The sequence below is a fragment of the Varanus komodoensis genome, unplaced genomic scaffold, assembly GCF_004798865.1.
Source record: "Varanus komodoensis strain SLA01 unplaced genomic scaffold, ASM479886v1 scaffold1, whole genome shotgun sequence".
NCBI lineage: Eukaryota > Metazoa > Chordata > Lepidosauria > Squamata > Varanidae > Varanus > Varanus komodoensis.
This window is the reverse complement of record NW_025335268.1, coordinates 95,768,689-95,871,872: the sequence shown is the minus strand read 5'-3', so window position 1 is coordinate 95,871,872 and position 103,184 is coordinate 95,768,689. Positions and strand designations below refer to the sequence as shown.

General features: G+C 42.6%; 1 protein-coding gene and 1 long non-coding RNA gene across 2 annotated transcripts; one reads left to right on the top strand and one right to left on the bottom strand.

Moving 5' to 3' along the window:
• The first annotated feature begins 8,441 nt into the window (after window positions 1-8,441).
• Window positions 8,442-100,261, top strand: LOC123026903. Its single transcript, XR_006415410.1, has 5 exons — window positions 8,442-8,533; window positions 63,822-64,074; window positions 93,568-93,635; window positions 94,667-94,796; window positions 99,637-100,261. It is a non-coding gene; the product is annotated as an uncharacterized LOC123026903 (long non-coding RNA).
• Window positions 58,187-78,157, bottom strand: FGF8 (fibroblast growth factor 8). The gene is made up of 5 exons (XM_044437086.1): window positions 78,126-78,157; window positions 77,917-77,953; window positions 75,643-75,823; window positions 63,788-63,894; window positions 58,187-58,474 (listed from the first exon to the last, which is right to left on the bottom strand). Exons 1-5 carry the CDS (start codon window positions 78,155-78,157, stop codon window positions 58,187-58,189), a joined length of 645 nt encoding a protein of 214 aa, XP_044293021.1.
• Window positions 100,262-103,184: the final 2,923 nt, after the last annotated feature.

Sequence of the window (103,184 nt, the reverse complement as noted above, 5' to 3'; positions counted from 1 at the left end):
CCAACTCTCATCCACAACAAAGGGACAAGCTTTATGTTCTGTAAATAAAGAATTGTTGTATTCTGTCAATTCTGATACACTGGAACAAGAGAGAGCCATTTAAAATAAAAGTAAAAGAAGCCACTCCCTTATTTCAAACTAACATAGTTAAACTGCACATATGAATCAAACAATCAGTAAAACACATACCCTATAATTCCACACATATCATGAAGTTACATTAGAATCATCGGTTCCTTTTAAGGTTCTTTTTTCAGTGATGCAGTTACTCTCCAATATCTTCACCAATGTGCTGTTGAGGTACAACATCCCAGTATCTCACAATCATAACAAGTAATAATTCTTAATTAGCAGACATTTCTGCTAGGACAGTGAGGAAGAATTGCTGTATGCTCACCTAGCTTGGAAGTATAATTTCACAAACCTAATTGTACATTGTTTTGCAATATTATTTAGCAAATTGGTTTATCCAACTGTTAAATCACCAATATCCAGAAAGGATGCTGAAAAATGATGAGTATCACCTGTATGGAACTGGAGCCCAACATTTTTCTCATGCATGTCAATTTACCTTAATTAATCAAGGGCACTGTGCTATGTATGCTTAAACTGAAAGTGTCCCACAATTCCTAGTATGTTGGATACTGTAATATTTTTTTTCCTTTTACACATGCATATGATTATATCCAAATAGTCATAGTTATTAATGAAAAGCCAAATCAGAGTCATTAAAGAAAGGAAAGAATAATATTTCTCACACACACATATGAGATGTTCATATAGAGCAGATAGGTTGGCAATTAATAGGCCTTAATCATAAAAAATTAGTGCCTCCCACAAGGTCTCTGAATATTATGATTGTCTGTCCACCATGGAAAAACTTTAGCATCCTACCATATAGGTTCAACACAAATGTAATGGGCAAGTATTAATCATGAAATATGTCACCTTCCACTTAATCTGATGAGACTTCTGAACTAAATGTTGATACTACCATTTTCATTTTCCTAAAATATAGCATGTAGACCTATATCAAGCAAACCTATATCAAGCACATTAATTACATTGATTTAAAGTTGTATGGATCCTCAGAGCTCCTGCCTACCATTTTTGTACAATCTTACAATCTCAAAGTGCTATGTGCACCAAATGCTGTTTGTCCAGTATGTAGGCATCACTGTTCCAGCCTTCTGTGAACTGCAGTTCCCATCATCCCTAAGTACCTGAAGGAACGTCTCCTTCCTTATATGCCCTCATGCCCCTTAAGAGCTATGGGAGAAGTCCTGCTCTGGGAACCATCTCTAAGAGAGGTAAAAAGGTCATCAACTCGGAGTAGGGCCTTCTCTGCTGTGGCGCCCAGACTCTGGAATGTACTCCCCAGAGAGGTACACCTGGCGCCAAGTTTATGTTCTTTTTGGCACCAGGCCAAAACCTTTTTATTTAAACAGTATTTTAAAATTTAATAGCTTTTACATTTGGTCACTCTGTTTTGTGATTTATTGCTTTGTTCTGTTCTATTATTTATTGAAATTGTTGTTTTATTTGTTTTTTAAATATTGTAAGCCGTCCTGAGATCTTGTATAATAGGACGGCATACAAAAGCTTTAAATAAATAAATAAATAAATAAATAAATAAATACTGCTAATTTTGGCTAGAGTTGATGAAAGATGCAGTCCAGAGTATCTTGGGAGCAGTATGATAGGAACAGCTAACTTACCATCTCTTCCAGTGTATGAAAGCAAAAGAGTAACGAATGAAAATTCTGTTTTATTTGCAAGAGTTTTCCCAGCAAAAGAACAAGGATAATTGAATTTGCAGAGGACTGAGCTAAGAAAACTTTGGAGGACAATATCATTATAAATTTAGTTATTGGGTAGTTTAATATGTGATTAAAAAAACCCCAGTAACTTGGATAGGGCAGCAAAATATTCATTATGTAAAAGAAAATGCATTTGTAAGAACGGTAAATTGCTACCATAGTGTTTTCATAGGTCACATCAATGAGCATAGTAACAACTGCAATTTCAACAAGTGCTGCAGAGAGGTATGAGAAAAGAGTTTCATTCATTGCAAGGACAGTTGTTGGTGAGAAATGCTTTTACCTTCTTATAGAAATCTGAGAGGACCTCAAATCATGGACTAGTTGAGTTGGAAGGGGTCAAGAAGGCCATCAGGTCCAACTCCATTCTATTGCAGGACACTTAAATTAAAACATCCTAGTCAGATGGCTGCACATACACTTTTTGAATATCTCCAGCAAGGGAGAGCGCACATCTTCCCCAGGTAAATGTTCCATTGTCAAACAGTGAGGATATTCTTGTGGTGGCTAGTCTAAAACTGGTTTCTTTTAAGTTCACTATTCTGGAAGAGATCTTGTCCTTCCTCTTTATGACTGCCTTTCAGGTACTTGTAGAGTACTATCATATCACCCCTCAGTCTTCTCTTGAGGCTGAGCATGCCCAGTTCTCTCAATCTTTCCTCATAGGGCTGTACCTCCAGTCCCTGAATCATCCTTGTAGTCCTCCTTTGTCCCCTTTCTAGATTTTTCTGCGTCTTTTTAAAATGTAGGTACCCAGAACTGGACACAGTCCTGAACACAATGATTATACGATGTTCATTAATAAAGAGTAACATAAAAGTCACATACAACATAGGTTTACATGCCAAATTAAGCATATAATAGCACATAAATTTTGGGGAAATAGGCAATTATATATAATGGAAGGTAGGTGTGGCTGTGGAAATATTGTCCAGTCAATTGGTGTAAATCCTGAAGAATCCTGCAAGCAAATGCAGTGACTGAGTAATGTAGATGTAGAGAGGATTTTGAAGATCATCAAACTAAACCATACCATTCATAGATAATATTGAACAAGAAAATAATCACAGTAAATACATGTAAAATACATTATGAATACTTGCCTGATATAGCTCATGTTCATCTGCACATGTTCCTCAAAAATGAGCTTAGCTGGAATAAATACAAGCAGTGACCATTCATTTTATTCCAAAATAGTTTTGATTAGGTCAACAGGAGCCAGATACAACACGGTCAGGTTACCAATGGGTGCCTTCAAGTCTGTTATGCTGCTGTTAAAGCTTCTACATAAGTTCCATTGAATCTTGGATACAAGCTGTCGTGATAGCAGAAATTTCAGTAAATCAGCATGAAAAAGACACTACCTGTCCATGTGACTACTCATATTTAAAAGAATTCCTTCTTGGTACATAATTGTTGTGTCAATTCTTGATGACTCAGTGGCATTGGAAGTGATTGAAAGCAAATAGAAGAGATTGCAGATGAAGAGATTGCATGTTTCATCCTGTAACTAGTAGCCAAAACAATTAACAGTTAATTGTTGAAATAAAAATGATGGAACTACCCTTAAGATAGTGAGAATTTCTATGGGTGTAGTTACATGGGACCAGTGCACTGATATTAATGGAAATACTAATAGTGTTTGATAAGCACTTGGGTGACCAGGATCATTTCCTGAAGGGATAGCAAAGCAGGAATGAAGTAAGCAAGGCATACCTCATTTATTCCACATCTATCTATCTATCTATCTATTTATTTATTTATTGCTTTTCTATACCGTCTTATTACAAAAGTTTCAAGACAGTCTTACAATAAATAAAGCACAGTGTCACATCATTCTATAAAATTCCAATTAAAATAACAATTAAACCTTAAAATTTTGGGAAAATAAAAAGGGGTTGGCCTGGCATCAAAAGGATAAAGAGAGAACCTCTCTGGGAAGCTTGTTTCATAACCAGGGTGCCACCACAGAGAAGGCCCTTCTCTGGGTAGCCACTCTCCTAATCCCCTTCAAAGAGGGCCCCTGAAGGAGGACTTCCGACCCAGATCTTTAGGGATGGGCAGGCACATAGGGGAGACACTCCTTCAGATTTATAGCTGCAGTACTGAACCGATGGGAATTAATATGTTGCATTTATGTCTTGCCTTCTTTCCACTTAAGAGGAACAGTTCCATTTTATCCCCACAACCACAGCCCTTTGAGGTAGGCTGGGCTGAGTAGTGACTGGCCCAAAGGTAGAGTTTCATGGCTGGGGGCCAGGGGGGGCTAGAACCCAGATCTTCTGAGCCCCAGTCTGGCAGTCCTAACCACTGTGCCGCACCATCTCTCCTGAAATCCAATTCGACCAAGGAAGTCCTTCAGTCCCCAGTATGGCTAACTGGGGAATATAGCCTTTCTTCCCAGTATCTTGCATTCCTCTATTTCATGTAAATTTCAGGTACGTTGGGCCCAGATATGCACCTCTTTAAACCAACCCTCCCCCCAACACACACACACACAACTACTAGCATTCTCTGGCCAGCTTTCCTGGGAATTGCAGGGAATGCTGGCAGTTGTAGGACGGATGATCAAAAAATGGCACCAGAGAAGCCATTTTAGAACTTCCTGGATAACAGCCACAGCCATGTTGACTTGTACGCTTGATTCTTCTAGGATCCAGCTTCATCAATGTTAAGCATGCTAAGTACAATCAACCACTGGAACCTATAGGGGAACTTTTATAACTACTAAGACACATTTATTTATAGATACATTTATTGAATATTATCAATGTATATAGACGAACTCATCTTGATACACCTAGAAACACTCATTTATTCCAGTAGTTCAACAGATATATCAGCATAAGGAAGACTATTGCTGAAATCAGAATGTTGGCTTCTTTCAACATACCTGACTTCCATGTTCTAATGGGTTCAAATTCCACAAGCTGTTTCTACAGTTTCTTGAAAATAATGTGGTTTTTTCCCCTCAGGAAGGTACTTTGAACTGATTAAATCAAACTACTTGCAGCTCTTTGAGATGATAAAACCTTGACTTTTGGTACTGAGAGGGATGCTACCATTTTCCTCTAGCATACAGTGTACTCTGGCAAACAAACTGAAGGGATAGACACTCGAATATCATTACTGATGCTGATAGTCTTAAGTATTTGATCAAGAGTACAAATCTTGCTGCATAACATTTAACATTCTATATTACTACTGTGAAAGAACCCCCATATCTGCTGTCTCAGTTACCACAGTTTCACTTAACTGTGGTTGATGGCAGCCCTCCACATTCATTGGGCTTAGGGGCACAGGACACCGATGAAAGTGGAAATACCACAAATATCTCTAGGGAAAAAACCAGTAATAGCTCTAGATTCTTCATACCCATTGAGAGACAACACATGTGAGCGAGGCTGGCTAGTACCAAAACAAAGAGTATGTCATCCCCAAACAGAGTTTATCATTTTTCTACTTTTATGGGCATCCTGCACCCCAACACCCCAATAGAGGGCTGACTGTACAGTATACAGTGTTTGCTAGTATCCCAGTTTCAGGCATCTGCTGGGGAGCTTGAAACCCATCCCCCCAGGTGTATAGGTGTCATACTGTATAATGTAAATACATCCTTTTGAAACTGGTTAGAAAATGGATGCTGCTGTCTCTTCAAAAGGGGAAAGCTCTCAAAAGGATGTTCCTAATAAGGAAGCGTAGAAAACAAGGCTAATCAAAGCAAGTTTAGAAGGAAACAAACAAAACAAAACAGAGTCCACCATCTTTAAGAAAATTAAAATGTTAGGTACTGAACACATCTGAAGACATCCTGGAATCTGAACAATGAAATTCAACAAGTTCAGCCAATTCTGATTGAAAAAATTTTGGATACGAGAACAATTCATGATAGAGTTGAAGATTCTGAATGGTTTTCCTACATATAGAAATATGAGACTACAATGTACTTTGGAGTATCTGATTATTTCTATACACAATTTGCATCAGCACTGTAATATTTTATGTTTGTCATTATTTGTTATGCAAACCTACCTTTCTAAGCTTGTATATTGTCATATTATGCTGTCTAACAATAATAAACTATTTGGTAACTATTGTGTTTTTTTCTTACAAATAAATGTCTCACCACCCTGAGACATTGTGAAGGGCAGAATACAAAAGCTTTAAATACATTAATTAAGTGGTTAGAGTTTCACATACCAAAATAAACAGGGCCCAAAAGAGGCTGAGTGACTGTGGTTCCTGAGTCCCACACTCATGTAACTTAATTAATTCTTAAAAGTCAGAAAGGCAGTAACTTTCATGATGAAAACATGAACTATTGTGACCACACCTTTAGTAAACTAGAACCAAAGATCTGTCTCTAATTGCAAGAGGGGTTCTGTTCTAACATATGATGAGATGTTGGAAACTGGCTTATAGATATTCTTTGAGGATGAGCAGCCTTCATCTTGCTCTCATTGATCACATGATAGCTAAAGTTATTCATAGTTCTATAATAGACATTTACAGTAGCTTACATTGTGATTTGCCCACACGTTGGCAGACAATGTAGCTGTAATCCTATATATACTTACATGGGTATAAGGCCCATTGCACTATGAATCTCAGTTCAGAGTAGATGAGTGTAGGCTTGTGCTGTGGACCTGTGTTTGCAAGAAAAAAATGTTTAAAAAGTTTGTTCCCATAGGTATGAAAGAATAACTAGAATTATATGTGCTGTTTATGACTCCAGTGTAATCTATATGAACAGCAAAGCTGGGATGCTCGTTTAATAAGGTTCATATAATTCAGTCCTTTATAAGTTTTGCCTTTGCTTTCACTAATTAGACATAGTGAAATGGGATAAATCTGGGGATAATTTTGAGCAATGGTAAATAACTGCTTTAAGTTATAAGAGATTATTAACTTTTAATGGCTTTTATATTATACCCACTGAAAGATAACTTAAGAGACTGAACAATGTCAATATTTTAATATCAATATTTTCAGATAAATTTTGTTTCATGGGATGTAAAAATAGAAAGATATGCAGCACAATCTGACAAGGTCTACTCAGAAATTAGTTCCATTGAGTTCAAATTGACTTACACATAGGTAAGCAGGTTGGGAATTGTAACTTTATTTATTTATTTATTATTTTTCGATTTATATCCTGCCTTTTTCCTACAAAGGGCTCAAGGCAGCTTACATCTCCTCCATCTTATCCTCACAACAACAACCCTGTGAGGTAGGTTGGACTGGGAGTCTGTGACTGGCCCAAAGTCACCCAGTTGGCTCCATGGCTGAGTGGGGACTAGAACCCAGATCGCCTGAGTCCCAGTCCCATGCTCTTAACCACTACACCACACTGGCTCTCTTCAGGGTGAAATCCAAAATTTATCCTGGGAGTAATAGCTATTGTAGTCAATGGATATTGCTTCCAAGTAGACTTGGATAGGATTAAAATGTTAAGACTATTTGTGAACCCATCCTCAGGGAGAGGTGTATTAAACATACCCTCTTCCATTTCCTCCATATCCACAAGACTCTCAAGGTAAACTCAAACAGCTTTTATTTGGAAGTCATTTTCTCTACTCATGGACCACACTAAGGCCCATCCAACCTAGAGGTTCTTGTTCAAAGAAAAGTCATATCACTCCTCCCCAGCTGTGTATCCCCAGACTAACAGTCTTGGTTTGAAGCACATGCCCTTCTGGTGGCACACTTCCTTAGAGCAAAACTTGTCTGTTTCCATGGGAGATGCTTCCTCAGTCTCTCTCTGCTTGAGGCTTCCTTCAGGCTTATTAAGTTCAGGTTTAGATATGGGTCCAAATGCCCCTAAAGGCCACCAGGTTGGGGAAGGATGCCTTAAAAGTTTTTTTAAAATAACATTATTTTAATGCATCAGTATTTTTGGAACCTGCCGTCCCATCTTCATTAACTAGGTGACAGACTTCTCCAACCAACACATTGCTTCACAGCTTGAATTCAGGGGAACATAGTCCAATGAACAGAGTTATAACACTGCCCCAACTACTATTGTAGAGCAGTCTTCTCAAGGTAGTGAAGTGGACAGACTCTTATCTCCATAGACTATAAGGGTACACCATGGCATGGGTAGTTCCTAAGGGTGCCACCAGGAAAGCAAACACAATCTGTGCAACACTAATTTATTTATTATTTATTAATTATTACAAGCATGTGTATCCCGTCCTTCTGCACAAGTGCTCAGGATGGCTTACATAATATAAAATTGCTGTTTTAAACCTGTTTTACTACTAGTTAGAGGGGAGGGGAGGGGAGGAGAAACTCTTCCAAAAACAAAAGAAAAAACAAACTTTAGGAATAAAATTAAACTTTTAATACCATTATACATGTCACCATAAAAAGGAATTATTTTATTCATGTAAAAGTCTATTTTCAAGATAAAACTTATATTTTGTCCTGTATGGAGGAGCTTCATACTTGACCCATGTATTCTTTGCCTTTATAGAAAGTGGTACCCTTCTTGCATTAATTTCTATTTCATGACTGTGATTCAAGGAGCTATTTTAAACATGCTTAGTGTTGGAGCATGCCTGGTGTTTTAAAAACAAACAAAAAGCCCAACAATGTCTAATATTTGTGTATTATTTTCAAAGTTTTCAGAGTATAGCACCAGAAATAATTGCAACAAACCAAACAACAACTCATGGCAGTGAAAAAATTACAATCATCGGCAAACATCTCAGGTAAGTTTATACATATAATTCTTCAACAAGATAGAACAAGTGGGACCTCCAACAAAGTGGATGTTCTCTATATGCCTTTGCATTTGTACAGCTTTATACATAAATGATCATATGGTTTAATAAGTCAATCTAAGAGACCAGTGAATGTTTGCTGCCATCGTATTTGTTCATAGGCTGGAAACAAGTACGACATATTAAAGCATTAAGGACACAATCCTTTGGTGGTGTCTGTAGTCCTCCAAACTTGAAGGATTACATACATTCTGTGCAAAGCTACAGGGGTGAAGGTCACCTCCATGCTTCTTCAGCTCTGCAAAGAAGCTACACGACTGATTTCAACCATTTAACTGCAGTGCTTTGGGGGGGGGGGAGGCTGAGGTGGTCTGCCTCCTCCCCTCCCTGTCCTCTGGAATGCCCCCTAAGCCCCTTCTCCAAGATCAGTGGGGAGGGGGATCTAAGTGTGTATCACCAGAACTGGAGCTGAAGGGCTTTGACTTTGAGAATTAAAAAAATGTATAGCCCTTTAACTGCTGTGTAGGAGCCATAGGATTGCTCTGCATCAGTATGACAGACTGGATTTCTGTCAATAGACTGGATTCTGTGGGAGAAAGTAACTGAGCTACAATCATGGTCAGGTTTTGAAATGGGACAAAACATGGCTCCCATCTCCTGTTGTTGTACTAAATGTCAATTTAAAAAACCACATACAAGAAATAGAAACAACAACTATTTTAATTCTGATATGACAACTTCAATTAATGCATATGATTCCCATGTCTGACATATTTCCTGCTTAGGAGAGAATTTGTCATTTTCATCCTCTACTTCCAAGTGGGGCAGGAAGGCAATTAACAAGTTCTTTGACAAGTACGAAATATGCCTCTGCTGGGCTAAACCTAGTAGTATGTGGAGTGATGAAATTGACAAGGTCATTTACAAAGGGAGAATATTGCCTCTGCAGTTGTACATAATACACAGGTGGTCATGTAGTCATAGATACACAAGATCACCAACTAAAGTGTTTACTAAAAATAATGACAGATTTCAAGGGATCCCCCCTCCCAAATTGTGCCTGTTGCTGACATTTTAAAAAAACCAATCCCCATACCAGCTGAAGGCACTACAGATTGAGTAAATGCCAGCAGGGGGCAGGGAAATGAAACAAAAGCCAAGGGGCCAAACCAGAAAAATCCATCCAGTTTTCACACACAAACATCCCATCAAATTCTTGCTAAGCACAAGTCTTCATTTATTTCACATTGACAGAACTGATCCTCAGATTGCAAATATAGAAACTGGCAGCAATAAATAGGGAAAGGCAACTTTTTATATTTCCAGACAACCAGTTTTTGATTTTGCTCTTGTGTTTCTGAGTCTTTTTCCCAAACCAAATAGGATGGGTAAGCCCAAGTTTTAGTTTACCAGGAAGTGTAATCTCATTTGTGTTCCAAGTAGGTACTTATTTTCCTTGACTTTAGATGTGTCCATGTGGCCTTGTCTTTCTAGAATATTGTTCAGACCGCCCATTCCAACCCAAAGTAGTTTGCAAAACTTTTAACCTAACCAAAAGTCAATAGCCACAGTATCAAAAAACTACCTCTTCATTCATTTATTTGCACTCCTCTTTCAAAGGCTTCCTCTTTATGCTGCTTGAGCTTTGTACCTTTTCAGCAAAAGACATAGGTCATGTGGATGAGATTTGTCTGTTTTGTTTTTCTTTCCAGCTAACACTTTTGTGTATTTCTGAAATTCAAGACACCTCTGATACTAGCAAGGTACTTATCTGTAACGCCATCACTTTGAGGGATTAAAGCCAGTTACTTGTTACACACTTAGATCAAGAGTTATCTGAGTAGAGAGGCTGTCCCGTTAGGGTTGGGGAAATTTGGTTTTGATCTTGAGTTGTTTTGATTTTCTCTGAGAGCAAAACCATGTTATTTTAACTCCTGAATAAGGTGGGCTACCTGGCTGAGTCTCTCTCTTCTTTGGCAGAAAGGATTAGAAAACTTCCACAGAATCAGCTCTCTATTAAAGCAGAGTGCTCTCCATTGAGGAGCAAGGAATGGAATTGTTTTCAGATTATGTGTGCATGCGTGTGTGCGCGCGCACGTGTGTGCAACTGTGTGTGTGTGTGTGTGTGTCTTTCCCACATCAAAGACTTGATGGAAGTTGTTCACGCTATTGTCAGGAATGCAGGCATCGGCACAAAGGTGATTAGCAAAATTGCTTTTCTACAAGAGAAGCACAAAAAATTATCAAGGGATTAAGGGGGATAAAAAGGGTTTCATTGAATTTGGGGTGCAGTCTTCTCCAAATCATGCTTCATGGGTTTTACTTCTCCACAGAAGCAGCCGAAGACAAATCAGCGCAAAAAGCTCTTCTGCATGTATGACATTTATTGGAAAGTGTTATTTGTTGTTACTGAAAACAAACAAAAAAGTCTGTTGGGCTCTGTCCTGTGAGGTGTTGAATAACTAACTACTTGGTAGTGAGTGACTTTAATAGAGTAGGATAAAGCTCTGTTAAAGTCACTTACACTGCACATAATTATTTTAAGACTTAAAATAGAGCTCTGAGCATCTGTCAAAAATGCCACCTCTATAATTTAAATATTAATGCAACAACAGAATTTGGATCAAAAAATATTGCCATTTTATATTGTCACCCTCTGAGAATGCCCCTACAAGAGTCTGTGTTAAATTGTCGAACCAAGATATGGTACAGTCCTTCTCATCCCAGTATGCAATGTCTCCCAGTTACACAGATTTTCCCTTGCTAATAGTTCTAGCAATGGGGAAGTAGAATAAAGCATACAAAATTTTATTCATACGAGTGACTTTGCATGCTTACAGACCTTCCAGCTTCCCCCCCCCCTTTGTCTGAATAGCTTCTCCCCCCCTTTCGTCTGAATGATAATAGAAAGACAATAGCAATGGCATAATAAAAACCTCATATGGAAGCATACCTGGCTTTGGTTCATATGTCAATTTAAACAATGTAACAAAAAAAGCTAAGATTGCAATCCTAGCCATACTTATCTGGGAGCATGTACCACTGAAGTGAATGGGACTTATTTCTGACTAAACATTTTAGGTTAGTGCTAGAACACCACAACCCTTTACAAATTTACTAAGTAAGTCTCACTGAATTCAATGGTCTATACTCCCAGGTAAGTGTGTACAGCATTTAGCTAAGACTGTAATCCTATGCACACTTACTTGGGAGTAATCTTATAGAATACAATCACAGTTCTCATTAAACATGCTCAGAATCGCACTGAAAACTGCTGAATGGTATTAAATTGGCATAAATGCAAGTATTCTAGCTTTTTATTTGTGGGCAAAGTTTCCTAACTATGTTGCAAACCTGAATTCAGTCAATATATTGCATTCTATTTTATTATCTCTTTTTACCAAAATGTTCTTAAGCATCTCTTCACAAGGAGATCATTTTAACTTTAATCCAAACAATGTCATCTCTCTCCCTGCCCCAGGCTATATCAGGCTGTCACTCACCAGCCAGCTGTGGAATTCTGAAAGATTCCATTTAAAATGCTTTACAATTCCAAATGCACAATTTCTAATGCCACACTGTGACTGCCACACAGACTGCGAAACGCCCCAACCCTTCAGGCTTCAAAGGCCGGACATCCTTGATCTCCAGAAGGAATGTGTTTGAATCCTGGGTCTTTTTAGTGGGCTCTTACAAAGATATTTATTTTAGAAGAAGGGTTTTTTCTCTCCTTTCACACTTGAAGCCTGACCTTGCTTTTCTAGAAATCAATAGCAGAAATCCCATCTACCACTTTGGTAGCAGAATTGGGGCCCATTTCAGTAAAACATTCTTTATGGGGTTTTTCTTTGGTGTTTTGTGATGGGGTTGTTATTGTTTTTTGTGGGTTGCCGAAAGCTTGTGTCATGAACAATTAGAACTTCATAGAAAGACTGTTTGAGGGTGCCTCTTATTTATTGCAAAATCAAAGAAGCAGCCCATATAGTGATATATTTTCTTCAAGAGCTATCACCCCTTTCACTGCTACTCGTGATTTACTTTTGTTGGATGCTTTTTCAAATGTAGAATTATATATATATAAAAAAATTGTTTGTTGCCTGAAAGATCTTCAAATGCCTATATTAAGAAACAGGAATTGTTTAAGTGCCAGGGGCTACCTTTTTCTGTACATTCCCAAGAATGAATAGTTCAGTATGGTTCGGTGTATTCTCCAAGATCACCTTCATTGATCAAGGTGGCTGTCACCTAGTTTTCTTTCCCCAGGAAACCTTCTTCCATTTAAAAGGAAAAAAAAGTGTTAGGATGAAAGCAGAAGAGATTCTGACAGTATAATTTTGTGTGTGTCTAATCAGATTACACTTACTCCAAGTAAATGCGTACAAGATTTCAGCCTTATCATTTTTTACAATATATGAATCTATGTTCAAAAGTTTATTCTACTCTATCCACATGTTAATTTGAGCCCTAATTCTGTAATGGAAGATTTTATACACATACACAGATACCTAATAGTCAAAACTTTCTGGGCAGTTCACAATGCGAATATTTTTCAAAGTGAATATTCTCATTTTAATGTTAATTTTAACTTTGTTAGGGTTTTGAAAATGTTTACAAGAATAGAAACAAAATAATTTCAATCATAAGGAAATTTAGTACATCTGAAAAAATAGATGCATAATACTGAAGAAAGTGTCCAGTTGTTAAACCTTACTGGTGCTTTTTAAAGCACTGTGGGATATATTATTAAAATTACAACACAATGTACAATCCACAAACATGCGTCAGGTGGCAAGAAAGAGAATCATGTTACTTTCACAAAGTTTTTTTTTTAAGTAGAAAACAATCTTGTCCTAGACATTTTATAATTTTAGGACTGAGGGGGTGAGGCAGGATAGGGCTTAGTGCAATAATCAGCATTTCTTGTCTATGACAGGTCATATAAACTTCATGGTACTTTGAACAGTCTACTGTGAAATGATCATTGATTTTTCAAAATTCATCCATATGAAATCTGATACAATCTGTTTATAGGAAACGCACACAGATTTTTTATAGTCATGGCATGTAACACATCAAATCTCCCATGGAAAAAGCAAGCTATTTTTGTGTTTGTTTGTTTAGACAGACAAGAAGCCCCATCCCTAAATGGAGAATGTTTTCCTTGGGGATGGAGAGTACTGTAAACATTCCTGATGGCTTTAACGTCTGGTGTTCAGTGTACGGGTGGGCAGCTCACACAATTTTTAGACACACACGTGTGTGCAGCATGTCAGCTTATAAATTCTGGAAGAGGTTGATGAGGCTTCCTTTCCTAGCCCACCCTTGACTACCTTAACTCTCGCTACTAGAACTGAAACATAGATAAAGCTATGGGGAAGTGTTGGTTGCTTGTGCTCCCCATTCAATTCTCCTCCTCTGATTTCAAAAGTAAATTGGCTTATGCCATTATCTCTTCATGAATCTCTGTAACATGCCAGGGTTCTTACATGGAGTCCAACATGACTCTAATATTAGTTCTATTGATGACTGGACACATTTGTTCACTCTTTTTGATCCCACCTTAATTCATGATCTGACATATCTATATCTGTAGCTATCTATAGATATGGTTAAGAATTCTAGTGCCCATAACATTTGTTTCATTTATTTTTGATACCTTTGTCATGCCTTCAGGATAAATAAATAATGCTAAGAAAAGTACAACATTTGCAACAATAGTAAAGGGCACAATCCAGCATCCTCCACCTTAGATGCACGTGAGCCTCCAAATTTGGAGTTAGGTCTGTGACTAATCCTGCAGTTCCAACAACATCAAGAGGCCATAGGTTTTCATCCTGTGACAATCCTATGACATCCTTTCATCCTATGCAAGTATACTTTGAATGCAAAGGTTTCCCGTTAAGTGACCTCATCCAGTTAGTGCTGAATAAATATTAAATGATAGTAGTGGGATAGGATTGGAATCGAAAGAACTTCAAGCTATATTTTCCTAGAGCAAGCTAACTCTAGCCAAGAATTAGAACAGAGAAGGTCAAGATTGGAGGAATGAACAGTATGCTTCATGAGCTTAAAGGCAAATAATGAGATTAGCCAGTAGTTAGAGAGTAAACTTCAAGAGAAGTTTCTCTGAGAATGGACTACACAATACATTTTAACACAATGTGGAGAATGTCAGAGAAATTACTGATTTGGTGTAAAGAGAGAGGTAAGAATAGCCAAAATAGCCAGGATTCAGGAAGGAAGAGAATCAGGAAGATATGTGGAAGATTTAAATGAAGATAGTAGAATGGCCATCTCCTCAACAAATGCTAGGGAATGAGAAAAAAGGGGCCATGGAGGTATGGAAGAAATAGGGGGAGGAAAGTAGAGAGATTTAAAATTGAAAGACAAAGCAAAATTGTGAGAGAAGTAAGTTTCATACCTTAACAGAGCATCAAACATAGAGAAGCTTCAGGAATTGTTGGAACATAATTTCGCAGACTTGGTTTTCCTGAAACCACTAGAGAAACCCCTTGCTGAGTATGACTCTTTTCCAGATAAGTTAAAGCTGCATATTCCCTATTACGCCATATTAGTGCTGGTACAAGTCTAGCATGTTAACATCATGTGCAGACCAGGGTAAAGGAAAGGGAAGCAACATTTACTGTAGCAGTGATAACTGTGTTCCTTGCCATTATAACAACAATAAAAGGAGATTTGTGAATCTGGAGACGGAAGCACAACCTCAAGGAAATAATGATTTTTTTAAAAAAGCCAGAAAGTCTCGGTATAATTTTTCATAAAATATAAGCCACACTGGATCAGATCAATGGTACATTCAGTCCAGTACTGTGTTCATATGGTAGCAAACCAGCTTTCTACAGGATCTCTCAAGCAGAGATGGGTACAAGACTGCCACCTACCCAAGCACCTCAGCAACTGGTATATGCAAGTGTGCCACCTCTGACAATGGAGTTAGCACATAGACAGCAATGCTAGTAGCCATTTATTTATTTATTTGGGTATTTTTACCCTATCCAATACATTGCAGGTCTCTGGACATCTTGCAAGTCAAAATCCAATAAATACATATAAACCCAAATAATACAAAATAATCCACAACTGAGCATAAAACATAGTTAAAACATTAAACATTAAAATTACGGAAAAATAAAAAGGTCTTGACCTAGCACTGAAAAGCATATAACATTGGTGCCAGGCGGACGTCTCTAGGGAGTGCATTCCATAGGCGGGGTGCCACCGCAGAGAAGACCCTCTAAGTATGTTCTTTCCTAACCTCCTTCAAGGAAGGTTCCCAGAGCAGGGCCCCTGCTGCTGATCTTAAGGGGTGGGTGGCATGTAGGGAAAAAGACATTCCTTTAGGTATCCAGGTCCCAAGCCGTTTAGAGCTTTATAGGTCAATACCAGCACCTTAAATTGATAGCCTCCTTCTCCATAAATCTGTCCAAGTTTATTATTTTCATAATACCATCACACATGCCAGTTGTTTTCTATGCAGTGTTGTCTCTGCAGTCATGTACAGAAATTGGATGATGATGATTTATTTTATGGAACAGAAATTAGATCTAACAGATGTATATTCAGTAGATATAGTCCTGCATATACATGATCGCATATACATGATCACATATACATGATCACAAGTGATAGGACTCTTAACAAACTAGACCAATTTGAATTTGCTTGCAAAATATTGGATGTTGAAAAAGGTGCATATACTATGGATGGGAGGTGGGCTTTTCTCTGCTTATTCTCTGCTGAGTTGTAACCTGTAGCTCCACCTTGAATGTTAGATGCACTGACACAAAAGTCTACCCACCCCCTTTCCAGAAGAAAGGTACTGCTTTACACCCTTCCAAGGTATGCCTCTCATCTCTCTGCTTCATCTCTCTCACACAATTCCTCCCCACTCCACTTCAAACCCTGGGAAAAACTGCACTAAAGAGACTAGCCGACCAAGGGAGCGTTTCATTGCATTGTGTTTTCCAGCTAGACCTGAACAGACTGAAATCAATGCACCTCCCTCTTTCTGCCTCACTCGTGTCTTTTTTCTTGTTGTTGTTATTGTTGTTGTTGCTGCTACTCTTAGTTTGTGCCCTCTTCCTTAAGCAAGACTAGTTTCGTTACATCCCTATAGCAATGAAGTGTCCATCAGCATCTGTTTCTTGTAAAAACACAAGGTCTTTTTTATGGAATTAAAGTGCCTAGTCAGTTCAAAATGCCCAGAGATTTGTGTGTGTTTCTGGGGCAGGGAAAGTTTGCAGACTTAGAATGCAGCTGTTTTAAGGATTTCTAACGCATGCTCACCATGGAATCTGAGTGCTTTTGTAGCAATATAATGCATGACACTAGGAATCCATTGTGGTATAGAACTGCAAATCAGACTTATTAAAAAGTTACTTAGAGAGTTACTAGAAAATAAGTATGCAACTATGTATGTCCATGTGTGTATGTTGATGCCTAAGAATGCAATGTTGAGGATACTTAGCAGGGAGTATGCCCCATTGAGCTCAATGGGATGTATTTCCCATTGAAACTGCTTAGAAAGTAGGTATGTGTATGATTTCACCACACATCTAATATTTTGAACCTATTGTAGCCAGTACAAATTCTTGGTTTAATGGGATGGACTTAAGAGTTCCCTGCAGATATATGTTGTATTCTTAATTAACACCATTAGCTAAATTAAACAAAATAAATGAGTCTGTCCTAGGCTAATACTTCTGCTTTATCTCACCTTTCTTTGTATTGCTGTCAATGTTTCTTGCCCTATGGAAGTCTAAAACAGAACTAAAGCAATATAATACACTCCAGATGTTTTGAACTACAGCTCCCATAATCTTTGACCATTGGCTATGTTGGCTGACATTTGTGGGAATTGTTGTCCAACATTTTTGTGGGCACCAGGTTGCCTACCCCGGTCTAGAAGATTATATGGGAATAGTTCAGAAACTTGAACAGAAAAGAAAAAAAAATGAATTTGGTTCACTGCAGAACTACCTGTTTCTTGAAAGAAAAAGGCATGTTGTACAGTTTTGTATGAACATGCTACTGTTGGGACTGTACTGATACAAAGATAGAAGAGGTTTGTACTACCTAGACCCCCACTTTTATGTAAACGCAGTTTGTGATAACTTATGTATTACTTACATAAAGAATGATTCTATATTTTTGCTTTCACACAGTTTGTATAAATACTTGTGGTGATGTTGCCCTTTACAAAAAGAGTTTGTGGTTTGGGGAAGATAAGCCAGTGCTTGTCAATGGTTATCATTATACGGTGCCAATTTGGAGATATTGGAACTATGGAAATAGAAATGAAGACATCTGTCTACCTGAAACCACATAGAACTAACATGACCCCTGTGGCTCTAGTTTCTTCCTTTAGTATGGTGGCGGGGAGGGGGCAATAGAGATCCACAATTTGTTAAGGAGGCAAATATGATGTGGATCTAAATCATCTACTTTTGGATTAAAATCTCTACTTTTTGATAAAATTTGTTGTACAGACACAGAAAGAAGGCAATTTTTAACTTGGCTTTTCAGCCTTACTATCCATTTTCCATCCAGCACCCTAGCTCATCACATTTTGAAATCTTCAGTCTATAATAAAAGAAACCCTCAACAAAATATCGAGTTGCAATCCATGTGCTGAATCCAAGAAGTGCATTCCATTGATTGAAAGTATTTGTTCCCAGAAGGTGCCTCTGTCTAATTTGAAGTGTCCCCTCTTCCCTGCACCACATCAAGGAACATTCCTTCACTTTCTGGGTAGCATTTTCAAGGGGCTGGAGAAGTTGCTGTGGAGAGGAGGGTATGGGAAATTCCACTTACACCAGTCCAATTAAACACAACAAAATCTGAATCTAACCCTGGTTATTTAACAAGTCTAAAACCCCACTCCTCCCTAATTCATTTAACCACAACCACCTGGAACCATTTTAGATTAAAATGTTTAGTTTGTCTGGCTTCAGTGAATCATCATGGGGTTAGGAGTCAGAATGGCTCAAAAGTTATCAAAAGACATTTCTGTGTACCCTTGCTGTCTTAAGAGTGTACAGATAATAACCTAAATAAGCATCTTGATCAACCTTAAAAACTGAGAGCATATAAGGAAGGACATATCATTTTAACTACATGGGACTGAAACTGAAGACCTGGATTCAAATTTTCACTGAACACAAAGTTCCCAGGGTAATTTTGAGCTAGTTCCTACCTCAAAGCCAAACCTCATTCAGAGGGTTGTTCTGAAGATAAGTAGGCAGGAAAGAACCATGTAAACCATTTTGAACTCCTTAGTGGAAGACTGGGACACAAATATGATAAACAATTTATTAATTACCTGCAAATATTAGAGCAGCATGGGAAGCTGCTTCATACCAATATGAATATTTGTGTGACCCAGTTCTTCCTACTGCAACTGGGTGCAGCTTTCTGGAAGGTCAAGCAAAGGGCTTTCTCATCACCTGTTAAAACTGGGGTCTTCTACATGGAAAGCCTGTGCAGTGTCACTGAAGTACACTGCCTCCTCTAAGATACTGCAAGGGTAAAAGTGTTCTTTATCAGAGATGGACTACTGCATTCATCTACTGAAGCTATAGAATAACCATTCAGAGAAGCCACAAAGAGAGTCCATTTCAGTACCTTAGCCTCAGGAAGGTTGCACATGCTGATATTCTGAACAATTAGTTGTTCAACAAGTAATTCTTGAAAAAATAACCATCTAACTTTTATTGGTGGTAGTGTTCAGGCAGGGTGAGCCAACGTATTGTCCTCATTGTTTAATCAGTGGGACATCAGTGGGGTTTTCTGCCTCACACACCAAAATGTATTAGGCTGTCTCATAGGAAAGGGAAACCAGGTAAGAAATAAGGGCATTAAAATGTAACAAGGACAAACTAGCTTCCATGCGAGGGTGAATAGGTAATGGTAGAAGCAGCAAAAGAAGAAAGGTATAATTTGTTTGTGGCCACATTTCGACAGCACATTGTTACAGAGTTTAGAGAGTTCAAATTCAGCTTGAACAAATTTGCCCTTTCTCAGACTCTGTAGTGCTTTGCCACTTTCTGTCTCCATCTGGTACAGCAGAGGCAGTGAGGAGGCTCAAGAGGATCAGGGAGATGTACGTGGCTCATAGAATGCCATGTTTCCAATTCTAGCTCTGAAGGAAAGTATGGGTACAAAAAGAACTGGAGTGCTACCGAACGGATATAAAGTGCCACACAGGCTTTTTAATGGAAAGCAGGAAGGGATACCTGTAACCAGTAGGTTCATATAATCCAAACCCTGTCCTGATAAAAAGTACCTTGTATCCTCCAGAGACACCTTAGATATTTCTTTAATTCTCCTGTAATGGACCTGCCAGATTTCTCCTCAGCAATTGGCCTGTCTGTCTGGATGTTCCCCCAGCCTCATCCCAGTGTCTAACCTCTTCCTAGCCTTGGGAATATTAGAAGATTGCTAACTTTTCTCTTGGCAAAGCAAGGTCTTTATCCAACTAACTCTACTCCCTCTATTATCTTTTTGCTGCCTTCTGAATGCTGATTTCTGAGTGTTAGAAACATTTAAAGTTTAAAGATAAGGTTGGGGGCAGGTTTCTTGGGTCTGTTGACCTTTTGCCATCCAGCGATTTCTTCTGTCCCAGTGCAGAATGACAATGGGATCCCAAGGAGGACAGAGCCATCCGTACTCACTCCCACTTTATATCACCACAGTGGGACTTGGTACAATTCTGCTGTATTTCCAACTCCCACAGAGCACCTTGCATCAAACCCAGGCAAAGCTTGCTGGCTCGCCCCCTTCTCTCTTGTTGTTGTTGTCGTCGTCGTCGTCTTCCGTCGTTGCAGTTGCAGTTGCTGTTGCTGTTTGTTTCCATTCGGACCTCCCTTTTATTCTCTGTTTCTTTTCCCCTTTTCTTGACTCTGACTGGGGCTCCCTTTTGTGCATAACAAGCCCTTCTGATCTCCGTGAAAGGCGAGCCCATGTCATTCTTCCAGATCATCATTGTATGACATGTTTTTATATCAGGCTGACAAAGGAGCTATTTGATCAGGGGGTATGGTGTGTGATTGTAAGAAATTCAGCTTGCCGGTGGTAACCATTGTTTCCCAAAGCGGCTCTCTGACCCCATTCTATTCAAGGGAAAACTCCCTTGGAGTGGCCCCTATTCATTGAGGAACACCAGTCCACAGTCTCACTCCGGGAGCATGCTCAATTCAGAGGCATGTCACTGATATTGCCCATTGGCCAGCATTTAACTCTTTCATTGGCATTAGATTTCTAGCACAACAGCTGTTATCACAGGGATGGGCTCAAGGGGTTAGCAAGGCATTCCATCTCACTTCAGCTCATCTTATCTTGAAGAAACTAAAGCACCCTTTCAAAAAGTCAGGTTGGAAAATCATCCACCTGCTGCTTTCCATTCTGCCAGCTGAGTTTTATACCCTCATAATAAAAACTGAAAGACTTACTTAGTTTTTCAGCAAATTATTCTTTAAATTCATTAACTTAAGGCTATTTTTAAAGTTTGCATTGCATAAAAAGAAGTTTGGTTATTGTAGAAAAACTATGCTTTTTAAAAACATACTTATCCTAATCCAACAGTCCAAAGGACCTCTGATTCAAGCACTAAAGTTTCAAACCATAAAAGACATCACCAGTCATTTCAATTAAATGGGTAGCTCCCTCCATGCATCCTTTAGCGTGCATAGAGCTGCTTCTCCTATTAATGAATGGAGATGCCTGTCAGTACAGAAACTCCTGCATAGTGTGGCTCACACTGACTTTGAATGGACTCCTAATACACTAATAAATCAGGTGATAGTCCTACTTCTAATATATATATTTAGGCTTACTGAAGACTCAACATTTATCGACCATGTCTCTTTCCTCTTGGTTTGCTTGTTACAAACACAGAATGGTACAGTTACAACACACTCCCTTTCCCAATTACTGTGAAATCTAAGCCTGAGGAGTACAATATACAGCCTGTAGTTCTTTTTGCCACCCCAAAATTGCTATTTGCTACATTGTAAATGAAAGTGTCCTCCTTTTGCACTGCCGATATTATTGCTAACTGAACTTGGGCTAGAAGAGATGGCTTCTTTCCCTGGCACACCATTGACATTCCTTCTACTTTAGCCTCTAAAGTAGCAGTATTGTATGCTCACATAATTTACTATTAAGGTCTTGGTGGGAAGATGAAAGAAATGCTACTATTCTTGTTCCTCAAAGTTTTTTCTGGTATCTATACCACCTGCCTGGAACTTGGACAAGGGAATTGTCCAAAGGAGTTATTAATGAGAATGTTATGATGGCTCAAACATTGGCTTTCTAGAATGGCATACACATCAGAGACTCAGTGTGACCAAACTATAGATGTAACGAAGTGTATATGAATGCCTATTGTACATACGTGTGCCTATTTTATAGGCATCCCCATTTTGTTATTATAATATCTAAAGACTTGGAAGTTCAAACACATATTCAAAGTTCCACTGGGGATAAAATGTATTTATTTATTTATTTATTTATTTATTTAAAATGGCACTGGGGTGGCTATTTTGGAGAAAGAAGATAGTTATTGGAGAAGGTCTTAACCACCTGCCTTTTCAGCCACTCCTGATCAACTCCTTCTGAAACTAATTTTCTTGTCTGTCTGTCTGTCTGTCTGTCTTTCTTGTAATGTCTGAAGGAATGCTATACATATCTGTGCATCATGTCTTTCTGTGTCCTATGTTCACTTGAATCAGCTCATTCAAGTTAATGTGAGTTACATCATTGGTATCTGTAGTATTTTGAATAGGCCCGCTAATTTAACAATGTTCTCCTTGCTAAAACATGGTTTATATGAATATTGAAATAGAAGTATGAATATATTCATCAGATAACAAACTGGTTATTGCAATGATATCTGTATATGACCTCCCATCCAAAACACAAAGGAACATGTGCCAATGGAATGCAATACCAAAGAAGGTTTGTGAAGCTTGTACTTTTTTTAATAAGCAGGTTGGAACTAGGATCTGCCCTCTGCAAGAGAAAGGGATCTGCTTACAGAAAGTCCCTCTGCCTGCTTTTGTTGATCTTCTCTTCTCTGAACACTACACAGTTTACCCCCATTCAGCAGGATCTTCTGATTCTCCAGATAGCCTTTTCAAGGGATTGGAGGGTCTTCTATGGGAAGAAAGTCATAGAGAAATCTACTTCTGCCATTCTTCACATAAGAATGACTTAACATAATTAGGATATAATCCTATGCATGTTTAGACAGATAAGAGGCCTACAACTCTCAGTGATAGGAGTCTAAATGTACATAAGACTGTATCTTTAATCTTATTCTAGAATAATATTTTGGATGGATTAGATTATTCTCTCTCAAGGAGTGTCCATTCTTCTGTGTCTGTGTTTCTGCTAAGCAAATAGGTTCTGTTGGTAGTCAAGGATTGACTCTAAAACATATATCAAAATGTGAGAAAATATATTTCTGTGTAAAGCAAGTGAAGAAGTTATCTGAAGGGAAGCCACTCCAAGATGATGCTCTCCCAGTTCAAAAGAGGAAGACAAGGCTTCTAGGTCCATGGTTGAAGAGACAACCTGAAATGAGAGTTCAAGAATCTGGAGGCAGCCAGCATGCATGCTTACATGATCATTTTGCTGTTTTTTGCTAATATATCCTTAAAACTGAATTTAACAAAGGAGTATTAGCCACAATGTGACTGGTAATAAATCCAAAATTTTTCACACACTTTCATCCTAATCTACAATAACCCAAACTATGCTAAGAGAACAGTAAGGTGTATAAAATGGAGGTGATATTGGAAAAGTTGGGAAGCAAAAAGGTGGAGGGCAGATCTACCCAATTTTGTTTCTTAGAGCCTTGATTTCTATTGAGATACTGTATAAATAGATCAGAAACGAAGTGGAGGGGAACCCTGTAAATGGTTTCTACAATAAAGGAAATGGAAGGAAACATCCTAAAGCAATTATAATTAATTTGTATATGTTCCATTATGACTGGTTTTGTCTTTCCTATTTCTACATTGTTTGGTTGTGTCTTTTTGGACCCATTAATCTCTGAACTTGATGGCTTCTTGAGTCTCTAAGGAGTTAGGGCACTTTAGGTTATTTTAAGCCGCATGTGTGAACTGTTGATGGATTAGCTTTCTGTCCTATTGATTGCGGTTCACACTCAGTATTGCTTCTTTGTGGTTATTCTCCCTTGCACTCCTCCCATCTTGAGCTCAAGAGGACACAGCCCAGAACGGCAGGGTTTTACAGCTGCCTTCTCCTGGTGATCTATCTCCAGAGTTGTCAGCCTTTGCTTCTCAAGTTTGTCACAGGCTTCAATGTGGGTAATGGATGTTTGTCAATGATGCAGTGCTCCCTCTGCTGGCAAAGAACACAATCTACGAACACGGTTGGCTTTTCTGGTAGATTTTCCACTGGGTGATACTTTGATCCCCAACACTCTCACTCCCATGGAATTATCACATACAGTAACAGTTGAATATGTCACTTACTTAAGGGTGCACCGGCACTGGAGGCTTCCCTTCACTTGGTACCAGAACATAGCCAGAAGCAGTATGAACACATGCATACGTCTTTGTATGGAAGAACAGTATGGCATGGAGACTTTTTGCATTCGTATAACCTCTTCTGCTATGCGCTGCACAGTACAGAATCACAATTCCCCATGTATGTCAAGTAACAAGTGAAAAATCTGAGGATGGGTTCACACAGTAAAATATGCATTTTGTGGGTCTCTAATTCACTGAGTATGCACAAGTGTGTATGACATTATTATCGTGGTTTGTTCTTGAACACAATACCATTTTTCCCAAATAGCCAGGGATAGATGGCATACAGTCCCACTCCTGACTTCCCCCTCTATTTTATGGGGGTAGGGAGACATCTAATTGCTTCAGTGGAGGCTTTCCCGCTGCAAATAGAAGTTGAGGTCCTGCAATACTGAACAGAATGAATCATGAGAATCACCATAAGAATATAAGAACCATGCTGGATCAATGAAGGGACATCTAGTTCAGATTCTGTTCACATAGTGGCCAACCGACTGTCCACAAGAAATCCACAGGCAGGGCGTGAGTGCAGTAGTATCCTTCTTGTATTCCTCCACAATTGATATATCTAGGCATAGTGCCTCTGATATGTAAGTAGCATTTAGCCATCAGGACAAATAGCCATTGATAGCCTTCTCCTCCATGATTTGCCCAATCCCCTGCAAATTATTGGCCATCCAGCACTGCATCTTTTGGAAGTGCATTCCATAGTTTATGCACGCTGTGAAGATGCACTGCCTTGTATTTGTCCTGAATCTACTACCAGTCAGCTTCATGAAATGACCCAGGGTTTAGTTCTAATATTATGAGTAAGGGAGAAATGTCTCCTTATTCATTTTCTGCACACAGTGCATAAATCTGTAAACCCCTGTCATGTCTCCCCTTACTTGCCTTTTTTCTAAATTAAAACAGTCTCAGCTGTTATGACCTTTTCACATAGGGGAATTGCTTCAGCCCCTTGATCATTTTAGTTTCCCTTTTCTGCACTTTTCCTAACTCTACAAATATCCTTTTTACATGCAGTAAACAAAACTGTAAACAGTATTTTAAGTGCAGATCACACCATTAATTTGTATTAGGGTAATTTAATTTGGAAAATATTGTTTTCAATTCGTTTTCTGCTTATATCTAACATGGAGTTTGCCTTTCACAGCAATTGCACAATGAGTTGAGATTTTCATTAAACTGTTCACCACAACTGCAAACTTTTTCTTGGCCAGTCATCACTAGCTCAGATTTCATCAGCTTATACTTGAAGTTGGAATTTTTTTTACCCAAATGAGCATTCATTTTCACTTCTGAACTGAACTGACACTGAACTGCATTTGCCATTTTGGTTATCATTCTCCCAGTTTGGAGAGATCCCTTTAAAGTTCTTCACAATCCCTTTAGTTTAAACAATAATTTGCATCAGCAGTAAACTTGGCCATTTCACTGCTCCTTCCTACTTAGAGATCATTGATGAATAAGTTGGAAAGTATTAGCTCCAATACAGAGCCCTGTGGCATCCCACTGTTTGCATTCTTCTATTACAAGAATTTATAATTTAGCTCTACTTCTCTGTTTTCTGTTGTTGATTTGTTTTGTTTGTTTATTACCAGTTATTGATCCATAAGAGGCCTTCCCCTCTTACGCTATGACTGCTAAGTTTGCTCAGGTGTATTTGGTGAGGGATCATGTGAATCTGAAGTCAGTTGATCTTATTTCTGAGTAGACCTGCATAGGATTGCAGTGTGAAATACTTAGGGTACAATCCTATGCAACTTCAAACAGGAAAAAAAGTCTTACGATTGCCTGCATTCATCAACCAGCATGATTGTTAGGAGTTCTAGGATTTCTTTCTGTCTTAATATGCATAGGATTTTGCCTATAGCCATTTATGTTCCCATATCTGGCCTGCAATCCTTTGTTCCTGGAATATTGTAGGATTGAAATGTTCAGAGTTCTACTGTCATCTTTAATGTAAAGCTAAATGTAATTTTTAACCAATGGGGGCTCCAAGAACAGGCATTCCTTACAAAATGCTGACTGAAAGGTCAAATCATTGGAAACCATATGCCCAAGCTCCTAATAGATATAGCTGACATCTAAGGAAAAGGGAGAGCTCAGAGTACTATAGGCATATAAGTGTCTTTGAGGAAGAATAATGATGGAAGATACTACAAATAATAACGCAAATGTGGAGAAATGAAAATCCAGTGTGGACAGCTCCTGAGACATTGTATAACTGTTCTGCTGTTCCCTCCTTAACAGTTTTTCTGCAGTAATTAAAAACCTGGAAGAAGATTCCTGTGGGGAACATAGTAATATTTAAGATGAAAGATGATGACACTTGGATCACTTCTAAAATTCCATGAATTAGTCAGGGCAGTGTCCCAGTGCTAAAGGCAGAAGCACCCTAAGCATAGGAAATAAATAATCAAATGGCTTAGAAGGGAGATGGTTGACATTTTGCTAGGAAAGGCTTTGCTAGAGATAAAGAACAAAGTGTGTAATGTTCTTTCAAAACATTGCTTTACTTGCAGCACTGTGTGCATGCATTCCATGTTAAAATTACTACTACATGGAGTAGTGAAGCTATGTTGCAACTGTTATTCCCATTAGATACCAGCTGGCTTTGTGATGTGTGTACTCAGCCAACACACAGCAGAAGGACTATTTTTAGCTAAGCAGGTAAATATATTAGTTTCTCTAAAAATATTTTTCATTATTTGTAGTATTTCTATGTGACTAAGTATAAATAATTTTCTAAATGGTTTACCTATCAAATATAAAAATCAGTTGTAAACAGAACCACCCATCCATCAACATACTACCATTTTTCTCAGACTGACAAATTGAATGCCAGAGTACAAGTGAACTTATTTCCCCTTGTGCATTAGTATTGCTGTTTGGTCCACTATTTAAATTAGAAGAAAGAGGGAAAGCAAATCCCTTATCCACTCAGTAGTACATTCTGTTCAACCTTAACCTCTGGGTGGCAAACTTCCAGAGTCTTTGAGCTCCAAGGGTGTTGATTCCTAATTCCTATCCTCAGTTTGCTCCTAGAGAGCCTCACTGGAGGCATCTGATTTTCAGTTGCTAAGCTTCCAAGTTTATCACTTGCAGGAACTCTCTAAGAACTAGGAGAATGTAGCACATTTTCTGATCTTTGAGATAATTTTTCTCCTGCTGAGTGTATTCCAGTGCCTCCACCCCAACTCTTAATATGGAAAATAGCATTTAGCACAATCCCCCGTACAGATCTCTTCCAATTGCCTCCCATGATAAAGGAATTGCAGCAAATAAAATAATGATGAACATCCTGCATTCTAAAGATTTTTTCCCCTGAGTCAATTGTGGAAATAACAACACTTGACATATAGGATTCTCTTCAAGCTTATTTTTGTTGATATAAGTATGCATAGATGCTTTTGAGGGGAAATGCTTGTTCTGAAGGTATGGCTGGTACTGATATGCATTTATATGTATTAACAAATCAGAAATTTTTGAATTTGTACATATTTAAATAAGCACATGGCTCTTAAGACTGGTTTCTTTTTACTGAGAGAGAGAGAGAGATGGAGAGAGAGAGCGCGGGAGCATGAATACTGCTCTCCACACCCCACGGCGAGAATGCACAAATGTATGATAAGGAGAAATTCAACAGGTGACTATTCCTTCCCAGATCATGGAAACTCCTTAGTGGGTAAAGCACCGTGTGTTTCACTTCTCCTTCACACAGGTATTAAAGGCACAAAAGGCTTGCCAAGAAGGTGGCAAGCTAACTCCCAAAGAAAAAAATATTAATAACTGTTATGTATATGTTAATTGAAATATTTTTATACAGAGGCATCAGTGCCCTGCCTGAAACAAACCAGAGGAAGAAAGTAACAACAGCATTTGGAAGAGGTCATTAGCTTTTTGTCCTCCCAACAGAGCACAAGCTAGTAAATGTTCATCATGACTGTAATTGCCATTGAAACCAATGAGACTTGCATTCGTCACAGCTAAAAAGCATCCTGCACCACTTTCAACAGGAATCCACTGCACATAACCTTCACCAATTGTGGGATGAAGAGATCTGGAGACCTCTGAAGCCTGTACCTTTTTGTGGATTTTAAGTGGCCAGCTAAACATCATGGATTTTGGAACGTTTCTAATGACCAACAAGTCTGCCTTTTGTTTTGTATGACTTGGAAAACACTGAATTCAACTGCAGAGGAAGAAGATTTTATATCACCTCAGTTGGAATTTTATTCTATGCCCTTCAACTGCTAGCTAGAAGTACCCAATTTGGCTTCTATTGACTCTTTGTTTACCTAGCACAGGATCTAAATTTGTCTTCAGCTTTGTTAATATGTAGACTGCCTAGTCAATCTTCAGTTGTGTTCTCCACCAGTCAAGGTGCCTGGCAACCAAGGTTCATCCTGACTGAGGAGAGTTTTGAATTAAGAACTGGGCTTTCTCTTTCAAATATGGAGGATTTACAGGTACCTGAGACTTTCTTCTGCCCTACAGTCCTAGTGACACTGAAACTTGAAACAATCACATCACCTAGCTGAGCTAATTTGCCCACAATCTCTCTTCCTCTGTAACATCTTAAAATTCTGACCATGCAGCCATCCAGATTACAACATTTAGTTAACTGTCCGCAACCTGCTTTTTGTGCCATTTTGCCTAATTCAGTGATCTGCAGATCTCAAATAGTCACACATTTTTATTAGACTTTCCATTGACCTAACAAAAGCAATATGTTAAACGGAATTTGGAATGTTTGTATTCATAGTGCAGACCTGTACCCAGCGTGAAGCAAATGAGTGCACTGTCCCCTCATTTAAGATTATTGCGGAATTTTTTAAAAAATTGTTATGACAAAAGATGATGGCCTGCAGGAAAAGAATGGCTGTTTCAAAAACAGGAGCAATTTAAGAAGAGCACACTGAACATTTCAGTGAAAAAGACAGGATCAGTGCATGGTAGCAACTTCATCTGGATGATCCTCCAAAGGTTTGCTCCCTCAAGAATTTCCCTGACAGGGTGGATTTTTCATGATCATGATCATCCTGTAATTACTAAAGTGATCCTGAAAAAAGAAAGAAAAAGAACAGACTTTATAGTGACATGACCTCTAAGTTAAATGTTGGAACTTTTGTGTTAGGCTGTATAGTTAGACTCCTCAGACTTTCCTTAGCTCTGTTTTTCAGTTTCAATTTCAGTTGTATTCTTTACCCAACCAGCAATTAAGAAGCCTGTTTGTTTGCCTGCAGTTAAGTAGTAAGAGTTTGTTTATTTTTCAGGTATTCTGACTAGTGGAGCAGCACTGGTTGCTTATTGCTAAAGGGTAAAATAAAGAAACCTGAAAAAAATATCTTACCATAAGTTACCATTTACTCTTTTAAAGCATTCATAATAACCATCATCATAATAATAATAATAGCTGGGGGTTTCCTTCATTTTCTTGCGTACTTGATGGCAAAGGTTGAGAACAGCCTTAGAGGACTAGAAACGTTGTGCGCACTACAGTTAGCTGACTGTAATTCAGCCCTAATTTCTGATTTGGAAGGGGCGTGGTGGGGGCTCCCACCCACTTCATTCCGCTGAGCTTTGGAAGTTTTTATCTCGGATCCAGGCCTTGCACTGAGCGGCAAAGCCCCAAGTGTGATTGCATGGAGACCATGAAGAACAAGAGAGACAGCCCAGGTATGATGACACAGTCTCTGCAGGCAAGAGTTTCAAGTGTCTTAGTTTCAAAGAGTTCTGTGAACCAACAAAGAATGAGAACAGTATTGAAATTAGTTCAATAAAAAGGGTTGGGATTGGCATTAGGGGATTCCTTCCCCTAGAATACACTTTCCAGGTCTTTGTATCTTAAAGTTCTACAGGCCACATGGTCTTGTGAGGCTGAACAAGCTCTTACAAAGTGAAGGACACAATGTTAGCACATCTTGCAGAAATGCCATAACAAGACACTTAAGGTGGAGATTCATAGCTTCATGCCTTGTTGGGTGACTAGATATAGCTGAAATGAGAACAATATTCTAGAACCTAATTATGGGACTTAGACTGCAGAGAGGATTGTAGCATGAGAAAAATATCGAGAAAAGCACCATTTTAGTGAAAGTCTTCATCTCTTCTACACCCAACTGTAAAGAGTGCAGGAGCCTTTCTTTGCTGTTGGGCAACCCATTCCTGGCCACCTATCCTGATACAGCTCTGTAGCCAGCCTTTCATGTGAATCGAACTGCTGCCAGACCACATTAGTTTTTATCATCTCTGTGACACACCAGTCCCTGTTTAGTTCAATTAATCATGAAAGTTAGGTCTTTGGAGGTTGGTGGAAGCTTCTCTTGAGGCTTTCACCTTATACTCTCTGTTATCGTTGTTTCTTGTACAGAAAACCGCTACAAACAGTTGCTTTTACTTCAGTGGATTCTAATTTCATTTATACCAATACAAACCCAAGCTGGTCACCAAGATCAAACTACTGCAGATCCATATTGATGGCCAAATACAAACAAAACAAAACTAGGGATATTCTTTGTAAAACAATTATGATTTTGAATATGGTTCTGACATCTCCTCTTTGACTAAGATGACAGCCACATCAAGCCTTGTGTCATTAGTTCCCCTTTGGTTTACCATTGTCCTTGTTATAGGTTATACAACACTGAGGTGCTATCTCAAGGGATCTGTTTTACTGGGGCCATTTTGTATTTTATTGCATTTTTCAGTAGAAGGTATTATTGCAGAATGCTTCATGCCATCCACTAGAATTTTTCAGTACCTGGATGCAGTTTATACACATTGCTCTCAGGCAATTAGAATTGCAACTTCATCTTTTCAAAGAGTAGTGATTTGGGTTGCATTTTTAAAATGCAATTTTTGATTTAAATCCAAGTTTTGCCTTAGATCTTTCAGATTCCCCTCCCTCTCCCTGAATTAAACTATATTGTCTAATTATAACAGGCAACATCTATCATCCTATGAACAGACTTTCACTCATGGAATGGGACTTTTCCTCTCCTCCTTCCTGTTTGTGCCACAGGATGAGCATTGCTGTGTGAAGAAGAGATTCAGGTCCACTGCTAGATAGACATCACTGGATAAAATCCACTGTTTTAAAGGATCCTCAATAGCAAACTCATGTTCTACGCTAACTTATTTTGCTTATTGTTGCAGGTAAATCAATCAGCTGCAACAGGAAAGCACTACTAAAAAGTCAGGAAGAATCCTTCCTCGAATAATGAACACAGATTAGATATTAGTTTATACAAGCAAAAGCCTACATAAGTCTATTTCTATTTATTCTAAATTCAGACCTCTTTTTCTCTTCATACCACTTCTTACCAATAACATGTGCCCACTTGTTGAAGAATCCTCACAAATGAACTCTGCTCAGTTTTCCCCTAATGACACCAGCTGGTGAATCAAGTATCCAAGAAAAACAACATGCATCAAAAGTTATCCTTGCTTTGCCTCTCTCTGCAAGAACAGCAAGCAGCCTGCACAGTCAGAATGTTTATGAACATTCTGTGTCATCACAACAGGTCAGCAAATGCTTATTAGAGGCAAAGGTGTGCAATAGAATTTACAAAAGCTAAACCTCTGATCTCGAGATTTATATGTTTATAAGAGGTATTAGACCACAGGACTATTTGTTGTTTGCAAGTTTTTCCAAAAATAATTATTTTCATCCATTTAAACTTTGCTTATTTCCAGTCCATATTTGTTTGTGCCTAATTTTTAAATATTATTTCATGTACCATAGCCTTTTAAACCTAATTGTCCTATTGTATTATCAACCATCCATTCCAAATGAATATGTAGTCATATCATTATTCAGTCTTCCTTTTTAAACTCAGTGAGAAAACCTTGTAATTCCATAAGGAAAGATGGAAGTGTTTTGAGTGTATGAGGAAAAAAAGTTCTAGAGAACAATATCTTTAATCTTCAAACAGCTGAAAAACTATTGTTAGGTAGCGCACTTTTAGAGTGTTGCCAGATGAAGCACTTCTAGTGCTCGCAATCAGGAGGTACTGGAGCTGTTCCATCATTTTCCATCATGTTCCATCATCAGCTGTTCCATCATTTTCTCCTTCTCTTCTCATTTGTTAAGAAAAAGACAAAAGAAAAAAGGAGAAAACATGGGGTGTTCTTGAGCAGAAGGCAACAACTTCTGATAAACTTCCAGGTAGGCCGTCGATGCCATAAAAAAAATTAATCTGGAAGCAGCCTTAATCACAATAGAAAATCCTTATAGTAAGACCATCGTAGTTTCTTGTATCCCATTTTGATCTGAAATAATACATACAATCTGTAAAAGGTTACCCCCCACAAAAAAGAAACTAAAATTATTCTTGTTAGGATAATTTCCATTATTCTTTGCATCTTTTGCTGCTGAATTCATTAAAAAAAAACTGCGTACAAAAATCTACACAGCCTCACCAATGTATCGAACATATCTGGTTTTCTATCCTGACTAAGAATGGCCTGACCAGGAGTCCAATTTGCTTTCTTTGCAATCATACTGAAAGCCCATGATAATTTTAGGAACAAGCAAGACGGTGAGGTCTTTTTCCTCCTCCACAGTTTTCATCTGATGAGCCCCCAGTTGATTACAACTTGTGCATGACCTTACTTTTTTTCTTTTCTTTTTTCTTTTGCTACTGAATTTCATTCAGTTTCTTTTCATGAGATCATCTGATCCATACTGCATAACTTCCTGATCCTTCACTGCAGTCACAATGCCGCCTAGTTATCTGCAGATTTCATCAACCCAATTCCCTCCCCTAGAATAGCATTACTGAATATAACAGACTCAAAGACCAATCCCTGAGAGACTCAACTGATGATTCGCTGCTACTTGTTTGCATTTTAACAAAACATTTTTAAACATAGTTTGAGTTATAGTTTCTGTTGAGTTACTAAATAATTTAATAAAATCCAAACAGATGCAATCCACTGTGTTTCTTTTTTCTAAGAAGCTCATTACTGGGAGAGCAAGAGGTTGCTTGAAATCTGTTTTCAGAAACCTATAAATTTCCTGTATTGTTTTCTGATTATTTCATTTCACATTTGTTACAGGACCTTTTTGCCACTGAACTCATATCTGACTTTACTATCTCTTTCTTACTGGAGTTGCTTTTTGGCTTTGTTTTTTTAATCTATTAGGAGACTAGATGTCAGTTTTTCCATAGAGATTTGGGCTTCCTCAAAATTTTGTGATCTCTGAAGAGTCATCCATTTTCTGCCCCTGCAAGCAAGACACAAGAGCCTGATCCCTTTTGCCTCTCTGTAGCATCACCTTAGATCACAGAAAAATTATGACCAGTGGGCACAATTTCCATGTAGGAGTTCTTTAAAATAAGACACAATCTAGACATTAGGGAATGTCAGTCCATTTGAGCCTGAGCAAAAATATGCTTACTTGGAGTTAGAAGCAAGTCCCATTCAATTTCTAGTCATTTTATTTTGAAATAAGGTATTCCAAATACTTGTAGGATGTTTCTACATCACAGATGATACATCCAAAGCAAAATTCTTTATGGATGCAGCTACTCCTTTAAGTTCATAATGAACTGTTGCTACTAGTTGTTTCCTCTCTTATAATATAAAATCCAAGGTTGCTCCATAATGTTGATTAGTGCAGAATTCAGGACAGATTGAAGAAAGTACTCCTTCATGCTGCACCTAGTTAAACTATGAGATTCAGTACCACAAGATGTAGTTATGACCACCAGCTTGGATGACTTCAAAAGGAGATTAGACCAATTCATGGAGAAAAAGGCTAAGAGTGGCTAGTAGCCATCATGGCTATATGGTATGCCTGGTATCAGAGGCTTATCTACATGAATTCCTGATAAATGTGAGCAGGAAGGTGCTACTGTATTCCTATCCTTTTTACGGGTTGGCCCCTGTATGAACAGGATGCTGTTACTAGATGCACCCTTTGTCTGAGGTAGCTTGGGTCTTAGATACAAATTGAGTCCCCTGTAGGAAATTAGAATGGTAGCATACTTCTCAGAATCCATAAAGAACTCTATGTCATGATACATACCTACATGATTGCAGCTACACAGCATTGAGAGAATGGCATAAGACTCAATGACTGGATTCAAACAACATGACAACTCATTATGAGTAACAAGTTATGGTGGGTTGTAGTGTAATTCAAACCCTGCCCACTTCCCACAGGTTGGTTTGTTCATGGACAACGATCCTTGACAACCCAGGGGTGGTTGTGTCCTCCAAATTTGGGTGCCCGACTCCACCATGGGTTGCAGGAAGCAGCCAGGGAGCCATTTAACAAGAGTGACAAAAACCCTTCTTCATTCTTTGCTGAGCTTGTTGGGATGCTACCAAAGACAGCCACCCCAAAATGCCCAAAAGGCACACTGGAGCAACTGTCATTTGTTTGGTGGCCCCACAATTCCCCACCACAATTGTGTGCAACCTTAAGATGGTCTAAATAGAAACTTTAAGACAACATAGGAATGTGGCCAGCATGTGTTTGCAAGCCATCAAGGAGCCAGGATTGCTCACTAGTCCTTGTTTAATTTACACCCTGCTAATATGTAATGTTAAAAGCAGCCTTCAGATACATAACATTTTCTGCCCAAAATAAAACCATTAATTCTAGCAGGCTTTTTTCCCCAAGCATTGTCTTAGAGCATGGCAGCTTTTTCACAAAGACAAGACTTGGGAAATTTTGAAACAAGATTTTGATTGTAGGATTTGGGCTGATTGCACTATATGTCTTCTGCCTTTCAGTCTTTCCTTGGTGCTATTTGTTTGTGCATACTCACAAGGTCATGGATACTGTATCAATGTAGTGCATTCTCTGTGTTTTCTAAGTGTTTTCAAACAGGTGTCAGCCTCTTTCCTGTACATGCTACAGCTTGAACCAGCAGCTTTGATCATGTGTGTAAGCAAAGCCTTTAAGTACCAGAAACAATGTTGTAGAGCTAAACAGTCAGTCTGAGAAATACAATGTGGAGCTAGAGACAAGGGAAAAGAAACAGGTTTGGACAGATCAACTGCTGACCAGAAGTTCCCCCTTTCCCACCAAAAAAAGAAAAAGAAAAGAAAATCCCTTTTGTTTTCTTTTGCAATGTTAAAAGAATGGTTAAATAAAAATGGAGCTCATTTCTGCCAATACCTCTATATCTCCTGGATCAAGACAAGCTCTGGAATACAAATAACTTTGTATTATGATCGCATCTGTTCTTAAGGTCTGCAAGAATCTCTCATAATAGCCTGTTCTCAGTCAGACACACACACACAATATCATGTCTACGTATGCACAGTGCAGAACTAAGCTTCTGTTTTCATGCAATAGGACATGTTCCCAACTTACTCAACCACAGTTTAGCACTCTTGAATGTTTTGAGTGGTAGATGAATATTAGGCAAATTTCATCCAACCTCCATAAAGTCAAGTTTATTTATAGATCCTTATAGATTTATACATGTGGGTAGGTTTCAATCACATGGATCTTTCCTCTAATACCAGCATCATCCCGGGAAATGCCTCCCAATAAGTGGTTCAAATATGGCTAAGAAAATATCTTTAAAATGCAACATTATGTCAAGTTGCAAAAGATGCACTGTAGGTCAGCATAACAATTTACCTTATTATACCAAGGAATAAAAATATCTTCAGTTTGCAGACATATTAGCTCTATATATGCAATTTCATATATTGCATTTTGTTTCTCAAAAATTTGGAAGCTATGTAATCATTCCATTTTAAGAGCTCTGCTTAGTTTTGCAGATCCAAGAAGTTCAAAAACTGAAAAAGAATGCATTCTTAGGAAGCATTCATCATAACCAAACGTCAGAACATTTTCAAGTTTTTGTATTGTATACAAAAATGAGAGTGTTTTTTTTCAAAATAAGAGTGGAATCTTGCACATCAGCAGTTCAAGATCTTAATAAAATAGTCATAAAGAGGCTGTATTGTATAATGGTTAGCGTGTTGGACTATGATTAGGCAGATCTGGCTTCAAATATCAGTGTCTCCATGCAATTCATTGGGAAATCATATGCCAGCCCCCCGCCCTCCCCCCCGCTCGCCTACCACACAGGGTTGTTAATAAAGCGAGTATGCATGGTAACCTGCCATGATCTCCGTGAAGATAATAAGCAATGTATGCAGTATAAAGAAAGATATTTATTCCGTGGGATTTCTGTGTCAGCATACAGCAATGAATAATCTGCTCCAGTATCTTTTGCCCCACCCAATGCATTGCTTATTCAGTAGAATCAATATTTTCAGGCCACTTTTTGTCTTATATCAAAATGCAAGGGGCAAAACCTTCCTTTATTTACATGTCAGAGAGATCAAGCCTTTTTCATGTGCTCTTCTATGCACCCTATGCAAAGTGATCCATTAGCAACCTATCTTTGATTATGTTGCAATCTTCAGCTTCTTTGATCTCACTTAAAGGGAGATTCTGAATTTTGAATTCAATTATTTATTTCATTTATAAGTGTGTAGACATTGCTTTTCAAATTCAACAGGAGCATTCCAAACAACATACAATAAACCATTCAAGTGATCATTGATAACCACAATTACACGGACCCAAGCACTAAAAATATGAAAGGTACTAATCATCCTGTAATACTAAAAACTAAGTAAACCCATCTAGCTAGCAGCAGCAAAAGTTTGGGGAATAAGAAAAGGGGTTTTAACCAGTGGTTAAAACATAATCTAGGAAAGAAGCCAATCCGATCCTTTATGAAGGGGAGTTCTAGGAAATGAGTGTTACAGCAGGAAATGCATGCTCACATGCAAAAGTAGATCTAAGTCCTGATGAAAATTACACAACAATAATTATGAAATGATTCGGGTTAACTGCAAGGTGATTTGTGGTGTGGTGCAGTGTTCTTGGTCCTCATGCCACAGCCGGTGCTTCTGGCTGCACTGTTTCTATTTCAGCCAAATGCACTTCATAGAGGGCTAACTATGGCAGTTTCATGTCCCAAGTCTTTGGCTCCTAGATCCAAGCCACAACTGCCAATGAATCAATCATTACCAACTCTCAATGGCCTATAGTTAACAGGCCGAACTGAAGCCAAACTGGTTGTTAATTGCGGTAACAACTGATTTCCAGCGGTTGCTTCACAGAGGCCATAGTGCTCAGCAATTTATCCTGTGTTGAAATTAGCAGGCCAGGCAGTGATAACAGGCAATAAAGTGAGGTTCACAAGCCATTAGCAAACGGTCTCTCTCTCCCAGTTGGGTGTCACTTTATGTGGACTGTAAACTGTAACCCAGTGCCTTAAAGATGAAAGATGAATCCCTGTGTATTTAATTGCTTTACTGTAGATTGTTAAAAGTGACCAGAGGAATAAGGAAGGTCTCTCCTTGGGCTCCCATGTCTACCTCCAGAATGTCCTAAAAAAATAATTTCTTTGAACAATTTTGTCCAAAGTTAAAAAGAATATATAAATCTATCAGGTAACATTCTGTCTCTGAAGCTAAGCAAGTGTTGGATGGAAGATCATCTGGGAATTCCAAGGATGCTGCTTTGACCTTTTTTGCAGGAAAGACTGTTGGCAAATAGGACAAGTATTCTGTATCTAGGCTGTCCATACGTTCTGGACCATCATCTCCATCTGCAACAAAAGATTTGTTCCCCTTTTGATTATGCTGAATTTATCAGTAATATGTATGGATTTACACGTACCTCACATGAAGATCTAACAGCAGCAATGCATCATGATTAGATGAGGCTGGGGACTTACGGGCACAGATTAGAGTCACCCCCCTTGAAGTTGAGGGGCTCCTCAGGGCATTGGACATTACAAAGGCGCCAGACCCTGATGGGTTACACCCGAGAGTACTTAGAGAGTTGGCAGGGGTTCTCTCACGTCCGCTGGCCTCCATTTTTGAGACCTCGTGGAGAACGGGTGAAGTTCCAGAGGACTGGAGGGTGGCATCAGTAGTCCCAATTTTCAAAAAGGGTAGTAGAAAGGACATGGGGAATTATAGACCGATTAGCCTTATGTCCATTGTAGGAAAAACAATGGAAAGGCTCATAATAGAGAGAGATCTAGTGATGCTAGATAGGGAAGGGAGGCTGACAGCCACACAACACAGCTTCTGCAAAAACAGATCCTGCCAGACAAACCTTGTGGAATTCTATGACAAGGTTTCACGATGGCTAGATGGAGGGAATGCAGTGGATGTGGTATACCTGGATTTCAGCAAGGCCTTTGACAAAGTGCCCCATGATATCCTGGTGGAGAAACTGAGGAGTTTTGGAATACACCAAAGCACTGTCTGGTGGATTAGGGCATGGTTGACAGACCGAAAGCAGAAGGTAACCATTAACGGGGAATCATCGGAATGGTGGCCAGTGACAAGCGGGGTCCCCCAGGGCTCTGTCCTGGGGCTGATCCTGTTTAATCTTTTCATTAACGACAAGGAAGAAGGGGTGAATAGTCTGCTGATCAAATTCGCAGACGACACTAAAACTGGAGCAGTGGGCACAACTGAGGAGCAGGTACTCCAGATCCAAAAGGATCTGGACAGACTATAGAAGTGGGCAGGAGACAACAGGATGGTGTTCAATGTGGATAAGTGCAAGGTCTTGCACTTGGGGCATAGGAATAGCTGTCATAAGTACAGGTTAGGTGATAAGTGGCTGGAGAGCAGCACTTGTGAAAGGGACCTCGGGGTACTGGTTGACTGCAGGCTAAACATGAGTCAGAAGTGTGATGCAGTGGTCAAGAGGGCGAATGCCACCCTTGGTTGCATAGCCAGAAGTGTGACTTCTAGATCAAGAGAGGTATTATTACCACTCTACACGACTCTAGTATGGAGTATTGTGTTCAGTTTTGGGCCCCTCATTACAGGAAGGATATAGCCAGGTTGGAGTCAGTGCAGCATAGGGCCACAAGGTTGGTGGCTGGTTTGCAGGGGATGCCGTATGAGGCAAAACTGAGGGAACTGCATCTCTTCAGCCTGGAGAAGAGGAGACTCAGAGGGGATATGTTGGCGACATACAGGTATGTGAGGGGATGTCACATGGAGTTGGGTAGAGATCTGTTTTCCCCTGCAGAGGAAGGCAGAACGCGCTCCAACGGAGCAAAGCTCAGGGAGCCAAGGTTTCGTTTGGATGCCAGGAAGCACTTCCTGACAGTCAGGACCCCAAGGGTGTGGAATGGGCTTCTACGAGAGGTGGTTGAGGCCCCATCAGTGCAGGTGTTCAAAGATAGGCTGGACATCCACATGGTGGGCATGTCGTGAGTGGAGCCGGCTGGTGCCGGAGGTCAGACTAGATGGCCCGGGAGACCCCTTCTAACTCGCTCTGTTTTCTATGTTTCTATGACTGCTTGCATGTGCAGATATGATTCCTTACTGGGTGAGACTGATCAGCTCCAAGTAGGACAGACTTTGTCACAATGGGATTTTCTATGAGCCGCTTCCAGTGCAATCTTTGCACTGGGGCTTCATTTGCATGAAAAATGGTTGCATGAGCATTCAAGTCTGCCATTAACTCACATCATGGTGGAACAAATATCAGGACCCATGAGATTTAGAGGGGCACTGTGACTCACAGCAGTCTACTCTTTTAATTTGGGGTTGGGGTATTGGATCCAGGGCTACACACAAGGAAACTCTCTCCAAGCAATTTTGGAGGATTCCATATGTAGCACTGCAATCAGCAGGGTGTCCTTACTCAGTATAGCAGTTTCAGAGGTCTGGAAAGGCTGCCATAGGAAGAAGAGGTGAGGAAGTCAACTCCCATTGGCACACTTGAAGAAGCACTGGGCCAGGAGACCACTTGGTTATCCCCAGTGACTCTGCCCCACCCTGACATGACCCAGAGGTACTGGGGATAAGGAATGTAATGGTGGTGGCAGCAACAGCATCACTTGCTTCTTTGGCTGGTGTATGAGATTGAGCTGAGAGAGCACTAGATGGCTGGAGCTGTTCGAAGCATCACTGGTCATCCCAGTGCATTTCCCTGGAGTCCTCAGGGGCATGCTCTGGATGCGGGGGGGGGGGGCGTCCAGTGAAACCTGGAACCAGATTTGATCAGACCACTATTTCTCACCCTTGGATATATCCTGAGACAGAGCAGAGCCAAGACATGTTGCTTTCTGAGGCAAAGGACAAGATGGTACATCCTTTTTTACATGTCCAGAAACTGATATTTGGACTTCCAACAGAGTATTATTGACACTAGTGAAGGGACAATGTTCTTTTGAGGGCAACAGGCTCCCTTAGGAGGCACGTGACATGTTATGTGACCTAGGGATCTCATACTCCAACGTCTCACCACCACCATTATGGGTGGCCAGCATCAGGCTACCATGCAATCAGTTGAGTTTCCTCCTGTATCCATGTCCCACCCTTGACTCCACTTGCAGACTGTCCCTACTCCAATAAAAATTATAGTCTGGTAAAGTGGGTTAACTAAACTAAAAATAGCCTATCCCTGTTGAGCTCTGGATTCACATTTCTGCATAGACCACAGTTAAGAAGTGGTAGTACCCTGCCTTCTGAAATACAAGGAAAGTCCCGAACCTTTATCTCTGTTCTACTCAACTCAGAAATGAAATATATTCTCTCCCCAATATTTTGGATTTTCAAATAGAAGTCTATGGACAAGAACAGGCTGGACTAGCATGGGGAGCTAGAGGTCTACAAAGAGAAATGTATTCCTAACTCTGTAGTCCTTCATGCACTTAACCTGACAGTAAGTCTCACTAAACTCAGTATTTACAGTTTTGAGTAGAGATTCACAGGATCGCATTGTATGTGACTACCTTTTGATTCTGAGATCTGAAGATTGTCACATATTGTCTCCCATTAATAAACTTCATATTCCTTTTCCCACCACTTTTTCCACCTTTTATCACAGAAAATCTGTGATGAAGAGGAAACAATTAAGTGAGGATTTTTTTTAATCCTTTGCTAAAAGAACAAAATGGCAGACAGTGCGTATGAGGAGTAAGTATTTATTTAATCCTAAACACAAACCCTAAGCACCTCCTGTGGATAATGAACCATGGATTTCATTCTTAGTGCAATGCTCCTGATAGTAGCTTCCATGGAGTAGGAATATAAAGAACTGCCCTTTGCCATCAGCCGCCAGGACCACCTGGCTTAGTATTACCTACATTGACTGACAAAGTTCTTCAGGGATTCGCATGGGGGTGATTTCCCAAAGCCTGGCTGCAGATACTCAGATGCAAGACAGAGTCTCTCCCACTGAGCTATAGCCCTCCCCCTTGTGTGGATTGGATGTAGATTCTCTGTGGGCAATGGTGGCTCCAAGTTTTGAGGGTCCTTGGACAAGACCTCCTCAATGGGCCACTCTCCTAAAGTGAGTTTACCTTCTGCCTGCCATTAAAACCAATTGCAATTGCTCCTCATTCTCTATCCCATCGCTGCCATTTTCTTTTTGGGCAGACAGAGAGCCCATGAGCAAGTAAGCTATGGCATCTCCTCCTCCTCACCACTGGCCTTGGCTGAGCCTTTCTGCAAGAAGATAGTCATACTGGTGTTTGGCAAGTCGGGAGTGGAGAGTCACAGTTTGGATGAGCACTGCTGCATTCCACAGAGCCACTACCCTCCCACTAGCAGCACCCCAGATTAAAATGCCTGAATGCTAGAGCAATGCATGAATAGTATGTGGGAGTGCAGAGAGGTAGCCTCCTGCTCTTCAGACTGTTTTTGAAAACTAATTGGATGATCACCCCAACCCAGGAGTGCCCAGCCACCAAGGACACTTAAAATGCAAAGGACAGGAGTGAACAAGACTGAGGGGAGAGAAGCAAATACATGATGCTGAGACCTGAGAATGGAGTTGTGTCACCACCATCACTGGCACATTGTATAGAGCCGACAGGATGGATCCAAATTTAGAGTAGACCCATTGACAGCAATAGGATTTACATTAGTCATAACTAACTTAAGCCCGACTGATTTCAGTGGGTCTGCTCTAAGCTGGGCTAAATCTGGATCCAGTAACACTGCTGCAACCACATTCCATGCAGCTGTTACAACAGGAACTGATGCCCTAACTGGAGCAGTGCAGGGAGAAGCAAAATCTCATTTTCCAACGCAAAATAGAAAATCCCTGCAGCAGAAGTGCAACTGAGAGGAAAGACATCTGGATTCCTGGTGTAGGTGGGAATTGTAAATCCATTGCACTAGAAACTGATTGTCTGAAAAAGGCCTGTGCCCCACTTCCTTTAACTTCATTTTAGCCTTTATAGTGATGAGAAGAGGGTGCAATTCATGTTAATTAATCAGATAATGATGGCCTGGCACTTTTAATTTACACTGGAAGCACTAAGAAATGTTAGCAAAGTGGCTGTGAAAACACCAGCATGTTCCACATCCCCCTACCAGTCAAATCGCATCCTTGGAACACCTCCTGCTGCTATGCTATAAACTGCAGGGAAGTCTAACCCATGTCAGGACACCTTTGCCTCGGAGTAATGGAGAGAGAGTGAAAACATCCTGCAGTGGGGTGGGCAGTACGGGTAAAAATGCACCCACCTAGGAACCTGGGGAAGCAAAAGTTCAAGCAGGAGTGCACCAGACACCAAAAGGATCTGGGGCTCAGACACACAGGAGAAAAAATGTACTCAAATGTCCATATGGTAATTTGCATATACTCTCAAAGGACTCTGCCTCCCAAGCACACCTATATTTGTGCAAAAGGGGTATATGGATAGGGGAGATGAGGGCATTTGATTTCAGGCTTGCTGCAGGAGGTGAAGCACATGTGGGGAAAAACCAACTAATTTTTTTTGGGGGGGGTTTCAGGTGCAGGGCCCCAACTCTTTATTTCAGCAAGTGCCTGTGAAAGCAGGGTGGTGCAGCAGATTATCTCCCAGAGATCTGAAGTTCAAGCCCTAGCAGTCTGCCCCTTGACAACCTCAGAGGGCAAGGAAAAGAGGGCAAGATGCACGTTTGGGACAAGCAGTTTTAAATCCTCCTTGTTTGGCCCCATTTCTACCATTCTGGGCAATATCACGATTGGCAACAGGTGAGAATTTAGTTTCACCAACATTCGTAATGTCCTCCATGTCTGGGATAGAAAAAGCTTGAGGTTTAAAAAGAAAGTATGCGGGGAAAAGTTCAGCTGACAAGCTGGTGCTCCCAGACCCAGCATCCGGAGAGCTTAACATTTCAGTGAGTGTATTTGAATCCCAGTAGGACAAGCTCTCTTGCCAGCTGGTGCGACTGAACACTCCTCCCTCCCTGCTGCCACACAACCCACCCTCCCTGCACCCACCAGCCCCACTTCAGAATATCCACTGCCTTTCCTTTGCTACCATGTGGAGACTCTCTGGGTTATAGCTGCGTGGAGAGGAGGTTGCATGGCAGCAGGGAGCTCCACTCTCCTAACTCCAGGCTTCTGTGAGATCACAGCACATAAATGCAAATTGTCAGCCATGTGCTGAGATCTCACAAAAACTGCAGCAAACAGCCAATGGCTCCTCTGAGCAATCCCAACAGCCACTCTCTCACTGCAGAAAATGCAACCACAAGAAAGTAGAAAGTGGAGCATGTGGTGGGCTCTCCGGCCTTGGGGCAGGGGCAGGGGCAGGGGCAGACCAGTTCACTGCTCTTCTGAGTCTGTAGGGTCAAGTTTCATGGATGGGTCACCCCTGGTATTCAGCCATATTAGTGCTCAGTTAAGATTGCCACCTCTTTTGTCTGACAGGCTCCTTTAGCAGCCCTACGGCCACCAACTACAGTCTTCTCTTTCCCATGCTGGTAATAGCTGTGCCTATTGAATTTGACTGGTCCGGATGGGTGAGAACTTCATTTCAGTGATGATGATTTCAGCAGTTATCTACATTCACAGAGTTCTTTCTATCTGAGACAGAAAAAAGTTGAAATTTAAACATCTGAATGCTGGAGAAAGATGGTTTTGCTGATCCCTGGGCACAAAGTTCCCTTCCAATATAGTAACAACAGCAATATGAATTTCCACCATTCCAAAGAGGAGCTGAGATGTACCCTGGCAGCCTTCAAGCACTTCAAAAAGGTTCACTTCACCTGTGCCAACAAAGGCCCTCAAAAGAAAGAATAAAAATTCCTTGGGTCACACAGTGTAGGATGAAACCCAATATTGGCTCACACATTGGGCCAACCCTTCTGCCAGTGGCCTAGCCTTTCCCTAGGCTGCTGCTCTCACAAGGGTACCAGGAGGCCCAAAAGGACCAATCCAGTTGCACAAGTAACCCAAGCCACAACTTGCGATGGCACCGCTTTGGGAAACCCCATTAAAACAGTGTACAGTTACAGTATCCTTTGCAATGTGAAGGGCAGGGGTGGGGTTCTTGGACTGAACAATATAACTCAGGAGTTGACAACTTGGTGCCCTTCCCACATAGTGGATTGCAATTCCCATCATCACTTACCATTCACTTTCCTAGTTGGAACTAGCGGGAGTTGAAGCCCATCTGGAAGGCATCAAGTACCTGACCCCTGGTGTGATATCTGTAAGGGATAGATGTCTTGGACTGGGTATGGCCAGGGCTTCAGTGAAGCTGTATAGAAATTGAACTTGATGTGATTATAGGAAATTTTATTGTGAGGAAGAGGACAGAAGAGTTACATCCGTGTCAGCACAGGGGCGATTTCTGTTAATTTACATAGGTTGTATGCTAATTGGAAAACCTAAATTTTTTCAAAACTATTAGGAGCGGGGTTGTTTTTGTGGCAAGTCCAAGCCTATGGAAAGCCTGTCCAATTGAGAGCAGACATGCCCCTTCACCATTTTGCTTTCAGCATTTGCTGCAGAAGTCTCTTCTTGTCAAGGCAAGCATTTCTTGATGCATGAGAACTCCAAACATTATAGATCTGTTTGCTTTTACTGTAGCTTTGTGTTTTAATTTATTGTAAACCACTCTTACATCTCTTCATGTGGGGCAATTCTACAATATATCAATCAATATCAATGCATTTGTAACCCAGCTGGCTGGGGTTTTTTCATATTTCTTATGAAAACATGACATAATGCCACCTCTTGTTTTAAAACCCTTGCATTTTGCACATATTTTATGGCATTTTACTGTATTGTTTTTATGAACTGTTGTAAACCACCCAGAGAACTTTGCCTATTGTGCAATACAGAAATGGACAGATGGATGGATTGCACTTCCATCCACCGCAGACATGAGTTGACCAGATAAAGACTTATTACTTTAAAGAGTTACATATTTCAGTTCAGATGGTCTGTCAACCTTGGCAAACCTTAGCATGACACTCCTGGCTACACTTCCAGAGCCATATTTTTAATGGTGGTGGTGAAGATAGTCTGTGGCAAGAACCAATTGATGACTCCATCCTGACAGGTGCTAAGAACACAATAAGAGCTGGGAATATTCAGCAGCTGGCAGTCCTGGGCTAAGAGTTTGCAAGCAGAGACAGTTTGATCTGGAGTAACGGAGGAAGGGAATTAATATGGGGTCCTCCTGCTGGGATTTTTACAGAGTCCCCTCTTAGCTATAAATCCATTTAAAAGGAGGGGGGTCTTTACAGAATCCAACAGAAATTATCAGCAAACCACAGGACCTCCCTACCTCCCTTGCCCTCCCCCACAACTGGAACTGCTCTCAAACAAATGAAATGTGTGTAATTAATGGACCAGGGGGCTGGACAGGTCCCACATGAAAGCATTTCCTGGACTTCTCCTTCATTTGCATGGCATCAGAAGCTGTTCAGAAGGTGTGACTTTTCCCACGGGGGAGCCCTTGGCTGCATGGCACAATAAAGGCAGCACTTTGTAACTAGAATTAATTAAAGGAGTGAGGAGGCCCAATGGAGCAGGAGCAGGGCACAAGGCATGAAGGAAAGGGGCTGAAAAGCTGAGCCATGAGCAATAAAAAGCATTCTGGCCCATACTGGAGATTGGACTAGTAGCTTCCATCTTTGGCCTGTGGAAGCAGCATCATGAACTGTTACATTCTGTTGAGTTTCCACTGAGCTACATATATACCTGGGGATGGTATTTCAGGTTTGATCTTGCTTTTAATTTTCCCTTTGTCAGTGTAATTGGGAAGTTTGCATACTTCTACAGTTCCATTAACTTTTGTTGGGGTGCACATCTTTGTTTACTTTGGGCTGTGATCAATGATCAATTTAATCAGGGCCAAGATGCCAAGAAGGGAACTGGATGAAATATTTTCCTTCAGAGGCATGGGATCTTTCAAACAATCAGAAGTCTTTCAAAGGAGAAAACTTACTTGAGAGAGCTGAAAGAAACCTTAGAAATTTCCAATATTGCCCAGGAATATCTTCAACTGCTAAGAATCTTGTGGCACATTAGCAAATTAGCTAGCACATTTGGACTGTAATCCACCAAAGCTTACGCCATAATAAGTTTGTTAGTCTTAAAGGTGCAACAAGAGACTTTGTTGTTTTCGTTTTTGCCTCAATATATCTACCTGTCTGAAAATTCAGCTGTCTAATACATATGCAAATGTATTAAAGTCATAACAGATCTGAATTAGACCTCTGCCCATAAAAATACGATTCCCCCAGTCCATGTATAAAAGCTAGAGTGACTTTTGAATAATCACCATGTTCTGTAGAGGACATTACACTTGATTAAGCCACAAATGGGTTGTGGAGGCAGGTTTGAACAAATGGAAAGGCAAAGCTTGTAACAAGTTGTCAAAACCATGCCATTGCTCTGGGAGTGCATCCTAAAGTATGAAGTGGTCACTCTAAGTCACATTAGTGATTATGAGGTGGCGGGATGCACTGAAGCTTTTATACCAGATTACAGCCAGTCCTGTTTGTATTTACCTAGAAATAATAACTCCTTAATTCAGTGGGGCTACGTTCTGAATAGGCAAGTATAGGGTAGCACTATAATGTCTTTAAAATAAATATTTGTAAGCAGTGGATAATCTAAGGGGAACACAGCCTGATAATTGTATGAGCCTCAAAATAAACTTAATGCAATGCTGTTTTCCCTGTTCCAGAACCTCAAAGAACATAACACTAGTGGTTTATTTCCAAATATTATTCACTTGATCCAGAACTTGTAGCATCCTCTATGGAAGTCCTAGAGTTAGAACTGTACAAGCAATTTTTCAAACATATATGACATTTAAATAACTGTTGCATGGAGAGAAAAGGAGCACTTGTAACTCTAATTAGCTTTAACTAATATTGATAGTGCTGGGGTTTCAGCTATGATATAATGACAGTGTTCTGCTAACATTCCAGCCCTTTTCATCCAAGAAGCACTTTGCAAAGAAGCTATTAATTATGTCACATCCCCACACCATAGGTTTCAGACACAAAAGGAGCACAGAACGTGATATTTGAGTATTGTCATCCCAAATAGTACTATCCAGAATGAGATACAGAGGAACTTGGGATCCCAGCATATGAATGCAGGGAGGAAGAGACAGCTCTTTGCCTTGTGCAAAGCTGAGGGAATCTGAATGCAGACTTCAACACCCGGTTTCCCACCATTCCCCATTCCTACTCCAGTTTCTACCAACACTAATTCTTGTGTGAACTCTCCTAATGGCTAAGTGTAGTGATGGAATATTTTTTGATCAAACTACAGGAACATTCTAGCTGCTTTCTCATGGGAAATTAATCTAGCAGCAACAGTTGGACTGAAGAGCCAAATAATTTCCAGTGCTGTTTGTAGCCTCTTCACACTCAGGCTTGAAAAAAGAGGCAGCCTTTCTTACCCTTCCTCTCCCCAGTAACTGTCCAGAAGGTAAAGTGAATAGAGATAGTCACATGGAACATCCTCCCAAACGGCAGCATGTCATGCCCTTAAAACCTGTTGCAGGAATTAACAGCACCTTGCTGCCTTGTGTGCTCTCCTTCTACTGGGGTGAGGTGAAAACAGTGCAATGTTTTAGCTTACACATGGAGTATCTTTTTTTAATTAAATTTTTATTTGATTGATTGATTGATTGATTGATTTATATCCTGCCTTTTTCCTACAAAGGGCTCAAGGCAGCTTACATCTCCTCCTCCATCTTATTCCCACAACAACTACCCTGTGAGGTAGGTTGGGCTGAGAGTCTGTGACTGGCCCAAAGTCACCCAGTTGGCTCTATGGCTGAGCGGAGACTAGAACCCAGATCATCTGAGTCCCAGTCCCTTAACCACTACACCACACTGGCTCTCCAGTGTCCTTGTTATGTGTGTGTGTGTGGTGGGGGGGTTGTCTGGAAGAACTGGGCAAGTGAGGAGTAGCGCAGGACAGACAAGGGGGTGAGAGGAACAAGGTAGGGTCTCTGAAGAGTTCCCAACGTCAGGCCAGGAGATGGCCTTGGCGGGAATCACAGGTGTTGCTGTCCGCTGTGACAGCTGCGACATGTTTGCTCTTCTCTCTCAGGAGAGGCAGGGATACACTTGCCCTCGGTGCAAGCTGGTGACTCTCCTAGAGGAGGAGGTGAGGTGTCTGAGGGCCAAGAGAGCTCTCCAGGCCCCCCGGGAGCAGTGCTCCTCCAGACAGGGGGTTGAGGGAGGGGCCACAGGAGGAATAGCTGAGGAGACGTGGAGGCATGTCACCCACCCATTCTGGCCTCCTCCTTCTCCTGGCACCAATCTGGAGCTGGGAAACAGGTTCTCTCCACCTGGGGAGGCTGGAGCTGATGAGGCCTTGTGGGACCAGCAGGACCCCCAGCCTGGGACCACATACAGCCAGGAGGCTGCTGCAGGAGAGGCAAGGGCCAGGGCATGGCCGCCTACCACCACCGGGAAGAGATGGCAGCAGGTGATCGTCATCAGGGACTCCCTGCTGAGGGGCACTGAGGTGGCAGTGTGCCGCCCTGACCTTGAGGAGAGGGAGGTCTGTTGCCTGCCGGGCACACGTATCTGGCATATGAAGGATAGAGTGGGGCATCTTGTTCGTTCTGGGGGTCACCAGCCATTTCTAGTGATCCATGTGGGGACAAATGACATAGCCAGGCAGGGTGTGGTCAGGATCACCAGGGACTTTGAGGCCTTGGAGAAGAAACTCAGGGACCTAAAGGCCCCAACGGCCTTCTCATCTATCTTACCAGTCCAGAGATTTGGGCCAGGAAGGGAAAGGAGGGTCGCCAAGGTGAATGACTGGCTTAGGTGTGCTGCCAGAAGGAACACTTGGGTTCCTCGACCACGGCATCCGATTTCTTGCCAATGGACTTCTGACAAGGGACTGGTTGCACCTCACAAGGAAGGGGAAAAGGTCCTTCGGAAATGCTGTAGTGAACTTTGTCTGGAAGACTTTAAACTGAGTTGGGGGAGGGGGGTTCAGGCCCCCCAGAAATCTGTTCACACTGGGCAAGTGTGGGGAGAGGAGCAGGGCTCTGGGAGCAGGGTGTTATAAGTACTGCAGGGACTGACAGAACTCCTACGAAGAGGGGGCTGTTATCAGGGAAGATGGGAGGAAGGAGGAGGCTGGGGATTCCAAAGAAAGGAAGCTGTGGGAATGAGTTGAGGTGCATGTACACCAATGCTAGGAGCATGGGTAATAAAGCAGGAAGAGCTTGAAGCTCTCCTGGAAATAGGAGGGTATGACCTGGTGGGATGAAAGGCAAGACTGGAACGTAAACATAGAGGGGTATCACCTGTTTAGAAAGGACAGGAAGGGAAAGAGGGGCAGGGGCGTAGCTTTATATGTCAGGGAAGGGATAGGATGTAGTGAGATAGAATGCAACACAGATGGGGATCTGGTAGAGGCAGTCTGGGTGAAACTAAGGGGTTTTGAGAGGGAGAGGGACCTGACAGTGGGAGTATGTTATCACCCTGCAGGTCAACTTGAGACCCTGGCTGATGTCCTGAGATATCAGATTCTAAGGATATCTCGGGGGAGGGGCACAGTAATTATGGGAGATTTCAATTTCCCGGATATTAGTTGGGAGACTCACTCAGCAACGACAGCCAGGTCACATCACTTCCCAGATGCTATAGAGGGAGGGTTTTTCATGCAGAGGGTCCCAGAGGTGACGGGGGGGGGTGGACATCCTTGACTTTGGACCAACAGGAAGGAAGTGATAGATAAGGTACAGATTAGGGGAGCTCTGGATGCGAGTGATCACTCCATCCTTTGCTTTGAGATCAGGGGAATGGGGATGTACAGCAGATCGAGCACTAGAAGCTGGGACTTCAAGAGACCTAACTTTGGCCAGCTGAAGGCCAGACTGAGGAAAGTCTCCTGGAAGGCAAGGGAGTTGTGGAGGAGTGGATGGCACTCAAAAGGGAGGTTTTGGAGGTGCAAGCCTTGACGATACCTCTAGTTAGTAAGGCAGGGAGGCGAAGGAGAGTGCTGCCATGGATGTGAAAGGAGGTGGTTAGAGGGATTAGATGCAAGAGGAACCTCTGTAGAAAATGGGTACTGGGGCAAATAGATTAAAGGGTATACTGGGAGAAGAAGGCCCATTGCAGAAGGATTCTTTGCAAGGCCAAGACTGATTACAACCTGAGACCTGCAAAGAATATCAAGAGTAACAAAAAGGGCTTCTATCAGCATGTAAACAGCAAGAGGAAGGGGAGACAGGTAATGGGACTGCTAAATAAGGAGGAAGGGGATCCAGTGACTGATGCAAGGGAACAGGCACAGAGGCTAAATGACTATTTTGCCTCTGTGTTCTCCCCAAAGCAGGATGGAGGAAATCTGCATGGGAGATTAGATAAGGCTGGGGATTTAGGGGCACAGATTAGAGTCACCCTCCTAGAAGTCAAGGAGCTCCTCAGGGCACTGGATGTTACAAAGGCGCCGGGCCCTGACGGGTTACACCCAAGAGTACTTCAAGAGTTGGCAGGGGTTCTCTCACACCCACTGGCCTCCATTTTTGAGGCCTCATGGAGAACGGGTGAAGATCCAGAGGACTGGAAGGTGGTGTCAGTGGTCCCAATTTTCAAAAAGAGTAGTAGAAGGGACATGGGGAATTACAGTCCAGTTAGCCTTACATCCATTGTAGAAAAAACAATGGAAACACTCATAATAGTGAGTGATCTAGTGTTAGGGAAGGGAGGCTGGTGGCCACACAACACGACTTCCACAATAACAAGTCCTGCCAGACAAACCTTGTGGAATTCTATGACAAGGTTTCAAGGTGGCTAGATGGAGGGGATGCAGTGGATGTGGTTTACCTGGATTTAAGCAAGGCCTTTGATAAAGTGCCCCATGATATCCTGGTTGATAAACTGAGGAGTTTTGGGATAGACCAATACACTACCCGATGGATTAGGGCATGGTTGACTGACCGAAAGCAGAGTGTAACCATTAGTGGGGAACCATCAGGATGGCGGCCAGTGACAAGCAGGATCCCCCAGGGCTCTGTCCTGGGGCCGATCCTGTTTAAACTTTTCATCAATGAAATAGAAGAAGGGGTTAACAGTCTCCTGCTCAAATTCACAGACGATACTAAAACTGGGGTAGTGGCCACACCTAAGGGGCAGGTACTCCAGATCCAAAAGGATCTGGACAGACTATGGAAGTGGGCAGGAGACAACAGGATGGCATTCAATGTGGATAAGTGCAAGGTCTTGCACTTGGGGCATAGGAATGGGTGTCATAAGTACAGGTTAGGGCACAAGTGGCTGGAGAGCAGCACTTGTGAAAGGGACCTTGGGTGCTGGTTGACTGCAGGCTAAATATGAGTCAGCAGTGTGATGCAGTGGTCAAGAGGGTGAATGCCACCATTGGTTGCATAGCCAGAAGCATGGCTTCTAGATCAAGAGAGGTATTACTACCTCTCTATACAACTCTGGTGTGCCCACAACTGGAGTATTGTGTTCAGTTTTGGGTCCCTCGTTACAGGAAGGAGTCAGTGTAGCATAGGGCCATAAGGTTGGTAGCCGGTTTGCAGAAAAAGCTGTATGAAGCGAACTGGGTCTTTTCAGCATGGAGAAGAGGAGACTCAGAGGGGATCTGTTGGCAACATACAAGTATATGAGGGGGTGTCACATGGAGGTGGGTAGAGATCTGTTCTCCCCTGCAGAGGAGGGCAGGACACGCTTCAATGGAGCGAAGCTCAGGGAACTGAGGTTCAATTTACATGCCAGGAAGTACTTCCTGACAGTTAGGACCCCAAAGGTATGCAGTGGGCTTCCACGGGAGGTGTTTGAGGCCCCATTGGTGAGGGTGTTCAAGAATAGGCTAGACATGCACATGGTGGGCATGTCGTGAGTGGAGCTGGCCAGAGCCAGGGATCAGTCTAGATGGCCCGGGAAGCCCCTTCTGGCTTGCTGTGTTTTTATGTTTCTGTCTTATAATCACTGGCTGACTTTTCAAATGCTTATTGTTTTCCTGATATCTCTGTTGGCTCCTCTTGGTAGAAGTTTCAGTGCTGTAGAAAATGGTAGTATGAGCTGTTAAAATAATGACTGCACTCGGACAACCCAGTAACTCACACTCAAGGGCTGACTGTGCATTGTAGTTGAACCTTGAATTATCATGCTGTCTGAACCCATGGCTTGTTAACCACATACAACTCATAGTTCACAACCCAATAACCAACCATGGTTTCTCTTCATGGGACATTTGGCTGAATTCAGTCCACATGATAACCCAGGTTTCAACAAGTTTCAACATCAACCACTCTCACACACAACAACTCTCAGTCAACCCTTAAGTGCCTTTTGAACCTGATCTATGTTTGTGGGGGGCCTTCTTTACCCTTTAGTTTTACAGGAGAACCAATGCATTGCAGTAGCTAGGGAAAAATGAATGGTAATAAGGAAAAAAGAATCAGTCATATGGGGCTAAGAGTGACTTGCCCCATAATAAAGGATTAATGAGATAATTGATATAGATGGTAAGTAGTGAAGTCATACCCTAAGAGAAGCTGACTTTCACATAAGGTAGAGGAAGAGAGATGCAGAATTGCCTGGTGGATTGGCTATTAGGAGATAGTTGTTCCAGACAGTAATCTAGTTTATTCTTCTATACGATCCAGGAAAAAAGGTGTAGGTTTTCAGAAAGGAAATACAAATAGTAAAAATAAAAATCAGTTTTGCTGAAAATTTGAAACAAGATGGTGAATCTTTTTTCAGACACTTGCATTTGACCTGCTAATGAGGGTTTACTAAAGAACATTGACTATATTCTGACAACACACTAACCCTGACTCAAATGTTCAATGTAGGTTGTCATTGGCCCATAGGTTGCTGTTGAAGTGTGAGTTATTCAGTTTACTGAACTCTACCATTGTAATAAATCATGGTTTGTTAACCACAAACAACCCACAATTCACAAATCAGCAAGCAGCTGTGGGTTCTCTCATTAGTAATAGAGCACTGTGGATAATTTCAGGTGGTTCATATAAGCAAAGAAGGTGTCTGTGGAGACCCTAAAACAGCCTTCTCTAGCCTGCCAATGTGTTGGACACCCCCATCCCCACCAGCATAGCCAATGGGAGGTTTTAACACTATGCAATAGTCATAGTGGCTGGGGGATGCTAGGAGATGAAATCCAACATATCTCAAGGGCACCAGTTTGGGGATGACTCCATGAAGATGGGCAACGTTTCCTTATGTTAGACACTCAGAACCCATCATTCCTGTGCAAGGAGATTGATGAGTAGGTTTCAGTGGGCAGAGACTCCACTGAATTCAATGGAGATAGGAGAAGACTGAAAAGGGAGAAAGGGACCTTCAGGCAGAACTGGAATAGCTGCTAGATTAGGTGACTCCCCAGTCTATTCTTCTCCAGCTGTGATTTATGACTAACATAGGCTCTCCTGGCCTAAACTGGAGATCACACTTCAGCCCTGCAATCTGTCCTCACTCAGTACCTTGGAACTCAGTATGTCTCCCCAAAAAGCTAAGATCAACATGTTGCCTTTCTGCCAGTCAAGCTTCATATTTACATGGTCTCCAAATTGTAGTAACAAGACCTACAATATCTAAATATCAGACTTGAAACAGAAAATTGATTTGTTCAGAAGTAGAAAAGAGCTACCTATCTACTTAGAAGAAAGCCACATTTTATTTAATTGAAGCTTGTTCCTGGGTGAGTGGGCAGAGAACTGCTGAAGAAGTAGACCATGAGAAAATAAGGTTCAGTCTAAGTCCTTCAGTCTAGTTCTCGCTGAAACAAACAATATACAAAGATGAAGAGCACATGCACTTGCATATGCCTTTTCACATCATCTGGGAAATTACCTGCTTCTCACTAGAAATAAGAGAGCTCATTATTAAGAACACTGCTGAATCACAGCATAGAGCCAACCAGTCCAGCTTCATGGAGTTCTTGAAGGGTGCCTAAGTGGGGCACCTTCACTGGGGCACCAGTGAGGACCTAAGTCAAGGCATCTTGAACGGGTGCCCTCCCTAGTTGATTCTGCCTTTTCACTGCCATTGTCAGTAGCTGCCCTTGCCAGCATTTGCTCACTTGGTTGACAGACAGGGAACTGGTGAGCAAGTAGGCAGTAGGGTCTCCTGCCCCTCCTTCTCACTGCCACCATTGTCAGGGCCAGAGCAGGAGGCAAATGAACAAGCAGGCTGCAGTGGTGAAGAGGAGGAGCAAGTCTGGGGGCCTGGCGTAGTAGTTCCCTGCTGGGATATGAGCCCACACCAGATGGCCAAACATGCTTACCTTGATACCAGACCAGTAACCGGTATTCAGTGGCACGCTACCTCTGCTTCATGAATAGCCTCTATGAACTTGCCAAATTCTGTTTCAAGAACATCTAAACAAGTAGCCTTTAGATCTTCTGGCAATGAATTCCATAAATTCATTATACAGTGGTGCTACATGATCCAGGGGTGTTTCTAGGTGGACCTTTTACTATGTGATTGCTCTGCCTCATCCACAGAATGTTCTTGGGGGTGGAGATTCCAGCCAAGTTCTTTCATGTGTAACCTTCCTGTGTTTCCAGCCACTTCTTTTGCCTTTCTTCTTACCAAAATGCAATAAATACATTGTTCAGGTGGAAAGGTGAGCTTTAGAGTGTCTTTTGATTGGTAGTGCTAGGAGTCCCACACCATTTAATAGCTAATTTCACAAAGTCATTTATTTTCACAGTACAGACCTATACATGTTCACTCTGAGTTAAGTACCACTGAGTTCAATGGGACTCACTCTCAGGTAAACTGGTATAGATTTCAGCTTAATTGTATTTATTTAAAACCATGCATATACCATTTCATATTAACATAATCCTATTCTATGGTTGCATCCAATGTAAGTTCTGCTTAGAATAGAGCAATTGATATGAATAGGGCTTAAACTAGACTAACATTAGATGCTGCTCCCAGTACTCTCGCAGCATAAGCTCTGAGATGTAATCAATCTAAACATGCTTGTCAAATAGCCCAATTGGCCTCCAATAATTTGAAACAAAATGCTTTCACCTTTTAAGCTACTAAAACACTGCTCAAAATTCTATCATTCCATTTCCAACAAGAATCACTATCAAGAATTTATCCCAAGTCAGTGTTTAAAAGTCTCTTACTACCACTCTTCAAAAGCTGTTAAAAATCTGGATACCAGAACAAGCCTTGAGAAATGCTTGCATCTGAGTCTTTTCAAAGGAAACAATTAGTTACATTGTTAAAATGTCCACAAGAAACACAACGCCATTCCAAACAGCTGCTGTGATGACCTGCCCCTGGAGAGTCAAAGCCAGGTGCCAATCCTTAAAGGATTCACAGCCCAGAGTTTTTTCTCACCTCTCTTGTTTGCAGATTTTCCCCTCCCAATCCTCATCTTCCACTCCTGGAAGATTCCTGTCCCTGCTGGAAATCACACAGCCAGAGAGCAAGCCTCATTTATACTAGTAGAATTTTTAATGCACATATTAAATAAATATTTCAAGCCATTTCATATTTAATTTCTATACAGTATTTTTAACCCTCAATGTGATGAAAGACAAACTATCAGAAAAAGATGTGCTATGACAGCAAGTCAGCTCCCAGTTTTCTTACACTGACTTTTTAAAAGTATTTTCCCCTATTGTTATTTTAAATAATCCTTTGCAAGTACTCCTTTCGAATCAAATGTCTGGCACAGAATCTCTCCCTCCTTCTCACCCTTCGAAGTGTTAGTTAAGCCTTCTGAAGTTCCTGTTTTGACAAAAGATGCCATCACAGCCCATTATAGGCTTGTGTGGCTGAACTCATCCTAGCCCCCTGCAGAGAAATAAACTGGAATGCAGGCAATATTTTCAGTGGGATTAAATACCAACAGCAGCATCCCTTACAAAGAGCTGAAAAAGGCAACCATCATTTCCCCATTCAGAAGAGGGTACAGTGGGGGAGGCAACCTTTCTGGGCCATAGACACATTTAGCCATTTGAGAAATTGTCTGGGACACCACCACAAAATGGCTGCCACAGAAAGCATGGCAAAGGACAAGTAGCCTGCCCATAGTCTGAGTACAAAGCAGGGATGGGGCTTGAGCCTCGACACACTGAACCACTCTTGGATACACAGTTCTTAGTTCTAACATCAACCGATTTCACAGCTGCTGGTAAGAAAATGTGTTAGCTTTTTGTTCTTTATTTTAAATGGGAGGGAATAGGGTACATTGGAAGGAGCCAAGAAACCTACCTGCCTAGTTCTGTGGTAAAGGAACTTAGTTACTGATCAACCCAATGCACTAGTTGGTGACTAGTTTTACTCAAGGGTAATTTTGACAAAGTATAAACAGACCAGGGTTACAGACTGTAGGCTGGTAAGTGGAGGTTGAAGCAGCATCTCTCAGCAGATCAGATTTGGGCCAGAGGTTTCCAAACTGCTAACACCTAACCTAAGAGGAACATGGTTTCCTTTCTTGATCTTCTCATGATTTCCTAAGAACTGAAAGTATGTCTCAACTTCTCCGTGAGTATAATTTGCTTGAGAATTCTACTCAGCCTCAGGACAAAGATGTACCTTAGAAACTGAGGGGTAATGGGGAAAATTGAACTCAGTGGCATTTTATTGTCAGAACAAACAATACAAAAATGTCTACATAGCAATTAAAGATGCAGACCACTGGAGACATTATGATTACCTTCAGTTGAACAAACAAAGCAAAACTAGTGGCCCTCACCTCAGTAGTACATCATTGGTAGTACACAAAGTGATGCAGCTACAGCTGGACCTTGGTGTTAAAGTCCAGGGTTCTGCAGCCAGGGAGGGTTGAAATGACCACCCGGAGATTGAAAGGTAACAAGGACATCAGGGCACCAGATGCAGATTCCATGTTATCGCAATACCCATGATGATGCTTGGATGCAAGTGAACACAAAATGCTAACTGCACACACACTATTTCTTTCGTCAGGGTTGACAGTCTAACGTATAAGGAATGTCAGTGCAGTTTTAAAGCCCAGAATGGAAGGTGAGCAGAAAGACAAATGCAAGTTGCGTGCTTCACAAGTGAAGTCATGCAGGTGGTCATCAAAAGGGGAACCCATAAGACCATTTAGTCCAGGGTCTAAAATGGCCCAGCTACATCACTAGGTAGCCATTCTTTCTCCTCCTCCTCCTCTCATTCAAAAATGGAACAGGGACTACAAGTGCCATCCAGATAGTCCCTGCAAGATTAATTGGTTTCAAAAAACTTATACAAGTTTGACTCCAAGCAAGACTACAGGCTGCAAATATTGGGGAACATCTCCTGCACAGACCCATATAAATAAATGGAACTTGCACAAATGTTCCTGATATATTGCATCCTATTAAATTACTTGTTGTACTTGAGGTAGAAATTTGGTCCCAAATGTATTTTTTGATTGAAGAGGGCATATTCTATGCTTACCCCTAGATCAACTATCACCTATCCATACCCACCCCGCATTTTTTTTTTAAAAGCAGTCTATTAAAATGTAACACACACACCCCTCCTGATGGACTCAAAATGTTTCTAAATGAAGAGCAACTCTCCACGAGTCTTTGAACATTACATTGCTTTTTCTTAAAAAAGCAATAAAGTTGGAATACAAAAATAGAGCCTCTTTTTGTTTTTTTTAAAAAACACAAAACAAACAATTATAAACAACTAGATCAAGTTTTCCCCCCTCTTGTTCCAGCCCCCTTTTAAATCATCGTCATAGGTAAGTCTCTAATCACTGTCCATCAATTAAGTCTCTACACAATGTCCTGGAGCAAAGGGAAAGGAAGGTGGACCTGAGTGGCACTAGTAGTCAAGGAGTGGGCTTTGGGCTCGAGTTCCGAGTCCTTTTACTCCTCCGGTTGAAAGGGTAATTGAGAAATTCGAAGCGTCTGTGAGGCTCGGTCGTTTGGTGTCCCTTGGGCAGCCTTTTCATGAAGTGAACCTCACGCTGATGCTGACGAGTTTTGGATCCCTTGCGGGGACGACCCTTCCGGGTGAAAGCCATATACCAGCCTTCGTACTTGGCATTCTGCAGTGCAGTGTAGTTGTTCTCCAGCACAATCTCAGTGAAGACACAGTCCTTGCCTTTGCCATTGCTCTGCAGATGGGAACAAGAGAAGACAATGGCACAGATTTTAAAAAGGAAACCTCCAGTCCTTTCATCTATCCCTGCATCAGCTCAAATGGAACACTTGAAAGCTAGCCTAAGCCCCTGAGCACAACTTTGTAGGTGCCCTGTGCTTCCTTTTGTGGGAGAACAAGAACCCCACTGAGCCAGCCATCCTTAACAACAACCAACATTCTTTGGTTATACTCTGAAAGTTTACTATATGAATCATATTTTCAAAACTTTTTTCCTATTTTGTACAAGCCACAAAAATTCAAGATATCAATTTTAAAGTTGGTGGTAAGTATGAATTATAAGAGCAGGAGAATGCACCAGCATTGATAATTGTTATTTGATTATCTGAAAACTCAGTAAACAGAAATATCCAGACTTTGCTAGCTCCAGAGTTATGAAAATTGAGAAGTACATCTGAGATCTTCCTTTCACACATGCACACCCAGTCTACATCTATCTGATTCCTCCGGCTATTTATTAGTTGATGTTTGGCTATAGTGCATCTTTCATTGTCTTAATGTGTAGACCTAAACTGACAGAGAAGATCCCACCTCCTGAAGGTGCAAAGTATCCTTAGCACTTATTAGAAAACCTGGCAGACCTGGGATGTCGCTAATGAGTGTCACTATCTGAATGCCATCCAACTCATTAGAGCTTTAAATAGGTCTGTTAGGAGGCCCACATTCAACCCTCACCTGACACTTTGCACCAATGCACAGGGCCACCCCCCGCCAAGTGAAATTACCTAGATTGTGAATTCCTAGTCTTTCGTACACCCTCAACCTTCCATCAGGGTAGAGAGCATAAGGCAGCTAGCAAGCATATAGTTCTGTGCAAAGAAGATTGTTTTGTATAGCTGGAAGTGTTCTCCCCAGAACTGCAAAGAACACTGCAGCTATAAACACCATGTGGACTTACTGCAGCCCAGGAGTGGTGCCATTGTTGAAGATCAAAGTTTTTACAGTGTGTCCGAACACACATTCAAAGGCTGAGTATGGATTGAATTTGGGTTGTTGCTGAAACATGTGTTATTGTGTTGTCCAAAGTCAGCTGCACTAAGAAGCCATAGCTTCTTAACCACAGACACCCCATGAACAGAATCCATGTTTTGTTGTTGTGTTGTGAACTGTGGGTTGTTCACCATTGCTTCTTCCCTTGGTTGGCTTTAGGTAACATGATGACATGTGTTTCAACAACAGTTCATGTTTCAATGACAACTCACACTTAATATTAGAATGTGGGTTATTGTGCTGTCTGAACCCAGTCCTAGATGCCTAGGTGAGCACCTCAAGTACAAGCCACATCAGCTCTACCACTCCAACCTATCCCTGAGAAACAAAGCAAATTCATCAGGCATGCAAATAGGCATCAGAATACGAGTAAGTTATTCTTCTCTTTTCTTTGATTGGTTCCAATCCAGTCAGTCCTAGAGGAGATCAACCCTGACTGCTCTTTAGAAGGCCAGATACTGAAGATGAAACTCAAATACTTTGGCCACCCAATAAAAAGGAACAACTCACTGGAGAAGACCCTGATGCTGGAAACAACTGATGGCAAAAGGAGAAGGGGACAGCAGAGGATGAGATGGCTAGATGGAGTCACTGGGGCAGTGGGTGTGGCCTTGGGTGGACTCCAAGGGGTGGAGGAGGACAGGAGAGCTGGAGGTATGATGTCCATGAGGTCGTGATGGGTCAGTCATGACTTTGTGACTAAACAAACAATCTGGAACAGACTGCATATACGGCACACCCAAGGGGAAAAATGAAAGAAATAGGAGCACAACTAGGTGAGGAGGACAGAAAGAATGAGTGGAATACTCATGGGTAAGTTGATAATCTGGCAAGGTCCACTGCTAGGAAAACAAACTCGGTGCTTACACAGGAATACAGAACACAGTGGGAGGCCATTGGTCCATGTTGCTCAGTATCGCCTGCACCAGCTTTTCCTAACCTGGCACACAACAAGACCCCAAATTCTGACCTTTGCGCAAGCTGGCTGCAGCTGATGAGGGTTGACGTCCAAATGAGGCTGCTCTGCACTGACTGGACACTGGACTCTCCCAGGGTTCCCTAGAGACTCTGGGATTAAGCCTTGAACGATATGCACTGAGCTATGACTCTTCTGCTTTGTGGCTTGGCTTATTTGGGGGGTGGGGAAATTAACTTTCTGCAGTTCTGGCCAAGGGGCAAATCTTACACTGGGGAAGAAGTGTGTGTCTGAATAAATGTGAACTAATGACAACATTTGTAAGCCATCCCGAGATAGGATAGAAAAGCTTTTAGTAAATAAATAAACCAACATTTCTTCTGGCTTGGACATCGGGGATGGAGGAGTGTAGTGTGTAGCTTTGGCATAATGCACTGGCATTATTCTAATAATAATGCACTGGTAACATAATTATTTTGGGAAGGATAGGGCAAAGAAGGTGGTACAGTGCTAAGTGGAAGGCTTCCAGGATGCAGGCATTGGCATGAAGAAGGGAACAAAAGATCAGACTCTTCATTTCAGAAATGCCTTGCTTCTTGTTTCTAATGCAGGAGAGAGGTGGTCCTAGACCCTTGCAGGCCTAACAAGATTTGTGCCATGAAATGAGTTGAAGGCAGGAAACACACACAAAATATGCACAAACCTGGCTGCACCTCCTCCTCCTGCAAACTGAAATGCTGTTAAGGGATGCTAAAATATATATACAACGGACGAAAAAGAATTCAGGGCACTTAGTCTATGTGTACATGCAGGATCAGCCTTCATAGGTGCAAGTAATATCTGTGCATCCACAGTGACTGGAGGGTCCCAAGAGGCGCACTGCACTTAGGCTGCCATGACCAAATATTCTCTGCTCCAAGACTGTGGCTCACAGGTAGTATACCTGCTCTGCATGCACACATTCTCCAGTTCAATTCCTGGCATTCTCAGGTTCAGCTGGAAAAACCTTGGAGAGCTGCCACGACTGGACTGAATGGTCCACGCTTTGACTTGGCATAAGGCAGCTTCCTACTGGGCCAGCTCCAGGTTTCAGAGAGCCTTTAGGCAAGATACCTCAATGGACTTACTCCCTTAACACTTCTGTCTTTTCACTGCCATTGTCAGCAGCCACTCTTGCTCCTCCCACTCTTCCTTAGTCACAGCCACCCCCTGCTTGTTTGCAAGCTACAGAGCCAATGAGCCCATTGGCAGTGGCGTCTGCTCTTCCTCCTCCTCGTCACTACCATTTGTTTGGGACAGAACAAGAGGACTTTGAACAAGCAGGGTGCAGTGGTGGAAAAAGGGGGCAATTCCAGCGGATTCCTGTCAGTGGTTCCCTGTTGGGATGTGGATCCTTGGCAGGTGCTCAGCCAGACCTACTCTTGACATTGCCTATGAACCATGACAATTGTGGGCAGGAAAGGTACTTGTGAGTCTCTTCTCGGATGAAGGAGAGAGCATGTGGCGGCTGCCTTCCCCCCAGCCACTCAGTGTCATCCATTACCAAAGCACTGAGAGCAGAAACAAGTACATCCTGTCCACAGAGTGATTTTAAAAGCAGATTTTATTTAATACATGTCACCCAACATCCTCTTTTTAAGGAAGAAAACTAGGCAGAATGATAAGCTGTTACATGCATGGTCTTTCTTTATGAGATTGCCCCTTGGCTGGGGAACTGAGATGTGGACTGTAGTGTGGAAAAGGTATCTGTAATCCTTTGTTCTCATCTGATCCGGATCTCTTCCAATCTGATCCCGGGAATGATCTGAACTTCCTCCCCATGACGTCTATTTGCTAACATAATAAATAGCAGTAGCTGGGTGGGGAATGTCTTTGGAAGAAATGGCAGCCCTAGAATTCATCAGTAGGTTAGGAGCTTAGTGCTGTGGCTGGCTGCCTGGCTGGCTGGCTGGCAAGGATTTTCCTCAGGGCTGTGCATGTTTAAAGCAAAATAAAAACTGCACAAAAAAGATTTACCTATTGAATGCAAATTTACATAGATTTGCATATGCCTTTTTTAAATTATGCACTAACTGCAAGAACACTAACAGGTTGTACTAGATGTCAAGGAGCTGCCAGGCAAAGGAGATGCTTATTGATAGCCATAGTTAGGTAGAGGTGGAGTGCAAGGGATTTTGATGCCAGTTCTTTCCTTGGCTATATCATATTAGTGTATAGTTACAGTGGTGTAGTGGAGCCAGGACCTGGAAACAAAGCCCATTGAATTCAATGGGACTGACTTGTAAGTAAGCACACATAGAGATATGACCTTTGCTGTTTTTGTTAAGGCTGAGAGACATGAAGTACATGGAACAGTAGAATGAATAGCTAGCTATGTTGGGAGAAGGGGCCATGCTAACAAAGGTGATTATTATGAAAGATCCTTGGGATTACATAGTCCCACGTAAAGATACTTTCCAGTTTTTAAACTATCAAGGGCACAATTCTGGGGAAAGCTGAGAGTTGCAGGATTTTTGTCTGTCCAGACATGCATATGATTGCACACTAAAGCAAAAGATGTTGCACTGTTGCAGCATTCTTTTCTTAACCACAAGGAGAAGAAAGCTGTCCTTTAAAGAAAACAACTACTCCTTCCACCAAAAAGGAAACACTTAAACACTGAAGATCTTTGCAAGGCTCCAGTCAGTCCCTGCTTACCCAGGTTCTGCTGTGAGATGTCAGAAGCTAAAACTACAGTGCATGAATGTCAGGGCTGGCATGGCTGAGCACCTACAGAGAGACCACACGGACAGATTTGTCCAGCAGGGGCCCACGGACAACAGACTTCAGGGGATGCTCCTCATCTTCACCACTCGAAACTGTTCGCTTGTTTCATGCTTTGGGGCCAGTGGTGATGTGAGACGCAGCAGATACAGTGGTCTACTTGCTCCCTGCAAGTGGGAGCAGTAAGGAGCAAGAGAGGAGCAAGAGCAGTTGGTGGCAATGGTGGCAAGGTGGACTCACCGGGGGAACAGGCCTAGGAAAGGCATCTGCCTGAGGGCCCTTCAAAACCAGGAGCTGGTACTGCTTTAGTTGCATCAGCTTTGCTCATCTATAGAGGTGTATTTGAATTTTACCCCTTTTATGACACTGACTGTACCTAGTGGAAGTTATTTCCATGGGCTGCTGAAAGATATGCAGCATGAACCAATGCATGCAATGGGCTCACTTGCAGGTTCACTTATATGCCCCTTTGCCTTTCCATCTCCATATTTTGCTCTCCCAAAGTATTCTGCTCAACCTCCTGTTGGGCTCCAAGCTGTCTTACACACACTCTTCCCGTGCCCCAGAAGTCTTACAAATTTCACTTGCTTTTCTCTTTACCTTGCCAATCAGCTTTCCCTTCTTGTTCATGCAGATATAGAATCCTGTCTCAGCTCCTTTAATTCTCACTCGGCTCCCAAATGTGTCGGTCTCCACGATGAGCTTGGCTGGAGAGGAAAAAGAGGATGGCAAAAGAAGTCTGTGAATTTTACAAGATGGACAGCACACCGTGTTGCAAGAGGAAAAGCAGTCTTCCAGAATGAGCACTTTCTAAGGCAGCAAGAATCACACAACAAAGAGCGTCCCTGCGGTAGCATTCTGCAGTCAGGGTGTTCTGTGAGATCAAGGTGGGTCAAGGATAGGAACTCAGTGGGGTCCATGTAAAGGACTTTTCTTATCCTTGTGATCAGTTGCAACATTTGAAAACAAAACATTCTGAGACGTGCAAATAGTTTGTAGCTTCCATGCCTTGCCCATCTCTTTATTGTATTGTGTACCAACACCGTAACACCATAACTACCCACTTTCTTGACCTATGTTACATCACCTGTATAAAATGGAAAATACATGTTTTCCATTTTATACAGGTGATGCTCTAAATTACTGGAAATACATCATTTCAGAATCCATGCTGCAAGCAAAGGCAGGTAGAGAGATGTTTATAGGAAATCAAGGACCAAATCAAGAAATCAGATCAAGCACTTTATACATTTCTTTGTTTCTCTGACTTATATGCTAGCCAGAGCCAGCTGACAAAAGTAACAACTCTGTATACCAAAGACTGAGAGCAAGTTTTAGCTGGTGGCTGAATTTTCCCTCAGCGGGCCCTCTGCAGGCTGGATGAATGTCACGGAGTGTGGCCACACCTGCTGCCAGCAGTGCCCCACCTTTTTGCCTGTCTCCCTGCTGAGAGAGGTACCAAGCCCCAAGCTTCTCAGCAAGAGGAAAGAAGTTAAGCCAGTGCTGGGAGGAGCAACTGCAAAGTCCTCAGCGGTGGGGGCAGGAGGCAGAACTTGGCTGGTGATGGGCACAGCAGCCACTCCCAGCATCAGCTGAGTCTCCATGTGTGCCTCACCCCATGGGGGCATCGTGCAAACAGATTCAGCCAGCACTGGGAAGGGCAGCCTCTTCTCCCAGCACTGTCTGCATCCCACCGTTATCTCCAGTCTGAGATCAGAAATAACAGTGAGGAGTCCCCTGCATGCTGTCTCCCATGAAGTGTTTCCTACTGTATGCCAGGACCGGAGAGTCTCCACATGTACTGCCTACTACAGCCTTCCCCACCTGGTGTTGCAGACTTCAACTCACAGCACTCACAGCAATCCTGGGACTTGCATTCCAAAACATCTGGTGAGTACCAGGTTGGGGAAGGAGGGTCTACCCATAGGAGCGGCAAGGCACCCACGTGGCGCAATAGCACTTCCCTTCACATATAAACAAAACCTCTTCAGAACACAGCGGTCCTAAATCCAAGCAAGAGTCAGAATCAGGCCCAGTTTCAAAAGGTAGCCAAAAATCGAATGTTTTCTTGCGTTGCTTCAACTACTGAAACCAAGCGCCTCCCAGTTATTTACAACAGTCCCTACTCCCTTCCTGTGGCAAAAGAACAAAGCAAATGACTGTTACAAACAACACAGAGAAACTACAGCAGTCTTTCCCAGGTCAGTGCTCTCCAGATGCTGGAGTGCAACCCCTAGAATTCCTGGCCAGGTTGGCTGGGGCCAGTGGGAGCTGAAGTCTGAAATCGCTGGCAGGTAGGATGTTGAGGGAGTTTGGACTACAGAATACAAAGCCTTGGTCAGCAATAGCCTAGGAAGCTCCTGTTTTAAAAGGAAGAAGTGTGAACTGGGTAAAAGGGTGGTGGGGGGCGGGTAATGTTCTAATTTGGTATTGTTCTCTCTGGCCCTCCTACTCTTGTTACATCTCTATTCTCTGTAGCTTAAGAGTTGCATGATGGTTTAAGTCCTCTTTCTGTCTCTCTCTACATTGATGCTGACTTTGCAGCTGGTAGAGGAAACCAGGAAGGGTAAAGCTGGCCCCTTAATGCGTTTCACCTTTGTGAGAGAAGAGAGGGCATATTGATTTAGTCTCAGTTTTTTTAATGGAGGCATTGATTGACTTTCAAAGCAGCTATGCAAATCGCAGATCAATGAGTTGTCCCCTTCGTCTTGCTGCTGCACAAACCCCAAAGAGCTGGATCCGGCCCCAAAATGCCATTTTGTCCATCCCATCATGGAAAAGTCAAAAGAAATAGAACAGAATTCTTGTTCTGTGCAGCAGTTTTTTGGTGGTTGTGGATTCGAGGTGCCAGAGACTCTTATGAAGAGCTGAAAAGCTGTTTTTGCCCTTTATGGCTTTAAAAGGAGGATGCATTCCTAAGCTAGAATTCAGGAAGCCATTTTTTCAGTGATACCTGAGCCACTGCAGAGTTTGTTTCCCTTTCCTAAAGCAGCAGCAGCTACAAGAATTTAAATTTGAGCCATGCAGGTGAATGACATTTATCATGTCTTGGGAGCAGATAAAACAGATCTTCCATCTTTGATCTTAATTTGTCTCATCCTCCCTCATACCTGTGCATGCCAGAATTGGGAGGGGACACCACCGGTTGGGAGAAGACACACCATACCACACAATAAGCAAGTACAGACTAAGTTTTGGCTCCAGCTTGCTACTCCCAAAAGTGGCACAAAATCCTAGCTGGAACTCCTGCAAAAATAGGGTGGCCAGGTATTCTCTTTTATAGAAGACCATCCATATTTGAAGGGTTGCCAGAGGACTGCCCTCTACTTTGAAGGACACACCTGTTTGAAGGAATGCCCCATCCAAGTCTAGTTTAGTGATAAAAGCCCATCAGAAGGAAGAGCTGAGCTTTCAAGTTGCCCCACAACAGCACTGAGCAAGACACCCAGGTCACCTGTTCACAATCTTCTGCACTAATATGTACCACTTTTCTATTTAAATAATAAGAATACCTAAATTTGCATGGCTCTGTCTAAATCACCATATGCAAATCGTATGCAAATGTGTATCTTTCTTGGTAAGTGGCCACCCTATCCCTAGTCCTCATGGTTAGAGAAAACATTCTGAATATATGTTGGCAGGTTTTGTGCCGCCAAGCCCTCACAGGAGTTCAAGGACTGGTACGGAAGGTGGATGACCATTTTCCTCAAACCCAGATCTGCCACATCCATAGACAACCCAGGGTGGTGGGAGCAGTTTAAAGAGAAAAGGGGATGCAGCCTCACCCCAGTGTTGGAGCTTGTCCAGGAGAGAGAGTTCCCATGACAGAGAGATAAGTTGTTGGAGGAGGAAGGCTTCCATTCCCATGCAGTTGCATGTCCCTTTTACCCTTAGAATCATTCCCCTCCCACTTCTTACATTATTGAGGCAAGACCAGATTTAGAGCAATGCATCTCTTACCATTACACTATAATCTGAGCCCAGTGCCCATTCTGGGTTTTTGCAGATACTTGGGCAAGACAGCCTCTGTGGGCTCCCCCTCTCAGTGAGTCTGCTTTCTCATGGCCAGTGTCCTTAGCAGCTCTTGCTCCTCATCCTCTTTCTCCTCACTGCTGTCTCTCAGTTGCTTGGCAGGCAAAGAGCCTATGAACAATCAAGCAGGAGCATCCGCTGTTCTTCCTCACCCACAACCTGGGCCTGGGTGAGGGGCAAGGCAACAAGCAGGTTTTAACAGTGAGGAGGAGAGGGATCTTCAGCGGGCTGTCAGTGGGCCCATTCTGGGATGTGGTCCCTTGCCAGGTCCCCAACCCTGCCTATTCTTGACACCAGCCTTCCTTCATCCCAAGTCAGTAATGTCCGCAAACTTGGCCAGATCTATTACAGGTGGAAACTGTAAAGGAGAAACCAGCAGCAGCAGCAAAGAACACATAAGAAATCCGGGCTGGATCAGACCAAAGGTCAATTCAGTCCAACACTTTGTACACCAGCTGCCCACAGGAACCCTCAAACAGGTTGGGTGCAAGATGGGTGCTCCTCTTGCCCAAGCTCCTCAGTCACTGGTATAGATAAGAATGGCAGAGCATAAGATGGACAGGCTGAAAGGTAAGTCATGAAGTTCAAACACCAGTAGATAAACTATAGATAAAATGAGAGTTTCGGACAGAAAGATAGCAAAATGGTTGCAGATGAAGTCCATGCAACAAGTTGCTCAAACTGAGTGATGCGAGAGATCCAACTACATAGTTTTATTGAGAGAAATGGCACATTACTGGAGTCTCTGGGATTTGGTAGCTCTTTGTCTAAAGTCTCCAGATGCAGCAAGTATTTCAGCTGCTATAGTAGTGCAGGGAATAGTAAGCCAGTGCCTATTCTAGAGCTCGGAGTTCAAGATACAACATGTACATGGCAAATGTTCAGCTGAAAGTATGGAAAGCAGTGCTAGGAAAAAGGTGTTGTGTAGCTGCTCAGATGAATCTTCTCAAACTGTACGAGGTTTGTGACATCTATGCCTATAGCTATTGGGTGCCCCCTCATTTCCACAAAAGCAAAGTTTATCTGTAGACATGTGACAGGAGGATCTAAATTTATCTTTGCAAGCTAGCATCCTCTGGACTTCAACTCCCAGCATTCCTTAGCAAGCATGAGTTCCAGGTTGGAAAAGGTTGATCTAAAGAGACCTTGAAAACTGATAGTGAAAAGCCGATCTCGTGCATCTATTTTGTGGCTACCTGATCCCACCCACCCAAGTACAACCCTACTTCACTGAGCTCATTCTAATCACTAGGCCAAACATTAAACAAACTCCTCTCCCCATGCTCAGCCAACTTAATGATCAGTTTTATGGCATTTCAGTCTTTGTGGATATTTCTGCAAGTCCCCTGTCAAAGGCAATAGCATAAAAAATTACCTGTACAAAAATTTGGGTAAGAGAAGGACTAACCTTGCAACAGGAAGAAGCCACGCTGTTTTCCCCTTAGCACATAGAAAATTCTGGTTCTTTTCAAAAGGGATGTTTTGAGAGTTCTCTGCAGTTTTTGACAAGCGTGCTCCTGTTAAAGGAAGTGCCTTGTACTTTTCCTCCCAAAGAGTGGAAAAGTGAAAAGAAACTGACAAAAGTCAGATCCTCCCCCCAAAAAAAACCCCTTGAGGAAAGGGTTTGAAGGGTGATCTATTGGCTACCCCTTTTTCACAAGCAAATATCACTCTCAGTTTTGATTTCTCTTGACAGTTCACCTTTTGACAGTTGTCAAAACAAACCAAGTTTTTAAAAAAAGCTTTTGACAACCTCTCTGGATGGATACCCATGAGTGGGGCCTGCTGGACTTTGACAGCAAGTAACCTGCAGGACATTGTCCAGGCAAGATATGGCATGTTGGATCCACAAAAGTGCACACACATGCACTTGCACAAGTCCAACTAGAAAAATGTTAAAAAGAAAACATTTTCACACATTTGGGGCACAATTTTATTGTTTAAAAGCAATGAACACCCCTGCAGTGTGCTGCTTGAATACGTTGAACGGGCTACTAGCTGTCAGCTTGGAGATCACAAACCGTGTTCTCTGCAAAAAGCACAGAATAGTAAGGGGGCAACAATACTCAGAAAGTACACAAGGGCTTGTGATTGTGGCAAGGTAGGGCAGGGCGGTGAATGTAGCAGGGGCAGCCACTCCACTCTGCCACTGTGCCATCAGTGAAGCAGTTCCATTGGTAGTGGATGAAGCAGTCTTGGCAAGATAGATTTGCTGGCCTTGCCAAGAGGCTCACTCACTGTTTCCCTTCACCCATGATGGAGATTGTTGCCTCACTTCAGATGACATGCCAACCTATCATGGTTAAAACATCCTGTAGCACAAGCCATGGTTTAATAAGGTGGCTTGTTGCCCACAAATAATCCACCTTGCAGGAAATAGTCCAGGTTCACATGCCACAACAACCCACCATGGCTCATTACCCATTAAGGTTTATCAAATCATAAAAAGCCACTCACACTCTTTTAAAGACAGGATGACAGCACTCCCCTGTAAAGCAAATGAGCTGCATTCAGATGATCAGTTCAGCCTTCTGCATCCTAGTGCCCCGCAGATGCACTGGACTAGAAGCCCCATTAATGTTGGTCACTGAGTTGTAGTCTGACACTCCTGGACTACACACCAGGTTGTGGACTGAAATACAAACCCCAACCTGTCCCCCTCCTTATCCTGAACAAAATAAGGGTGGAGGATTTGCAGAAGGACTAAAACTAACTAGGCTTGGAGCAAAGTTTGGAAATGCTCAATGACAATATCATTCCCAGGTTGTAAGTTCAGCTGAAGTCTTCATTAGCAATGGACACAATCAGCAGTGACCTTTAGCGCAGAAAGACACTTTAGGAGGCTTGTGTTTGCCTCAGGAGGTGGTACAGAGGGGAATTAGTAGGGGATGCTTAACTGTCACCCCAAATGTGCCTGCCCCCTTGCAGGCCTTTTGACACATTGTTTCTCCCATCAAGTCTCCAATACTCAAAGTAAGCTCCTGACCAGGAGAAAAAAAAGTAACTTGGAAGGGTAAAACACCTTCCCGCTGTCTCCTACCAGTCCTCCCACCCACTCTTGTAGAGGTCTTGCTTCAGCAAATGCCAATTTGGGAATGCACCCCATTCTTCCCCAACATGACACTTGCAAATACTGTTAATAATGCAAGCTAGAAAAAGGAAGAGGGACATTTTTCAACAGAAGAGACATTTTGGCCAGTAAAGGTTTCTCATTTGAACTCAGGAAACACCCAAAGCAACTATTTAAGCATTTGTTGTGTAAATGTCCAATAGCCAAAGTATGAAGACTTGCTGCTAGAGGAGGGAATAGGCAAGAGTGTTGACAAGGGACTTCTTCCCGCTTAGTCTTGATGTTGGTCCATTTCACCTCTCATTCTCCTGTTGGCAAACTGAGCGCTAGTATTCAGATCACCACATGGTTAAGGCATGTGGTGAGGGATACAAAGATCCAGGCTGCCTCATTATCAATCTGATTGTGGAGGGAAGGAGAATATCTACCTGACAACCAGCCATGATGCACAACCACATTCAAGACTCAAGATCACAACAGCACTTCTAGCTAGGGGTTGTGTGTGGGGAGCAGCACATTGGCCCAGCAACAATATATTTTGATAATTTGAAAACTAGGAAAATGTGTATTGTCACTGAAACAGAAGGAGTTCCTTGAGGTACATTTGATAAAGTGGTATAAATGTTTCCTAAATAAGTCCTAGAAGAGCTATATGCTTAGCAAGATAGGGAGCTGCCCTGTACTCTTGGTCCATCTAGCCCAGTATTGTCAACACTGACTAGCAGCAGCTCTTCAGGGTTTCAGGCAGTTTCCCCAGCCAAACCTAGAGATGCCAAGGATCAAACCTGGGATATTCTGCATACACAGCATGTGCTCTGGTGCTGAGCAACGGCATGGCTGAGCAAAGTATGGTTCTCCAGAAGTTCTGGCCTACAATTTCCATCAGCCATTGCCAGCATACCCAATGGTAAGGAATTATGGGACTTGTAGGCTAAAATATCTGGAAGGCCTCAAGTTGTCCACATCAGAGCTATAGTTTAAAATCAACAGGGTAGGTGTCGATCTTTTCATTTGTTTTATAGCATCATTCAGACTCTGCTGTACAGATCTTCGACTTTGGCTGTGGACAGAACTCTCTTTGATTTGGTTTCCTTGGACACGCCAAAAGGATGGGGTGCATCCTATCTGAATAGGATAGTAGGAAGTTCTTCAGTGCTTTGGCCATGAAGTCAGTACATAAAGTAGTTTGCTCCATCCTGGTGCCCTTCAGATGTGGACTACTACTCTTATTGGCTGGGAATGATGGGAGTTACAGCAACACATCAAGCTGGGGGCAGCTGGTTTAAAGGGCCACTACATTCCTTAATGCTTCCTTCTCAGTAATACCTGAGGAGGATTAATCAGGCCTCAGCCATTCCTTTTTCTCCCACCCACCATATTTCAAACTTAGCTTGCAGGACAGGAGCTTGTTTGATTGCTTTTGATCACATCTTTCAATCCAGAGCTGAATTACAAAGCTTGTCCTTTGGCCTGCTATTTAGTTGGAACTCAAACAACTGTAGGCCTCCACAGGTAGATCATGGATGCTCGGTTTCATGGAATTAGCTACATTTTTAAAGAATGTTGAGGCTGTTTTGGGGGGAGGCAGTTCACCTTGACTAAAGGGTCATTCTTTCAATAAAAAATAATAAAGAATGGCATCTAAGATTCAACAGTTCCCAAAATAAAAATGGAACAATCTCAGGCCTGCTGCCTTAAGCATCCTTGAGTTAATACATTATTGCACACCTACATTATGCAAGAGGTATGTTGATTCACAGGAACTAAGCACACCCACCATCACCAGCACCCTAAATATTGTCATGGCAAGACAAAGGGCCTGGAGTAAGCTTTGAGATGGATTGTGGAGAGCAACAGTCTCTTTTTTAGATAAGAATTAGGACACGAGATATTAGTGCAGCCAGGCACAGGGAAAGCTGCAGTTGGCTGAACAGAATCCGAAAGCAAAGGTCCCTCCCCATGGAAACATACCTTGTTACATACTCAGCAACAGAACATCCTTCCACTTTTGCTCTCAAAAGTGCATTGGAGCATTGGAAGACTCCTATGGGATGAGACCAAAGGCCAACCGGATACCCACAGAGAGCCCCCGGAACAGAACTTAGGGGCAACATCTTTCTCCAACTGTTGTTCCCCAGCAGTTGCTGCTGGAGGTTGCATGCACCCCTCATGATTCGTACCATTGACAACTTTATCCACCATGAATTTTCTAACCTCCTTTTAAAGCCATCTAAGTTAATGGTCATCACTGATAGCGAATTCCACAATTTCACTAATTGCTGTAGGAAGTAGAAGAAAAACATTATACTTCTCTCTCTCCTTTTCTCTCCACTTTGAGTGCACTGCATAATTGTACACATCTATATCATAGTCTCTTACCTTTTTAAAAAAAAACCCAAAAGCCTCTGACATTGCAACCTTTATTTATACAGGTTGCTATTTCAAGCCTGATACTATTTTGCTTGCCCTCTTTCCCAGTCAGGCTGTGGTTCAATCTCTTCTAGTGAATATGCTCTGCCTATAAGAAAGGTTAAACTCCATAAAGCTTTTGCCTCTCTCAAGCAAAAGAAGCAGATTTCATCTGCAAACAGCCACCACATGCAACATTATAGTGGAGGGTGTGGGAGGGCTAGAAAACCATGTCATTAGCTCGGGACTGTCTCATACTTTGCTACTACAACTATCTAGGCAAATCTTTTAAACTAGGCCCAAAGCCTTTGCATAACACTCTCATCTCACGGTGCTCAGAGTCCTGTGTCTCTCTCCCCCATGTGAGCATGTTGGGCTGTATATGAATTACAGCATCACATCGCTTCTTCCGACCCATTACAACCCCTTTAATTTTAGCACTTCTCTTGCCTATAAAATATTAACATCTGCAAACCCCCCCTCACCAAACAGCAATTGGACCCCCGACTCCTCTTCATTGAGTCACATAGACAAGGTCCCCTTATTTATCTGTCTTTGGGGGCACGAGCAAGGAAGGTCGATCAAGAGAGTAGTAAAAGGTTTAAAGAGCATCAATTTCCATGCTCTCCCTTTGCTGCCTGATGGAGAGACATAGAAAAGCAGCCCTGAACAGAGGCAGAACAACACATGCTTTTTTCTCTTCCACCTTTTCAAAGGCTCTTTCTGATTTATTGCCTGTTGGTGGGCTTTGCCTTGCCACACGAGCCTCTTTGGTGACCAGCCTCTAGCGCTGAATCACTGCTCGTTTGGCAGGCCCTACTGGCTTGAACCTACTCTGAAGCAGAGATGTGGATGAGCAGTGGGGCAGGAAATGTGAAGAGTAAGGACAAGATGCCTACAAAGACATATCATGTAGACCTCACCCCATTCACAAGGTAATATGTAGAACAACCTGTCTGCAGCAGCAAACTCAATCCCCCAGTAGATGCAACCAGGAATAAACACGGCAATTATCATTCACTTTCAAAACCATTTTCCTCTCGTACAGACAAAGATCATTTTAATCCAGATTACAGATCACTAAACAATGCTCAGAGGTGGACCAAGCTTTATGATCCATGGGGCTTTGCTCCTAATTAGAAAACCGAGCCAGGTATTGACAATCAAGACAGATAACCAAGAAAAATGGACCTGACATTAAGTCAGCCATAAAAATGTCACAGCAGAGAAAATGGTCATTGGCTGAAATAAATCACTTTTTTAATCTGCAGCCAAAGAAGAAGAATCATCCAAATTAATATTATATTGTTTAAAATGATAAAGGTGAGGTTTTAATATAAGATGTTAACAGTGTGAAAGGTTGATTTTGATGGGGGGGGGGGGAAAGCTTAACATTTTCAACTCTATTCTTTCACTTCAGTGACAGATTTATCCCAGTAAAATTATGTTTCGTGCTCAAACTTTGAAGGGAAAGTGGCTACGTAGATGCAGAAAAAATGCAGCGAGGCACACTTGATCCCCTAACTGGACTGCGAAGAGGAGAAAGTATTCAGGAAATGTTTAAAAAGGTGAAAGTAAGAAGAGTTTTAATAGCTCTTCCAGACATGGGGGTCTCTCTAGAGATTCATATAGAACAATCCTGAACCTCTATTTTAACATTTACAGACTTGCGACTCTTTTAAAACTTTACATCTGAAAAACTGCTTGCATTCTCTTTCTGTTTTAGATCATTGCTCAGTTTGCTTCCTAGCTCTTCAACTGCTTAACCTCTTTATTATGTTTTAATAGAGGTCTTTTCTTTGTCAAGGCACTCCTTTCATTTCATTCTATTCTTACCTAATGTTGTTATTTAAAGTAGCCTCTTTTTATATCAGATATTTAAGCAGGAGAAACAAACTGACCTACCTCAAATTATGGCTGCTTTATGGCTAGGATAGTTTGTTTGAAAGGTTTAAATATAAGTAAGAAAGTGTGGAATCCCTCCAGCAATTAAAGTTCATTACAAAATCCTCAGCCACCTCAAAACTATGAGAGCAAGCATATCTGGCATAATCATTCTAAGTGAGAAGGTGAAATCGGGCCTGATGTGAAAAACCAGGAATTCTAATCGTGATGTGTTCAAATACGTGCTTTCAAAATTAGGGTGCACATTTGCTCCAACAATCTGAAAACAAAGCAAGACTATAGTTGTAGCCTTATATAGTGTCTAATTTTTATAAGGCATGTTACAGAGATGAGGCCAAATGCCCAGTTTTTTGTAGCCATAATTTCACTAACTTCTCCATCCACTTGAATGTGGTATGACCATTTGAAAGACTAGATAACATTCAGAGCTAAATTCCTTAACACTTTCACTCTGTCCTGGTTTCCCGGTGTCATATCCATTTCTCCCAAAGGAAATTTGTTGCCCAGTATTCATGCCAAGGATTTGTGTTGTCAGAACTCAGCTCCTAAGCTGTGCTTAGAGCATAGCTAGCAACAAACTCTGCCTAAGATACTGTACAACTCGGGTTTAATGTCCCAAGTTGAAAACATCCTCCACAAGGCCTTATGTTTGTATTACTGAGATGCTGGATCTAGACTGAAGGAAGATACTAACAAGGCATTCCTTCAAAGCAGTTTGAGCATCTCTCCTCCCCCACCAAATGGGCACATATAGTTTTTAGTCTGCAACTCACCTCCCACACACTTGAGTGGTCAAAGATCAGGTGTAAAAACAAAACCCAGACCCCTCCACATAAGCAGGGCTATCATCATCCCGATTCTCAAAGGGAAAACAATGTACTGTTATTACAAATATTGATTGCCACATTCTTCCATCACAAGCGCCCTGCCTTCTGAATGCTCGTAATGATTTCTGGCTAACAAAAGGAACGGAAATCATCAATTACTGTGCTGCATGTACACCCTCCCCCAGCCCTGCTGCCCGCACACAGAATCTTACCGTGAGCATCTCCATCCTCTGCCATGGCATTGATTTTCTTGTTGTCCAGGATTTGCACGTGCTTTCCACTGGTCCGACTGTACAGCTGATAGGTCCGGACGAGTCGCCGGCTTAGTTGGTCGGTCACCAGGCTCTGCTCCCTCACATGCTGTGTAAAATTAGGTGGGGACTGAACAGTTACCTTTAGGAAATTAAAAAATATACAACACACCATTATAATCTCTACTCCTCTGAGAAAGATTATTTTGCCATGTTCCTGGTGTGTTTTGAGAATGCACCAAGCTTCTGCAGTGCAAAGCCAGGATTTTTAGGGACTGGTAAGAGAAACTGCCATTCTAGCTATGACTGAGAAGTTATAACCAGGATCACCAGGAAACTAGTGTGGATATAATGTGAACAAAGGTGATTCTGGAATACTGACCCAGAATCAGGTAACTCTGGCTCTTCTTTTGTAATTGGTATGGCTGCTCAAATTTCAAACAGATCTCCCCAGATTTGTGCTGTGTTCAACCAGGCTGCAAACACAATGGAGTTGTATCTGACATGATCCCAAACCAGTTTACACCAATTAAAATCCAGGAAGACTCAGCAGGAATTGCTGGGTCTGCTCCAGATTACCACCTGGGCAAACAAGCTCCATCATTCAGATCTCTCTGATGCAAGCCACAAGGATCACTGGCACAACTTATGTGCAATCCCATTACACAGTGTACATCTCCAGTTAGGTAATAATCCTGTGACTTCCAATTACTGGACCTGTTTCTGTTTCTTTAGCACTTGTTTTCCTGCTATTTCAACTGGCCCATTCAAGTTTTGCCCTGTAGGGCTACAAGGGCCTCTGTGCCCTGGACCAAAGTAACCAGTGTCAGATTGGGGTGGGGGAGCCATATTTCATCCCCCTTAAACAGGGATCAGTTGTGTCAGCAGCTGAGGCAGTTCGGAATTGTCTTTCCAGCTAATATTTATGAGCCCTTCCATACACAGAGGCTGGCTGTGGGTTTCCCACCCCCTCACTCCTGCACACACACATTCAAAGCAAATTGTAAGCCTGTTATGGAATGATTTGGGCTGCGTAACTGCAGTAAGTTATACAATGATTTTGCTGCTACCCAAATCTGTTTCTCTCCTCTTGCAACTTGGTCTTAGGAGAATTCTTCCAGCCCCTCTACATCTCCAATTCCTCTTTTAAGTCTGAAGGGGGTTAGTTTGCCCCTGACATTTATAAAGACGTATTCTGAACAAATGTTGAGGAGATTTGTTCCTTTCAACCTCATGGGGTGGCCGTGCATGAAGTAACCTCTTCCACCCCCACACCTTCAGCCCCCATGTCAAATGCTATGGTTCTTCCATACAAATGGAAAAGAAACCTCCTTCTCTAAGGGGGAGTTTATAGAGACCATCCCTTGACAATTTAGCTCACTTTTCCCCTGTGTGTGTGTGTGTGTGCGTGCGTGCACATTTCCTATAGATGGTTCTTTTGATAATGTCTCCAGATTCCCTTGCCTGCTCTGATGAGCAGACCATGTGGACAACCCTCCAGCTCTTTGATTTCCAAATTATTACAACCCAAAATATGACAGCACTGTTTTTACACAACTCCCTTGCATTCAGAATTATCTTCGTATTTTAAGCTTACACAATTAGGGTATAATTGCCACTCAAACTCAAAAGCTTACACCTGTTCTCTCTCTCTCTCATGGGGGGGATTTTTCTGCAAGTGTTTGTCTTTTGCTCCCTGGATTTGCAATCAATACTGAACCAGAAAGGTTATAGATTCCACAGTATCAGTCAGTGTGGAAATTAATAGCACTTCTAATTTTGAGCAAACAGGAATTAATAATATGAAATACTGTGAAATTATTACTGGAACATTGTCTCTTAAGAATGTTTTTAAAAACCAAATTCCTGAACAAAAATGATTACAATTTGAAATACAAAATTGGTTTGAGAAATATTTCAGTAGTGTCTGAATTAATCAGCATTCATTTCCTGCCTTGTATCCTGGCTCGCTTCTCTCAAGTTTGCTCTCTCAATTTTTCAGTTAGGTTTACATATATTTTTACTTTAACCACAATGTTCAGCCTACTGCTTTGCATCTCATTCTCTGATGCATCTATTTAGTTGCTGAAACACTTTTCATTCAACTAGTTATCTACACTTTTATAAAACTCCTTTTAACATTCACTAAAAAAAGTTTCAGAAAGTCACATTTGACTATTTACTACAAACAAACCCCAAAAGGGGTTTTTTTTTAAAAATAAAGCAGTTCCTTACCTGTGCCTGCAAGCAGAAAGCAAACAAGTGCAGTAGCCTAGAATAATGGAAAAGGAGGGAGGAAAGGGGGGGAAAAACAAAGTAGATGGTGAGATGATTTTGCCTTTGAAATGGAACAGAAATAAAGATGGAAAATCAGGGAAGCTGTTTTTCGGGGGCGGGGAAGGGGAAGCCAGTAAAGCCAAGCAAATTTATCAGCGGTTACTTACAAATAGCTAAATATGGAAGAGAAGAGATTCATCCTGAGCGATTCTACACGGTAACTCGATCGGTTACCGGAGCAGAAGCAGGAGCTGGCGGCTCCGCCGGCTTGGAGCACGGGGCGGGGGTGTTTTTTCCTCCCCTTTTGTTTATTTTAACTGGCGGGGTCTCGGGCTGGGGGCTCTTGCCTCCTCTCTACCGCGCGCGCTGCTGCCACTTGCCAATGCGCCGCTCTCCCGCGGCTCCCGAGCCGCGCTGACTCCCGAGTAGCGCTATAAGGGCGTCCCTCGGCGTGGCCAGCCCATGCCCTTGAGCGCGGAGGCGGCGGAGGGGAGAGCCTTCCCGGGGCTGCTGCGCGCTCTCCACTGGGCGTCAAAGCCTGCGCGCTGGCGACGACAGAAGCGGAGAGGGCGCTGCGGCTGGGGCTGGGGCTGGGGCTGGGGCCGGGGGCGACTCGGCCCGGCCCGGCCGCTGTCCGGCGAGGCTGCGGGGCAGGCGCTGACTGTCAAGAGGGCTCCGGGGGCGAGGAAAGGGACGCGCGAGCCCCGTGCAGGCTGCCGGGCTGACAGCTTCTCCCCCGCGGGAGAGGGCGCGGGCACCGGTGCGGTGCGGTGCGGCGCGCCTGGAGGGCGGCTGGCCGGGCAGCGCCGGCTGCTCGCGGCGGGCTGCGGAGCCCGAGCTTCGCGCCGCTGCGGGCAGGGCGCTGGGAGCGCGGCTGGGTGTGCGCGCCTCTCGGAGCGCCCGAGGGGCAGTGCGCACCGGCCCGGGCCTGGTCCCTCCTCTTGTGCGCCGCTCGCCAATGTGCCAGCCCCTTCTCATCTGTCCGGGGATGGCCCTCGACCAGGGCTCCCCCCCACCGCCCCCCGGCGGGACCGGTCGGCCACGCTGGAAGGCAGCGGCGGCTGCCACAGATGCACCTTCTGGAGAGCGTTCCCCCTCTCTGCCCGCTTCCCCCGCGTCCAGACACACAAACGCACACGCGTCTGGCCGGGGAAGAGCGTGTGAATGGGCGGCCGCCTGAGAAGTCACCGTGTCTGGACGTGAAGGGATATCCAAGCGCACCTCTTCGCTTTATCATGGCACCTGTGTGCCAGACACGGCTGCACATTTTCCCCATGTACATACGCACGGCGCCTTCAGATCAGCAGCTTCCGTGTGTGCTGGGGCAATTCCAGCCGCCATAGTCAAGGTGTACAAACATCACTCAAGCCCGCTTGGACTTAGAACCATCAAATCACTGTGGAAAGGTGCGAGTGTGCCTAAGCACCTGCTTTGTGTCACTGGTGGAGGAATGTAAAAAGTATCTTCCTGGGGTCTGTGCCAGGATATGCTTTAGTAGAAATCCCTGTAAAAATCCCTTATAGCATTCACGTGCGCATGTGAAGAAGGTATAAGTGTAAGCTTCAGGTATGCTCTCCTGCTTTTCCACCAGGGACCACAGATCTACACAAAGGTGTCAGAGGCCTAGTGCAGACGTAAAGGAGTGTGCATTAGCAACAAGGCCACTGAAGAATCTGGAACTTGCAAAGAAAATTGTGATGTGTGTGGCTGAAAGCATTTAAGCCTGTCATTGCGTGCAGCTAGCAACAGAGTAGTCCTGCCAATTCTGTATGAGCATTTAATATGTCAATACATTCCAAGCAAACAGATTTGCCAAAAATGTAAACATAGTTTGCATAGTCACAAAGGTAACATGGCCCTCTGACCCCTTCCAATTCTACTCTATGGGTAAAGTAATGGTGAATCGAATCCAGGTCATTCTTGTACCTGTACAGCCACCTGAGAGGGATGGTTTAATCTGGAGTCCTCCACTGAATGGAGGGGGTGGGGTATTGGGTCCAAGGGCCCTTTTCAACTCTTCAGTTCTATGATCCTATGAAATCAAGAGGATGTGACATACTTGTCCCACTGGTTTCAATAGGACTACTCTAAGCATGCCTAAAGCTGGATTCAACCCACTAGGTTATGTGAAGGAGGAACCAGTGAAACTGTGCTAGCTGCAAGGCTTTGTTAATTGACAAAGGGAAAGCCAGTACACCGTGCCCATGAAGGCTGCTGAGTGCTTCCTCAGGGCTTCATGTAGGTCAAGGCTGATACTTAACCCTTGAACCTGGTTCTGATGCCACAGCTCAGCCATATGGCTTTTGCAGCACTTGAGCTCCATGAGCAGGCACAGATTTCCTTTCTGTCAACTAAATGTAAGGGTCTTTCCCAACCTGGTGCTCTCCAGATACACTCAACCGCATCATGCATCATTCCAAGTCAGTCTGGCCAAAGCTAGCTGGAATGAATGAGGACTGCTTATTCAACACATTTGCAGGACACCAGGCTGGGGAAGGCTGTTGAATAAGCCCTACAGCAAAGAAAGGACAAGGGTGTCAGAGTAGAGGGTGCAGTTTTCAGAGATGCTTAGGTTGGGCAACTTGTGGGCAAAAGCATTTACAGTTCTTCACCATTGACCAGGCCTGATAGGAGCTATAGGCAAAACATCGACAAGTTGCTCACCCCTGCCAAATTTGACGGATGAACCACTTTGAGAGGCAGCTGTCATAAGAATGATCAATCCATCTCCTCCTCCAGAGCAGGAGAAGCTCCAGACCAGATGCAGGAAACAAGGGGGAAAGTATTACGGTGAAAGGGGTGGGGCAAGGTGAATACTTGTAGTGGGGTGACACATGAACAGTTTACTTCTTTCTTCATGAGTAAGTTCTGAGCTGAAATAACGAAGACCAAAAGGGTAGGGGAAAAAAATAGAACTGAAGTGCTTCTCCATACAACAGGTGATTGACTTCACAGCCAAGAGATGATTAATAACAATTTGCATATTTGTGCTTGCAAAGTCCATTCAATTTCTGTTTCACAGATTGTCAATGAAAGACACCTGACAAAGTCAGATTTTTTTTTAATTGAAGGATCTATGTGGATTTCACAATCCTGCATGTGTAAATCGCCAATAATATGCATTAGTGTAAGTGTGAATTAGTGCTAATGTACATTAGCAAATTTGGGAATTTGCACAAACTCCCTCTTAACAGTCTTTTTTAAACACTCCACAAGACTACAGAATCTGCAGTGACATAGCAAAAGTCAGTCTCCTATGGAATCCACAGGATGAATTCATAGAAATTCAAGCACATGTTAATCCAGTGTGGATTTCTGACAACCCTAGTTGGAGGCAGTTAGACACATGCTGAAGACAGGTCTATCAATAGCAACTAGTCAAAATAACTTAACAGACCCCTCCATGGCCCTGCCTAGCAGATGTTACCCACAAGCCATTGAAGAGAACTGCTGTCTTCATGCTCAGCTGATGGACTTCTGGGAGATGCGTTGGTTAATGTAGGAGGTCCAGAGGCTGGACTAGATGGACCTTAACTCTGATCCAGCAGACTGCCCTTCTCATGGCCCGAGGTGATAGAAGCACTAAAAAAGAGAGAACACATTTCCCTCACAAAAACAATATACAGCAAATTCCAAAGAAATGGACACAAGCTGTTTAGGGAAATGGAGGAGGGTTTGTTCGTTTAACACAGCTATGTGCTGCTCCAATACTGGCCCCAAGGCAGCTTACAACAAGCAAAAATACTGCATTAAAACAATTTTTTAAAGCTGCTGTAGAAACAGTAGAGAGTCATACAGCTTAAAAACAGTTAAATATCATACATGAAAATGTGAGCTGGCACCTAGAAAATAGGAAAATGGAACTTGATGATTGACCTGGGAATGGTGTTCTACAGCCTGGGAATCATCATAAGGAAGACCATGTCCACAGAGAAGCCACCATTCTCAGCACTGAATAGAATGCTTCCAAACATTAATACACAGGTAGAGCCACATGGGAACAGGTAGTTCTTTGGATTCACTGGTTCTAGAATGTTTAGGGCAGGGTTCAGGCAACACTGGGCTTTCCAGATGTCATTGAACTACAGCCTCCATCATCAGCAACTAACCATGCTGCAGGGGCTGTTGGGTGCTGGAATCCAGCATCATCTAGAGGGCCTCAGGTTCCTCACTCCAGTCTTAGGGCTTTTAACAGTTAAACTAAGTACTAAGAATCACATCCACGGGGGAAAAACAGGTAGCTAGTACATATCTGCAAGCAAAGGTGAGATACCATCACCTCTCCAAGGATGAATTTTAGGAACCTCACAAGTCCAGCATTTAAGTTGACCACCTCACAGCAAACCACCCATGTTGTGTTTAAAATTGACCCTCTTGCGCCTAAAGCACAGCCCCCTCGGCATGATGCAGAAGTCATCGGCTGCTCCATGTTGACAGCCTGGTTGCTAGTGGTAAAGACATGTTATGGATCAGTCCCAATGGCCATATTTTGTGAGGGTCTCCTGGCCTGCAGCTGGTGCTCACTTTTGAGGTCATCCTGTGAACATACACATGCACAAGGACACGGACATGCAAGAACACATGCGCATACAGAACTCTGACATCCAAAAGGCCAGGCAGCTTCTTCCAGGGATACTCTACTAAGAATGCAAGAGTCTGCTCACAGGTTAGGTTGAATAATAAATTCGGGCAACATTTTTCCAGGATGACTTTAAGAACCTTTTGCATCCCCATGTGACTTTCCGGAGCAGTTCTTGCTTTGTTCTGCTCTCCGACTGAAATTTGTTCTTCTGGTACAGCCAAGTATTCCAGCTAGGGACATTCATGTGCCCACAAAGAGGATCTAATGATGAGCAATCTCCATCCAAAATGGAATGCAGGCACTCTCAAAAGTGATAGCCACCATATAGCTATATAAAGTAGTATGCTAAGTTATGGCCCACTGTTCCACTGCAGCCTTCTCCTGGCAGGTGCCTTCCAGATGTTTTGGACTGAAATTCCTGTCCCCAGTGGGAGCTACAGTCCAGCACTTCTGGAAGGCACCTTACTAGGCACAGGGTCACAGAAATCTGATTGTGTGGATTGGGATAGGCACTGCACAAGCTAACTACAGCAAGTGAGAGACATTAAAGGGATTAGAGTAAAGGAGGAGTATTTCAGGAGGGGGGAAAAGACACCACCAAACAAATAAATAAGCACAGTGCCTATTATCTTTGCTAAGTCTCATTATCTGCTTACCCTTCCTCTCTCCTGCCACTTCCAAGCAAGCTAAGCCATTCTGGGGCCGGGAGTAGGGGGGAGGAGAGAAAGGACCCTGGTGGCACAAACATGCACAAACCCACTGCAATGCCCCCAAATAATCCCCTGCCCTTGCCTGCTGCTCTCGGCAGCCAACCCGCATGACAGAGCAGGTCAGCTGGTGAGGGGAAAGCCCCAAGAGGGTTCAGAAGCCACACACCTTCTGTTTGAGTGGTAACTTTATCTGCTCTGTACACTGATAAGGCCAAAAGCTGCAGCCCCACTAATTCCACTGGAAACTGAGGAAGGTAAGGGAGGGCATAGGAGTACAGGAGCCTGTCTTCTATGCCACTTTGTGTTTGCTGGAAATGGGAATGCCTTTTCCCTTCTACTAGAAAAAAACCCAAAACACACACATTCTAGATCAAATGTAGATTCAGCAATAAGTTATGCAAATCTATTTTTCTAAACTAATTTTTATTTTCCATGTAGCTCTTTGATAACTTCCAGAGGGGGGACTGTATTTGCTGTTTTTGCTGCCACAACCCAAAAGACTTGTCACTTACTATGTCGTAAGCTTCAGCTCGCAAAAGCTTACACCACAGTAAATCTGTGGCATGAGATTAAGGTGCAATAAGACTTTGCTATTTTCTCTTTAGCAGTGTAAGATTTTGTGAACAGCATATCCTTGTATCCACAGTGGATCATCTGAATAATTTTGCTGGGTATCCCCCTGGCCAGTCAGATTAATGTCAGTATTGATTGCTTTTGACATTAAAAGTTAAGTTTTCATTATTCTCTTTTGTTTTCAAAACCAAAACCTTTGAAAAATGGATTTCAGCTAAGGAAAAGAAACCTCAGAAACCATATAACCCTAGGCAAATCATTTGGAAAGTGTCTAGAAATCAATGGAAAGTTTGTCAAAACCCAAAGTTATTGTAAAGAAATATTTCCTGCTGAGTGAGTTCAGAGCACTCAACCCAGTATTCTGTCTTCAATGATATGCACTGACATTTTCAAGGAAAATGAAAAATGAAACCCCTATGAGAAACTGCAGGACCACCAGACCCATCCCTTGCTTGTTGCTTTTTAAGATTTAGGGACAACTTGGATCCCCATCAAAACATTTGATCATACATTTCCAATCAACTCTCAACATATATTATGAGGGTAAAGTAATACACACACACACACACACACACACACACACACACACACACACACACACACACTAAATTGCAATGCAATTTCAGCCTCCTAGCTTTCTGTTTCCAATGTAGACCAAGATAGGTTTTCAAGCAACTGTCTCTCCAGAGGAGGATACACCAGGGAATTAAAGCAACAATATAAACTGAAAATGAAACAGTGACGTTAGAGTAGCTTCTTCAGGGAGCGCTTCATTTGTGAGTTGGTTTCATGAGTTGCAGGAAGGTCCTTATGATACAATGGAGCAGCCAACTGTGGCTACAAAGCTCCTACCGCTACCTTTGTTGGGACTGTTTTTTATACAGACCAGCAAGAAAGATTATTGTGTGATCAGTCCAAGGAGGTTTGCTTGGTATCCTCCTTAACCACCTTTTAGACAACAGCTGAATCTCTTGATATTCCCAAGAGCTTTTAACTGAATTAGAATTTTGTTGTCTTAAGATGCAGCCTTCTTGTTTTAATGTGGTGCATGTGTATTTTCATGGGGAGGGCCTTTCCAGCCACTCAGCAGTGGAATGTCTCCCCAAGAAAGGCATATCTGGTGCCTACACTGTAATCTGTGTGATCACACCAGGTGAAAACACTTTTCCCCCCTTCCGGGGCTTTTCAGTCCTAAATATCATCCTCCTGCTGTGTAAACCCTGGCACAAAAGCTCCTTATTGCTCTTGTCTACACTCTGGTTTTATGCCAGTTAATTTAACACATTTTTATCTTATAAGTTTGTTTACCTTCATTTTATTATTATTGGAAAACTGCATAGAGAACTCTGGTTTGGGGACAGTACAGTGGTACCTCTGCTGACGAACGCCTTGGCTCACGAACAAATCGGGTCGCGAACAAAAATTACTGAAACATTTTTACCTGGGTCACGAACACCACTTTGGGTGGCGACTAAGATCGTAGCCATCTCCCCCACACCCCCGCAGTGGGGAGATGGCCATGATCACAGTTGCTTTCATGCAGGGAAGGTGTCCATGATCAGAGGCGCGTGGCTGCAGGAAAGACGGGAGCAGCACAGCAGAGCTGTGGGGGAGATGTTCGAGATTCTGCCGGTCTTCCTGCAGGAGCACGCCTCTGATCAGGCACACCTTCCCTGCACGAAAGCAACTACGATCGAGGCCATCTCCTCACCCCCAGCGCACCATTTGCGCCCATCTCTCCCTCCCCCAGTGCGCCTGCGATCACGCCTGTTTCTCCCCCCCAACCCCCCAGTGCGCCGGGAAGACAGGTGCCTGCAGGGATGACAGGCAGTTGCAGGGATGACAGGCACGATCTCGGACCTGCTGGGGGTGGTGGGGGGAGAGATGGCCACAATTTTTTTGTTGTCACTTTGCTTCACATTTTTCTGATTAAAAAAATGGTTACAGAACGGATTAACCTTATTTACATTGAACCTTATGGGGAAATTTAACTTGGCTCACGACCAATTTGGGTCACAACCAGAGTCCTGGATCAGTTCATGAGCCAAGGTACCACAGTATATAAATACTGAGTTGGATCGGAATCTTTGTTTGGGGAACAGAGATGCTCCTCTCACAGAAACTGCCTCTGCCCAATTTTCAGAAATTTCACCCACTCCCCACCGCCTTTTTCCTCATTGTCCCCAGCATGTTCAGGAGGGTGGAGGAGTTGCCAGGTGGGGAGGTCCACTTCTGCCAGCCCCATTTCATGGGTCTAAATCTGGATTCACCCTCTATAAAGAAATAAATAATGTTGTATATAGTATTGTATTTGTAATTAATGTTATCTCATTGCTGTAGTAGATTAAACAAAATATACTAGTACAAAGAAATGGGCACTGATGCATCTAGCATAAAAATGGTACATTACTACTTTATTTAAAGAAGTCATACCCTATTTTTCTCCTCATATTAGGAAGTGTTCAAAGTAGCTTACAAAATATAAGAACAGCGACTATTCATTATCATATGCGTAGGCTAAAACAGCAGTAAAACCAACCATCCAAACAAAAAAGACCAAACTAACAGTGAAAATTGAAATTAAGCAACATCAGAAGTACAAGCTTGTTGGAGGACCTGCCTTCCCCTTTTGGAAGAACAAGTAAAAGGAAGGTAGCCTGACTCCGCCTTCCCTAAACTGGTGCTTTCCAGGCGCACTGGCCCACAACTCCCAGCCCCTTCCAGCCAGTGCATTTGCCCTCAGGGGCAGGGAGCTCCACTCCCCGGGTGCCACCACCAAGAAAACCCTCTTGTGGACTACCTCCAGCCATGTCTGTGAAGGCAACAGGTCTGCAGCAGCTGATCTTAAAGAGAGGGTGGGTTCACGCGGGAGATGCTGGTTCTTCGGGTGCTGAATGGCTTGAAAGGTGTTAAGCAGCACCTTCAGCTGCACTCACAAATGAATTAGCACATGGGAGCTCAGACCCAGGTGGCATCTGGGGTAAGCTAAGCAAAGTTTGGCATATCTCAATTCCTTTTTTGGCTGGTGTCAGTTCTGTGAACCAAAGCAAGTTCAAACAGCTTAAACTCTAGATTGATTTCCTTCTTTGTGGATGATTTCTACACTCAACCTCAGGGCATACAAGGAATAATCAGTTATAGGCCATGGTTTACTCACTACATGGAGAAGAGGCAACTGCACAATTAAAAAAAACATGTTTCCCTTCTTCTGTTGTCCAAAAGAGTAACAGCATACATGTCTGTTCAGAAGTATATTCCATCGAGATCAAATGGATTTAGTTCAGGTAAGTGAGTATAAGCTTCAGGACTGACCCTAGAAGTTGCTTTGCTGCCTGCAACAGAACAGCAAATTCCACTCTTGCCCTGTCAAGGTGCACAGAATCCAAGGCCATGCAAGTAATTTTGTCAACCGAGGCAGGAAATCTAACAATAAATGGTTTGTGCAGGCCATCCTGGCCATAAAATAGAACCATCTGAAGCTGCCGCCTTACTCTGCCTAATGACAGGGATGCTTCTCACAGAACTACTGCCAAAACCTGGTTTGTACTTTTAAAAGAGTGTTTCTAATCCAGTCTTGCAAGTGAGTGAAGGCTTTGTGTAGCAAGCTACTTGCCTCAGCCTCAAAAATGAGTGGAGGGATGGAGGAAGAGAAATCATAAGCAGCAGCATAGTATGCAAAGATCATTCACCTGCTGAAATGAGGTGGGCTGAAATTTGATGGGAAAGGCAGAAAGATTACCAGCAATCATCTGGGCACCTGTATTTGCAACTGTTTTGTGCAACTCCAGAGTAGCCCTCTAAACAACTAACTTTGGAGGCTCAAATCAGATAACAAACTTTTCTCTAGTCCTTGATACAAACACCTTTATGAGCAGAGAGTAACAATTTCAATGCTAGGAAAAGGAAAATAAAACACCCACCAAAATATATCTAGCAGTGATTTAAGATAGCAATAAGTATTGAAACCAGGGTAAAAAAAAATTAAAGGGAACCTATGCAAGATATTTGATTTCTTCAGATTCTAGCATGGAGTGCACTTTCCTTCCTTCCTTCCTTCCTTCCTTCCTTCCTTCCTTCCTTCCTTCCAATTTCTACTTTGGCTGCAGTTTGTCCGTGCTTACCTAGGAGTAAGTTCATGCAGTTAGACTGCACAACACCAAAGGTATTCTGCAGTTCCCAATAGCTGGCACATGCCAGCTGCTCCTTACCTGGACAGATTTCCTTCTTGGTTCAGCTAGGTGGGAAAACAGGTGTTCCTCTGCTTTTGGCTTTTGAACACAGGGCCAAGGAAGTTCTCAGCATTTAAGAAATCTCAAGTAGGGCAAGAAGAGGAGGAAAGCAGCATTTCACACATTTTAAAAAATGGCTTGCTTTTCAGGACATACAGGTAGTATCACTGAAGTGAAGCCAGCAGCATGGGTGTGCAAGAGCTGGTGAAAAATCAAGAAAGGACATGCTGGTGTTCCCAGAGAGAGACAGAGCAAGGTCCATCTGCTTACCCATCCCAGATCAGGCGCCAGGTCCTTCATGCTTGTACATGAAACACAAACACAGATTGGTCAGAAGGAGGGGAGGTAAGGAAGAGGAAATCTGGTTGCAGTCTAAATGCCCCATAGCCCCTCTGTTTTGCAGATAAATTATCCAGTAAAGAAACCTCCAACCAGCCCCACTGCCTGTGTTCAAAATGAGTGACAGCTGCTAATTCAGTGTAAATGGCTAGTGGTTGCTCAGGAGTGTCCCCCTCCCAAAACACACAAGACCTTATCTTATCAAAGCCCATAATTACAACAGCTATTTTGTTTCCTCAAATCAGCAATCAGTGCCTTTTTGCCACCAGCATAGCCCCTGTCAGCCTGAGCCATGAGTGACAAGAGCCGGGGCTTCCATTTTTTTCTTTTTCTCTTCCCACACTCTATATACACACATGCAGCCTCAGCTAAAGGGACTTGTTGCCTTGTTCTCCTCCATCGCCAAATAAAATGTGAGCCACAACTTCTGCAAACTCCTTAACCTGAAAGAAAAAATGTTTCAGATTAAATTTTGTTTTTAATGCTGTTGAATGTACCTTGGAAATCCCCATCTCTAATCCCACTTTGGCAAAACTTAATTATTTTCATATAAAATCTTGAGATGGTTTACAATTTTAAAAATATAAAAACAATTTACAGCATTTTATTAAAATGGGATTAAATCAACAATTAAAATAGTGGTTAGATAAAAAGTTTTTGGTCTGTTGTTGGAAGGAATAAAGAGGCAACTTCAGACAAACCTCTCTGGAGAGCATAAACAGGGTGCCACTCCTTGTAACAGCCCTCCTGAGTTCCTTCAAGGAGGTGTCTTGGAGAAGGACCTTCATGTAAGAATGTAAGGACCAGGCAGGTGTATATGGAGGGAGGCGTTATGTGCTGCTTAGCACTGTCAGGTCATCTCCAACTCATGACAACCCTATGAATGAAAGCCCTCCAAAGTGTCCTATCCATGGCATCCCAGCTTAGCTGTTTTCAATTCAAGGCTGTGGCTTCCTTTATGGAGTCAATTCATCTCTTATTTGGTCTTCCTTTTCTTCTTCTGCCTTCAACTTTCCCTAGCATGATTGTCTTCTGCAGGGAATCATACCTTCTCTTGACATGCCTGAAATATGACAGCCCCAGTTTTGTGATTTTTGCTGCTAGAGAAAGTTCTGGCTTGATTTGATTTAGGACCCACTTGTTTGTCTTTCTGTCAGTCCAGAGTATTTGCAAAGCTCTCCTCCTTCTGAATGCCACAAGTTTCTTCCTGTTAGCTTTCTTCACCGTCCTTCTTTTACACCCATACATAATGATCAGGAATACAATGGTGTGAATGATCTTGGCCTTGATCTCCACTGAATCATCCTTACGCTTCATGATCTTTTCTAGTTCTTTCATTGCTGCCCTTCCAAATCTCAGTCTTCTTCAAATTTCTTTGCTGTCTCTCTTTGAATTGATCACCAAGCCAAAGTTTGCAAAATCTTTCACAGTTTCAGTTTCTTCATTGTTGGCAGTAAAGCTGTGTAATTCCTCTATAATCGTAGTTTTTTGTAATATTCCGTTTCAGTCCTTCTTTTGTACTTCGTCTTTCACTTTCATCAGGAGTTGTTTCAAGTCCCTCCTTCCAGGGTTGTTTTTCATGGAACACTTCATATTAAGTAGTTTGACCAGTTGGACTAAGCAAATCCTAAGAATTCATATTATTGCTTCATTGTGATAATAGACTTTGAATTTTGCTCATTTAACCCAACCAGAAAAAATAAGACTGTTTGTATAAACATTTGAAGGGAAGAAAAAATGGCTGTTGCATCACACTCTCTAGAAGATTTGTAAACACAGAGACAGGCGTGCAGGGAAATGTGCTCACCTCTGCTTGCAAGAAAAGGAAAACACTGTAGTTCCTTACCACTGGACTGTGATTCCCTGGGATATAAATGAGCAACGAGAAATCGCTCCCCACTCTGTTTTGCTCTCCCACCTGAGCTCAGTTAAAACCTTCATGCATGCAAATTGCTAGAGATGGAAAGATGGTTCCTAGAAAATCAGACCAGTCTCTTCAGCTCTTTCCAAGAACTGCTTTCAAGAGATCTTTCCAGGAAATGTTTGAGTCATATAAACAACACCAGCAACACACACAGGAAAATGATCTGGTCTGTTGGTAGCAGAGGCTTTTCACCATATCTAGCGTGCGAGACACTATGGTTTTGGATTCAGCTTCTGTCCACTAGGTGGCACTCATATCTTATGGTGTCATATCTCAAGACACCATGAAAGCTGAGCTCCAGCAGCAAAACCAAACCACATGTTTTAAGGTTCTATTGTCTTTGAGATATGGTCCACGAGGGCATCTCAGCGATCAAATGCCTTATTCTTGTTTTTAGATTCTATTTATCCAAAGCCAGCTTATTTCTAGTCAATCTGTTACTTTCATTTTCTTTTAGCATAACAGAGGTTATTCTTTCTCAAACTTTCCTCTGACAGCATTCATACACACCTTAGTTGTAACTTGTGCTAGTCGTCCATCTGCAGTCAGGATAAATGATGGCCTTTTGAACAAACCCATTATGTGCCAGGTGATGTTTTGTTATGTTTTGTCATGTTGTGTTGTAATTTGATTTGATTTGATTACAATTATTTTCATGGTAAGCAGGGCTGACTTCAGCCCTCTGGCAGAACCTTCCTTTTGATGTTAGCCCTGGATCCATGAGGTACCTGCCATTTAAACTTGTGCTCTGGAGTGAGTCTACAACAGGGGCATTCTGGGTAATTAAAATGGCAGGTAGTTCATAGCCCACTGGGGGAGGAGAAACAGACATAGTAGAAAGTCCAGCAGAAAGCACTTTGCCACCTCCCAATTAGGAGGTGGTTTTAGCTAATAAACCCTCCAAGGCTCTCTCCCTCAGTGAATCTACCTTACCATGCCACTGTTACCAGCTGCTCTTGCTCTTCCCCTTTTTTGAACCACTGCTGCCACTTACCTGCTTGGCAAGCAGAGGACCAAGGAGCAAGAAGGAAGGTGCAGGACCTGCTGCCCTTCCTTCTCACCACCACAGTTTTCTGGGCCAGAGCAAGAAACAGGAGAACAAGCAGACAGTAGCAGTGAAATGGACAAGCAAATCCAGGGGAGTCTTCTTCTCAGTGGGTTTCTGCTAGCATATGGGCACTCAGCAGGTACCCAGCCTTGCCGACACTTGACAACAGCGCTGCAAGGGCCCCTCAGACCTGCCACTTCTGCTAATACCAAAATACCCTTGAAATTAGAATGTCCCTCCCCTCAATTAGGCAGATTACTGTTTTGATGTATACATGCTAGTTAAGAAGAAAAGCAGGAAGGAGAGCAAGAGGTAAGGGACAGGAGGGAATCACCCCACTCCAGTAAAGGGCATTGCTTGATTGCATCCACTGTCAGGACAAAATGAGCAAAGGTTCTGCTATAATATGGCTGCTAAAAGCCTGGCCACTGTAGGAGCAGCTTTAGACTTAAGGTGCAACACTTCATCTAATCTTCTCTTCCATGTTGCAAGTTTTGCTTCCCACATGCACCTTAGAAATGCTAATGCTTGGAAATGCTTAGAAATGCTAGAAATTTGCTAGAAAAGATACTACAAATTTGTTCCAACTCTTCCTCTTTACCCAAAACTATCAAACTCAAAGTGTTGCCCTTGTTTCCTCCTAAAGGGGGGATACATTTACAGGGAAGGGAATTTTGATCAGTTTGTGTTAAACGCAGTATCACTTAAAACCATTTAAAAATTCCACCTCCTTAAAAAGTGTCAAATACTCCAAATGCTCCCAGTAAAAAAGCCTTGTGTTTAGTGAGTTATCCCTTGCTATGGGTTGCATCCAACAATGTACGTCCACTGGCAAAACAGATATTAATGGGGGTTGAATTTCCCCTCAGCCTTACAGATTAGGGAGGTGTACAGGTGACAGAGGGGAAGAGAATTCATGCTGTATGACCACAGGTCCACTCACGAAACATGCCATGAATAATTTATTTTAATAGTGCCACAGGACTGTTTCCTGATTTGTACAGAACATTTTTAATTGCATTTGCTCATTGCTCAAATTTAAAAGAATTATTTCCTTTCCATGACCCTGATTTAAGAAGTTTGGTCTGGCTTGATGCAACTTTCCAGGCGAAGACGTACCCTTCCATTTCTCAAGGACAAAAGGGTAGACATTTGGGGACAGCTCATGCAGAGACAAATCCCCAGGTTGAACCTCTCAGGGAGATGGGCAGCCATTGTGGCGTTCCATCGTTATGGCACACACGTCCCCCCTCCCCCTCCCAGATAGCTCTCCCATAAAAAGCCAGAAGGTGTGACCGTGGCAAGGGAAGGCACTTGGGCTAGCAGTGGGACTTGGAGAGTGAAAACAACCCTCTCAGAGCTCAAAGCACAGGCAAAGCCCTCCCTGCCCCCGTCTCTAAGGGCGAACGAACCCACATTAATGCAGCATTTAAGTGACAAGAGCACCTTTGCCACAGCTGGGTGGCTCCATCTTGCCCCAGGCAAGACTGTGGGACCCAATTAACATCCCTTTTCTCTCAGGCTCAGAGGCCTCTCTCACTCCGCTTTCCAGGGCAGGTTCCATGGGAATGACTTTGCTGTTTATACCCATAGCACGAATCTGGCCTAGAGGCAGCAGTGGCAGCCATCCATGGGCACAGGCCTTGTTTATGCTCTTTGATTATCTGTAGGAGAGCACAAGACCAATGATTCCCAGGTAAGGACCGGCTGCCCGACATGGCAGAGCAGCCTTGCTTTCCCCAGTGTTTTCTGATTTCTCTACCCTGTTCTGTGTTGGATCATGTCGATAAGAGAGGCTGTACAGAACTGGAAATACCATGCTATTCTAAAAAGCAAAGATAGCTCTGCTGGACATAAGCAAAAAGCTAGAATATATGTCAGGGTACTATCCTTATTAAGCCAAGTCGAGGTCACAAAAATGAGCACATTTAGAGAACTCCAGCTCTCTTCCTCAACCAAGATGTTACAAAAAGCAGGTATGCAATATACGCAAGCACATGGGAAACATGGGGAACTAAACTAATTGCATCAACATGTTGACAATGCCAAACAAACTGGCCCTCTTCTGAATCCTGAAGCAAGGACAGATCATGAGCGCAAGTGAAATGACCGTGTTAGTGCCACCTTTACACCCATTTCATTGCCGTCTGTGATTCATTTAGCAACACTTTTAAGTCTTGAATCGATTTAAATCCATCTTGCAGAGTCATCCATATTTACAGCAACTGAAGACGCTGCACAGAGCTTGCTGCATCAAGGTGACAGTGCTCAGGTATGTGTATATCATCAAACCTAGAGGGGAGGGTTGCTCGGGAAAACATCAGAGCAAGGGAGGCTGTAACTTTAGATATGTTTATTTACCAGTAAGTGTAAGAAACCTTTACCACATGACACTTGGTGCTCTTGCCACAGCAGTGGCTGAACTACCGACCCTGAAGAGTTTGCAAAACACTGGTGTTATACTCTTGACATCCTAGCTGTGGGTGATACTGCTTCTCCTGGAAATGCCCCATTAATAGTGCTTAATCTATCTTGTCACACCAAAGCAGGGAAAATCTTGCGAGGGGTAGGGAAAGAGCCCAAGGACCCCAAACACAGCTCTGTGTCACCTGCTGTTTTTGTTCTAAAAAGAGAAGGCTGTAACAAGGAGGATAATTTATATGGGGTGTGTGCCCTTGTTTTGGCAGGTAGTTGATTTTGGTAGGACATCTCTCCCAAAGGGGTTTGCAACACAAGGCTTAAATCAGCTTTATATCCGTTTGTAGGGTGGTCCTGGGTCCTACTTTACAAAGGACAATCCTCTACTGGAAACTGGCATTTGAAGTGCTGTCTAGACCAGGTCCAGTTCAAAGGTAATCCTAGGAAGGAAGAGCAGGGACCTGGAAGTTGCCCCTAAGGATTTGGTCCCTGGAAAGCGCACAGGTTACCCTGTCACAGTCTTCCCAACTGTGGTGAAATATCTTGTGTTTTTTAAATACTAGTCATACCCCATCCCCAAATTGATACACGCACCCTTTATTATTAACTTGTTAACCAAGGAGTGTTTCTAAGCATGCTTAGGTAGAAACAATGGAGGACTATCCAGGAGAAAAATACTTTATGTAAAAATAGCTGCATTTAATGTCATGGTGCACAACTTAGATATTTTTGTGGAACTAATGCATGTTAACTCATAAATCACAGGGAAGGATATTTTTTTACAGTTTAACTGTTGATCCTGTAGTTTCTCTCCATTACAACAGATCTCCATGAAACTGACTGCTAGCCCTTCACCCCCCCCCCTTCTCTTTCTCCCATATACAGCACTCTGTATCTTCTCTAACTGTCATCTGAGCACCTCATGCATGACAGAGCGTGGAACAAAAGCCACCATTTTCATTGGAGAAAGTGATTGAGTTTGATCCCCTAATCATGGAGATACAGGAGATATGAGGTGAGCCAAAGTTTATTTGTGAGTTCATTAATAAATTTACTGATTGAACTCTGTTTCAAACTTTCATATGTATAAGGAGCTAGGAACCAGCTTTAGTGCTGCCTCTACTTGCTGTCACTCACCCCTTTTTTTCCTACCTGTCATTCTCTGCAATCTTAGTTATCTCCCCTGCATGGATTCTCCATAACTTTCTTCTCCATTTGTGCATGAAAAGAGTAAGATTGAAAGGCAGTAAGAATGATTGCTGCCCGGACAACATTGGGTTGGGGCTGGGACTGGGATGGGGTCCTTCCCTTTCTGGGTGTTGTGTGAATGTAGGGTTGGGACTTGTTCTTGTTGGCAGCTTGTGTTAAAGCCTCAGCAGGGGATCCCAAGCCTTTTGAAGGGTGTTGCTCCCCAAGATTGCTTGGCATGGTGACCCACTGGAGAAGGGCAGTGCAGCAGTGAATCCTTTGCATCATCCCCAGGGGAGCACGCGGTGGTCAGAGGGCTGGCAGGCCCTGCAGCAGGTGTTGTGTTGGGGCAAAACTCTGGGGGATTTGGCTGGAGTGCAGAAAAGGGGGGGGGGCAGTTCCATGGATCACATGTTTGGAAGAATCTACATTGTGACCAAGTTGAGATGGGGGCTCCACTTGATTGCTAGAGCACCTGTTGATTTGAGAGAAATTTTACTGCAGGTTTTCTCTGGAGATAGGAAATAGTCAACCCAGACCTAAAGAAAGCTGCCAGTTGTTAACTCTATAGAGTTCTTAGTTCTATGGTCAGACCATGGGACTGAAAACAAAGGAAGGTGCTCTAGCAAAAACGTATCACCACTGTGTGAGTGCTAACAAAGCAGCACACACACACTGTTTCTGGGCATGTGCAAAGTGAAAGTGCCTTTAGGAGTTGGATTAGCTCTGCTCTCAGCCACAGGACAAGAGGATTCATCCAGGACAGGGTGAATCCATCTCCTGGGGCAGAGGCCAACCTAGACTAACACTAAATAAATAAATAAATATCTGGTGTCACAAACACAAAAAGTTTGTGCAAAAGGGTCATGGAGAAGGCTTCAGGACTTCTGAATAGAGGCAAGGGGATTCTTGAAGAAAGAGGGAGAATTTACAGTGTTCAAAGCTTACATTGCATTTAATGGTCATAGAGACCATCTGTGTAGAGAGATGGTTTTTTAAAAAACAAAAGACCCTTTAAATTCGCTTAACCAGGGGCTAGGAGCATAAGGTAGGCAAGCCTTCCAACACAGCAATGTGGTGGAGCATGCATCATGTTGTACCAGCTATGAGGAAAAGAAAAAAAGTTACAAGAAGACAAACTTTCCTCTCTGTCCAGACAGACTCTGTCTCACTTTGTTTCTGAGCAAGGGTTAAAATCCGTGTTTTGAACCCTAACACTGCAACTTGTCATTGTAATGTCAAGGCTGAATTTTAGATATGAGCGGGGGAAACTCTTAAGCATGGAAGGAGTCTTGTCATTCCATATGAAGTTCAGGTTTAGAGGGGTCTTTCTGTAAATGCATTAATTGTCTCGTAGTCATCTGTGCCTGTAGATGTGGTTAATTGTGTGGTTCAATTGCTTAAAAATGTCGATAAAATGAACCACATGATCAAATTGCCAAATCTGTAGCAGTTCCTATTTCAGAGGCTACTATTTTAACTTTGGTTAAGAAGAAATCAGTTTCCCTCAGTAATATTGCCAAATATTGATGATATACCCTAATCAAGGCCCAAGTTCAGAAAAAAGAACCCTGGAAGCTGAAGGGTGTGTATTGCACCAAATCCAGAGTTGGCAGAGACAGGACAGCCTGGTTTTGCCAAGGTCCTTTCCCCACACCTAGCCCATGCATATTATGGGATAGGGCAGGGAGATAAAAGCGTAAAGCTTGTTTGATGGTGCCAACGTTTGCTTGCAGCAGTCTAATTTGTATTGTTTTATGCCTAATTTGTCAGGCCTAGAACATACGCCAATATGTAAGGCAAAAAGAGCAAAGCACCTTCTCCTATGAATTCTTTCATGAACATAAATGTACAAGGGCTGGCTGTTTGAAGGATGTGTTGGTTAAAGTTTGCATGTTTTCAAGAAGAGTTAGGGCATGTGCATGGGCAAGTGCCATCACTGTAGACAAGAAATGGTTGTTAAACTTGATTCTCAAGTTTAGAATGCCATTGTCCATAAACTCAATCAGGGAGGTGCATTTTTCTTCAGACAAAGCAAGCAGCAGGTTTGTAGAGCACCCGAAATTCGGCAGAAGGTTCCATTGTCATTAGATATTATGGATGGGATTCCTGATCTTGTTACTTGTTACAAGTCTTGCTTCCCACATATGCCTTAGAAATACCAAGAGGCCTGTCCCTTACAGGTGCACTCTTACGTACACATGCTAATGGTTTACCTGTCCCAGAGGTTCCTTTTGTATTGTATTGTGTCCCTTTTGTTTTATTCTAACTTGCCTGTAGAATTCTTTGTAGTGATTCCCCACCTGATTCCCCCCACACACACGCTCCCCCAAACTGTGCATGTAACTGATAGGTCATACAGCATGGGTCCTCAGACTACGGCCCGGGGTCCAGACCTGGCCCGCCATGCCCATTTATCTGGCCCGCCCCCCTCGCGCCCACACCCACATCCACCGCCACCCACCTCAGCCCGCGTGAGGGGAGGCAGCGGTTTGCTTGCTCAGAGAAAACGGTCTCCAAGTAGGCGAGCCGCTGCCTCGTGCTCCCGCCTCGCGGCGCGTGCCCGCCCACACCTTGCCTCCTCTCGCTGCGCACACCTGCCGCGCATCCTGCACCCGGCTCAGCGCGCATGCCTGCATACACCACCCCTGCCCCCACGCCGGCCCACGCACCCCGCAGGCACCACCTTTCAGGCCCACGCCCAGCACTGGCAGCTTTCAGCTGGCCCCCTGGTGGAAAAGTTTGAGGACCCCTGTTAGAAAGGCATATTGCAGTAACTTCTCGTATTTCCTGAAAGTCTGAATAAACGGTAAATGTTCTTTTGATTCTATACCCGCAGCAGTCTCTCAAAAGTTGTTTAAGACTCTTGTCAAAGCGTTCTGCTGTGCCTTCTGGATGCCCACTTGTGGTGTTACTGAATATTTTTAAAACATGACCAGTGCTGCTTTCCTGAATATCTGCGCATCTCTCTGTCTCTGCACTCAGTGGCTGTGTTGGTACATCATGATAACCCACCCTGGCCATAAGCTACAATTGGTCCCTCTCCTCTTTCTCCTCCTGGTAGTACCCCAGGAAATTTTGAGGGAACAATGGTCATTCCCCCTCCCCCAGCTGTGATCACAGGTTACTCTGGGCTTGCCATATCACTTTTTTCTTTGGAAGAAAAGCTGGCTTTTGCGATCCCTGTTTTAACAAAAATGAGCAATCACCTCAAACCGCCTCAGTGGCACATTGGAGCAGCTGCATGTGGATGTCCAGCCTTAAATCAATGCAAAACAAATTCAGCCACATTTGCACAATTGCAAGGATGTGGAGCCTCACTCTTCAGGGGATGACCTAATGCCAAGGATCGGCAGATACCAACCATGGATATTACCCAGAAGAGGCCCAAATTTTCTCCCAGTCACCCAGCCACACACACACACACACACCATGGTTCACCTTGATAGCTATCAGAAGGGAATCTTTAAAGGTAAATCAAAGTCCCATATGTACTTACCTGCACCCTGAGGTAATCTTCAAGTGTCCTTCTCCAAATGAAGGGAGGTGATGAGCTGATGAGCTCCCCAAATAAGTATGCCTGACACTGACTCTATATTATTTTCAGTGTCAGGTGAAGACCTTTTTATTCTCCCAGCATTTTAATAGTTTAACATTTTAACTTCATTTTTAATATTGCATTTTATTCTATACTGCTATGTTTCTGTGCTGATTCAGTTGCAATTGCTATTGTGATTTTGTTTGCTTTAAGTTAATTTTATCGTATGTGTGTGTGTGTGTATGTTGTTTTATTTTAAACTTCTGTTAACTGCCCAGACAGCCTTGGCAGAAAATAAATGTCATATATACTTAAATTGTGGAATTTGCTAGCCCAAATGTGGTGATGGCCACCAACAAGGATGGCTTTGAAATCCACAGCTGGTAAGGCTACCCGAAGTGACGGCTATGTGCACATTACCTCCAGCACCACAGGCACAAGCTCTCCCAGGAGCAGTTGCTGTTGGAGCTCAACCAGAAAGTTAGAATTCATGGCCCACTCATGGGTTGTCTGAATGTGTCTGTCTGGCGGCTGTGGGGACAGAACACTGGACAGGCCTTTGGTCTAATCCAGCGGGGCTCATCTTATATTTCCTCCTCCTTTAGTCATTTTCCCCTAAACTTAACAGTTGAACATAGTATATGCTTCACATGGAAGGTGATCCAGCCCTTAATCACTTGGGTTGCCCTCGTCTGTACGTTTTTCAGTTCTATACTTACCTTTTTGAGATAGGACAAGTAGAACTATGCAGTGTGTTCCAAAGATAGCCACAGTCTAATTCCAGACATATTATTATGGTGTTGTTGTTGTTGTTGTTGTTGTTGTTGTACAATCTCACTCATATTTGGCATGGGTAGCAGAAGAATGCTGGGAGTTGCAGGACTTTTCTATCTAAGCATTCATAGGATTTTGCTCTTAGCGCGTCTTAGAATCGATGAACAGGAGAGTTGGAAGGGGCCAGAGGGCCATCAGGTCCAACTCAGTGCAGGACTCCCAGTTAAGCCATCCCTCTCAGATGGCTGTCCAGTTGCATCTTGAAAACTTCTAGTGTGGGAGAGCCACAACCTCCTTAGGAAATTGGTTCCATTCTCATACTGCTCTGTGCTAAAATATATGATTTTTTTTACAGGTTTGAGGCCGCAGTTTAAAATTAAAGTACTGTACAGCATCTCCAAGTTGCACTCCAGCATGACAGAAAAGCACCTCCTGCCACGTATACTCCTTTCCACAAGGACTGTGATGTCCTGGATCAGGACAAGAGCCTTGGACCACAGAATATCCTTTTACTCCCCCCCCCACACACACACACACACTTTTTTTTTTACTTAACACGTAGTCTTAATTTAGTGTCTCAACCCGTATCTCATGCCATTGTTCATGTATTTTGTTGTTAGCATATGTAAATCTTTTAATGCAAGCCACTAGGATGACTTGGTTAAAAGCAGGAGAAACATAATAATAAATGAAGTGACTTATATACACAATTTTTCACAAATTTAAGCTCAGTTGATGGATCGGACCAAGGGTACCTTGAAATATCCTAGGCATCTCTTAATGTCAGTGGCCTACCAGAGACTAGCTTGAGGTCCCACTCAGGCCCTCTAGGGCTCCTAAAATTGCTATGTCCCGTCCCCTGGCCATATCCCATTTACCATGGCAATCAACTGTTTGGTAGCTTCCGGACTTCTGCATGGTCCCACCCTTCATTTTGACAGGCTGAAGTACCTCTTCCAAGGCATTAGTAATAAGATCTTCAAGCTGAAATAGGAAGGTATGTCTGGTATTTGGCCCCCACCTGTTTTACCTTGGGCCACACCCCAGAATGAAATCCCATGTCTCTGCAGTAGAAATTGGCCCTTGGGCTGGAAGTGTTTCAACCCCCTGGTTTACAGAATGCAAATCCAAACTATTGCTTGCAGTACTCCCATAAAGCCCTACACTCCTATAACTCGGAGTCGCAGTACCTGACCCAATGCCTCTTCCGACTGCAAAGTACCCATGTACTCTGCTCAACACCTGAGGCTTTCCTCTGAATGCCATTTTCAAAGGAGGCTTTGCTGGCGGTAACAAGGACTCTGTGGTCACTCCCAAACTATGCATGATCTTGCCACGGAGGCCCACCTGGCACCAATTTTACTATCTTTTTGATGCTGGATTCATTTTTGCCAAGTCATTTTCCAATTCCAAATAGCACATGGGGATGGGAAGTATCACTGTTTGTTTGTCTGATTTTAGCAACAGTATGGAGTGGTTTTAGTGGTTTGTTAAAATGTGGTTTTAAAAATGTATTGGTATGTTTTTTTATTGCATTTTATTCTATTAACTGTTGTTGATGAACCAAAGGACTTCAGCTACTGAATTCTTATCACAGTCCTATAAAGTAGAACAACATTCATATTTTTAACAGTTCTATTGGTATGAACATTGTTATTTGTTCCTTGTTATTTAAGTTGTTGGAATTCAGTTTTAAAATTTGGTTTTAAATTTCTGTAATAAAGTTTTATTTTTTTTAATGTTTGTATTTTATACTGCATTATATTGTATGAGTTTTTGTAAATCTCTCTGAGAGCTTTGGCTATTGGGCAGTATAGAAATAAAATTGTCACTATTAATATCTCCATTCTGCACATATGGATAGGAACAGACTGGGAAAATAGTGGTTTTCCTAAGGCTAGCTTTAGTGAGTGCCCAGGTGTGTTGAAATTTGAAAGATGGATTTCCCAGTTCCCCTTCTTAACTCTCAGAGAGTATGTGGAAGCGCTGGAGGTGAGGTCACACAGACCGTGACTGTGTCATGTGAAGAGGAAACAGCACAAGCAGGTACCATGGGGACAAATCAGAGGTTGATTGCACTACTCTGCGCTTCTTTGGAAGCAGAATGCTGAAAGCAGTACTCTAGAAGGCCTGAAAGCTAAGCTTGGCGCAACAAGGAAAGAGAAAAATGCAGCTAAGAGGGATCTATTTTGCTTAGGAAATCCTGCCCTTTGCAGTGTATTGACACAGCCATAAGCTAAAACATCCCACCATTTATAATAAACACTCCTTGTTTGTGAAAGGCACTTGAAAGATGTTCCAGAAATTTCTAGTGGTGCAAAATGTGTCCAGTTGTAATGGTGGCCAGTGCATTTCTGCCAGGCCTCATTCAAGGTGCTATGATTGATAAATACAACTGTAAACTACTGGCACCCTGCAGTCATGTCAAACTACAACTTCCAGCATTCTCAGCCAGCAACCCCAAGCTGCACCCTAGGGAACCGGATTTGGTAACCTGTCCTAGTGATGCAAACTATGCAAGTTAGCCTCATTTTCTCTAATTCCACACATTTCATTCTGCAATGTTCATTGTGTACATTGCAAAACTACTAGCTTGGGATGCATGCCACCACCCCACCAGCAACTGCCAGTGGCTCCTTCAAGATACCCGTTGAGAACCCTTGTAAAGTTGGTGTAAATACCAGAGGCAAATGCTATTTTCTGAAAGTTGTTACCAAGTTCTTGCAGGGTCTAAGGACCCTCACCACTCTTGTCATAGGAAGAGAATTCAGCCTCCAAACGCGAGTGCAACAAGGTTTATTTTTGCTAGCCCCATAGCCCCCCCTTGTGGCTATGGCATGACATGTCGCTTGCTTGGCATTCAACAGCTTCAGTTTGGAGCTTCTTTCTTTTTTTCTTTCTCCTTTTCGAGACTAAGCAGTTCCTGATTTGCCTAAACTTTATTTTTAAATTGACCCGAATGCTCCCAAAAGACTAATCTCTTCTTCGACCTTTTAAAAATCTATTATTTCCTAGCATTTAGAAGCTCAAATGGGGATCCTCCCACTTGCCTGATTCGAGGGAACTGACTGTTCACACCATCCTTTCCCAGCCTGCAGATGGGCTGGACTAAAGCATCCATCCTGCCTAGCCAATATGGACAGCTGGAATGATGGCCAAGCTTGATGAGAGCTGTAGTCTTAACATGTCCAGGGGCACCAGTTTGGAGAAAGCTGTCCTAGATAGAAACAACGCAATCCATGGGAGACATGTTTAGTCAGAACCACTTGCATTCAAGGGGACTTAACACCCTATGAAATGTACCAAAAATGCAGCCAAAGCCTCCCTCTCTGGAAGAATAAGGAGCAGGTAGACTATGGGAGAAAGGAGGTGGCCACATACAAAGATGGACAGGATCTGGTACATTTTGCAGGACTTGTTCAAATGTGAAGCTGTGTATAAATACAGATGATAAATACATTTTTTAAGGCAGTAGAACAAATTTTAGTAGGTACAGAGATGAGAAAAGCTGTGTAAATGTTGAAATGTAAACTTTTTGTTTACTGCTCTTAGAGATGATGCTAATCTGCAACAAGAGAGCTTTTATTCAGGGTTCCTACCAGCTATTTATAGTCTCCTCTTGGATACAAAACTGCAGTTTTGATCCCAGAAGACATAGGCACTCTGATCAGTTGACAATGTCTGCTGACCATGTACAAAGTTCATTTCTGTCAATGAATGATTGTCTAAGGATATGTATATATTTTATCTTTCTGTGCATATAAAACACTTAAGAAATACTTCCATATACATAAAACATCTTAAACTCAATACAGTACTGTAATACAAGTTATGGAAGGCAATGCTAACTACTTGTGACCTGAACACACTGACTTGGTTATGCTCATGCCAACGAACAACAGA

Excerpts from the sequence above, each read along its gene's own strand:
- FGF8 (XM_044437086.1), bottom strand. The coding sequence starts at position 78,157 with ATGAATCTCTTCTCTTCCATATTTAGCTATTT. Across the intron at positions 75,824-77,916 it reads CTTTCTGCTTGCAGGCACAG|GTAACTGTTCAGTCCCCACC; the intron begins GTAAGGAACTGC and ends AATTTCCTAAAG. Across the intron at positions 58,475-63,787 it reads AGGGAAAGCTGATTGGCAAG|AGCAATGGCAAAGGCAAGGA; the intron begins GTAAAGAGAAAA and ends TCCCATCTGCAG.